Source organism: Salvelinus fontinalis, chromosome 18 (assembly GCF_029448725.1).
Source record: "Salvelinus fontinalis isolate EN_2023a chromosome 18, ASM2944872v1, whole genome shotgun sequence".
Lineage (NCBI taxonomy): Eukaryota > Metazoa > Chordata > Actinopteri > Salmoniformes > Salmonidae > Salvelinus > Salvelinus fontinalis.
The window spans coordinates 7,706,999-7,851,177 of record NC_074682.1 but is presented as its reverse complement, the minus strand read 5'-3'; the positions used below and the strand labels follow the sequence as shown (position 1 = coordinate 7,851,177).

The 144,179-nt window shown below is 41.5% G+C and overlaps 1 pseudogene; it reads right to left on the bottom strand.

Annotated features, from left to right (window-relative positions):
• Positions 1-27,627: 27,627 nt before the first annotated feature.
• On the bottom strand, positions 27,628-124,435 carry LOC129815855 (immunoglobulin-like and fibronectin type III domain-containing protein 1; annotated as a pseudogene).
• Positions 124,436-144,179: the final 19,744 nt, after the last annotated feature.

The window sequence follows — 144,179 nt, the reverse complement described above, 5'->3', positions numbered from 1 at the left end:
CAGGTGTGCCATGTTAAGTTAATTTATGAAATATCTTTCCTTCTTAATGCGTTTGAGCCAATCAGTTGTGTTGTGACAAGGTAGGGGTGGTATACAGAAGATGTCCCTATTTGGTAAAAGACCAAGTCCATATTATGGCATGAACAGCTCAAATAAGCAAAGAGAAACGACAGTCCATCATTACTTTAAGACATGAAGGTCAGTCAATGCGGAAAACTTTGAAAGTTTCATGAAGTGCAGTCGCAAAAACCAACAAGCGCTGTGATGAAACTGGCTCTCATGAGGACCGCCACAGGAAAGGAAGACCCAGAGTTACCTCTGCTGCAGAGGATACGTTCCTTAGAGTTAACTGCACCTCAGATTGGAGCCCAAATAAATCTTTCACATAGTTCAAGTAACAGACACATCTCAACATCAACAGTTCAGAGGAGACTGCGTGAATTAGGCCTTCATGGTTGAATGCCTGCAAAGAAGCCACTACTAAAGGACACCACTTGCTTAGGCCAAGAAACACGAGCAATGGACATTGGACCAGTGGAAATCTGTCCTTTTGATCTGATGAGTTCAAATTTGAGATTTTTGGTTCCAACCGCAGTGTCTTTGTGAGACGCAGAGTAGGTGAACGGATGATCTCGGCATGTGTGGTTCCCACCGTGAAGCATGGTGGAGGAGGTGTGGGGGTGATTTGCTGGTGAAACTGTCTGTGATTTATTTAGAATTCAAAGCACACTTAACCAGCATGTCTACCCCAGCATTCTGCACACCATCCCATCTGGTTTGCTCTTAGTCCCACTATCATTTGTTTTTCAACAGGACAATGACCCAAAACACACACTATTTGACCAAGAAGGAGAGTGATGATGGAGTGCTGCATCAGATGACTTGGCCTCCACAACACATGACCTCGACCCAATTGAGATGGTATGCGATAAATTGGACCGCAGAGTGAAGGGAAAGCAGCCAACAAGTGCTCAGCATATGTGGGAAATCCTTCAAGACTGTTGTAATAGCTTTCCAGGCGCAGCTGGTTGAGAGAATGCCACGATTGTGCAAAGCTGTCATCAAGGCAAATGGTGGCTACTTTGAAGAATGTCAAATATAAAATATATTTTGATTTGTTTAACACTTTTCTGGTTACTACATGATTCTATAACTGTCCATAGTTTGTTTTCACTATTATTCTACAATGTAGAAAATAGTAAAAAATAAAGAAAAACCCTTGAATGAGTAGGTGTGTCCAAACTTTTGACTGGTTCTGTACTCTGTGTGCAAAACATCAACACCTGCTCTTTCCATGAGACTGACCAGGTGAATGCTATGATCCCTTAATGATATGACTTTTTAAATCTACTTCAATCAGTGTAGATGAAAGAAAGGAGACAGGTTAAAGAAGGATTTTTAAGCCTTGAGACAATTGAGACATATATATATATATTGGGTATGTGTGCCATTTAGGGTGTGAATGGACAAGACAAAAGATGTACGTGCCTTTTGAACAGGGTATGGTAGTAGGTGCCAGGCACGCCGGTATCTTTCAAGGACTGCAACGGTGCTGGGATTTTCACGCCCAACAGTTTCCTGTACGTATCAAGAATGGTCCACCACCCAAAGGACATCAAGCCAACTTGACACAACTGCGGGAAGCATTGGAGTCAACATGAACCAGCATCCCTGTGGAACGCCTTTTACACCTTGTATACCGCCGAATTGAGGCTGTTCTGAGGGCAAAAGGGGGAGTTGGAATGGCAAATGGTGGCAAATGGTTGCATTTTTGTTAATTTTTCTGTTTTTAGTTTTTTTTAATTAATAAGCTTTTCATCATATCCCCCATTTACACAGAATACGTACTTGCCAGCTTGCAATACAATATTTAATCCACTAGCAGATATGTGTACGCATGCTCTAAAGTTTGAGGGGAGGTGAGCACAATCTCACGTCAAGTAAAACATTTTTAAGTGCCAACTTTTTTTATAAATGACACAAACTTAATTCGCTGACTCTATTTACTGCAGCCCCAATGATGTCGATCGGGGCATGATCGCTGCTCTGCTTCCTGAAGCAAAAAATCGAATACCTATGTTTTGCTGACATTAAGGGAGAGGTTGTGGTTGTTGGTTACACTTTTCTGGGCTCCGTTATTTACTTAACAAATAAGACAATTTTAAACAAAATACAGCTGTAGACAGAAGTCAAAGATCAAACATCAGACATACAACTGATGTCTCTCCTGAGTTCTGCCCCAAACAAAAGAAAGACAAGATCATATATACCCGAGATCACACCTTATGATCTCCTATGTCAAAACCTGCATGTGGGGCTAAAATAACAAGTTATTCTTAACACAAGGTTTCTGAGAACCCTCAGTGGCATGCAAATCTGCCCTTGTTTCAGAGAAAAACCGACACTGTCTCTCTGTGTTTCTGTGTCACCCACAGTCCCTTCTCTCACAGACGCGGGGCTGCGGGTTTTGGCAGAGCGCTAGACACAGAGAGGCCTCAATATTCAGCTATACAGTGAGCATAAGTACAATGGCACGTAACCAAATGAATAACAACATAATCAATGGTGGGGTTCTTTAGAAGACCCCCAAAATCAACTTTAACCCTACATTGTCCTGGCACACCACAATGCCAGTTCACTTACCTCCTCCCTATAGGCTTTCCCATAAGCTCAGACGAAGGATATCAAGGATCTGGAAGGATTCTGTATGGAGGAATAATCTAAGACCCCTGTACTGGGCCATAGTGCATGTCCTGAAGTGGATGGAGCAAATCCCGTACCAGGCCGTGATGCAACCGGTGACAGGCCTATACAATGTCTGAGCCATGCTTTACATATTAATTTTGAACATATTGATGTCTCTTTTGACAAACATATCAAGAATATTTCAAGGACAGCTTTCTTTCCCTCTTTGTAATGTTGCAAAAATCTGAAACGTTTTGTCAAAAAATGATGCAGAAAAGCTAATCCATGCTTTTGTCACTTCTAGATTAGACTACTCTCCGACTACCCAGATAAAGGACTAAATAAACGTGATATGGCGCTAAACCTGGCTGCTAGAATCTTGACTAGAACCACAAAATTGGATCATATTTCTCCATTGCTAGCCTCTCTTCACTGGCTCCCTGTTAAGGCTAGCACTGATTTCAAGGTTTTACTGCTAACCTACATAGCATTACATGGGCTTGCTCCTACCCATCTCTCCGATTTTGGTCCTGCCGTACATACCTACACGTACGCTACGGTCACCAGACGCAGGCCTCCTTAATGTCCCTAGAATTTCTAAGCAGACAGCTGGAGGCAGGACTGTCTCCTATACAGCTACATTTTTATGGAATGGTCTGCCTATCCATGTGAGAGACGCAAACTCGGTCTCGACCTTTAAATCTTTACTGAAGACTAATCTCTTCAGTAGGTCTTACGATTGAGTGTAGTCTGGCCCAGGGGTGCGAAGGCACTGGAGCAAAGAACTGCCCTTGCAGTGTCTGTCTGGCAGGTACTCCACTGGGTTCTCTGCCTCTGACCCTATTAAGCGTGCTGAGTCGCTCTTCCATGCCGTCCCTAGGAGGGGTGCATCACTTGAGTGGGTGGAGTCACAGACTGATCTTCCTGTCCAGTTTTGCATCCTCTCTGGCTCCTGTGGTGGAAGAGATCTTCATGGGCTATACTCAGCCTTGTCTCAGGGTAGTACTTTGGTGGTCTGTTGATATCCCTCTAGTGGTGTGGGGGCTGTGCTTTGGCAAAGTAGGTGAGGTTATATCCTGCCTGGTTGGCCCTTTCCAGGGGTACGGGGCCACAGTGTTCCCCGACCCCCGTCTAAACCTCCAGTATCTATGCTGTAATAATCTATGTGTCGGAGGGCTAGGATCAGTCTGTTATATCCGGTGAAATTCTTCTGTCTTATTTGGTGTCCTGTGTGAATTTAAGTTTGCACCCTCTAATTCTCTCTCTCTCCCTCCCCTCCCGGAGGATCTGAGCCCCAGGACCATGCCTCAGGACTACCTGGCCTGATGACCCTATGCTGTCCCCAGTCCACCTGGTTGTGCTGCTGTTCCAGTTTCAACTGTTCTGGCTGCGGCTATGGAACCCTGACCTGTTCACCGGATGTGCTACCTTGTCCCGGATCTGTGTTTTGACTCTCTCTCTAACACACCTGATGTCTCGACCTCTGATTGAAACTGCTGGTCATTTATGAACATCTCAAAGAACGATCTGTCCTTCATGGCCATGTACTATCTCCACCCGGCACAGCCAGAAGAGGACTGACCACCCCTCAGAGCCTGGTTCCTCTCTAGGTTTCTTCCTAGGTTCCTGCCTTTCTAGGGAGTTTTTCTTAGCCACCGTGCTTCTACAACTGCATTGCTTGCGGTTTGGCATTTAAGGCTGGGTTTCTGTATAGCACTTTGACATCTGCTGATGTAAAGTTGTCAGTTTGAGTATGATTAATGACATGACAGACAAGGTTTCAATCGTCTCATTTCTTTGATTAAATGCATATTTGTCCTGGAGGAGGAAGCAACCATCTTGCATGTTATTCTTGATGTGTGGTTGGGTCTTCTTGGCAGTATGTTTCACTTGGCTTGATTCAGACAGTGGCCTTGTCACTTGTACCAATGGATTATGTGGGCTTTTGATGGCACGTTTAAGCCACTGCAAATGGTTCTCAAATTCAAAGAAAATTAGGTAATTGAGAAATGCAACATCATCTGCCAAGTGAGACCATGTACATTGTACACTGTACACTGTAAATGTATCACCATAGACACATGCTCATCTCAACTAAATGCATCCACAGCTGTTTGGCATAATCAAGGAAAAGACTCCTCCTGTCATTTGAATCTAGAAAAAGGGATATGGCTACACTGAGGGACATAAATTGGCGATAGACCTTTTTGAAAACAACATCATGCAATACTATGAGACCCATGTACGGCAAAAACGTCCTGTACTCAGTGGTCTTCCACCGGCAAAGTGACCGAGATTCACGGGCAAATTCTTTTGGCAATAAGCCTCGAAAGGAGATCAGCTCAAACATCCACACGGAATTGAAGCCACCATTTATGATAAGCCATAGCTAAATTGCAGTAGTCCAACAAACAATCAAACTAAGTAGCATTTGCATTCATAGGTGACAAAAGGACTGTGTCTTACCTCTTCAGCGATTGTTTTCTTCTTCTGTGGAGTTTAATGGCAGTTGGCATCCAATATCTTGCATTACCACCCCCAACTGAACTATAGTATAAATCCATTATACTTCGTGATACAAAATAGGAAAAATGGAAAAATAAAAAATATATTTTTAATTACCATACCAACTAATCCTACACCTTATTCCACTATTTTAACCCTATCTGATCCTGCCAAAAACCTGAGAGGACAGGACACTACCACTATACCACTAGTCACTATTGTGACTTATGTTCCAGCTCAGTGGTACAGTTGATAACCATTGATATGAACGCTAAGAAGCCAACCTTACAAAAACATATCACTCATTGGCCTTTCTCTCTGTTCTGGCCTCAGATCTAATATTCACAGGCATCTCCTCAGAATCCCTCACCCTTGATCCACATTCCTTTACTTTCTTCAATATTCAAAGGTAAAAGATTACTAATATCATGAATTTGGCATCCTATTTATAGGGCTAATGTTAACTACACTGAGCAAAAATATAAACACAAAATGTAAAGTGGTGGTGCCATGTTTCATGAGCTGAAACAAGATCCCAGAAATGTTCCATATGTACAAAAAGCTTATTTCTCTCATTTTGTGAACACATTTGTTTACATCCCTGTTAATAAGCATTTTTCCGTTGCCAAGATAATCCATCCACCTGACAGGTGTGGCATATCAAGAAGCTGATTAAACAGCATGATCATTACACAGGTGCACCTCGTGCTGGGGACAATAAAAGGTCACTCTAAAATGTGCAGTTTTGTCACACAACACAATGTCACAAATGTCTCAAGTTCTGAGGGAGCGTGCGTTTTGGCATGCTGACAGACGGAATGTCAACCAGAGCTGTTGCCAGATAAATTCATGTTCATTTCTCATCCAATGTCGTTTTAGAGGATTTGGCAGTACATCCAACCGGCCTCACAACCGCAGACCACATGTAACCACGCCAGCCCAGGACCTCCACATCCGGCTTCTTCACCTGCGGTATCGTCTGAGACCAGTCACGCGGACAGCTGATGAAACTGTGGGTTTTCAAAACCAAAGAATTTCTGCACAAACTGTCAGAAACTATCTCAGGGAAGCTCATCTGTGTTCTCGTCATCCTCACCAGGGTCTTGATCTGACTGCAGTTCGGCATCGTAACCAACTTCAGTGAGCAAATGCTCACCTTCATGTGGACGAGTGGTCTGCTGATGTCAATCATGTGAACAGAGTGCTCCATGGTGGCGTTGGGGTTATGGTATGGGCAAGCATAAGCTACGGGCAACGAACCCAATTTCAATTAATCGATGGCAATTTGAGCCAAATGGTGGTCACACCAGTTACTGACTGATTTTCTAATCCATGCCCCTAGCTTTTGTTTTTAAGGTATCTGTGACCAACAGATGCATATCTGTATTCCCAGTTTTGTGAAATCCATAGATTAGGTATTAATAAATGTATTGACTGATTTCTTTATATGAACTGTAACTCAGTAAAATGTTTGAAATTGTTACATGTTGTGTAAATATTTTTGTTCAGTGTAAATCTAAACTTCAAATGATCAGTCAATCATGAGTGATAGTATACAGTTGAAGTCGGAAGTTTACATACAATTAGGTTGGAGTCATTAAAACTCGTCTTTCAACCACTCCACAAATTTCTTGTTAATAAACTATAAATTTGGCAAGTCAGTTAGGACATTTACTTTGTGCATGACACAAGTAATTTTTCCAACAATGGTTTACAGACAGATTATTTCACATATAAATCACTAAATCACAATTCCAGTGAGTCAGAAGTTTACGTACACTAAGTTGGCTGTGCCTTTAACCAGCTTGGAAAATTCCAGAAAAGAATGTCATGGCTTTAGAAGCTTCTGATAGGCTAACTGACACGATTTGAGTCAATTGGACGTGTACCTGTGGATGTATTTCAAGGCCTACCTTCAAACTCAGTGCCTCTTTGCTTGACATCAATGGAAAATTACAAGAAATCAGCCAAGACCTCTGTACAAACAATAGTACACAAGTATAAACAATCAATGTATTACGACTCAGGATATGACCCAGATGCAGACATAGGAGGCGGATAGTACAGTTCTCAATAATTGTATAACAAAGGGCAGGTCGAGAACAGACAGGTTCGTAATCAGAGTCAGGCAGGTACAGGGCGGCAGGCAGGCCCGAGTCAGGGCAGGCAGAATGGTCAGAACCGGGAAAACTAGGAAACAAACACTTGAGAAACAGGAAAACACGCTGGTAGACCAGACAATGGGGAAGATGGGCGAAACCTAGAGGGGGGTGGAGACAAGCACAAAGACAGGTGAAACTGATCAGGGTGTGACACAATGTCTCAATTGTCTCAAGGCTTAAAAGTCCTTCTTTATCCTGTCTCCGCCTCTTCATCTACACTGTTTGAAGTTGATTTAACAATTGACATAAATAAGGGATCATAGCTCTCACCTGGATTCACCTGGTCAGTCTATGTCATGGAAGTTCTTAATGTTTTATACACTCAGTGTATAGCACAATCCATACAAAGTGAGTGCAATCCATTAAGTGTGGATTCCATTTGCTTTGTATGAGATTGATTTGATTGATTCAATTTGAGTCAAGTAAAAATCCACTATCCCCAGATAGTGGTCCCGTGTGGCTCAGTTGGTAGAGCATGACGCTTGCAACGCCAGGGTTGTGGGTTCAATTCCCACGGGGGACCAGGGTTCAATTCTAATGGGGGGACCAGGATGAATATGTATGAACTTTCCAATTTGTAAGTCGCTCTGGATAAGAGCGTCTGCTAAATGACTTAAATGTAAATGTAAAAAATGTAAATAAACAACATGGGACAACACAGCCGTCATACCACTCAGGAAGGAGACGCATTCTGTCTCCTAGAGATGAACGTGCTTTGGTGCGAAAAGTGCAAATCAATCCCAGAACTACAGGAAAGGACCTTGTGAAGATGCTGGAAGAAACAGGTACAAAAGTATCTATATCCACAGTAAAACGAGTCCTATATGAACATAACCTAAAAGCCACTCAGCAAGAAAGAAGCTACTGCTCCAAAACCGCCATAAAAAAAGACTACGGTTTCAAATGCACATGGGGACACAGATTGTACTTTTTGGAGAAATGTCCTCTGGTCTGATGAAACAAAAATAGAACTGTTTGTCCATAATGACCATTGTTATGTTTGGAGGAAAAAAGGGGAGGCTTGCAAGCCGAAGAACACTATCCCAACCGTTAAGCACGGGGGTGGCAGCATCATGTTGTGGGGGTGCTTTGCTGCAGGAGGGACTGGTGCACTTCACAAAATACATGGCATCATGAGGAAGGAACATTATGTGGATATATTGAAGCAACATCTCAAGACATCAGTCAGGAAGTTAAAGCTTGGTCACAAATGGGTCTTTCAAATGGACAATGACCCCAAGCATACCTCCAAAGTTGTGGCAAGGTATTGGAGTGGCCATCACAAAGCCCTGACTTCAATCCCATAGAAAAACTTTGGGCAGCACTGAAAAAGCATGTGCGAGCAAGGAGGCCTACAAAACTGACTCAGTTACACCAGCTCTGTCAGGAGGAATTAGCCAAAATTGACCCAACTTATTGTGGGAAGGTTGTGGAAGGCTACTCAAAACGTTTGACCCAAGTTAAACAATTGAAAGGCAATGCTACCAAATACTAATTGAGTGTATGTAAACTTCTGACCCACTGGGAATATGATGAAAGAAATAAAAGCTAAAATAAATCATTCTCTCTTCTATTATTCTGACATTTCACATTCTTAAAATAAAGTTGTGATCCTAACTGGCCTAAGACAGGGAATTTTTACTAGGATTAAATGTCCGGAATTGTGAAACTGAGTTGAAATGTATTTGGTTAAGGTGTATATAAACTTCCGACTTCAACTGTACATATATGTAGGGATAAAGTGACTTGGCAACGGGATATATAATAAACAGTAAAAGCGGCATATGTGATCAGTCAAAATGGGTCAATGCAGATGTTCCGGATAACTATTGGTTAACTATTTAACTAGCTATTAAGCCGTCCTAAAGCTTTGGGATAGAAGCTGTTCCGGGTCCTGTTGGTTACAGACTTTGTGCCTCGGTCCCGCTTGCCGTGCGGAAGCAGAGAGAACAGTCTATGACTTGGGTGGCTGGAGTCTTTGACCATTTTTAGGGCATTCCTCAGATACCGCCTGGTATAGAGGTCCTGGATGGCAGAGAGCTCGGCCCCGGTCAGATGGTGAGCAGTTGCCATACCAAGCGGTGACCCAACCAGTCAGGATGCTCTTGATGGTGCAGTTGTAGAACTTTTTGAGGATCTGAGGACCCATGCCAAATCTTTTCAGCCTCCTAAAAGGGGAATAGGCATTGTCGACTCTGTTTTTACCATTTTAGGTTTTTACTGATGTGGACACAAATTAACTTGAAGATCTTGACCTTCTCCACTACAGCCCCGTCAACGTGAATGGGGGCATGCTTGGTTTTCCTTTTCCTGTAATACACAATCAGCTCCTTTGTCTTGCTCATGTTGAGGGAGAGATTTTTGTCCTGGCACCAAACTGTCAGGTCTCTGACCTCCTCCCTATAGGTTGTCTCTTCATTGTCAGTGATCAGGCCTACCACTGTCGTGTCGGAGTCATGTGTGACCACGCAGTCGTGGGTGAACAGGGAGTACGGCAGGGGTCTAAGTACGAACCCCTGAGGGGCCCTCATGTTGAGGGTCACCTTGTGGTGGATGTGTTGTTGCCTACCCTCACCACCTGGGGGCGGCCTGTCAGGAAGTGCAGGATCCAGTTGCAGAGGGATTTGGGTCCTTAGCTTAGTGATGAGCTTGGAGGTCACTATGGTGTTGTACTCTGAGCTGCAGTCAATGAACAGCTCTGGTCATGTAGGTGTTCCTTTTGTCCAAGAAACCCACAGCATGAATGACTCAGTTTCTTTGTTTTCCTAAGAGTGTTGTCCATGTGATCCTACCTTCTCTTCCCATTTTCTGACAGAAGACCGCTTTGTCCTATGTCTTTCTTCTTTCAGTTTTCACACTCAACAACTGTAGTTTAGACATTTTAATTTGAATGAGAGTTGTGTAGCCTATTCAGTTCAGTCAGTATGTCTTTCTTTACTCCACACAAAGAATGTTTGAAATCTTAACAAAGTCTTCTCCAATCCTACTTCCTTAGCTAAATTGAAGACGACGGTTCCTAGTCCGAAACGCACTACAGCACCGCCAGCTGGTTGGGGGTTTACTACTGTGCAAGGCAGCCAACAGACCATTAGTAAAGGTAAAAGATAACTAGATCAGTGGCGGTCGGTGCCGTTTAATAAATAAAAAATTTACGAACATGGCCTTATTTCTATTACAGTATATTGGATTTCTGTCATTCATATTTAATTTACCCATTTCAATAAAACATCGATAGGTTTAGGCTACTACATTTACCCTGTACCCACCATGCTACAACCTAGCCTATGAATTCAAGTTAGAGATACTTGTTTGTAATCAAGGTGACAGACAGTGACACATTCAATACCGCTTTGCACACTCTTGCCTGCATCTAGCTGATCTTCCACTACCACAAAAATCATTTTTAAGAGCTTAAGCAAACCTCACAACTTTACTTTATGTAAAGTTACCATATCATTTCTAATCAATATTCCATAGGCCACTCACATGGTATCCATTGGAATGGCTATGCTGTCCACTATGCCCACATCCCCCTCCACACAATATTCCATGGTCACACACACCTTGCTTTTGTTTTCCCAAATGTCAAACGGCTTCAAGATTCAAAAAACACAAACTTTTTACAGTTCATGGTTCTGTAATTATTATTGACTTCAAGAGGACAATCTTTATTTTATAGCATGTCAATGCTTCAGACATTGACAAGGCTAACTTAACTGTATTTACTCTGTATGCTATGGTTGTTTTTCCAACTCTGTGTCAATACAGTAATACCACAAAATTAAAAGTTGATGTGATTGATGAATATGTAAAGTCAAATTCCTAATAGTGGAAGTAAGTTAGCCTAACTGTTGGCTACTTGAGACTCAGTGTACTGTCAATCTGATTTTGAGCCTAATAACTTGGTTATATTGCCTATATTTTTTCTCTACAATTTCCTCCTCAATTTCCTTTATTAGTTTCATAAAAATCTGTAAACAAATTTTATGGAAAAAGCAATGGACAATAAATGTAGAGGGCGAGGTGGTGCAGAATTGTTTCAGGAAGGAATATTCATAGATGTCATTTGAATATTTTGAGCCATGGTTTGCTCACAGCTCCTATTGTCTAACCGTGAGTGAGAGTGTCATTCCAATGTATCTAATCTGTTGTGTTATGTCATTGTAGGTTAAATATGACTATGGCATGTGTGTAAATTGAGAACTGTTGTCTAAATCAGTGGTTCTCAATTCTCTCCTCAGGCACCCCAGCTGTACAGAGCTAGCACACCTGATTCAGTTAATAACACCTGTAGAATTTTGACAATATACTTAACTCTTCGGATGGGGCCACAGTGTCTCCTGACCGCTCCTGTCTCAGCCTCCAGTATTTATGCTGCAGTAGTTTGTGTCGGGGGGCTAGGGTCAGTTGGTTATACCTGGAGTACTTTTCCTGTCTTATCCAGTGTCCTGTGTGAATTTAAGTATGCCTTCTCTAATTCTCTCGTTCTCTCTTTCTTTCTCTCTCTCTGAGAACCTGAGCCCTAGGACCATACGTCAGGACTACCGGGCATGACGACTCCCTGCTGTCCCCAGTCCGCCTGGCCTTGCTGCTATTCCAGTTTCAACTGTTCTGCCTGCGGTTACGGAACCCCTACCTGTCCCAGACCTGCTGTTTTCAACTCTTAATGATTGGCTATGAAAAGCCAACAGATTTATTCCTGATTATTATTTGACCATGCTTGTCATTTATGAACATTTAGAAAATCTTGGCTCTCTCTAATTTTCTCCTTCTCTCTTTCTTTCTCTCGGAGGACCTGAGCCCTGGGACCATACGTCGGGACTGCCGGGCGTGGTGGCTCCTTGCTGTCCCCAGTCCGCCTGGCCTTGCTGCTGTTCCGGTTTCAGCTGTTCTGCCTGCGGTTATGGAACCGCCACCTGTCCCAGACCTGTTGTTTTTCAACTCTTAATGATCGGCTATGAAAAGCCAACTGAAAATTATCCATGATTATTATTTGACCATGCTTGTCACTTATGAACATTTTTGAACATCTTGGCAAAGTTCTGTTATAATCTCCACCCGGCACAGCCAGAAGAGGACTGGCCACCCCTCATAGCCTGGTTCCTCTCTAGGTTTCTTCCTAGGTTTTGGCCTTTCTAGGGAGTTTTTCCTAGCCACCGTGCTTCTACACCTGCATTCTAGCTGTTTGGGGTTTTAGGCTGGGTCTCTGTACAGCACTTCGAGATATTAGCTGATGTACGAAGGGCTATATAAAATAAACTTGATTGATTGAACCAGAATTTTTTTTTAAAGCATGGTTCTTCAAAATGTATTTGTTAATCAATTCAAAGCACAATGAATACTCTCTTTTGTGTAATGATTTAACTCTCACCGCTTGTGGGACATTTATTTTGAAGGAACGTCTAAACAACAACTGCACGAGGACAGACAGTGACTGACAGGCTGATTCACGTCACAGTTACAAATAGTAGCTTGATAGAAATTGCGCAAAAAATGTGTTTTTCAAAGATTTCAAAGAAAAGGAAAGTAGACAATTAATGTAGGGTGTTCCAGCAAGAGTGGACATTGAAATGTGCAAAGAGAGCATCGCTGTCTTGAAAGACTACAACTTGTCCCGACACTTCCAGACGAAGCATGCAGAGAAATATAAGAATGCTTCTTCTGAGCAGAGGGCACGTGCATCGAAAGAGTTGCTTTCTCAGTTGCAAAAGCAGCAAGGACTTTTCACAAAACTGCATTCAGCAAACAGAATTGCGAGAGCTAGCTGTGTACTGTCCCACAAAATTGCTAAACATAGCAAGCCATTCTGTAACGATCGTCGTAATCCTCCTCCTCGGACGAGGAGGAGAGGCGAGACGGATCAGACCAATATGCGGAGTGATAAGTGTCCATGATTATTTATTACATCGAAACTGAACACGAAACAAAAGCACACCATGAAACAATCGACAAACAGTCCCGTGTGGCACGAATGCAGACACGCGATACAACCACCCACAAAACACACGTGAAACCCCGGCTGCCTTAGTATGATTCTCAATCAGAGACAAACGATCTACAGCTGCCTCTGACTGAGAATCATACCAGGCCGAACACAAAAACCCCAACATAGAAAAACACACATAGACCAACCCACCCAACTCACGCCCTGACCAACTAAATAAATACAAGAAAAAAGGAAAACAGGTCAGGAACGTGACATAACCCCCCCCCCTTAAGGTGCGAACTCCGGGCGCACCCGCATAAACTCTAGGGGAGGGTCTGGGTGGGCGTCTGTCCACGGTGGCGGCTCCGGTGCTGGTCGTGGTCCCCAACCCACCATAGTCAAACTCCGCTTCCGTGGTCTCCTCCCAATGGCCACCCTCCATGTCAAACCCACTCTACCAAAAGGCAGCACCGGACTGAGGGGCAGCACCGGACTGAGGGGCAGCACCGGACTGAGGGGCAGCACCGGACTGAGGGGCAGCACCGGACTGAGGGGCAGCACCGGACTGAGGGGCGGATCCTGGCTGGCTGGCTCTGGCGGATCCTGGCTGGCTGGCTCTGGCGGATCCTGGCTGGCTGGCTCTGGCGGATCCCGGCTGGCTGGCTCTGGCGGATCCCGGCTGGCTGGCTCTGGCGGATCCCGGCTGGCTGGCTCTGGCGGATCCCGGCTGGCTGGCTCTGGCGGATCCCGGCTGGACGGCTCTGGCTGGTCCCGGCTGGACGGCTCTGGCTGGTCCCGGCTGGACGGCTCTGGCTGGTCCCGGCTGGACGGCTCTGGCTGGTGCCGGCTGGACGGCTCTGGCTGGTCCCGGCTGGACGGCTCTGGCTGGTCCCGGCTGGACGGCTCTGGCTGGTCCCGGCTGGACGGCTCATAACAGACGGACAGCGCTGGGAAGGCAGGCAGCTCAAACAGAGCTGAGCAGGCAGGCAGTTCAGGCGCCGCTGGGCAGACGGCAGACTCTGGCCGGCTGAGACGCACTGTAGACCTGGTGCGTGGTGTAGGCACTGGCTGCACTGGAGAGGAGGAATGCTCTGACAGCGCTGGACAGGTGGGAGCAGCTGGAGAGAGAACCCGGAGAGACAGCCTGGTACGGGGGGCTGCCACCGGAGGACTGGTACATGGAGGTGGCACCAGGTATACCGGACCGTGAAGGAGGACACATGCTCTTGAGCACCGAGCTTACCCAACCTTACCAGGTTGAATGGTGCCCGTAGCCCTGCCAGTGCGGCGAGGTGGAATAGCCCGCACTGGGCTATGCTGGCGAACCGGGGACACCATTTGTAAGGCTGGTGCCATGTATGCTGGCCCGAGGAGACGCACTGGAGGCCAGATGCGTTGGGCCGGCTTCATGACATCCGGCTCGATGCCCAACTTAGCCCTACCAGTGCGGCGAGGTGGAATAGCCCGCACTGGGCTAAGCACGCGTACTGGGGACACCGTGCGCTTTACCGCATAACACGGTGTCTGACCAGTACGACGCCCTCTCACTCCATGGTAAGCACGGGGAGTTGGCTCAGGTATCCTACCCGGCTTTGCCACACTCCTCGTGTGCCCTCTCCCAAGAAATTTTGGGGTCTGACTCTCAGGCTCCCAACCGCGTCGCCGCACTGCCTCCTCATACCAGCGCCTCTCTGCCTTCGCTCCCTCCAGCTCCGCCTTGGGACGGCGATATTCCCCTGGCTGAACCCAGGGTCCTTTACCATCCAGGATCTCCTCCCAAGTCCAGGAGTCCTGGGTTTTCTCCCACTGCTGTCGCTGCCCGTTTGCACTCCGCTTGATCCTAGATTGGTGGGTGGTTCTGTAACGATCGTCGTAATCCTCCTCCTCAGGAGAGGAGGAGAGGCGAGAAGGATCAGACCAATATGCGGAGTGATTAGTGTCCATGATTATTTATTAAATCGAAACTGAACACGAAACAAAAGCACACCATGAAACAATCGACAAACAGTCCCGCGTGGCACGAATGCAGACACGCGATACAACCACCCACAAAACACACGTGAAACCCCGGCTGCCTTAGTATGATTCTCAATCAGAGACAAACGATCTACAGCTGCCTCTGACTGAGAATCATACCAGGCCGAACACAAAAACCCCAACATAGAAAAACACACATAGACCAACCCACCCAACTCACGCCCTGACCAACTAAATAAATACAAGAAAAAAGGAAAACAGGTCAGGAACGTGACACATTCGCTGAGGGCGAATTCATTAAAGAATGTTTAATTGACTCTGAAGCAATACTTTGCCCCGACAGGAAAGAGCTGTTTGAAAATGTTTCCCTGTCCAGACAAACAGTGACACGGCGTGTTGAAGACAACGCAGAGAATGTGGAACAACAGTTGAAAGACGAGGTAAAGGAATTCACCTATTTCTGCTTGGCCCTGGATGAGAGCAGTGATGTTCGTGACACGGCGCAGTTGTTGATATTCTTACAGGACATAACCCCAGACTTTGAAATTACAGAGGAGCTTGCTTCAGTGCAGTCAATAAAGGATACAGCCACAGGGAAATATGTATTGGAGGAGGTTAATAAGTGTGTGGCAAAGCTGGGACTGAGTTTTGAAAAGTTATCGAGTGTGACCACTGATGGGTGCCCAAACTTGACAGGAAAAAACGTTAGCCTTTTATAAGATCAAGTAGCTGAGCTGAACACAGATCAGAAAATTATTTTCCTGCATTGCATTATCCACCAGGAGGTGCTCTATAAATGTGTTCTGAAAATGAGCCATGTTGTAGATACAGTCACTAAGTGGTAAACTTCATAAGAGCAAAATCTTTACACCACAGGCAGTTTGTCTCACTGTTGGATGAGACAGAGTTGGGTCATGTGGATCTCCCCTACCACACAAACGTGAGATGGCGGAGTTTGGGGAAGGTGCTTCAAAGGGTGTGGGACCTGAAGTCAGAGATTGCTGTGTTTTTGCAAATGAAAGGAAAATATGTGGATATCCCTCAACTGCAAGACAAAGAATGGTTGGCTGATTTTGCCTTCACCGTGGACATAATGGCCCTCATGAATGAACTGAGTTCCAAACTACAAGGGAAGGGCCTTTTTACACATCAGATGTACAGCCTTGTCAAAGCCTTAAAGGGAAAATGACTCCTCCTGAACCGCCAAGTAGAAGCCAACAATCTCACCCACCTTCTGACACTACTAGTCTGTTCCCTATCAGATGACAAGAGGGAGAAGTATACATCGCTGCTGCGTGTTTTCTCGTCATTTTGAGGATTTCAAAGTGTTGGAAAATGACATTCTGTATGTTGGTTTCCTCTCCTTTCACCTTCAATGTGGATAACGCTCCCACTGACCTGCAACTTGAGCTTATCGATCTTCAATCTGATGCAGCGATTGGAGAACAACTAAAGCAATGTGACTGACCAGGTTCTATGCATCTCTCAATGAACAAAACTTTCCAAAGATTAGGAGTCATGCTCAGAAGATGTTTGTACTATATGGGTCAACCTATGTATGTGAACAGACATTTTCAGTGATGAAATAGAACAAGTCAAGGCACAGATCATCTCTTACTGACTCTCACCTTTCAGCAATCCTGAGCATAGCGACATCAGAAACTATACCTGACTTCACTTCTCTAGTCAATACCCATCAGAGACTTCACTCCTCACACTGATTGAGTAGTTTAAATGTAATGTTGAGCTCTCTCTCTTTCTTGTGTTTTTGTGCATACCCATTAACAAGAGTTCTGTCCGTGGTGCTGAATGCACAGCGTACTTTTCCCGCTGTGTAGTTCATTGCATGTTAAATAATGAAAATACCTACCAAAAGGAGAACATGGATGTGGTTTATTTCTGTGCATGTAAAAAATGTAAAATAAGTAGCATATCTCGACATGATTTACAGTAGATATATCTGTCAACACAGTCATACACATGACGTATTATCCTGTAATATGATTCTGGCCCGTGACGGCAAACATATATTCTAATGTGGCCCTCCATGGAAAATAACTGCCCAGGCCTGTTCTAGCTCCTTCGATCTTTGCTTTCCAATGATGGCTCCTCTACTTTGTCTGACTTCTTCTGTCTTGTCTTTGAACTTTTGCAGTGCTTTTTATTTTGTCCTATGAGGAGCTAGTGGGCCTGTGGTCATCCTGGATCTTAATATACGGTGAACATGGTGCATCTAGCATTAGGGTAACCGTTGGATAGAATACTTAAGTGATACTGCCAGAGAAGCACGTGTTTGAAGCATATATTGGCACGGGTGCTGTTAGGCCCGAGACGAAGTGGAGGGCCGGCAAACTGTGCCAATATATCCAGCTAACACTGGCTTCGAGGGTTTTATCACTTTTATACAACGGGTTACCAACATATTCAAATAATGATTCACATATTTTCATAAAAAAAATATTTTGATTAATTTATTCATACTATTTCATCCTTCCACAAGATATAGACCCAACAAAAATCTATGGTTGCTACCCAAGTCGGCTGGTTGTTCATTTTATTGGTCCGGTTGCCAGAGACGCAAACCAGTCACTCAGTCTTTTTGTTCTGTATCTATGGACGTGACCAAGTCGTTCATTCTAAATGTTCTATTGCCATACTGGCTGGCAACATTCTTATCCCTTGCTTGCTAGCTAGAAAACTACGGCTAACTTACATTTATGTCAAACAGTGCAGCCAGAATAACAGCAAAGTAGTTGCATTTGCGTTTGTTTAAGCTGTTTTGTAGTGACATTTATTTGGATACATCCATAAGAATGAGCTAATGATGCACGATTTCGCCTGGCATAGAACATTTGCAGAAATTTGCTCAACAACACAGCTAACACAATCACTTCAAACTGAAGCTGGAAAGACAGCAAACTAGCTGCACTTCATTTCATTTGAACTGTTTTCTATTGGTAGTTCTTTGTATATATCCATAAAAATGATGCTGATTCATGATTTTGACTGGCTGAGAAAAGCTGTCTGTCTGGCTCATCCCGGGACATCTGGAGATCAAATTTGAATATTGAAACAATGTTGCTAATGTCGGAAAGACAGACAGCAAAGTATCTACAAATCTCTGCTGTTTGAAACTAAATGTTAGTCTAAAAGAAATGTGTGATAATGTCTAGATGCTTTTTATAGTGGAGATCAAGTTTATAAATTGCCTGGCTGGGCTGGTGAGACAGTGAGACAGGTATTTTAGCGTCATATATTTAGCTGGTGGTAACTTGTGGATAGACACTGGCTGGAATGCAGTTTTAACCAATCACCATGCAGGATTACACCAACCCGTTGCATAATACCTCATAACACAAGCTCAGAAAAGCCATGGCTATGCTGTTTCATCATGTCAAGCCAGGTCCTCTCCTGAAAGTTTGGCAATTTTATTGGACTAGAATTATGATTAGCACGCCCATTGAACTTTACTCTTTAAATATACATACCGGAGACTATGCCCAGCCACATTTATCTAAAAATAGCGCAATAGATTGTAATATGGTTGTTAAATCTTAAATGAAAACCAGCCTTGAGTTTCAATACATTAACTTCTTTGGCACCTGCATACATTTTACCTCACAAGGGCAGAGCTAAAAAGAGCTAAAAAGCTTAAAAGCTGACTCTAACAATTTGTCACAATTGCTAAGATCCACTTCTCTTAAGACGTGTACACCAAGTATGTTTTGTTTTTGTTTTGAGGGACCATAGGGGGCTGACCTTCACAACTGTGAAACCAAAGAAGAAGAGCAGGCATCTCGATTTGCTTGCATCTAATTACAATTGTGTACACCATTTAAACCAAACCAGATTGATTACTACCTTATCAAGTCAACACTTTGTCTAGTATGTCACAAAGACTAAACATGACACATGATACAGAATTATTATTTTGAAGTAGTATAAGCAATGTATCTTTGCACACCAACGCCCCAAAGTAGTCCCAACATACAGTAATCGACAAACTATTTACACTTTTTTATCAATATTCCCATGTTTGCATCCACACCATCCATAACGTCAATCAAGGCAGATCAACTAAGAGACGAGAAAATACAGTCACTAGTTTCAGTCTGGAGTATCACTAGTTTTCTGAAGTAACTCATACACTTTAGGGGAACATTAAATAACAACTGCTTGTCTGCAAACATAGTATGTTAACAGTAATACATTTCATTTGGAATACATTTATATCCAAAGCAACTTCCAATCTTACGGGTGGTCTCAGGAATCAAACCCACTATCTTGGTGTGGCAAACACCATGCTCTACCAACTGAGCAACAGTGGACCACAAGTAAACAAGCTGCAATACCGTTTCCCTATGATAGGGACACAACTCCCCTTCCCTCACAGGGGTTGCTGTTTTAGCCAAGACACTGTTGCAGAATCATTGGTAATCCTAAAAGGATTTATTACTTTGTAGACCTGTGAGGCTGCACTTGGATATCAGACTGGGCAGAAGAGCAGCTGGAGAGGATCACAACTGAGCATACTGAGGGATATGTTCATCCCATCATTAGTAGAATGTTTTAAACTGAGGTGCTAATTGTGCCGTCTTGGCCGTAGCCTTTATCACAATAGTTCCCTGTAAGTGCTGTGGCTGAATGGGGACTTGAGTCATCCGTTGTCCTTCGTTAAGGTCTGCAATGTATCTGCAAGGAATTGTGTACTGTGGCATGTCAAAGAAATTGAAAGTCTACTCATTCACATTGCAATTAATAATTAACCCTTTTTACCCCAATATAATTCTAAAATGCTGCTGTAGATTACTGAGAATTTTCAAGATAACGCACATTTTCTCACACTTTTCAAACAAACAGATATACTGTAGCTCAAAAACAATGAACAAATTACAAAATGTAACTTGGTTTTAAAGAGCACAACCTCTTCTTTGATAAGACACCACATTCATGTCAATAGGAATAACACACATTTTGTCTTCCATTGTGTAAAAAACAACAAAACAAACTAAAGTATTTAAATTGTAGTACATTTGACAAAATTACTCAAAATAATTTACCAAGTACAATATATTATACGTATCAATATTATTTACATATAAATATTACAAAAAGAATCCAAAATGTGACCAGAGGACAATATTCAGAAAGTATTTTAAAACGCACACAAAGTAGGCTGTTTGATTGACAACCATTATTACTTCTGTAACAATGTAAAAAATGAAAACAACTATTCAGAGACCATCTCAAAATGTAGATAACCTCTCTCGATAAGATTGAGTGCAGACCAGGCCTGACACAAAAAGTAGAAATAGTAGCCTTCTTTGACAACAATTCAGTGAATGGCACAAGTATTAGATAGAGAAATATTCAGAGAAACTCAAAATATACCAAGTATTAGACAGAGAGAAGGTACAAAACACAACTGTTCAGAGACCATTTTTTTTTAAAGTACACCATTTCCTTGTAAGATTTGTAGGGCAAATTAATATTTCACACGGTCACTTTAGTGTTTACATTTAGCTGACAACATGTCATGGAACCTCTGGAAGCAAGGCACCACCCTGCAAAGTGACAGAGCACACAAAGGAGGTTTTTACACATCTCCCACTCCACTTTGGATGCACACCACAAACCCTCTATTGCGCCATTCAAACTTCACCAGGGAGTGGCCTGCTTTCAAAGTATGAGTAACAACTCAGTCCACACCCCCTGGTGCCACACTTTTGGCTCCTCGCTTCCTGCCACTGTAGCCAGCACAAAGTGAATGCACAAACTGCATTTTGTTTGCCTTTAGGGACAGCATCTGCTGTTTCTGGGAAGGGGAACTTTGCACCGCCCCCCACACAAAACTCATAATTCCATCATTTTCTGCCTGTGTGTCCAATCTTGCAATAGCTCCTAAATTGGTCAAGATGGTTAACCCCGACCATTTTTTTGTTGTAATCCATTACAAGCTCTTGAACAGATATATGTTCACTCTGCCTGAACTTAGACACTGGTTTGAAGATGTCCTTCCTGAGCTGTTTGTGGACAGAAAATACACATCTCTTTTGACCCTCCAGCGACATGCCATTACATTATCTGCAGACCATTTCACACTCTGACCTCTCTGGAGCTTGGGGGAGTTCTAATAAATGGGCCTTACCGTGCCACAATAATAGGTGTCGGTGTCAATCAAGTCTCTTACCAAAGGAATGGATGAAAAAAAGTTGTCTGCATAAAGATGGTGGTGTGACAATAGGTAGGCTTCTCTGTACCCGACATGATTGCACGGTTGGCATGGCGGTGCATCTGTGGGTTACTGCACTCCACAGTGTTCATAGGAATCACTTTCTGTCAGTGGTTCATTACAAAAAATGGAGAGCAGGCCTCACTGAGGGCCACGAAGGAAGACTGCTGCACATGTCTTCAGTATGAGCTAGGCACAGGACAGCTATTAGTAACAGTAAGAAACACCATCTGTCTCCCACACAATTAATTTTCCACAGATAGTTCCACCGAGTCAGCACCGGTTGTCATTTACCCATGGCTCTAACCACTGGATTTTGGCAATATGTCTGTCCTAGGAATCTGATGCTGACACATTTTGAGTAAACATTGCTCTTGATGAAGTCTCTATTAAAAGGGCAATGGGAGGGAGAGTGATTGTAGGATGCGGAATTGTTGTCGCTGTTTTTAACATTTTATCAAGCAGGACACTGGAAAAGCAATCCTGGGAAACTCTTGGCAGTTCCTTTTTTTATTGGGGTTGAACGCAGCGATACTGGCATCCTCGGTTCTCTACTTGAATTCCGAGTGCAAATGTTTACATTTCAAGGTCCAATAAAACTCTTAACTAATACCCATCTCAACTAATACACAAACCCACACTGTTTATGCTATATTTGATCAAAATAAATAAAAAAGCATGTGTTTCAATCATTTTTGTGTGTATTCAGCGTCTTGCACAGTTTTTAAATATTGCACAGAAATCTTAATGATCTGAATTTCTTATTTAAAAGACACTGCAGCCACTTGACGGTGCAGTCAGTGTACTTTCCTTTTTTAAATCTCAACTTTTACTGTAGCATTTACTAGCGCTGGTGACTGGATCATGATATGCTCCAAGAGGTGGTAACTGAAGATGGACAGTAATGGAAATAATTCCTGTAATCACAGAATACTTAGCATGACCTAAGTAGGCTGTGGTAAGTGACCTGCCTCATTTTGCATGCAATCGGTCACATAGCTCATAGACCAAGATGTGACGCACATCACTCGCTGAAAATGGAACAGGCTACTGTAGACGACATCCCTCATTTATTTTAGTAAAATATATTCCAATCAATAGCAGCAAAAGGTCATTCTCAGAAAGATCAGGTCATGAGACAATATATGTATTCAGTTTGTCCACTTTGACAGAATGCATTGGAGCTTGAATTTATGCTAAATTAATGCTAATGCTTGTGTGAAATTAATATAAATATTTATACCATGGCATTGTTGAAAACTCATTTCTGATTTGCTTGAAGGATATTCTAGAGCGTGCATTATTTCCCTATAATGCATGGTATAATTCAATGGCTATGAAGTTTATTCTTACATGTATTATTTTTAAGCTGCTTTTGAAAACCAAAGTTGAATTGAAAACATTATTGGCATTGTTGATAATATTGGCATTTCCATAATAGCAACCTAGGATGATAGTTTGGTTTGCCAAGCTAGCAAGTCTGTTTGTTTGGTTACCAAGGCAACTACAGTAGATTTCTAGCCAGCTAGTAAACTTGTTAGCTACTTCAGTGGATGTTGTCACATTTCTACAGTCAAATTAATTTCTAGTGGAAAATATGTTAAATTATAGCCATGGTATTAAAGGGATAATCAACTCCGTGGTAGATTAGTTCCACTCCAGCTAACACATTGTGGAACATACCTCCCACGTCATGCATTTTCTTCTCCAGAGAATGCATAGCCCCTCGTTGATTATCCCTTACGTATTCAATATTTGTAAATGATTGTTAGTAGCTACGAGCCATGGCCCATTCTCCTGTCTATGTTACATTGATAAAGGCTAAACCCAGGGGGTGCAATTTACTAAGCAAGAATCTTCTCTCACTGCTCACCATGTTGATACCGACTCGTTCACCTCTTCTTTACTCTGGTCCCATCAAATTCTGAATTGTGTTGTGATTGCTAATTTCTAAGAGGTTAGCCAAGGAATTACATTTTTTACACATAAGCTATACTTCACTTTTTCATTATTGCTAAGAGACCTGATACGAGACATATCACTTACTCTTCTTTCTCTAACTGAACGGTTTTACAGTTTTAAAAGTTCAAATGCACTTGTTTTAGGAATTATTTTAATAACTTTTCCTTGCTTTTGGATTGTTAAGGAGACAACCAAAGTAATGTAATCCAGAAGGTGGATTTTGTTAGCATGTTGTGCAAGTTTAAAGTCTTTCTTCTACTCTAAAAAAATACAACTGAGGTTCCACACATAGATACATCCTACATTTATTAAAAACAGCTAAATAATTGAACAGTGCACCAAGGAGTATTTGCTACCTTGATTCCTGAAACGCAGAGCCTGTTGATAGACTATTTTTTTTAAATCGAAATTATACACTGTTTGCTAGCTCAGCTGGTTAGCTAGCTCTCAGTCAAAAATGGCTATCGTCAAAATTCATGAAAGAAATTACTGCTTTTTGGTCTTAATTTAGGGTATAGCATAAGGTTAGCAGTGTGGTTAAGGTTAGGGTTAAGGTTGGTATTAGGTTTAAAATCACATTTTAAGAAGATACATTTTAGAAATAGGCGGGGTTTATGACTTTGACTGTGGTAACTAGTGATGACCCAGTCTCGTTGACCATCAAACGTTGCTAACGCTAGCTAGTTATCCATTTAATATACAGTTCAAGTCGGAAAGTTACATACACTTAGGTTGGAGTCATAAACTCGTTTTTCAACCACTCCACACATTTCTTGTTAACAAAATATAGTTTTGGCAAGTCAGTTAGGACATCTACATTGTGCATGACACAAGTAATTTTTCCAACAATTGTTTACATACAGATTATTTCACTTATAATTCACTGTATCACAATTCCACTGGTTCAGAAGTTAGACTAACACTAAGTTGACTGTGCCTTTAAACAGCTTGGAAATTCCAGAAAATTATGTAATGGCTTTATAAGCTTCTGATAGGCTAATTGACATCATTTGAGTCAATTGGAGGTGTACCTGTGGATGTATTTCAAGACCTACCTTCAAACTCAGTGCCTCTTTGCTTGACATCATGGGAAAATCAAAAGAAATCAGCCAAGACCTCAGCAAAAAAATGTAGACCTCCACAAGTCTGGTGCAATTTCCAAATGTCTGAACTTCTGACCACGTTTATCTGTACAAACAATAGTACGCAAGTATAAACACCATGGGACCATGCAGCCGTCATGTCGCTCAGGTAGGAGACACGTTCTGTCTCCTAGAGATTAACATACCTTGGTTACGAAAAGTGCAAATCAATCCCAGAACAACAGCAAAGGACGTTGTGAAGATGCTGGAGGAAACAGGGACAAAAGTATCTATATCCATATTAAAACGAGTCCTATATCAAACTAACCTGAAAGGCCGCTCAGCAAGGCAGAAGCCACTGCTCCAAAACCGCCATAAAAAAGCCAGACTACGGTTTGCAACTGCACAAGGGGACAAAGATTGTACTTTTTGGAGAAATGTCCACTGGTCTGATGAAACAAAAGTAGAACTGTTTGTCCATAATGACCATCGTTATGTTTGGAGGAAAAAGGGTGAGGCTTGCAAGCCGAAGAACACCATCCCAACCGTGAAGCATCATGTTGTGGGGGTGCTTTGCTGCAGGAGAGACTGGTGCACTTCACAATATAGATGGCGTCATGAGGAGGAAAAGTATGTGGATATATTGAAGCAACATCTCAAGACATCAGTCAGGAAGTTGAAGCTTGGTCGCAAATGGGTCTTCCAAATGGACAACGACCCCAAGCATACTTCCAAAGTTGTGGAAAAATGGCTTAAGGACAACAAAGTGATGGCCACTCCAATACCTTGACAAACCCCTGACCTCAATCCTATAGAAAATTTGTGGGCAGTACTGAAAAGGCATGTGTGAGCAAGGAGGCCTACAAACCTGACTCCGTTACACCAACTCTGTCAGGAGGAATGGGCCAAAATTCACCAACTTATTTTGCGAAGCTTATGGAAGGCTTCCCGAAACGATTGACCCAAGTTAAACAATTTAAAGGCAATGCTACCAAATACCAATTGAGTGTATGTAAACTTCTGACCAAATGGGAAATGTGATGAAAGAACTAAGTCATTCTCTCTACTGTTATTCTGACATTTCACATTCTTAAAATAAAGTGGTGATCCTAACTGACCAAAGACAGGGAATTTGTACTAGGATTAAATGTCAGGAATTGAGAAAAACTGAGTTTAACTGTGTCTGGCTAAGGTGTATGTAAACTTCCGACTTCAACTGTAACTTGTTTTCTCAAAATGTATGTTAGCTAGTTAATGTTCCTGATTAGTAAGGCATAGTCTGTGTTTCATTTAATTGTGTATTAGAAACACAGTTTGAGATCATTGTGAGGGGAGTTCGCCAGTGGTTGAATGGGGAAATGGGCTTCCCGTGAAAATGTTGTCTGAGGTTGCAAGGGTCAATTTGTTCAAGATAATATAAACACCATGTAAGCATATCATTTTATAATGTAACATTTCATAAAATGTGCATGCTTATGCATGCAATCTTCCTACATAATCACTATTGAACTATTAGTTAAGCAAAACATAGATCTTGAAATGTACTTAATTTCGATATTCAATAGACATCTTCATGGATGCTGAATGCTTAATTTGGGAATTGGATGATGTGCTTCCCCTACCATCAACATTCACATACATGTATGTACTTGCATCCTCTAATGACTTTGCATCATCTTAACAACCTTAAATTAAAATCTTTACAAGACACATGACATTCCATTAGCTTGTATAACAGCTTAGGATCATTTTACAATTGGCTTATGATCAAGTAGGGATGTGCAGAGTCACCCAACAGTACACATACTGTATGTGACTATACGTACACATGGCATGGGCAGATGTTATCAGTAATGATGTCAATATGTAATGCATTATCATACCCAGATGTTGACTTTTAGGGGCTTACTTGTTCTCTCTCAGAGTCCTCCTCTCTTTACCTTCAAGCCACAGTCCTTCTGATACATGTGTGGTGTCTTCTTTTTGAGAGGCAATGCACCATTTGCTGGCCTGCCCGTACCCTTCCACCGTGACTGCTGGGGATAGGCTTACTGACATACACAGTACTTATTTGGCAAAAGTGCTGCAGGACTTGAAAAGGAGGTACCAAAGTCAACCAAGAGTTGATGGATAGCTAACTCCTCCCTCAAAACGAAGGTACCTGCTTGACATTGGACCGGGCTCATTCTTATAGAATACACTTTTAAAAAGAGGTTATAGAAGTGTCATTATGAGATTAACTTTCTCAGCAGCAAACATTGAACACTCTCCGGGCATCTCTACATCTTGCATTTTAAAGGTAAGATTCCACTTCTGTTGATGGACCTAGACTGGTTAGTATGCTACTTAAGATAACTTTGGATGTTAAACTGCATGCCAAGGAAAGAGTAAGCATGTAATGATGATCAAGTCTCATTTATCTGATTTCCCTTGTCTGAGGATGTAGTATCACTCTATTGGAGTTTGTCACTATATGACTAATCAAAAGCTACTTGAAAGACTCTCTTCTTTGAGCAGGATATTTAAATATACAATTTTCTAAGTACCTTTGAAGTTAATGAACCACGGCCACACATTAGCAGTTCTCATATGAATGTTTATGCCAGTAAACCATGCAAAGGATTAAACTGTGATCTCTCACTCTGCTTGTTTGTACAGTTTTTTTTTCTAGTTCAAAATGTACTCAAAACCCACTGTAAACAAGAACACATTGCACATGCATAATTTAAATTGCCAGTCATAACGATTTCCTATACCAATATTGCACTTTGATGTGAAAAAAACTACAAACACAACACTGTTCTTGACATGCTTTCAGGCTACTTTTGATTATCGAAGACCATGGTGTTACATTCTTTAATTGGCTCTCCTTAATCCATAGAGTGATGCATTGGGTTTTACTGAGGTTACAAACATATGCAGCACCCAGAATGTAGAATATTATCAAATTAAATGTGATACGGGGAACACTTAACTTGAAAATATATGAATATGTCATTTCTGCACAGAACTAGAAAACTAAACAGAAAACAACAGGATTTGTGTTGAGCTATTTGAAAAAAACAAAGGCATGGTTGTCATCTGTTTAATGCTGATCTACTCTGAAAAACAAGAACACAGAAAGGGACTATTAATAATTCACATTGTGTTAAATGTATTGGTTTTCATTTCAAATTCAATGTTGGCTCCTAAAACACTAGAAGAAATGAGTTGTCTCTCAGATTAGTATTTCAATGTAGTACAGCAAAACGGTTTTCTTTTTATATACAATTGACAGTTAGCTTAGTGGAGCACTCTGCCTTGCCAAGGAGGTTCTCTGCAATGATTTTGTACTCTCCTGAGTCCTTGGCTCCAACCCTCAGTATGAGCATGGAGTAAACACCATAGGTGTTGGAGATGAGGTTGTTGGTGTTGAGGCTGATATTATTGCGGAACCATGTGACATGGGGTGCTGGGTCCCCTCTCACGGCACAGCTCATGTAGCAGTCATAACCTTGTGAAGTGGTGTGCATTTTCAACAGGACAAGAGACTTGGGAGGACGCTCTAGGTTGCAGGTCTCTGGCATTTCCAGCACAAACTTTTCTGAAAGCACAAACACAGAGACGACGTGTACTTTATTAAAGATGAGGTATTTCACACATCCGAATTTGGCACACGGGCTGGACAGAAATTGTAGCAGTAGAAAATGTTTTTGTTTTTTTAAATGTCCACTCACCGTTTGTTGGTCCCAAAAAAGTATATTTGATAAAGCTTTAACATGATACAATAATGGTATAATGTTAAAAGCGTTATTAAAGATCACTTTTGTGAGCAGCAAACTGTGAACTGACACTTAACTTTACCTAACGCCCTAATGACTAGTCGGGGGAGACTTTGGACAAGTCAGTGCCCAATCTCTCATTTATTGGAATTACCAAGAAGTGGCCCCCTAAATTGCTAGCCTTATAGTATCTTATGCATTTACACCAGTCTCATGCCTTTCAAAGCACATGGGCACTGCAAGGACTGGTCCAGAATTCACAATGAAGAGTCATTTCCCATTTTAGTGACTCAGAGGGCTTAGAAAGCCCATGTCAATTTTAGCATGGACACGGAACTGGTACTCTGCCAGGCATGATGTTACAGGCTGTGAACTTGTTAAATCTGCGGTCTGCCACTGTGTGCCATGTTCTCTTGCTTGAGTCTCGCTTAGACACCAGGTAATGCAGCCTGTCGTCCCTCTTCTCATCAGGAGATGGCGTCCAGGAGACGGTCACTGTGCCCTGTACGTTCTCATCTACCTTCACAGGACCTCTAGGCTTGGGCTCATCTAGATCGGACCACAAATAATTGTGTGATTAATGATCAACACTTGACCGCAACTGCTTTTAACTTGGTTGTTTACAGAACCAGTGTCAGCCGTTTTATCAGTATCTCACCTGTGACTCTGGTCTCAATGAATGTCTCTTGGCCAACGATATTATTGATGAGAACGCTGTAGATTCCTGTATCTGAGCGCTCTGAAGATGGAAAGTTGGGATCCCCCTTCAGCATTGCGGATGGTAACCCATTTGGACACAGGTACAGTGGTTCCTCCTTTAAAAGCTGTGAGCTTACACCGTGGGACTTAGAGGTACCCAGCGTCACGGCTTCATTGCTCCAGACCACCACAATGGGGAGTTAGAGCACTCATTATGCATTTGGGTCTCAAGGTTTTTATATGACCAATCATGTCGAATGGTTCCAATGATGAATTTGACACGAGCCACCAGTCCCTGGGTGAAGATGGTTGACAAAACATTACGGAGGAACCAAATGTAGGTAGTTATAACGTCATAATGAGTCAAGCAAAACATTTACAAATGAGAGGAATATGTTAGTTAATGTAGAGACAAACGTTTGTGCATATTGTTTTGTCATGAAGTTAATTTACGAAACATCGCTATTTAGCAAGTTAGCTGACTAGCTAACATTATGACATGAGTATGCATTTTTAATTCATGTCGTTTAATGTTTTAGGGACTCCTGAGAAAACCAGCAAACCAGGCTGTCATCTTGTGAAACAGTGGATGTGTTTACTGCTCCTGGGACATCAATGATTACACATAGTAACTATGCAATAGACAAAAAACATGATTTAAGTAAAGGCTGATTTGTAATTCATATATACAGAAAACAAAACTATGCATATCTAACTCCCTACATCTGCATTAATCTGAGGACACAGGATAGTATTTCAATGAGATACTTAATTTCAACCAGTGGAGAATATGAAACACTTTATTGAAAGAAGCTCTTTATCCAGGTGTTATAAATACATAATACATGCATTATAATTAGGATAATTATAGTATTATATGATATTATATGTAAGAACAGCGGCAGATAGCATATGATTAATGAATTACAGTGCTACCCTAATATTCTCTCAGTTTATCACAATTACGGTGTCTCCTAACCAGCCTTGGGCCCCCAGTTGGCCTGAAGGTTATCTTAAGAGCGGGTGAGGTGACGATGATGGGACTGGCTTCCTCTCTCACATCAAAACATACCTGCAGACAAGAGACAGATGGGTAGAGAGAGCATGATTAAGCCTTGTTTTTTTATTCAAACACAGTCAGTCATCATAATCATCAGGAGGTGAAATGGAAAACTGACCTTGGATCATTAACTCTGGGACTACTACATCTCTGTCTGTAGTTCATTGTAAAGCATCTCTTTAATAATACTTCCTGTTGACCCGACCAAGTGACCTCTCACCTCTGATCATGCTGTGCCCTCTGTGTCAGCCAGTTCAGATGCGGGAGGGGTTCACCAAAACAGCTGATATAACCTAGAGGATTTAGGGAGAAGGGGGAGAGGGAAGAAGAGAAGAAGAGAGACTATTCTGTGTGTGTGTGTGTGTGTGTGTGTGTGTGTGTGTGTGTGTGTGTGTGTGTGTGTGTGTGTGTGTGTGTGTGTGTGTGTGTGTGTGTGTGTGTGTGTGTGTGTGTGTGTGCACGTGTGTGTGTGTGTGTGTGTGTGTGTGTGTGCACGTGTGTGTGTGTGTGTGTGTGTGTGTGGTCTCACAGTGGCTACAAAGTAATTTATGCTGAAAAACAGACACATGACGACAAACAATAGAATATAATGTCAATAGAAGATACTGTATGTGACGCAGACACCTATCGGAGTGTACCTGAAACATTCAAATATAGAGGGCTATGTGTCTCACCACTTGGTTATTGCAAGGCTAACCCCCAGGGAAATCATGACTTGGCAGCAACAGAGAGCAACAGATGGTCCAGTGAAAATGGCTGTGTTTATGTGGTGTAAATCTGAAAATTAACAGCTGACATCTTAAGTTTTTTTTTAAAATTAATGCATGTGAGACAGGTTCCATGTACAACAAGACAGGCAGAGATGAAGAGAGAAAAATAACACAGAACAACTACCTTTGGTTATGGACACTTTTGCCAGCAATAAAGCTTGCACGGCCTGTTCCTCAGACAGTGAACATCTGGCAATATCTACATTTTCGACCCCTTGATCAGCTCGCTCTCTGAAAGTAAAAAAAATAGCTTATTTTTTTGTAGATATGAAAACAATAACTGAGATATGACCATTCAATCTAAAGCAGCAGATGTAATTTTCAGGATACGTCAACACAGCATGTAAAAGTTGGACGGAAGAACGCCCAGTGTTGCTTACCTGAGATGCCATCATCACACAGTCCTTCTTCATAGGTGTCTGCTATGACTTTCTTTGTGTCGGAAAAAAGTTGCTTTCAGAACAATTATTTTTGAAAATAAAAAAAATGTGCTCTTGACAAAAAGACAAAAATGTACCTCCATAGCACATAACAATTTGCCTGTGAATAACCACACCTTCATACAAACGTGCTACTGTATGCAGAATTCTTGACGCACAACCGAAGATGCTGCCATATCCTGCCAGCACACCCACAAGCGAGCCACTCAGGCGCAGAATGATGACGCGTGGAAGAGGGAAAGGAACGAGATGGGACCAACAAAAATTTGTTGCAAGTTGGGGAGGGGGGCTAATAGCTGAATTATTCAACCTTTACTAAAGAATAGTCTAACAGTCGAGTGTGAACCCCCCCCCCCCCCCCCCCCCCCCCCTCCTATCACAGACCAGATTTGCCCTAATGACCAAGGGGTAGCTTGCTACTCAATGTAATAAAGTAATGACTTTTCAAATAAGTTACCTTACACGTTATGTTGGCTGACAACTTGTTAGCTACGCTGTCCTTACGAAGCCCATAGCATATCATTTCAGCAGTATGTACTGGTATGTTAGCTAGCTACCTAACGTTGGAAGTTATACATCAAACTTGCCAGTTTATTAACTATAGGCTATCTAACTACCCAACGTTTATTGACTTGATTATTCCCGTCATTCTTAGCTTAGCTAAATGGTATATTCATTGTGCGTTCTCAATGGACATTCGGGTGCTTTTGGAAATCTACACCGATTTCAGAACACTCTCGTCTGAGTGCACCAGAGCGCAGAATAATGAATTTATGAGCGCTCAACACCGGTTGAGTATGGCCTGTGTCAGTAAATGTGGCAAAAAAACGTATTTAAATTGTATCCAGCAGCACAGTCACCAACTCTCTGGTTATCACAAAAACTGCCTAGCCAGCTCTACAAGGGCGAGTAAAATGGTCAGAGTGGTCTCATTTGTGTCTGGAAGTTGCTAGCAAGCTGGCCAACATTAGCTTGGGTGCTTGACTGCCTTTGTAATGCCAGAACGCTCAAATCAACCTTACTCCTCGGCCCGAACGTCCAGTGTGCACTCCGAGAGTGAAACGGTCTGAATTTACTAACTGACAATCTGACAACGCTCTGAATTTAAGACGTTGTACAGCACCATATTTTCCATTCCATCCATGAGGGTTTCGTTTTTCGTTTTTCTCTGAATAGAAACCCTATTATATTAATCAAATTAATTAAGCCAAATTTCTTAAAATCAATCCCATATACGATGTTATTACAAAAAAGGGTTTTAAGTTCTCTGGTAATGCCATTACGGAATACTGTCAAATGCTTTTCAAAGATGCTGTCTGGTGATCAAACTAGCAATAACTTGCAGTAACAGAAAAAATGTCTGACAATTTAACCTCTACCGAGCACCTACCCCGGGTCCGGGATCACCCCCCACCCCCCCCACACTGTTTAGCATCGCTAGCATAGCGTCACAATTAAATAGTAGCATCTAAATATCATTAAATCACAAGTCCAAGACACCTAATGAAAGATACAGATCATGTGAATAAAGCCACCATTTCAGATTTTTAAAATGTTTTACAGGGAAGACACAATATGTAAATCTATTAGCTAAACACGTTAGCAAAAATCACAATTTTTCTTGTCCACCATTTTCTCTCAACACCAGTAGCTATCACCAATTCGGCTAAACTAAGATATTGATAGCCACTAACCAAGAAAAAAACTCCTCAGATGACAGTCTGATAACATATTTATGGTATAGGATAGGTTTTGTTAGAAAAATGTGCATATTTCAGGTAGATGTCATAGGTTACAATTGCACCCACCGTCACAAATGGACTAGAATAACTACATAGAGCAACGTGTTTACCTACTTACTAATCATCAAACATTTCGTAAAAATACACAGCATACACTAATCGAAAGACACAGATCCTGTGAATACAGACAATATTTCAGATTTTCTAAGTGTCTTACAGCGAAAACACAATAAATCGTTATATTAGCATACCACATATGCAAACGTTACCAGAGCATTGATTCTAGCCAAAGAGAGCGATAACGTAAACATCGCCAAAATATATACATTTTTTCACTAACCTTCTCAGAATTCTTCAGATGACACTCCTGTAACATCACATTACAACATACATATACAGTTTGATCGAAAATGTGCATATTTAGCGGCACAAATCGTGCTTACACAATGGAAATACTGTCCAACTACTCAAGCAATCTGCCCGGCAGCATCATGATAATACAACTATTTTTATCGAAAACTATTCATAAACTTGACAAAAAAAATACAGGTTGGCCATGAAATGAAAGATGCATTAGTTATTAATGCAACCGCTAAGTTAGATTTTAAAAATTAACGTTACTAGACATACAGTGTGCGTTACAGACAGACTAGTGCCGCAATAACGGCGTCACTATTTACCGTTATTGAGTTTACATTTTTCCACATAAAAATGGAATAACATCATAAATAGCTCTTACTTTTCGACGAGCTTCCATCGGAATCTTGGCCAAGTGGTACTTTTGTCCAAAAGAATCGTTGCTTGGTTGTAAAACGTTGCATTCAACTTCTGATATAGCAGCTAACTATAGCTAACAATTGCTAACATTAGCTAACGTGTCCAAATCCTCATTACGCAATACTGAGGAAATTCCGAAAAATAGCAATATACTCGCATAATCTGATATAACTCGGTTTCAAATAGCTTCGTTATGATGTTTCTAACACCTATATCAAATTAAATTACAGACTGATATATCTAAAGTTCATTACTAAGCGTTCGAAAATGGCATCCCGGGGTCTCTCTCTGCGTAAAGTTCAACGTCGAAAAGATGGCGTACCTCACTCCTTGGTGTTTTATAACCTCTGAGAGCTACGCAGGAAGCCCATTCCACTTCTCATTGGTTACTGACATCCAGGGGAAGGCGGGTGCAGTTCGTGTCGTTCCATAGGATATACACACCCCTTTAAACTGAACTGAGATCAGAGCTTCGCTCTCAGACCTTCGCATAACCTGTCATGGATTTCGCTGTAGAAAGAGTTCTGTTCCACTCAGGGACATAATTCAAACGGCTATAGAAACTAGATAGTGTTTTCTATCCAATAATAACAATAATATGCATATTGTACAATCAAGAATTGAGTAGGAAGCCGTTTCATCTGTAGAGACAATTATGCTAATTTGAAACAGCACCCCCTATAGTCGCAAGAAGTTAATGACGTGCCACAGAATGCTGCAGCAGCACGCAAGGTGTGCCGCAGTATGACAGAAATTTTAAAGGAGGAACCACTGTACGCCGTCCTTCAGCCAAGTGACATCTGGCCAAGGAGAGGTCTGTAAAGAATTTCAGAATATAATTACTATATCTATATGACAATACTATCCAAATGGTAATGTGAACATTTAACTTGGGTTCTTTCCACATGTATGGAAGTGGATATTCTTTTAGATTTAGAAATAAATATACATTTTATACTGTACAAAGTTAATGTTGAATCGTGCAGAATTCCCTGCTTGCACCACCATGAAACTCTTGATTTTTTGATCAGTGAATCTTTGCCTGACTGGAGCATAAGAACATGTTTTGTCAACGTTGTGGAGGAGATGCTTGCAATCAAACTAGATCCTCTCAATATTTTGACGCCAATATGGATGTTAGAATTGAATGGTCTTACGAGGTGGAGGCATAGCCAGGATGTAGTTGTCCAGCTCTTGGGGCTTGCCTTCTCCACATTAATTGGTGGTGACCTCTCTCACCCAATACATGGCCATTGACTTCATGCCTTTCACTGTGAAGGAGGTCATGATGATGGGGTTAGTGTTACAGCGATCCCACTCTGGTCTTTCTGCTGGTCTGATCTCCACAAAGTATACCTTGGCTTCATCCTCAATCCCCTCTTCCTCCCTTGGTTTAGTCCAACCCAGGTGGTGTAGGTAGAGTCTCACCTTCAGGTCAAGGACTTTACCGGGGTGCTCTGAAATGATACACATAAGTGAGATATTAATAGGTCTCTTAAAGCTATGAATTAATTTGAAAGAATATCTATGTACTCAAAGTACCATTGAGTATGACCTACTTTTGGGGTCCCTGGAAAACACAAACAGAGCGTTAAATTCACCAGCTCCAGAGTTGTTGATAGCTGCCACGCGGAACTCGTATTCCATTACCTCTATTATTAGTCTTTCACACCAAACTCATTCTCTGTGGTACAAGCAAACGTACAAAAATATAACGTAAGATATGGGTAAAACTGCTATACCTCATCTATGGAATCAACATGGTTAATGGTACTTGCAGATAAACAATAAATTAATACAGAAGTGGTAATGGTGAAACCTTTTATCCTATCATCTGCAGGATGGACAGGGCTCCAGTGATTGCTTCCCTTCTTGCGTTTCTCCATGTTGTATCCCAGAATGTTGGTTCCTCCAGTGTTCGAAGGGGGAATCCATGTCAGAGTGATGCAGTCCTTAAAGGCGTTGACCACTTTGGGTGCAGAAGGGCGTCCAGGGTATGGTAAGTACAGAAATATGATTTGGTTCTGTGTAACTATACTAAATGTTTTTACTTTATTTCAGCATTTGAAGTTGTGGTATAGGAATCCTGGACAATACACATTGAGATTTCCAAAATAACCAATAGTCTTCTGAATCACGCTAAAATGGCCTCAGTGATTTATGCACTCACCTTTGTGCCTGCCTGGACATCCACTGTCTCAATCAACTCACTGTTGCCCATCTCAGTCTCGGCCATGATTTTGTAACAGTACTTCCTGCCATGGTCTACATCAGTGTCTTTGTAGTGGGTCTCTGGACCAATCGGACCCAATTTCTTCCAGAAGGTTGCGGCCTATCTGTTGACGTTTCAGGATGTAGTTTGCTATCTTACAGCCACCATCATCCTTCGGGGGCCTGCACCTGATGTCAATGGCATTTTGAAAGGCTTCAATAATCTCCAGACGCCCGATGGGAGGGGTGGGCTTGTCTGTCAAGAAACAGATTCTTATTTTACTCTCTGTTGGGCTGCTCTAAGCATGGTACAAGTTAATGAATCACTTTGATTGTTTTATGTATTTATTATAACATTTCATTATATCATACAGTTGAAGTCGGAAGTTTACATACACCTTATCGAAATACATTTAAACTCAGTTTTTCTCAATTCCTGACATTTAATCCATGTAAAAATTCACTGTTTTAGGTCAGTTAGGATCGTCACTTTATTTTAAGAATGGGAAATGTCAGAATAATAGTAGAGAGAATTATTTAATTTAGCTTAAATGTATTTCATCACATTCCCAGTGGGTCAGAGGTTTACATACACTCAATTAGTATTTGGTAGCATTGCCATGAAATTGTCTAACTTGGGTCAAACATTTTGAGGAGCCTTCCACAAGCTTCCCACAGTAAGTTTGTGGAATTTTGGCCCATTCCTCCTGACAGAGCTAGTGTAACTGAGACAGGTTTGTAGGCCTCCTTGCTCGCACACCCTATTTCAGTTCAGCCCACACATTTTCTATAAGATTGAGGTCAGGGCTTTGTGATGGCCACTCCAATACTTTGACTTTGTTGCCCTTAAAGTGGCCAATGATTTTGAGCTTGTATGTAGGCAGCAGCCACTCCGTGTTAGTGACGGCTGTTTAACAGTCTGATGGCCTGTTTTTCAGTCTCTTGGTCCCAGCTTTGATGCAAATGTACTGACCTTGCCTTCTGGATGGTAATGGGGTGAACAGGCAGTGGCTCTCGGGTGGTTGTTGTCCTTGATGATCTTTTTTGCCTTCCTGTGACATGGGGTGCTGTAGGTGTCCTGGAGGGCAGGTAGTTTACCCCCGGTGATGCATTGTGCAGAATGCATCACCCTCTGTAGAGCCTTGTATTGTGGGGGTTTTAGGTGACAAGCTACATTTCTTCAGCCTCCTGAGGTTGAAGAGGCACTGTTGCGCCTTCACCCCACTGTCTGTGTGTGTGGGCCATTTCAGTTTGTCCATGATGTGTACGCAGGGGAACTTAAAACGTACCACCTTCTCCACTGCTGTCCCGTCGATGTGGATAGAGAGGGTGCTCCCTCTGCTGTTTCCTGAAGTCTACAATCATCTCCTTTGTTTTGTTGACATTGAGTGAGAGGTTGTTTTCCTGACACTACACTCCGAGTGCCCTCACCTCCCTGTAGGCTGTCTCGTTGTTGTTGGTGATCAAGCCCACTACTGTTGTGTCGTCTTCAAACTTGATGATTGAGTTGGAGGCGTGCATGACCACACAGTCATGGGGGAACAGGGAGTACAGGGGGCTGAGCATTTTCTGGCCACAACTTGTGGACTTGTTTACGTGCTGCTGTGCGGTTTGTTGCTAACGCTACTTTGCTACCTGCCAACTTGATGCTTTTTACTTTTTAATTTTCGTTTTATCTTTCAATTTTTTCCCTCACTCGACTTTTTCATTCAACTTTTTCACCCCGGGCACTTTATCTGGACATGGTTCTTCACGACCACCGGCTGAAGCTAAGTAGTAACATTAACATTATGCCTTTATTGCTGTCACTGTACTCATAATATACAGGAGAACGATCGCCTTATGGTAAGGATAGCTGTGCTGCAAGCCCAGCTTCAGACACAATCATTAGGCAAGGGTAATTTAAGTGTAGGAAAGGATGAAACAGCGTCTGTGCCACCAATAAGTACAGATAGTAGTATAAATATCCTCGCATTAACCGCAGCCGGACAATTTTCTCATGGCTTCTGGAAGGAAATGCTGTAGGAATGCTGAATCACTCATTCAGCAGACAGAAACTTTCAAACAGTTTTCCCCATTAAGCAATGAGTTGGAGTCAGAGGCCGAGCCTTCTCTGGTCTCTCCTCCACCCGTTACGGGGTCTGAGACGCCGAAGCCTCCCACCATTAGCTCTGACAAATTGAAAACCCTAGTCATTGGCGACTCCATTACCCGCAGTATTAGACTTAAAAAGAATAATCCAGCTATCATACATTGTTTACCAGGGGGCAGGGCTACCGACGTTAAGGCTAATCTGAAGATGGTGCTGGCTAAGGCTAAAACTGGTGAGTGTAGAGAGTATAGGGATATTGTTATCTACGTCGGCACCAACGATGTTAGGATGAAACAGTCAGAGATCACCAAGCGCAACAGTGTCGTGTCTTCGGCTATGCCGGATTAAGTGATATGCAATTCTATTTTTAAAAAATCTCTGTAATTAATAATACCTGATTAAGCTAATCAGGTAGATAATTAACTAGAAAGTCGGGGCACCACGAAATAATGTTTACGGAGCTGTTATCTTCCGAATAAAATCTTAAAGACCTAGTAATATCAAAAGCAGTCAATATTAATCGTCACCTTATTTCAGTCTCATCTGAAAGTTGTAAATTCTTGGTTATCTTTACGAACCCTGGCTGTACATTTCAATGAAATATGGTGAAGCCCCAAAATTGCCCTCCCTGGAAGCCTGTGTTTCAGACATAAGGAAGTGGATGGCGGCAAATGTTTTACTTTTAAACTCGTAAAAAACAGAGGTGTTAGTTCTAGGTCCCAAGAAACAAAGACATCTTCTGTTGGATCTGACAATTAATCTTGATGGTCGTACAGTTGTCTCAAATAAAACTCTGAAAGGACCTGGGCGTTACTCTGGACCCTGATCTCTCTTTTGACGAACATATCAAGACTGTTTCAAGGACAGCTTTTTTCCATCTACGTAACATTGCAAAAATCAGAAACTTTCTGTCCATAAATGGAGAAAAATGTATCCATCCTTTTGTCACTTCTAGATTAGACTACTGCAATGCTCTACTTTCGCTACCCGGATAAAGCACTAAATAAACTTCAGTTAGTGCTAAACACGGCTGCTAGAATCTTGCCTATCCAGTGGAAATACGCAGAATCGGTCTCAACCTTTAAGTCTTTATTGAAGACTCATCTCTTCAGTAGGTCTTATGATTGAGTGTGGTCTGGCCCAGGGGTGTGAAGGTGAACGGAAAGACACTGGAGCGATGAACCACCCTTGCTGTCTCTGCCTGGCCGGTTCCCCTCTCTCCACTGGGATTCTCTGCCTCTAACCCTATTACGGGGGCTGAGTCACTGGCTTACTGGTGCTCTTCCATGCCGTCCCTAGGAGGGGTGCATCACTTGAGTGGGTTGAGACACTGATGTGATCTTCCTGTCCGGGTGGGCGCCCCCCTCGGGTTTATGCCGTGGGCCTCGTACACCTCTGGCAAACAGGATGCATGCTTTGTAATATTTGTATTCTGTACAGGCTTCCTTCTGTTCACTCTGTCAATTAGGTTAGTATTGTGGAGTAACTACAATGTTGTTGATCCATCCTGAGTTTTCTCGTATCATTGTCATTAAACTCTGTAACTGTTTTAAAGTGACCAATGACCTCATGAGGAAATCCCTGAGTGGGATCTTTCCTCTCCAGCAACTGGGTTCCATTTTTGATAATAGGAAAACAGTGCTAGCTCTACAGGATATTACATGATAAACTGTTTCTGAATCGTCAAAACAATGGCCTTGCAGGAGGAAGTCTGGGTGGCTGATCCCTGTGATCATAACCCCAGGGACTGTCGATCTGAATTTCTTTCCTGATCACACACAAATAATTAAAAAATGGCAAAATTATTTGATAAAATTGGTATGACTTACTGCTCAAAACACTTGAGATGTACGTTAATGGATGACCAAGTGTAGCATACTTATAATCAGATACAATTATAATCACTATATTATTACATCCATCAATATCATTCAATATTGTACATTTTCAATGTCAGTGATTAAAGGCCATATTCAGACTCAATAATAGTGTAGAAGTAGTAGAACTTCACTAATCCCAGGAAGGTCTTGTTAATAAAGCAATGGCTGATACACCAGGTCGGAATACAGCCCTAAATCACATGCCAGATCTACCAAGAGATCGCACCTACAGTATATGCAACGCTTACATGTGTTTTTTTCAGAGCAACTTTAAGCAAACTAAGCAAACAACATGACATTATCATTATTATCACGTTAAACCAATGTATCATCATTCTCTGAACATTTATGTTACTGTAGGTTCTTCCATTTTTGAGCTGAAATCTGTAGTTGGTGAAACTAACACATTTGTGGCCTGCTGGGGGTCATTTTGCAGGGCTCTGGCAGTGCACCTCCTTGCACAAAGGCGAAGGTAGCGGTCCTGCTGCTGGGTTGTTGCCCTCCTACGGCCTCCTCCACGTCTCCTGATGTACTGGCCTGTCTCCTGGTAGCGCCTGCATGCTCTGGCCACTACGCTGACAGACACAGCAAACCTTTTTGCCACAGTTCGCATTGATGTGCCATCCTGGATGAACTGCACTACCTGAGCCACTTGTGTGGGTTGTAGACTCCGTCTCATACTACCACTAGAGTGAGAGCACCGCCAGCATTCAAAAGTGACCAAAACATCAGCCAGGAAGCATAGGAACTGAGAAGTGGTCTGTGGTCACCACCTGCAGAATCACTCCTGTTTTGGGGGGTGTCTTGCTAATTGCCTATAATTTCCACCTTTTGTCAATTCCATTTGCACAACAGCATGTGAAATGTATTGTCAATCAGTGTTGCTTCCTAAGTGGACAGTTTGATTTCACAGAAGTGTGATTGACTTGGAGTTACATTGTGTTGTTTAAGTGTTCCCTTATTTTTTTGAGCAGTGTAGTTTGTTTATAATAAAGAACACTTTTAAATTGGCCTATACCTGTTGTTCGTGTCCCCTCATTTTTGTCACAGGCTATGAGCCGGCTTGTGACAATATCAACAAACAATGAACATAGTTTTTTTGTCCCTCAGACATCATTGCACGCGTGATAGAACAGCAGAATATGTACTGCAACTTTTTTTTACCACACTGCTGGACGCTCCTCTCCTCCATTTCAGCAACAAAACAAAAACAATAACGTGCTCGGGCGAACAGTGGCACTGTTTTCCCCCTTAGCGGATTTCAGCTTTATTGGTTCTCTCTTCTTCATTATAACCATTGCAAACTTAGCACCCCTGCAGATGCTTAGTCAATCTGACACCAACTTTTTAAAATTGTATCAATCCATATTTCGATATATAACTTGACAACTGTGACTGAATATAAATAATTCCAAACCACTGAGTAATCATCAGCAAAAATAGTTTATATGAAACATTTTTGGAAGCCCATAATCTAAAACCCTGGTCATGAAGGGACCAATCTGTCCTCCCACCAGTGGCAATTTTAGCATGTAAATGTTGATGGTGAAAGCTCCCCCCAAATGTTTTTTAAATGCAAGCCGGCAAAGCCACTACACAAAACAACACAACACTAAACAATACATTAATTGCACTATAACGGTGAAAAACTGTTAGGGCCTACATACAGATGTCCCAACTGCAGAGCTTTCTTTTCCTTACCACCACTACACCACCGCTAGGCCTCTGCGGCAACTGAGTTAGAAAGGACGTCTGTATCTTTGCAGTGACTGGGTGTATTGATACACCATCCAAACTATAATTAATAACTTCACCATGCTAAAAGGGATTTTCTATGTCTGCTTTTAAATTTTTACTCATCGACCAATAGGTGCTCTTCTTCGCGAGGCACTGGAAAACCCCTGTTTTCCCTGTTCTTTGTGGTTGTGTCACGGTCGTTGCTGGAAGAAGACCAAGGTGCAGCGTCGTGAGCGTACATTTTCCTTTTTTATTTCAAAATGTCGCCAACAAAACAACAAATGAAAAACAACCGTGAAGCTTACAGGGCGTCACAAACAAAGTGAACTACCCACAACGAAAGGAGGGAAAAAGGGCAACCTAAGTATGGTTCCCAATGTTAAGGCTGTCGCTCTCCTCATCCTCAGATGAGGTGAGAAGAGAAGGATCTTCAGACCAAAATGCGGAGTCAGGGAAATAAGCCATCTTTAATACAAATACGACGTCGACTAAACAAAACAAAACACTTTCAAAACTTACAAAATAACAAAACGACGTTGACGCAACCTGAACATAAACTTACATAGACAAACGTAAACTCACGAACAGGAACGTACATCGAAACACACGAACAGCCAAACAGCTCCGAAAGTGAAAACACATCGAACACAACGAAGACATCACAGGAGACAATCACCCACAAACAAACAGTGAGAATGCCCTACCTAAATATGACTCTTGATTAGAGGAAAACGCAAACCACCTGCCTCTAATCAAGAGCCATACCAGGCAAACCAAAACCAACATAGAAACAGATAACATAGACTGCCCACCCAAAACACATGCCCTGACCATAAACACATAAAAACAACATAAAACAGGTCAGGACTGTTACAGTACCCCCCCCTCAAGATGCGCACGCCGGGCGCACCAGCACAAAGTCCAGGGGAGGGTCCGGGTGGGCAGTTGACCACGGTGGTGGTTCCGGCTCAGGACGCTGTCCCCATACCACCATAGTCACTCCCCTCTTCTGTCTACCCCTTCTACTGACCACCCTAACACTACCCTCCCCTAAATAAACGGCCAGCACCGGAACAAGGGGCAGCACCGGGACAATGGGCAGCACCGGGACAAGGGGTAGCACCGGGACAAGGGGCAGCACCGGAACAAGGGGCAGCACCAGGATAAGGACCAGCACCGGAATAAGGGACAGCACCGGGACAAGGGGCAGCACCGGGACAAGGGGCAGCACCGGGACAAGGGGCAGCACCGGGACAAGGGGCAGCACCGGGACAAGGGGCAGCACCGGGACAAGGGGCAGCACCGGGACAAGGGGCAACACCGGGACAAGGGGCAGATCCCGGCTGAAGGACTCTGGCAGGTCCTGTTTGGACGGCTCTGGCAGGTCCTGGCTGGACGGCTCTGGCAGGTCCATGCAGGCTGACGGCCCTCGACACTCATGGCAGACTGACGGCTCTCTACGCTCATGGCAGGCTGACGGCTCTCGACGCTCATGGCAGGCTGACGGCTCTCGACGCTCATGGCAGGCTGACGGCTCTCGACGCTCATGGCTCTCTGACGGCTCTCGACGCTCATGGCTCTCTGACGGCTCTGGCTGCTCATGGCTCTCTGACGGCTCTGGCTGCTCATGGCTCTCTGACGGCTCTGGCTGCTCATGGCTCTCTGACGGCTCTGGCTGCTCATGGCTCGCTGGCGGCTCTGGCAGATCCTGTCTGGTTGGCGGCTCTGGCAGATCCTGTCTGGTTGGCGGCTCTGGCAGATCCTGTCTGGTTGGCGGCTCTGGCAGATCCTGTCTGGTTGGCGGCTCTGGCAGATCCTGTCTGGTTGGCGGCTCTGGCAGATCCTGTCTGGTTGGCGGCTCTGGCAGATCCTGTCTGGCTGACGGCTCTAGCGGCTCCTGTCTGGCTGACGGCTCTAGCGGCTCCTGTCTGGCTGACGGCTCTAGCGGCTCCTGTCTGGCGGATGGCTCTGTAGGCTCATGGCAGACGGGCGGCTTTGCAGGCTCATGGCAGACGGGCGGCTTTGCAGGCTCATGGCAGACGGATGGCTCAGACGGCGCTGGGGAGACGGATGGCTCAGATGGCGCTGGAGAGACGGATGGCTCAGATGGCGCTGGGGAGACGGATGGCTCAGATGGCGCTGGGGAGACGGATGGCTCAGATGGCGCTGGGGAGACGGATGGCTCAGATGGCGCTGGGGAGACAGATAGCTCTGTAGGGAGGAGAAGGAGAGACAGCCTGGTGCGTGGTCTAGGCACCGGCTGCGCTGGAGAGGAGGAAACAGCAGGAGAGAGAACCCGGAGAGACAGCCTGGTACGGGGGGCTGCCACCGGAGGACTGGTACATGGAGGTGGCACCGGGTCTACCGGACCGTGAAGGAGGACACGTGCTCTTGAGCACCGAGCCTCCCCAACCCTACCAGGTTGAATGGACCCCGTAGCCCTGCCAGTGCGGCGAGGTGGAGTAGCCCACACTGGCCTATGCAGGCGAACCGGGGACACCACCTGTAAGGCTGGTGCCATGTACACCGGCCCGAGGAGACGTACTGGAGACCAGATACGTTGGGCCGGCTTCATGGCACTCGGCTCGATGCCCAACCTAGCCCTCCCAGTGCGGCAAGGTGGAATAGCCCGCACTGGGCTAAGCACGCGTACTGGGGACACCGTGCGCTTTACCGCATAACACGGTGTCTTACCAGTACGACGCCTTCTACCTCCACGGTAAGCACGGGGAGTTTGCTCGGGTATCTTACCCGGCTTTGCCACACTCCTCGTGTGCCCCCCCCCAAGAAATTTTTTGGTCTTACTCACGGGCTCCCAACCGCGTCGTCGCGCTGCCTCCTCATACCAGCGCCGCTCAGCCTTCGCTGCTTCCAATTCCTCCTTTGGACGGCGATATTCCCCTGGTTGAGCCCAAGGTCCTCTACCGTCCAAGATCTCCTCCCAAGTCCAGAAGTTCCTGTTGCTCCGTCGAGCATTCCCATACCGCTTGGTCACATTTTGTAGGTGGGTGATTCTGTTAAGGCTGTCGCTCTCCTCATCCTCAGATGAGGTGAGGAGAGAAGGATCTTCAGACCAAAATGCGGAGTCAGGGAAATAAGCCATCTTTAATACAAATACGACGTCGACTAAACAAAACAAAACACTTTCAAAACTTACAAAATAACAAAACGACGTTGACGCAACCTGAACATAAACTTACATAGACAAACGTAAACTCACGAACAGGAACGTACATCGAAACACACGAACAGCCAAACAGCTCCGAAAGTGAAAACACATCGAACACAACGAAGACATCACAGGAGACAATCACCCACAAACAAACAGTGAGAATGCCCTACCTAAATATGACTCTTGATTAGAGGAAAACGCAAACCACCTGCCTCTAATCAAGAGCCATACCAGGCAAACCAAAACCAACATAGAAACAGATAACATAGACTGCCCACCCAAAACACATGCCCTGACCATAAACACATAAAAACAACATAAAACAGGTCAGGACTGTTACACCCAATCAGAGACAACGATAGACAGCTGTCCCTGATTGAGAACCACACCCAGCCAAAACACAGAAGCACAAAATCATAGAAAACAAAACAAAAATGCCCACCCCAAATCACACCCTGACCAAACCAAATAGAGACATAAAAAGGCTCTCTAAGGTCAGGGAGTGACAGGTTAAATCTGTTTGAAATTCACTTCTCGGCTGAGGGTCCTTACAGATAGTTGTATGTGCGGGGTACAGAGATAAAAAATATGTTAAACACTATTATTGCATACAGAGTGAGTCCACGTAACTTATCATGTGACTTGTTAAGCACATTTTTACTCCTGAACCTATTTAGGCTTGCCATAACAAAGGGGTTGAATAAGATGTGCTTGAACGTTAGGCATAATGTAGAGAGGTTAGCATGTCATGGTGAGAGGTTAGCATGTCTTGAATATGTATGCATCTGTAACTTTCTCACTCATCATTATTCACGATTAATTCAGGTTTATCCATAATCATGGTAGCATCCACATTAATGTAGAATTGTTTAGAAACATATTCTATTCTTATTCACAATAAAAGTGACTCCAAAATTACACAATATTATAACATTATTGACCATTAATTTATATTGGGCATAAAATAATCTGAAACACAACCAGAACAAACAGCAAATGCATGCAACAAATTTGTAAAGGCACAAGCTTGTAGTCATTGCGTGCTATGATTATGGGACCAAATGGTTAACTTTTTCCTAATTTAATACCCATATAAGTGAATATGTCCCAAGAATTGTGGTATCCTAAAATAATGGGGACTATGTACAAAAAGAGCTGTAATAAAAATAATAAAAATAAAATTAAAGATGACAGTCTGCACTTTAACCAAATTGTCATTGTTTGATTTTAAATCCAAGAGTCTACAGGATTAAAGGGAGAGTTCACCACAGGGTCGCGGTTGATAATGGCAGACCCTGGCTGTGACACCACTCTCCTAGTGTATTTAAGGGAGAGTTGGGATATGCAAAACACACATTTCCAATTCACACATGTGTAACAGTATAGCTTCCGTCCCTCTCCTCGCCTCTACCTGGGCTAGAACCAGGGACCCTCTGCACACATCGACAACAGCCACCCTCAAAGCATCGTTACCCATCGCTCCACAAAAGCCGTGGCCCTTGCAGAGCAAGGGGAACAACTACTTCAAGGTCTCAGAGCGAGTGACGTCACCGATTGAAACGCTATTAGCGCGCACCCCGCTAACTAGCTAGCCATTTCACATTGGTTACACATGTGTATTAATATTAGTATATGCAACCTTCTGCAGAACAAAGTAATTGTCAATAGATCCAGGCTATGCCATGCTGTGTGCTCTCCCACTGATCTTCACCTGTTTCTCTGATAAGGCTGCATAAATTTATAAAAGGAACAATTTCTGTCTCAGTGAGAAATAGGAACCATGCTCTATAACAAAATTACACCCCACCAGTATGTGGGTCAACTGCCACCACTGGCAGCATAAGTAGTTTACCACCATTGCACAATGGAGGCAGGCTGTCTTGAAATGTGCTGCTACTGTTGATGGAAAGAAGACTCCTCTGTCATTATACCAATTTCTTGATCACTTCTGTTTATTTTTATGTGTATACTTACAGTATTATTCATGTTGTGACATGTGTTTTGTACTATGTTAAATAATTGTCAGAAGTGCTTACTTGATAACTTGATAACAAAATTATATTAAAAAGTGTTTATTGGATCAGTGATGCAGTTTTGTCTTGTAGCTCCTCCATCTTGCAGATATTCCAAATAGTGTTTCCACATGGTGTTTCACATGAACTCATAACGGTATTGTATTACAGAGTGAATGTGATGAAGATGCCCGTCTCTGGCACGTTTTAGTAAGCTCATTCAAAGCGATTTCAGGATGTGGTACCACCCCTGTCGAGATGGATCCAGTTGAGAATAGGCGTCAACAGGTAGCTAACATTACTCACTGGACCAGCCACTCGTTCGTAGAACATCAGATTACAAATAACTATTTCATTTCATTTTGGGGTCGACAACAACTGTAAAGTTTAGTCATGGTGTGGTGCCCAGTACCTGAATGTGCACACTACAAGCAAGCACAGGCTGCTGAGGTAACATTTCATCGGTTACCTGCCGGAGATATTCCTCAAGGCCAACGGTGGCTGGCAGCAAATAACAGGGGAGGTTAGGATTCTTTTTTTTGTGGGGGGGGGGGGGGGGGGGGGGGGGTATAATATTTATGCCTCTGTAACTGTCATACACATCTGTGACACACACAGCTGGAAAGAGGAGGGGGAGGAAGTCCACTGTCAACACCCTGACCTATCCGATGATGACCTTGTCAAGAAGAAGTAGCTGTCCATGGACTCAGTTGTGTTTGTAGACCTCTCGGCAAATGTGTTGGACAAATGCTTGACAAGGGATCTCTCACGAATGGGGGAGGGGGGCTGTTCACAGGCTCTTCTAGCCTATTCACTCTGTTGTGGGCAGTGCTTGTCTACGCAACAGCGCTGTAGGTGCTCATACGAAACAATACACTAGACTGTCTACAGACAATACACTAGACTGTCTACAGGTCAAGCGCCCCCTTAAACTTTTCACACATTTGCTAACAGCCCATCTTAATGCCACATTATTGACTAAGAGTGTAGCAAAACACATACCAGTTTACAGTACCCTTTTTTGTTTACAGATTTATGTAGTTTCTTGTATGGTTACAATTCCTCGTGATCTGTCTTCATGTCTTTCCAGGAGACTTTCAGTACTAACAAATCTTTTGCAAGAGGTCAAAGCAGTGGGTGGTGAAGAAAGTGTACCAGCCAAGAACCGGCCGCTTTAGGGAGAGGCTTGTCCACCTGGCTGTGGAGCACAGCTTCCCAAACCCAACATCCTTGCCAACATCGCCACAGTGCCAATGCCTGCTAAACCAGCTGCCATTGCCCAACACAAGATGAGGTTCACCAGCTGAAGAATATTCAGGACCCTGACTGGAACATTCAGCCAACACAACATCCATATTTAGTTAGACTGATGTTGCAGTAGAATACAGAATGCCTAGTATATTCACAAACAATGTTTCCTCTAAGCTGTGCACGTGCAGGTCCCCCAGGACTGCCACACAGAAGAAATATCACCCCTCAGAGAAGCACGAGATTGAACTTCACTCAACTTTCTAGTTTTCCCCTTTAGTTAACACTGTCAGCGTTTCCCTCTACTGTGGCAATTGCCAACCAATATTAGCCACTTTCAATGCAACACACCGAAACAAAATGAACTATGCAAGACTTAGAATGTTAAACCAGCTATGCAAGATATGTTCTTGTAGGCAGAACGCAATGGAGTAGGATTCTATTGCATTGACAGGCATGACTCAGCCCCTACTCTACAGACCATAACCAATCAGACTGTGTTTACAGCATGAGTGGTAGTGAGTAGATGCGCTTGTTTTGAGATCAAAGCGAGAGCTGCATGTAGACACGTGCACATTTGTTCATATTCTTTGCTAGTAAGTGGGTTATTAGCCCAGTTATAGCTCCTTTCTAGTCAGCAGTGGGGGAGTGGTTGCTTCCTAAAAGAGCACCAAACGTGTGCATTTCATCTTTGAAAGGCGAGTCAGGTAAAGAGCATTTTTTTTCTACCTTAGATGGGCAGTGTTGTTATTTGTGTTGTAGCCAATAGGCAGAGGGTAGCATAATTTGTCTGATTCTCTGTAATAATAAAAAAAATAATCCTAACCTCCCCTGTGGGAATAATGAAAGTTGTTTTGTAAAGTGGTTTCACATTTTCAGCCACCTCCTTGTCTGAAGGCCTCCCGGGTGGTGCAGTGGTCTAGGGCACTGCATCGCAGTGCTAGCTGCGCCACCAGAGTCTCTGGGTTCGCGCCCAGGCTGGGCTGGGTTCGTGCCCAGGCTCTGTCGCAGCCGGTCGCAACCGGGAGGTCCGTGGGGCGACGCACAATTGGCATAGCGTCGTCCGGGTTTGGCCGGTATGGATATCCTTGTCTCAGTATGTAAAATGTAATAAAATGTATGCACTCTACTGTAAGTCGCTCTGGATAAGAGCGTCTGCTAAATGACTAAAATGTAAATGTAAATGGATAAACAGGTTAATGTGAAGCCCTTGTCACAGATTCCCCCGGTACTCCTGCTCATTCCGCGGTCTACGTCACCGGTCTCTAGGCATCACTGAACTGTCTCATTATTCACACCTGATTCCAAATTCGCCTGATTAGTAATTGTATATATGTGCTCTCTGTTCACCATTGTCTTGGCCAGTTATTGTGCCCATGTCCGTTGGTCTTGTGAGCACATGTGCTTTGTGGTTTCGGCTTTCGTGCTGGGTGTATTGTGTACTGTGTAGTGTGTAGAATTGTGTAGAATTTTGTATAACCATTTCCTTTGGAAAATTCTAAGTTTGGAATACGGCATTGTTTTGTGTATCAGCTCATAAATCATGTGCCATGGAATCGGTAAAGCGAAAATCTCTTCCCAACTATTTTGCAATCTATAAAGGCACAGGGTTCCATTTTTTGGTCCTTAAATTAAACTGGTATACTTTTTTATTTATCACAATGTTCTTTAACCAATTGTTGTCTTTAATGCAGGTCCAGCAGACAAGTTCCTTACTTCCCGCCCCCCCCCCTTCCACTTGCCTCTTCCATTTTTGCAGTAATGCCGGAAACGGTTGGTTGTATTTTTAGATAGAGCAGACATTTCCATATATTTTTGTTTTGCTGCATGTGTAACATAATTCCACCAGTACTATTTATGGTATAATTTACAAGATGATGCTTTTTGTGTTTTTTTTATCAATTAGTATTTGAGTTTAACCATAATATCTGTTGTATTATTTGTTCTGTCCTTTCTGGTGGATTAAACTGAAATGTGCAACCAATGTTCTATGACTTTATTATGGAGATGATTTCATTTTCAAATAACCAAAAGTGAGAGTTTGTAATCTGAATAAAAGGTTAAAATGGCATTCTTAAACAAGGGGTGATACATTCTTCCTAATCTGCTAGAGAACCAGTTCAGATTTAAGTACAACTTTTGTATGACTGAACCCTTTAGTGAGAGGTCTAATGCTTTAATATTTAATCATTTCTGCCCTCCGAATTAATATTCATTATGCACTCTATTTGTTTGATTCTGTTCTTCTCTCTCCGTCTCTGTAGCTTCCAGGTATGCTGGAATAAGGACCTGAGCCTGTCCCGAATTGTGTGTTCGTGTCAATGGATGTGTTGGAAGACACGGTGGTGTTATGTAAATGTGTTATATTAAGTCCTATATTGAGTTATGGATAATTCATGACATCATTTTCCACTCAGATAATCTATGCTGTAATGTGTGTAATAGTTTGGTTAATTAACATGAGTTTGTAATGTTCTGATGGTAGGGGCTTCCCCTACAAAATGAGCCTCTCTATCAGTTCAAGGCTTGACTTTCCATTGATACTTTGATGGGCACCGCTAGCTAGCAGGCCCAATAATTGAATTGAATAATATTTCTGTAGTGCTTTTGTAAATAAACACGCTCTCACAGAAGTGCTTTCGCGGCTCCGCTATGGGTTACTTTGTAGAGTTTACGTTCAATATAGGCTTAAGGTATTTGGTTATAGCCTTATGGTCTACCCTACCCTACGGGGTAGGCCAGGAGTAGGTCAGCCCGATTGTCCGATACCGGGTCCATATACTTTTAGCTTTAAAAACCATGCTATTTAACATAACACAACAAACCAACACAAACCAAACAAATAGTGGCACAAGAAGGGACACAATTATCAAGCAACAATCATAACAACTCAATTTTAGCCATGTGCTCTCACCAAACAAAGCCATTACATGCTCCTCAAGAGCCACCAGTCTGCAACACTTACTATGGGCAGCTGCAGATGCAGCCCTGCCCGGACGACCAACATGCAGTCATGAAACTGCATTAATAAACAACACTTTAAATAATGTAGAATAATAATAATTTGGTGGGTGCTGATATTTGTCCCATTTTACACAAGTATGTATTATTACGCGTATGTGTGAATTGGAAATGTGTTTTTTTGCATGCCCCAACTCTCTCTGAGACACTCTATTAGGGTGGGGTCGCGGCCATATAAGCTGTGTCCAGGTATGATGGAGTGCATTCAACTGACTTTCGTGAATACATTAAACATGTCCTGTTCACTGCTAAATGTGTTGATATAAAGCACGCCTTGCTTTCTGCGATTTTGATTTAATGTTTAACTTATCCATTTGGTAGTAAACATTCACACACTGTCCTAACACAAAAGCATTGTAATAGTGTGCATGTAAATGTGTATATTTCACCTCAGAGGGAAGATTGACAAAGATCTCTGGTTTTCTTAATTGAGGATGGGGGCGCTGTTGTGACTATTTATGCTAATTGGGTAATTTTTGAAACGGCTTCCCACAAAATCCTTGATCGTACAATATGCATATTATTATTATTATTGGATGGAAAACAGTCTATAGTTTCTATAGGAGTTGAAATTTTGTCTCTAAGTGGAACAGAGCCCATTCTACAGCAATTTCCCTGACATGGAGTCAGATTTCAGAAATGTTGGCCACTGTTCTGGAGTCAGTTAAAAGGGCACTGTTATTGCTATGACTATACGGACACTGCTTACGTCTTCCCCTGGATGCCTTTACGTGATGACGATTTCAATGGGGTCGATTGCGCGTTCACAGGCCCTATAAATTAAAAAACCCTGTAGCTAGCAAGTCTTTTCTTGGTGCGTAACGCGCGTGGAGGACACCGACCCGCTCCTGTTCCAAGCGTTAGTTTAGCCTGTTATATTTCTCCGGTCATCTTTTTACTCGTTGTAGGAGTTAAAAACATCATAAGGTAGTTAATTTAAAGCGTTTTATAGCAATTTATATCCGTTTAGTGCGATTTTGGGACATTTATTTTTGAAACGATGTGAATAGCTGGGCACGCTTTTCAGTTCATCCCGAACGCAGTTGGCATTTCCACATGGCAAGAGGACAGCTTTCCACCAAAAGACGATTACTCCCAAGAAAGGATCCTTTGCCCAAGATACTGATGGAAGAACAGCTCAAAGTAGGACATTTTTATTATGATAAATCGTGTTTCTGTCGAAAAATGTTAGTGGCTTAGGACGCCATGTTTTTTGACGTAGCTTCGCTTGGCGCAAACTGTATTGAAAAGTAAGGATAATTTAAAAAATGTAATTCCGCAATTGTATTAAGAATTAAATTGTCTATCAATCCCTGTCCACCCTATATTTTTTAGTCACGTTTATGAGTATTTATGTATAAGAGTAGATCACTGTCTAAGTGGCGCAAGGACATTTTCTGACCAGCTGAGCTACATTTCACATTGTCTAACCATGATTTTGGTGGCTAAATATAAACATTTTCGATCAAACTCTATATGGATTGTGTAATATGATGTTACAGGAGTGTCATCGGAAGAATTCTGAGAAGGTTAGTGAAAAAATTAATATCTTTTGGCGATGTTGACTTTTATCGCTCACTTTGGCTAGAATCAATGCTGGGCTGCTATGTGCTATGTGCTATGCTAATATAACGATTTATTGTGTTTTCGCTGTAAGACACTTAGAAAATCTGAAATATTGTCTGTATTCACAGGATCTGTGTCTTTCGATTAGTGTATGCTGTGTATTTTTACGAAATGTTTGATGATTAGTAGTTAGGTAAACACGTTGCTCATTGTAATTATTCTAGTCCATTTGTGACGGTGGGTGCAATTGTAACCTATGCCATCTACCTGAAATATGCACTTTTTTCTAACAAAACCTATCCCATACCATAAATATGTTATCAGACTGTCATCGGATGAGTTTTTTTGTTGGTTAGGGGCTATAAATATCTTAGTTTAGCCGAATTGGTGATAGCTACTGGTGTTGGTGGACAAATAAAAGATGGTGGATTATGCTAATGTGTTTTTAGGTAATAGATGTACATCTTTACATATTGTGTCTTCCCTGTAAAACATTTTAAAAATCGGACATGTTGACTGGATTCACAAGATCTGTGTCTTTCATTAGCTGTATTGGACTTTAATGTGTGAAAGTTAAATATTTAAAAAAAATATTTTTTTTGAATTTCGCGGCTCTGCCTTTTCAGTGGGGGTGGGGGGGGTGTGCCGCTAGCGGCACGCTCATCCTAGACAGGTTAAGTGATAATGCCCGAGAAGCATTAGAGCATTGGAGGATATATTGGCACGGTTGTTATTATGCCAGAGACAAAGTTGGGGGGCCGGTAAACTGTGCCAATATATCCTCCAAACACCGACTTCGAGGGCATTCTAACTTTTATACAATGGGTTACCACATATTCAAACAATGATATACATATTTTCATAAAAAAAATGTTATTTTGATAATTGATTCATATTATTTCATCCTTCCACAAGATATAGTCCCGACACAAATCTGGAGTTGCTACCCAAGCCGGCTGGGCGTATTAGCAGGTGCGCGTTGTCTTCATGGCGCGCACACACACAAATTTCCAAGCAGATGTCCTTGCACTAAAACTCACTATTCTTACTCGTTTTGGAAGAAACAAGCCTTAAACCTTGAACACAGACTACTGACACCCAGTGGAAGCCATAGGAATTGCATACTGGGAGCTAGATTGAATTATTTCCCTATACGTTCCATTGTAAGAGCATGGGCTCTCAAAAAAGAATTATTACAGTTGGTTTTTCTCCTACCATATCTATTGTGTTATAGTCTCCTACTTTATTTTAACATTTCAATTATATGCATACCCTGGCTTCAGGGCCTGAGCAACAGGCAGTTTACTTTGGGCACGTCAGTCAGGCAGAAATTGAGAAAAAAGGACCCTAGCCCTAACAAGTTTTAAAGGAAATTGAAAAGCATGACCCCCCCCCATTTTCCTCCAGGTACCCATTATGTAAATGTTGATCTATCTCTAAGTGTAGTATTTGAACTTCCAAGTGGAGGGCTGCCAAGTTCATGCATAAATTACATAGAAAGTGAAGGTACATTTGGCACATGCTTCACCAATATGAGAAATATGGCATTTTGACAATGTATTATGTTCCTTTTGTTACACTGCATTGTATCCAAACAGCAGTACAATAATTTGCCTTTTATTTATGTTTCTATTAAATAACATAAACAACACAAGTCATTGTTATTTTCTTAACAGTTTGCCCTCCATAGAAAAAGTTTAATTTCGGAACACACACACACATTTTATATACAGTGGGGCAAAAAAGTATTTAGTCAGCCACCAATTGTGCAAGTTCTCCGACTTAAAAAGATGAGAGAGGCCTGTAATTTTCATCATAGGTACACTTCAACTATGACAGAAAAAATCCAGAAAATCACATTGTAGGATTTTTTATGAATTTAGTTGCAAATTATGGTGGAAAATATTCCTTCAATTCTGACCAGTTTCCCAGTACCTGCTGATGAAAAACATCCCGACAGCATGATGCTGCCACCACCATGCTTAACTGTGGGGATGGTATTCTCGGGTTGATGAGAGGTGTTGGGTTTGCGCCAGACAGTGTTTTCCTTGATGGCCATAAAGCTCAATTTTAGTCTCATCTGACCAGAGTACCTTCTTCCATATGTTTGGGGAGTCTCCCACATGCCTTTTGGTGAACACTAAACGTGTTGTCTTATTTTCTTCTTTAACCTGTCTAGGATCAGCGTGGCGCTAGCGGCACCCCCCCCCCCCCCCACTGAAAAACCAGTGCCGCGAAATTCAAAAAAAATATATTTTTAAAATATTTAACTTTCACACATTAAAGTCCAATACAGCTAATGAAAGACACAGATCTTGTGAATCCAGTCAACATTTCCGATTTTTTAAAATGTTTTACAGGGAAGACACAATATGTAAAGATGTACATCTATTACCTAAAAACACATTAGCATAATCCACCATCTTTTATTTGTCCACCAACACCAGTAGCCATCACCAATTCGGCTAAACTAAGATATTTATAGCCCCTAACCAACAAAAAAACTCATTAGATGACAGTCTGATAACATATTTATGGTATGGGATAGGTTTTGTTAGAAAAAAGTGCATATTTCAGGTAGATGGCATAGTTTACAATTGCACCCACCATCACAAATGGACTAGAATAATTACAATGAGCAACGTGTTTACCTAACTACTAATCATCAAACATTTCGTAAAAATACACAGCATACACGAATCGAAAGACACAGATCCTGTGAATACAGACAATATTTCAGATTTTCTAAGTGTCTTACAGCGAAAACACAATAAATCGTTATATTAGCTTAGCACATAGCAATTAGCAGCCCAGCATTGATTCTAGCCAAAGTGAGCGATAAAAGTCAACATCGCCAAAAGATATTAATTTTTTCACTAACCTTCTCAGAATTCTTCCGATGACACTCCTGTAACATCACATTACAACATGCATATACAGTTTGATCGAAAATGTTTATATTTAGCCACCAAAATCATGGTTAGACAATGTGAAATGTAGACAAGCTGGTAAAGAAAAAGTCCTTGCGCCACTTAGACAGTGATCTACTCTTATACATAAATACTCATAAACGTGACTAAAAAATATAGGGTGGACAGGGATTGATAGACAATTTAATTCTTAATACAATTGCGTTATTACATTTTTTAATTTATCCTTACTTTTCAATACAGTTTGCGCCAAGCGAAGCTACGTCAAAAAACATGGCGTCCTAAGCCACTAAAATGTTTCGACAGAAACACGATTTATCATAATAAAAATGTCCTACCTTGAGCTGTTCTTCCATCAGTATCTTGGGCAAAGGATCCTTTCTTGGGAGAAATCGTCTTTTGGTGGAAAGCTGTCCTCTTGCCATGTGGAAATGTCAACTGCGTTCGGGATGAACTGAAAAGCGTGCCCAACTTTTCACATCGTTGCAAAAATAAATGTCCCAAAATCGCACTAAACGGATATAAATTGCTATAAAACGCTTTAAATTAACTACTTTATGATGTTTGTAACTCCTATAACGAGTGAAAAGATGACCGGAGAAATATAACAGGCTAAACTAACGCTTGGAACAGGAGAGGGTCGGTGTCCAGCACGCGCGTTACGCAGCTCCCAAAGAATGACTAGCTTCAGGGTTTTTTCATTTGTAGGGCCTGTGAACGAGCAATCGACCCCGTTGGAATCGTCATCACGTAAAGGCATCCAGGGGAAGACGTAAGAAGTGTCCGTATAGTCATAGCAACGACAGTGCCCTTTTAAATGACTTCAGAAGAGTGGCCAACATTTCTCAAATCTGACTCCATGTCAGGGAAATTGCTGTAGAATGGGCTCTGTTCCACTTAGAGACAAAATTTCAACTCCTATAGAAACTATAGACTGTTTTCTATCCAATAATAATAATAATATGCATATTGTACGATCAAGGATTTTGTGGGAAGCCGCTTAAAAAATTAGCCAAATTAGCATAAGTAGTCTAAACAGCGCCCTCATCCCCAACAGGTTTTAAGCAATGGATTTTTTCTGGCCACTCTTCCGTAAAGCCCAACTCTGTGGAGTGTACAGCTTAAAGTGGTCCTATGGACAGATACTCCAATCTCCGCTGTGGAGCTTTGCAGCTCCTTCATCCTTGGTCTCTTTGTTGTCTCTCTGATTAACAACCTCCTTGCATGGTCCGTGAGTTTGTGGGCGGGCCTCTCTTGGCAGGTTTGTTGTGGTGCCATTTTCTTTACATTTTTTACTAATGGATTGAATGGTGCTCCGTGGGATGTTCAAAGTTTTGGATATTTTTTTATAACCCAACCCTGATCTGTACTTCTCCACAACTTTGTCCCTGACCTGTTTGGAGAGCTCCTTTGTCTTCATGGTGCCGATAGCTTGGTTGTGTCCTTTGCATAGTGGTGTTACAGACTCTGGGGCCTTTCAGAACAGGTGTATATATACTGAGATCAAGTGACAGATCATGTGACACTTAGATTGCACACAGGTGGACTTTATTTAACTAATTATGTGACTTCTGGAGGTAACTGGTTGCACCAGATCTTATTTAGGGGCTTCATAGCAAAGGGGGTGAATACATATGCACGCACCACTTTTCCTTATTTTTGTGTTGTTGAATTTTTAAAACTTTTCTAGGGTAGGGGGCAGCATTCGTAATTTTGATATGATATGCATATAACTGGTAGATTTGGATAGAAAACACTCTAAAGTTTCCAAAACTGTTAAAATAGTGTCTGTGGGTATAACAGAACTGATTTGGCAGGCGAAAATCTGAGAAAAATCAATTCGGGAATTTGTTAGAGTTAGGACTCAAATTGCAGTTCCTATGCCTTCCACTAGATGTCAACAGTCTTTAGAAATTGTTTCAGGCTTGTATTATGAAAAATGAGGAAGTAAGAGCAGTCTGAATGAGTGGACCCTAAATTGTCAGAGCTTTTTCATGCGCGCGACCGAGAGATAGCCTTTCTTGTTTACCTTTAAAGTGACGACGTTATTGTCCGGTTGAAATATTATCAATTATTTAGGCTAAAAACAACCTGAGGATTGAATATAAACATCGTTTGACATGTTTCTATGAACTTTGCGGATACAATTTGGATTTTTTGTCTGCCTGTTTTGACTGCGTTTGAGCCTGTGGATTACTGAAGAAAACGCACGAACAAAACAGAGGTTTTTGGATATAAAGAGACTTTATCGAACATTTATTGAGTAAATGAATGTCTGCTGAGTGCAACCATATGAAGATCATCAAAGGTAAGGGATTAATTTTATCTCTATTTCTGACTTGTGTAACTCTTCTACTTGGCTGGTTACTGTTTGTAATGATTTGTCTGCTGGGCTATGTTCTCAAATAATCGTAAAGTATGCTTTCGCCGTAAAGCATTTTTTTAAATCTGACACCGTGGTTGGATTCACAAGAAGTTAATCTTTAAACCTATGTAAAATGTGTTTTGTTTTCTGAATTTTTATAATGAGATTTTCTGTATTTGTCGCCCAGCAGTTTCACTGGCTGTTGAAGAGTTGGGACGCTAACATCTCACGTACCCTAGAGAGGATTTATACAAGTTATTTTTTTCCTTTCACTTCACCAATTTGGACAATTTTGTGTTCGTCCATTACATGAAATAAAAATAAAAATTAATTTAAATTACAGGTTGTAATGCAACGAAATAGGAAAAATGCCAAAGGGGATGAATACTTTTGCAAGGCAGTGTACATATATGTATTGTCTAAACTGTACTGAATACATAATTGCTTTTTGCTATTTGCCTTTAAAACCAGTCAGTGCCCGCCATCGCATCTCTTATACCTTAGGCTGCATTTTTATTTGACACCTCTATCTATTGTTAGCTGCAACTCTGCAACCTCACTGCTATGACCTCACGACTCTGATCCAGCACCACAGATTCCAGAACTGTAAATTCAAACTGCAGAACACACACGCCCAACAAACTATTTTGTGCACCATCACCAAAATCAGCTGTGCCTCTTCATATGGAATCCCATTCAAATGTACAGTACAGTGTCAGACACATAAGAAAGTAAGTGCAAGTCCATAACAAACTTAATGAGCTATTCAGTTACTTGAGTAACTGAAATTAGAGGGCATTACAAAATGTAAGACCACAAAGCAAATAGTTGCAATATTTAGTACCCTCCACCTTACAAACTCATATTCAGAATAGCATAATCACTATATTTTCCAGAACCATTAAAAACTCTTAAGGATCCGCCCCTTTTTTTATTTATTTTTGCCTAAAATGTCATACCCAAATCTAACTGCCTGTAGCTCAGGCCCTGAAGCAAGGATATGCATATTATTGGTACCATTTGAAAGGAATCGCTTTGAAGTTTGTGGAAATGTGAAAGGAATGTAGGAGAATATAACACAATATATCTGGTAAAAGATAATACAAAGAAAAAAACAACCGTTCTTTTGAATTTTTTTGGTACCATGATCTTTGATATACAAGAGAAAGGCCACAATGTATTATTCCAGCCCAGGTGCAAGTTAGAGTTTGGACACTAGATAGCAGTAGCGTATGTGAAACGTTTTAGACTGATCCAATGCACTATTGCATTTCTGTTCAAAATGTTGTATCAAGACTGCCCAAATGTGCCTAATGTGTTTATTAATAACTTTTCATGTTCAACATTGTGCACTCTCCTCAAACAATAGCATGGTATTCTTTCACTGTAATAACTGATCCCGAAGAAGTTAAACACTAAAACTTCTACTTTAGTAGTAATATTCTGCCAGAGAGGAGGTAATAACGACCTACCTGAGCTATGCTCCTTTCAAGCAGCAATGTGACTACTCTGATATTTGAGTGCCTCCTCCAAGTTGTTCTAGGTAGACGTTTGGTTGGGTGGACAGTGAAGAGGGGGCACCCATGAGGCACTGGCGTACCACACACTACCACAGCCCCGAGGGGTGTGGGGGCCCACAGGCTCTAGAGCAAAAAAATATAAAAAATACAGGAAATTAGCTGTAAAACGGCAACATTTTCTCTCAGTCTCATGGCAAAATGTATAGAACAGCATGAGATTAGCTATAAACATGCACATTTTTATCTTTGCCCAATGGCAAAATGTGTAGAATTGTAGGAAGATAGCTGTTTTCACCAAAAATAATCCCATAGCAAAATGTGTAGAATTGTAGGACGTTAGCTTGCTCAGACCTTGCGGGAGGCCCTGCGAAAACTGTGGTACTCCACTGCACTGAGGATGGGTCAGTAGAAAGAGGGTCTAACTAACACTTCCTTTAGAGTGGTACCCTCATAATGCTTAATAACCCATTCCCATAACCACACCTTCACTTAAAATCATTAAAGATAGATTACAAATAATATGGTGATATGTGCTAATAATGTATATACAGTGACTATAACACTGTAAGTCTGTCTGGATCTATAGTGGTTATTTTTTTACTAGAAGTAAGAATATCTGTGTGTATTTCAATAGATTTTGCTAATAAATGTAATGTTTTGTGTGTGAATAAATTGTAGTAAGATGTAAATTGTTGATTTCAATAAAGCAGTCAACACAATTATAATTGTTTTAAATACAGTGTTTGATGTTTCTTAATAATCATTTTAAAGATGAAGCAATATGTTGCAATATTTCACATTAACATGTCTCATTAAGAAATAACGACACAATAGAATGCCTAAGCTCTATTTACATTCTTAGTTACAGCTCACAATCCTGGGATTAAGAAACAAAAATATTGAAGGTACTAACATGGATTATGGTATAATTTTGACCATCACTCATTACACATACGTATATATGTCAAGAGTTGACAAATTTGCAAACCATATGTAGCTTGAGAAGGTTATTCTAACAGTTTCTTAGTACAATATGTTCATATACTCTACATGCTCGCTGTGCAATTATAGCTAGACAGGTATTTTAGATTTACAGCATTGTGTCAAAAGTGTTTAGTTTTACAGTACAATTGATTTAGGTACTTGTCACGCCCTGACCTTAGAGATCCTTTATATGTCTCTATTTTGGTTTGGTCAGGGCGTGAGTTGGGGTGGGCATTCTATGTTTTGTGTTCTATGTTTTCTATTTCTGTGTGTTTGACCGGGTGTGGTTCTTAATCAGAGGCAGCTGTCTATCGTTGTCTCTGATTGAGAACCATACTTAGGTAGCCTTTTCCCACCTGTGTTTTGTGTCTGTACCAGACAGAACACATTTTCTGGTTCGTTTGTTCTCTTTGATGTTTTTTTTGTTATTCAGTGTTCAGTTTTATTATTAAATCATGAAAACTTACCACGCTGCGCTTTGGTCCACTTCTTCATGCAACGATGACTGTTACAGTACTGGTGGACATTTGGCATAGTACTCATAGCCGTGCCAACTGTGAGTAGTTTATCTTAATAGGGTAGATATTTGTTGTTACATGAAGTGCTTTGAGAGTCAAGGACCATATCACCTCTACCTTACCCGACACCCTAGACCCTTGCAATTTGCCTACCATTCCAACATTGCACTACACACTGCCCTATCCCACCTGGACAAGAGGAATACCTATGTGAGAATGCTGTTCATCGACAAAAGCTCAGCTTTGGTATTTGGTATTTTATTAGGATCCCCATTAGCTATTGCGAAAGCAGCACATACTTTCCCTGGGGTCAACACAGAACATGACAAAATAGAGAACATTTATAGACAAGAACAGCTCAAGGACAGAACTACATAAGTTTAAAATAATGCACACGTAGCCTACATATCTATTCATACACACAAACTATCTAGGTCAAATAGGGGAGAGGCGTTGTGCTGTGAGGTGTTGCTTTCTCTGTTTTTTGAAACCAGGTTTGCTGTTCATTTGAGCAATATGAGATGGAATGGAGTTCCATGCGATAATGTCTCTATATAATACTGCATGCTTTTTTTGAATCTGTTCTGGATTTGGGGACTGTGAAAAGACTCCCGGTGGCGTGTCTGGTGGGATAAGTGTGTGTCAGATTGGTGTGTAAGTTGACTATGCAAACCATTTGGAATTTTCAACAAGTTATTAATGTTTCTTATAAAAAGTAGAAGTGATGCCGTCAGTCTCTCCTCAACTCTTAGCCAAGAGAGACTGGCATGCATAGTATGTATTTTAGCCCTCTGACTACAACGAAGAGCAAGACACACTGCTCTGTTCTGGGCCAGCTGCAACTTAACTAGGTCTTTCCTTTCAGCACTCAACCACACGACTGGAAAATAATCCAGATTATACAAAACTAGAGCATGCAGGACATGCTTTTTGGAGTGTGGTGTCAAAAAAGCAGAGCATCTCTTGATTACGGACAGACCTCTCCACTTTTTTTTTTACAACCATTGAATCTATCTGTTTTTACCATGATAGTTTAAAATCTAAGGTAACACCAAGTAATTGAGTGTCCTTAACTTGTTCAGCAGCCACACCATTCATTACCAGATTCAGCTGAGGTCTAAAACGTAGGGAATGATTTGTACCAAATTCAAAGCTCTTCGTTTTAAAGTTGCTCAGGACCAGTTTATTACTGGCCACCCATTCCAAAACAGACTGCAACTCTTTGTTAAGGGTTTCAGTGATGTCATTAGCTGTGGTTGCTGATGCATATATGGTTGAATCATCAGCATACATGTACACACATGCTTTGTTTAATGCCAGTGGCAGGTCATTGGTAAAAATAGAAAACAGTAGATGCGGTACACCACACTTTACATTTTTGACATTAGAGAAGCTTCCATTAAAGAAAACATTCTATTAGATATCTCTAAATCCACAATATGGCAGAGGTTGAAAAGCCATAACACTTCCTTTTTCTCAACAACAGGTTATTGTCAATAATGTCAAAGGCTGCATTGAGAGCTAACAGTACAGCTCCCACAATCTCCTCATTATCAATTTCTTTCAACCAATCATCAGTCATTTGTGTCAGTGCAGTACATGTTGAGTGCCTTTCTCTATAAGAATTGCTGGAAGTCTGTTAGTTTGTTTACAGAGAAATAGCATTGCATTTGGTCAAACTTTTTTCCCCCCAACAGTTTGTTAAGAGCTGTCAGCATACTGATAGGTTTACTGTTGGAACCAGTAAAGGCCGCTTTACCACTCTTGGGTAGTGGAATGACTTTGGCTTCCCTCCAGGCCTGAGGACAAAGACTTTCCTCTAGGCTCAGATTAAAGATACGACAGATAGGAGTAGCTATAGAATCAGCTACCATCCTCAGTAGCTTTCCATTTAGATTGTCAATGCCAGGAGGTTTGTCATTATTGATCAATGGCAATTATTTTTCCACCTCTCCTGGACTAACTTTACAAAATTCAAACTTGCAATGCTTTTCTTTCATTATTTGTGTTTTTATGCATGAGTACGATGGCATTTCCTGCCTAACTTTGCCCACTTTGCCAACGAAGTAACCATCAAAAGCATTGGCAACATCAAATGGTTTTGTGAAGAATAACTCATCTGATTCGATGAAAGATGGAGTTGAACTAGTCTTTCTGCACATAATTATCCAAAGTATTTTCCAGTATTTTTTCCATCATTCTTTATATCATTGATTTTGGCTTTGGCTTGATAATACAGTTTCTTCTTATTTTTGTTAAGTTTAGTCACATCATTTCTCAATTTGCAGTAAGTTAGCCAGTCAGATGTGCAGCCAGACTTATTAGCCACTCCCTTTGCACCATCTCGTTCAGCCATACATTTTTTCCAATTACTCATCAATCCATGGAGCCTTTATAGTTCTAACAGTCGTTTTCTTAACAGGTGCATGTTTATCAATAATTGGAAGAAGCAATTTAATAAATTCATCATCTGGATGCTCCTTATTAATCACATCAGACCAACTAATATTTTTAATATCATCCACATGTTAAGGCCAGCCTTTTAAACGTTGGCTTTCCTGGATATAGCCACTATATAGCGATCACTGCATCCAATGGGTACGGATACAGGTTTAGAACAAAGTTCTGCAGTATTAGTAAACGTGTGATCAATACATGTGGATGGATCTTGTTCCTGTAGTGCTTGTAAACACCCTGGTAGGTTGATTAATAACCTGAACCAGATTACAGGCATTGGTTACAGTGAGAAGATTCCTCTTGAGCGGACAGCTTGATGAAAACCATTCAATATTCAGGTCCCCAAGAAAGTAGACCTCTCTGTTTACATCACATACACTATCAAGAATTTCACACATGTTATTTAGTTACTCACTGTTAGCACTTGGTGGCCTATAGCAACACCCCAAAAGAAAAGGCTTTAGATGTGCCAAGTGAACCTGCAACCACAACACTTCAACAACATTCTACATGAGATCTTCTTGCCTTACCAAGTGGTGATGCAGCCAGTCAAGATGCTCCCTCATCGGTGCCGCAGTCCAACTTTTTTAGGGTCTGAGGCCCCATGCCTCCTATAATGATAATAATTTCAAGGGAGCGAATGAAATGGCATCAAATATGTATTGGATACCAATTCCACTAATTCCCCTCCAGCCATTACCACAAGCCCCAAATAACCTCTACGGATCGGTGTCCCCCCGGCGGGACAGTTGAGCAAACATAGGCTAATGTGATTAGCATGAGGTTGTAAGTAACAAAAACAAATCCCAGGACATAGCCATATCTTATGTGGGCAGAAAGCTTAAATTCTTGTTAGTCTAACTGCATTGTCTAATTTACAGTAGCTATTACAGTGAAAGAATACCATGTTACTGTTTGAGGAGAGTGCACAATTATGAACTTGAAAATGTATCAATAAAATATTGGGGATTGCCAAAAGGCACCTAAAAACTCTCAGACCATGAGAAACAAGATTCTCTGGTCTGATGAAACCAAGATTGAAATCTTTGGCCTGAATGCCAAGCGTCACGTCTGGAGGAAACCTGGCACCATCCCTACGGTGAAGGAAAGACATCGGGACCTCAGACTAGGGGGAAGGTTCACCTTCCAACAGGACAATGACCCTAAGCACCAAGACAACGCAGGAGAGACCTGAACATATCTCTGCAGCGATGCTCCCCATCCAACCTGGCACAGCTTAAGAGGATCTGCAGAGAAGAATGGGAGAAACTCCCCAAATACAGGTGTGCCAAGCTTGTAGCGTCATACCCAAGAAGACTCAAGACTGTAAACGCTACCAAAGGTGCTTTAACAAAGTTCTGAGTAAAGGTTTAAAATACTTATGTAAATGTGATTGTTCAGTTGTTGCTTTTTACATACATATACAGACATTTCTTACAACATTTATTTGCTTTGTCATTATGGAGTATTGTGTGTAGATTGATGAAGATTTTTATTTAATCAATTTTAGAAAAAGGCTGTAACGTAACAAAATGTGGACAAGGGGTCTGAATACTTTCCGAATGTACTGTAAATGGTTGTATGGTCAAATTCAAGGTCTTGCCCCATAATGGTTAGAAGCACTGTCCAATGTCCTGGACTTATGAGTTTGGATTGATGACTGTCTCCTTGCAGAGAAAACGCACCCAGCACATTGGCTGTAAATTTTAAATGACCTCATACGCTGTTAAAACAAAGCGCTTTTAACACCTAAACGAGTGGCAAGCTGCCATCAAGTTGAAGGAGCCAATCTCAACTTCACTATAGTTTTGTTTTATGTGTTTCATCATTTGACATTACATACTGTTTTTGAAGGCGTTGTCAAGCACAGTGTTCAAACCACCAGCAGTAACTGGATGTTGAACAGTTAGAACTGACGTTTCAGCACTTGTTTCTTTCATTGACAGTTTCAGATTCGGGAATGGGTGCTGTCCTCATTGAGCGTAAATTTGACTGACGGTTTTCATATCCGTTCATCGTGATCCATTGCACCTCATGGCACAACAAGCTTAAGACTAATTTCAAAAATATACTTTGCTTTCTTCAAACATGTGTACAACATTGTGTGAAAGAATCGTGAAGTCCAAATGTGTTGAGTTACCCACAATCATCTAAAAACAAAGTTACTCTATTGTCTCTCTAATTGGTTACCGTCGTGAAAGATACTTCGAATTTAATGTCGCTCAAAAAGGACTTATATTATTTGATAAAATTCAATTAATACATCTTTCAAATGACTTGAATAAATGTTTTATATATATATTTGGGATATTTTGACACTGAGACATTGTCACGATCGTGTGGAGGATTGACGGACCAAAACGCAGCAGTAGGAAAATAAGCCATATTCTTTTTAATGAATACGAAGGCAAAAACGAAACAAAAACACTTACACACTAACAAAACAAGAAACCGATCGTGAAGCTATGAACGAAGTGCACATACATGCTACAAACGTGTAACATAGACAATTACCCACATCAAATGAAAGCCTATGGCTACCCTAAATATGGCTCCCAATCAGAGACAACAGAAATCAGCTGTCTCTAATTGGGAACCCATTCAGGTAACCATAGACTCTCCTAGACAACTACACCAACATAGACACAGCTAGACACATGCACTCAACACAAACCCATACACTACACCCAACACCCCCTTTACCATATAACCACCCAAAACCTATAAAACACAAACATTCCCCATGTCACACCCTGACCTAACTAAAATAATAAAGAAAACAAATAATACTAAGGCCAGGGCGTGACAGACATTTATGAAATCACAAAGGGGATACAGCTGGGAAAAACAGATTGAAGGGTTGGAGTTGGGAAACTAACTCCAGTCTTCAGTGGCGAGATTGGTGACCTGTCTAAATCAGGTGCGTTACTGCTAGACCACAGGCTCTGCATTCATTTTGATTAAGTATGTGTTCTTTTTTTATTTCAATTCACCCCAGAATAATTGATTGCAGTGTGGCTGTGTGGTTGAGTGGGTAATGTTCCATCTTACTGCCCCTCCTGTTTATAATCTGTCAAAATAAAGCATAAAAAAATAAAAGGTGAAATTCCACAAAAAATATCCCCCATAGGCCCTTATCATCAATCAATATTTAGGCTATAAACCATTTGCACTTGTAAACCATTGATTGTACGAAAAACACCGTTTTTGTGTTTACATGCACTGAAACCCCAACAAGTGTTTTCACAACTCACTGTTAAAAACACCAATATTCAGGTTGACGTACTACATTTTTGTTTTTAAAACACATTTTGTGTATTAAAACACGTACCTTGGGTTTACATTCAAACACCCACCCAAGGCCAGATCTCAGCTTAGGTGCACTACCTTTCATGGTTTCATTACACAATCATGGTGTTTTGAGACTTTCTATTTTATGGTGTATTTTTTGACCATTGGTGAAACCGACCAACACACTTAGCAATAGAGTTGGATCAGATCATGCCATTGGAGAGCAAAATGATACCCCGAGGAGCAGACCTTGAACATTTCCAAGCTGTTTTCCTCCACTGAGCTGTTCGTTTCAAGTGATCTGTTACATTGACACAAAAAAATGTTTTCCCCTGGGAATAGACTAGTTACTTGTCCAAAATTGTAATCAGCAATGTCATTTTTGGAATACCATCATTAAGTTTGCTGATGACACAACAGTGGTAGGCCTGATCACCGACGACAATGAGACAGCCTATAGGGAGGGAGGAGTTCAGAGACCTGACCATGTGGTGCAAGGACAAAAACCTCTCCCTCAACGGGACTAAGACAAAGGAGATGGTTATGGACTACAGGAAAAGGTGGACCGAGCACGCCCCCATTCTCATCGACGGGGCTGTAGTGGAGCAGGTTGAGAGCTTCAAGCTCCTTGGCATTCACATCACCAACAAACTAACAATGTCCAAGCACACCAAGACAATCATGAAGAGGGCACAAGAAAACCTATTCTCCCTCGGGAGACTGAAAAGATTTGGCATGGGTCCTCAGATCCTCAAAAGGTTTTACAACTGCACCATCGTATATGACAAATAAAATGTGATTTAATTTGATAGAAGAAGAAGATGAAAATGATCCATTCAACACATTTAGTGTGTCTTTATAGCAGTCTCTGGCATGTGGCCAGACTCAATCGGGTGGAGCAAACAAACGTTTTTAAACGCTGAATTGAATGTCATTGAGAAAATGGAAAGGTGTCAAAGTTGTTTTTTTCCGCAAACATCCTTCCTTAATTTAAAAGTAATCCGAAAAGTAATAATACATTTTTTCAAACGTGTCAGTTATATGATTACAATATTGTTGCTGGTAATTTAACTGATTACAGTTGCAGTTTTTTTGTAATCAGATTACATCTAATTAATGACATGTAATCAGCTACTCCCCAACCCTGACTACATGCTCCAAATTAGTTTAATGAATACCAAGCAATCTGGAAGGAACCAAAAAGCAAAATTCTTTATTTTTTAATAAAGTGAAATCAAAATGTAATTCCACAGAATTACTTCCTCTTTTATTGCAACAGTATCCGAGGTCGTATGTATTCTGAAGGTACGACTCATCATGAAAAATCTGCTGGGGGATCTAGCTCAGGCTTCCAACCTTACAGTGCCAATTTCCAGGATGTGAAATCTAACATGCTGGGATGCCCCTCCTACCATTTAATTTGCTCTTCCGACTGTCCATCAACTCCTGGCTGAACCCTACGTTCCAGCCACTGACAAAGCACGTGCCTGCAATCCCTACATCGTGGCGCTGCAGGAGAGAGTGGCTTCGTTGATGTAGCACATTCGGAGATCGATTTAAAGCCAACTTTATCAAAGTAATCTAAAATAATGAATAGATTTTAAACACAAAAACAACTTTCTGTTTGTCATATTCATATGAGACGAAAGGCGAGTTCCGAACGAGTTCAGGAATCCAAGCTAGAACTGTGTGTGACATTCACAGTGGTTTTGATCAAAAGAGAACTTTACAAAACATGCACATTTTCTCTAACACTAAACATACAAATACAGTACCAGTCAAAAGTTTGAACACACCTACTCATTCAAGGGTTTTTCTGTATTATTACTGTTTTCTACATTGTAGAATAATAGTGAAGACATCAAAACTATGAAATAACACATATGGAATCATGTAGTAACCAAAAAAGTGTTCAACAAATCAAAATATATTGGATATTTGAAATGTTTCAATGTAGCCTTAGTGTTACTGTAGTTGCTAGACCATTTGGTAAGACCAACCATCCACTGAGAGGTGATTGTGGTGTGTTTTGAGTTGTTTGCACCATATACTGTTCAAGTCACAAACTATACAGATACAGTGTATTCAATTCCAAATAAGAAGATGTGGATTTTAAAGTGTCGCTCATGTCTATAAATACTCATGCAGTATCTCGCTCTGGCATGTAGCAGCAGAGGGAGTGGGATGATACCAATTACAAACATATTAATTAAGAATTTAGCGCAAAATGTTCCACTGTTTGGCACTCTGCCACTATCCGTGGGAGTTGATGTCAAGCACGTATTATTTCACAAGATGCTGAAAGAGGTTGAACACAGCTTTTGACCTAGTTTCAAAATCCAGTACTAGAGAGAGAAAATCCATAATTAGATACTTGGGGTAATTATATGTTTAAAATTGTGATCAAAGGTGATTGTATAATTTCTTCTAATAAAGATCCCTACACTGAACAATGGGCCAAAAAAATATATAAAAAACTATGTACCTCAAAGTGCAAGCAGAAACATTTCCTCTTGATAATTCTGTGATGTTTACTCTACATCTTTAATGAGTGTTATTCTATCATTTATCAAACTGTTTTCAAAACATACTAGAGTAACTTTTTCTGCCCTATACATGGTGTTTTCATGTTGAATGATCCTCTTGTTTCTGTGGATTAATGAGATGGAAACATAAGGCAGTACTAAGCACAGCACGGAGCATTGAGGCTGTAGCTCGTTCGGATCACGTGTTTTGTGGAATAGTCAGAGGCTATATTTGCCACGCCCTGATCTTTGTGCTTGTCTCCTCCCCCCTCCAGGTGTTGCCCATCTTCCCCATTATTCCTTGTGTATTTATACCTGTGCTCTCTGTTTGTCTGTTGGCAGTTCGTTTTGTTTTGTCAAGCCTACCAGCGTTTTCCCCTCTGTTCCTGCCTCTTGATTGTTCCTGTTTTCTAGTTTCCCAGTCTGACTGTTCTGACTACCCTGACCCTGCCTGTCATCCTGTACCCTAGCCCCACTACTCTGGATCACCGGCCTCTGCCTGACCTGACCCTAAGCCCACCTGCTGTTACGGTGCCTTACATCCTCTCTGGATTATTGATCGCCTTGACCTGTCGTTTGCCTGCCCCTGTTGTAATAAACATTGTTACTTCGACAGTCTGCACCTGGGTCTTACCTGAAACGTGATAATATTACTGATTTAGTTACAGATCCGTTTATAGTAAGCCTCATGCTCTTGAACCATGATTGAGTCTAGAACCTTAGGGGTCCTTTCCCCAGCTGGAATCATGAGCAGAACAGAAGCCTTTGGGTTAGTCAGGGGAGGTGGCCTCCCTGGTATTTTCTCTGCATCATGTGGTCAAGGTGTGGATGGAGGGCAGGGGATAACTGAGATCTCTAATTTCCAGCCATGGGACGTTCTGTTTCATTTTTAGTCATCATCCTGCAATAAGAGAAGGCAATACCTAATAGTCCCACTCCCCATCTGGGTGCGATTGTGTTTTTTTCCCCTCAATGCTCTTCGCTTCTCACTATTACCTACACCTCTAGTGGCTCATTCCCTGACATTAAATCCCTGTTCCCCTCACCCTTTCTTCCCCTGACAAGAGTGATAAGCCCCGAGTCTGTCCCTGTGATATAGCTCCCAGCGCACTCATATAGGGACAGCCTGTTGCTTGTGAATGCCGTGATGCTTAAGTTGGAAAACTGCTAACACGGCACTCCCCAGTTGACTTGACCTCTCTAATATCTATTTACTGGTGGCGTGTCCAACTAATGGCACTCAATCCAGTACTAATACAAGAAAAATATAATTGGAAAAGGTTAAAGATAGCAGGCCCGTGACTTGGCTGCTACTACGAGGGATCAACATAGTATCATGATGAATGGACGAGTGTCACTCTCAGACTCTCTTGAGCTCTGTAGTTTGCTCAGTACTGCTACAGTACGCTCCCAGCCTCCAGCTCCACCTCACAGCTCTTTCCCCAACAGAAGCCAGGACTAAATGTGTATCCCACCAGCAATCAGAACAGTTGGTAGTTATCACTTGTGGGGAATACTAGATGCCTACCATTGAACTCTAAACTCGAACACCGCTGATGCCTCGCACATGGTCTGTCACTGTTATTGCAACTCATTAAGCTCGAGACCCAGGGTCATGAGCCCGGCCTGTGCAACTGGGTCCTGGACTTCCTGACGGGCCGCCCCAAGGTGGTGAGGGTAGGAAACAACATCTCCACCCCGCTGATCCTCAACACTGGAGCCCCACAAGGGTGCATTCTCAGCCCTCTCCTGTACTCCCTGTTCACCCATGACTGCGTGGCCATGCATGCCTTCAACTCAATCATCAAGGTTGCAGACGACACTACAGTGGTAGGCTTGATTACCAACAATGATGAGACAGCCTACATGGAGGAGGTGAGGGCCCTCGGAGTGTGGTGTCAGGAAAATAACCTCACACTCAACGTCAACAAAACAAAGGACATGATCGTGGACTTCAGGAAACGGCAGAGGGAGCGGAAAGGTGAAAAGTTTTCGGTTCCTCGGTATACATCACGGAAAAATTGAAATGGTCCACCCACCCAGACAGCATGGTGAAGAAGGTGCAACAGCGCCTCTTCAACTTCAGGAGGCTGAAGAAATTTGGCTCGTCACCAAAAACACTCACAAACTTTTACAAATGCACAATCAAGAGCATCCTGTCGGGCTGTATCACCGCCTGGTACGGCAACTTCTCCGCCCACAACCGTAAGGCTCTCCAGAGGGTAGTGAGGTCTCCACACCACATCACCGGGGGCAAACGACCTGCCCTCCAGGACACCTACACCACCCGATGTCACAGGAAGACCAAAAAGATCATCAAGGACAACAACCAGTGGCTCGGGACTGCCTGTTCACCCCGCTATCATCCAGAAGGCGAGGTCAGTACAGGTGCATCAAAGCTGGGACCGAGAGACTGAAAAACAGCTTCTTTCTCAAGGCCATCAGACTGTTAAACAGCCATCACTAACATTGACTGGCTGCTGCCAACATACTCACTCAAATCTCTAGCCACTTAATAATAATAAAAAATTGGATGTAATACATGTATCACTAGTCACTAAACAATGCCCCTTTATATAATGTTTACATACCCTACATTACTCATCTCATATGTATATACTGTACTCTATACCATCTACTGCATCTTGCCTCTGCCGTTCGGCCATCGCTCACCCATATATTTATATGTACATATTCTTATTAATTCCTTTACACTGGTGTGTATAAGGTAGTTGTTGTGAAATTGTTAGATTACTTGTTAGATATTACTGCATGGTTGGAACTAGAAACACAAGCATTTCGCTACACTCACATTAACATCTGCTAACCATGTGTATGTAACCAATAAAATTTGATTTGATTTGAAAAGGATTTGAAAAGGACATTCCCTCGTTCTTGCATCAACTCTCTAAAAAGGATACATGTGCATGTATGCATCTGTCAGCGAGCAGTGTTACGGGGGCCCAGAGATGGGGATAGCCATTGTCGGTAAGCTCAGTGGGTGGGTTGTCTCACTATGACGATCTGGGTTATGCTGAGGGCTTTCGTGATTGTTGACAAGAGAGAATGTAATGACGACAGAATGAAATCTGACATTCTCAAATAAAAACACACAATATGGCTTTCCACCTTCCACGGCCAACACATTTTTCCATCCCATCCCACATTCTGTTGCTACAATCATGTCTATGTTCCATTTAATTACTTGTTAAAATAAGTTGCATATGAACTTAGCATAGAAACCTTTTTCAAAAGTTCAGCGGGGGAGTGGACCTGATTGGACCTAGAATGTTATGGTTGAAGAGCGACTGCCCCCCCCCCCAAAAAGCCTTTGTATGTATTATAATTTGACTGCAAGGTATAAATAGGATCATTTTGGTCATAAAGTAAGTCTCGTCAAAAACTGAGTTTGGAACCTCAGTTTGATAATAATTTACACTATCATCGATAGTGTCACGCCTGCTCCTGCTCTCCCTCTCTTGCGCCAGGCTAACCCTTCAGTACACACACCTGTCAACATCATTACGCGCATCATCACTCACTAGAGTCACCTGGACTCCTTCACTTGTTGATTGCCCCATCAATATCTGTCTGTTCCTCCGTTGGTTCCCCGTGTCAGCATTAATGTCGTTGTGTTTTCTTGTCCAGAAACTGTCCTGTCCTGTTCCATGTCTGTTGTTAATTGAATATTCACTCCCTGTACTTGCTTCTCGTCTACCAGCGTCGTTCCTTACCAATTAAGGATGTAACACAACAAACTATTGAGCTACACAATGAATTTTCGAAACGTTGGGATGATTTGGACATGAATAAAATGAAAAATGCTAATAATATCTGTGAAAAATTCATTGTTATTTGGGTGCAGATCTGGGTTAAAATACATGCCTATTAATTCTTAGCTATTTAAATACTTGGTCTGTGTTTTTTTTAAATGATTAGGCCAAATCCGTTACTGCTAATGGAAGTACTTGAAAGTATTTTCAAATAACTTCCTATAAATAGCCACAGCTTTTTTCAAATACTTATTTCAAAATACATTATCTCAAATACGCTTGGACCAAACCGACCTAGGTTCAAATGTATGATACTATTTAAATATTTGTATTTGAAAATACACTTGTCTATGTATATGATTATTTTCAAATGCATGCCAATACTTCCAAGCACATTTCCATATTCAACAAGAAAATATCCAAATACTTACTTTGAAATGTCTTTGAAAGTAATTGAAATACCCTAAATTGTATATGAACCCAGGTATATTTGGGTGATCTGTCTCTTTATGGTTAAGGTTGCTCTCCTTACTGAAGATCTCAGTGACTTTCAACGTGGTACTGTCATAGGATGCCACCTTTCCAACAAGTCAGTTTGCAAAATTCCTGCCCTGCTAGAGCTGCCAACTGTAAGTGCTGTTATTTTGAAGTTCTCTGGAGAAACGAATCACGCCAGGATGCCAGGAGAATGCTACCTGCCCGAATGCATAGTGCCAACTTTAAAGTTTGGTGGAGGAGAAATAATGGTCTGGGGCTGTTTTTCATGGTTCGGGCTAGGCCCTTTAGTTCCAGTGAAGGGAAATCTTAACGCTACAGCATACAATGATATTCTATAAGTCTGTGCTAACAACTTTGTGGCAATAGTTTTGTGGAAGACCCTTTCCTGTTTCAGCATGACAATGCCCCCGTGCACAAAGCGGTCCATACATAAATAGGTGCGTTTCAGGTTCATACATAAATAGTATGTTAAGATCAGTGTGGAAGAACTTGACAGTTCTGCATAGAGCCCTGACCTCAAACCCATCAAACACCTTTGGGATGAATTGGAACACCGACTTCGAACCAGGCCTAATCGCCCAACATCAGTGCCCGACCTCACTAATGCTCTTGTGGCTGGATGGAAGAACGTCCCTGCAGCAGTGGTCCAACATCTAGTGGAAAGCCTTCCCAGAAAGAGTGGAGGCTGTTATAGCAGTAAAGGTGGGACCAACCCCATATTAATGCCCATGATTTTGGAATGAGACATTCGACGAGCAGGTGTCCACTGACTTTTGGTCATGTAGTGTATATTTTTTGTTCCTTGCTTAGAACGTCATACAGTTACAACTACATGCTATCATCTACTGTAAAGACCTTGAAACAAGGCTTAAATTGTAGGTTAAGTTGCTGGATCTGTTGATAATTGTACTGATTTACTCACTGGGAATCTGCAGACACTTAAAAACAAGAAATTATACCAGACCATTGAATGACACACTCGCACCCAGCTGTGTATTACCCTCTACTGGATCGGTGGGTCCCCGGAAGGATGGTTGAGCTAACGTAGGCTAATGTGATTAGCATGAGGCTGTAAGTAACAAAAACAAATCCCAGGACATAGACATATCTGATATGGGCCGAAAGCTTAAATTCTTTTTAATCTAACTGCACTGTCCAATTTACAGTAGCTATTACAGTGAAATAATACCATGCTATTTGTTTGAGGAGAGTGCACAGTTATGAACTTGAAAATGTATTATTGAACTAATTAGGCACATTTGGACAGTCTTGATACATTTTAAACAGAAATGCAATGGTTCATTGAATCAGTTTAAAACTTTGCACATACACTGCTGCCATCTAGTGGCCAAAATCTAAATTGCACCTAGATTCCTAAGTGAATAAATGGCCTTTCTCTTGCATTTCAAAGCTGATGGAACAAGAAACAACAACAAAAACGCATGTTTTTTTCTTTGTATTATCTTTTACCAGATGTAAATGTGTTATATTCTCTTACAATAATTTCACATTTTCACAAACTTCAAAGTGTTTCCTTTCAAATGGTATCTAGAATATGCATATCCTTGCTTCAATGCCTGAGCTACAGGCAGTTGGATTTGGGTATGTGAAAATAAAGGTCAGATCCTTATGTGCAACAGTTCTCTGGCAATCAATCAAACAGCAGCACTGCTATTGTTTCCCCCGCTATCATTTTAGTTGAGTTAACGACTATATGATTGCATTGTGGTTCGTCTTGTCAATCCTTTTAAGGTTCTATGGATCAAACCACAACAAAATCCCTTTGAGTTAAAAGTGTCCACCTCATAAAGGCATTGTGTAACAGTCTGAGGGGGGCACGTGATAAACATGATTAAGATTTGTGAAACATTCAATATTAAACCTAGCTTGCCACCGGGGGACCCACACAGTAAAATTAATGATGACACATAAGAAAAACATGGGAACACGAAATTATACATTTCATAAATTACAGAACAGCTGTTAGCATGAAGATGCTTCATAAATAATCTGTGCATTTCTTGTGAATCTGGGTACTTTTTTATCATTATCCAGTACAGTACGGCATTATTTATAGGCCTCATGGCCGCTATGAGTTGTCCTTGATAACTAGGTAGTGTAAGCATCAAGATGATTCTTCTGTATCAGTCAATATTACCAGTTTAGCTACAGATGTGTGAACATGATCTGTGTGACATCGACCCTCTACTAGATGCAATACAGTGACAGTCACTGCTTTATAGCAGATATACAGTTGAAGTCGGAAGTTTACAAACACCACAGCCAAATACATTTAAACTCAGTTTTTCACAATTCCTGACACGCTATCCTAGTACAAATGCAATGTCTTATGTCAGTTAGGATCACCACTTTATTTTAAGAATGTGAAATGTCAGACTAATAGTAGAGTCATTTATTTCAGATTGTATTTCTTTCATCACATTCCCAGTGTGTCAGAAGTTTACATACACTCAATTAGTATTTGGTAGCATTGCCTTTAAATTGTTTAACTTAAGCTTCCCACAATAAATTGGGTGAATTTTGGCCCATTCCTCCTGACAGAGCTGGTGTAACTGAGTCAGGTTTGTAGACCTCCTGGCTCGCACACACTTTTTCAGTTCTGCCCACAAATTTTCTATGCGATTGAGGTCAGGGCTTTGTGATGGCCACTCCAATACCTTGACTTTGTTGCTCTTAAGCCATTTTGCCACAACTGTGGAAGTATGCTTGGGGTCATTGTCCATTTGGAAGACCCATTTGCAACCAACCTTTAACTTCGTGACTGATGTCTTGAGATGTTGCTTCAATATATCCACATTATTTTCCATCTCATGATGCCATCTATTTTGTTCAGCGCACCAGTCCCTCCTGCAACAAAGCACCCCCACAACCTGATGCTGCCACCCCCGTGCTTCACAGATGAGATGGTGTTCTTCGGCTTGCAAGCATCCCCTTTTTCCTCCAAACATAACAATGGTCATTATGGCCAAAAAGTTCTATTTTTGTTTCATCAGACCAGAGGACATTTCTCCAAAAAGTACGATCTTTGTCCCCATGTGCAGTTGCAAACCGTAGTCTGGCTTTTTTATGGCGGTTTTGGAGAAGTGGCTTCTTCCTTGCTGAGCGGCCTTTCAGCTTATGTCTACATATAACTAATTTTACTGTGGATATAAATACTTTTGTACCTGTTTCCTCCAGCATCTTCACAAGGTTGATTTGCACTTCTCGCACCAAAGCACGTTCATCTCTAGGAGACAGAACGCGTCTCCCTCCTGAGCGGTATGACAGGCGCGTGGTCCCATGGTGTTTATACTTGCATACTATTGTTTGTACAGATGAACGTGGTACCTTCAGGCATTTGGAAATTGCTCCCAAGGATGAACCAGACTTGTGGAGGACTCCAATTTTGTCTTGGATGATTTCTTTTGATTTTCAGACTTGCGGAGGTTTACAATTTTTTTCTGAGGTCTTGGCTGATTTCTTTTGATTTTCCCATGATGTCAAGCAAAGCGGCACTGAGTTTGAAGGTAGGCCTTGAAATACATCCACAGGTACACCACCAATTGACTCAAATTATGTCAATTAGCCTATCAGAAGCTTCTAAAGCCATGACATTCTTTTATGGAATTTTCCAAGCTGTTTAAAGGCACAGTCAACTTAATGTATGTAAACTTCTGACCCACTGGAATTGTAATACAGTGAATTATAAGTGAAATAATCTGTCTGTTAACAATTGTTGGTAAAATTAATTTTGTCATGCACAAAGTAGATGTCTTAACCAACTTGCCAAAACTATAGTTTGTTAACAAGAAATTTGTGGAGTGGTTGAAAAAACAGTTTTAATGACTCCAACCTAAGTGTATGTGAACTTCCAACTTCAACTGTACGTCTGAACATTGCATCCGAATATGAACTGCTCACATTGAGGACATAAAGACTGTGTTTGTGGACAATGTTTTTGTGAAAAAAACATGTGGCCAGCTCAAACACTGACTGTTTTGTCATTCATAACTAGACATTCCAATGAAGTGTTATAATCACATCAGTTTGAGCGTACGCTGCAGGGACAACTGTAGAATGATCACACCCGTGTGCTCATACATGTCAAAGGGTTAACCCTACACATAATTCTAACCCTAATCCAATTAACAATTCATTAATTCACCTTTCCCTCACTAGATGGCAGAAAAGTAGGCCCACTTGAAGCCTGACCTAGAGTTATTTCTCTTTTGAGTGACATTGGCAAAACGGTTGAGGCTAGAATCCCAATTCATGTACTGGGGCATTCAGTAGACACTCCCAATAAATACAAACCTACACTTGACCATGTGAAAATAACTATTCACAGTAAAAATGTTGTCCTACAGTGAATAAGGTCTTTCTTCCTTAGAAAAGCTTAACCTACAATACTTACATAACCGATTGGGATAGCTAACTGTCCTTCCACGTAAAGCGTCATGGACTTATAGAAATGCCTTGTGCTGATTTTCAGCTTCCTGCCACAGGAAGTGGAATAATTCATCCTCAACATGGTCCCTCATTCTCTCCCTGAAGTTACACAAAAACAATGTCTTCCATCCTCTGTAAAATTTCAACATAAAGACTTGAAACTAAGGGCAATGTTAAAGAGTGTCTCAAGGAGGCTGGAAGTTCCTGCAATTGCAGGAAGTTACTTAATTTGGGGTCATAGGGGCGGTTGTGAAGGTTTAAAAACGTTGTATCTTCCCTAATTTGACATATTTCTATGAAATTTGACATCAATCGGCCCATCAATCAGCCCTTGCTGTACAACATTAAAACCTATTCAGTCTGTCTACAAACAGGCTCTCAAAGTGCTTGATAGGAAGCCCAATAGCCATCATCACTGTTACATCCTCAGAAAGCATGAGCTCCTGAGTTAGGAAAATCTTGTGCAATACACCGACGCATGTCATTCAAGATCCTAAATGGCCTAGCTCCCGCTCCACTCAATATTTTTGTCAAACAGAAAACCCAAACATATGGCAGCAGATCTACAAGTGACTGTATAGCTCCCTTAACCTGTCTAGGATGAGGGTGCCGCTAGCGGCACTCCCCCCCCACCCCCACTGAAAAGGCAGAGCCGCGAAATTCAAAAAAAATATTTTTTTTAAATATTTAACTTTCACACATTAAAGTCCAATACAGCTAATGAAAGACACAGATCTTGTGAATCCAGCCAACATGTCCGATTTTTAAAATGTTTTACAGGGAAGACACAATATGTAAAGATGTAAATCTATTAGCTAAAAACACATTAGCATAATCCACCATCTTTTATTTGTCCACCAACAACAGTAGCTATCACTAATTCGGCTAAACTAAGATATTTATAGCCCCTAACCAAGAAAAAAACTCATCAGATGACAGTCTGATAACATATTTATGGTATGGGATAGGTTTTGTTAGAAAAATGTGCATATTTCAGGTAGATGGCATAGGTTACAATTGCACCCACCGTCACAAATGGACTAGAATAACTACATAGAGCAACGTGTTTACCTACTTACTAATCATCAAACATTTCGTAAAAATACACAGCATACACGAATCGAAAGACACAGATCCTGTGAACACAGACAATATTTCAGATTTTCTAAGTGTCTTACAGCGAAAACACAATAAATCGTTATATTAGCATAGCACATGTGCAAACATTACCCCAGCATTAATTCTAGCCAAAGTGAGCGATAACGTAAACATCGCCAAAATATATTATTTTTTCACTAACCTTCTCAGAATTCTTCAGATGACACCCCTGTAACATCACATTACAACATACATATACAGTTTGTTCGAAAATGTGCATATTTAGCCACCAAAATCATGGTTAGACAATGTGAAATGTAGCCCAGCTGGTGAGAAAATGTCCGTGCGCCATATTAGACAGTGATCTACTCTTATACATAAATACTCATAAACGTGACTAAAAAATATAGGGTGGACAGGGATTGATAGACAATTTAATTCTTAATACAATCGCGGAATTACATTTTTTAAATTATCCTTACTTTTCAATACAGTTTGCGCCAAGCGAAGCTACGTCAAAAAACATGGCGTCCTAAGCCACTAACATTTTTCGACAGAAACACGATTTATCATAATAAAAATGTCCTACTTTGAGCTGTTCTTCCATCAGTATCTTGGGCAAAGGATCCTTTCTTGGGTCTAATCGTCTTTTGGTGGAAAGCTGTCCTCTTGCCATGTGGAAATGCCAACTGCGTTCGGGATGAACTGGAAGCGTGCCCAGCCATTCACAGCGTTTCAGAAATAAATGTCCCAAAATCGCACTAAACGGATATAAATTGCTATAAAACGCTTTAAATTAACTACCTTATGATGTTTTTAACTCCTATAACGAGTAGAAACATGACCAGAGTAATATTACTCCCTCCACTAATGCTTGGAACAGGTGCGGGTCGGTGTCCTCCAGGCGCATGACGCAGCTCCAAAAGAGTGACTAGCCTCAGGGTTTTTTAATTTGTAGTGCCTGTGAACGCGCAATCGACCCCATTCAAATCGTCATCACGTAAAGGCATCCAGGGGAAGACGTAAGCAGTGTCCGTATACTCATAGCAATAACTGTGGCCTTTTAACTGACTCCAGATCAGGGGCCAACATTTCTGAAATCTGACTCCATGTCAGGGAAATTGCTGTAGAATGGGTTCTGTTTCACTTAGAGACAAAATTTCAACTCCTATAGAAACTATAGACTGTTTTCTATCCAATAATAATAATAATATGCATATTGTACGATCAAGAATTTTGTGGGAAGCCGTTTCAAAAATTACACGATTAGCATAAATAGTGACAACAGCGCCCCCAGCCTCAACAGGTTAAAAAAAGCACCTTTAGTAAATCCGCTTTCTCTGTGAGAGCTTCCCATGTCTGGAATACACTGCCATCAGACACACATAACTGCACCACATATCATACCTTCACAAAATGCATGAAGACATGGCTAAAGGTCAATCAGATTTGTGAACATATTCCCTAGGTGTGTGTTGCCACTTTAATGTTGTCTGTTGTCTGTAGCTTGTGAGGTGTGGAAACACTTTTTTGCTTTTATGAATTTTGTCTTACTGCTTTTTGTTCAATGTTGCTCTGTCTGTATGCTACGTCTTGCTTGGCCTATGTTGCTCTGCGTGTGCTCACTGCTCAATGATTGTTTATATTGTAATTGTTTTTAATAACCTGCCCAGGGACTGCGGTTGAAAATTAGCTGGCTGGCTAAAACCGTCACTTTTACTGAAACGTTGATTAATGTGCACTGTCCCTGTAAAAATAAAATTAACTCCAAAGCATTTTTGACCTCCATTGAATACTTGCAGTTCAAGAAACTAAGAACTTTGCTAGAATGAATTCTGAAGAGAATATCAGTCACATGTTTTTTAGATTGACTTGAAAATGCCTGTTTGTCTGTCTTTCACCAATGTACCCCATTGCAGCGTATCACCACCTTTTTGGTAATGTATTGACCTATGTGTCAATATCCTGTCTACAGAGGTGGGAGACAGGAGAGGGACGTAGAGGCGGGAGAGGAGGGAGAGAGATGAGAAGAGGGGGAGAGAGGGAGGGAAAGAAGGAGGGGAGAGAATGGAGGGGTGAAGGGGAGAGTAAGGGAGTGGGAGAGAGGAGAGAGAGGGTTAAGAAGGGAGGGGGAGAGGGGGACCAAGAAAGAGAGGGGGAAGGTGTTGAAAGAAGGGGGAGGAAGAGAAGGAAGATGGGAAAAGGAAGACGTAGAGAGATACAGAGGGAGGCAAAGAGAGGGAGAGAGAAGGTGGGAGGGAGGGAGAGAAGATAGATAGGGAGAGGGCGGATTAGAGAATAGAGAGAGAGAGAACAGCTATAAAAATCTACAGACATGTCTGTATGTCTGTCTGTCTGCCTTTCTCTAGGCATCCATAGTGTGAAGCTTACAGTATATCCCCCCATTAAATGCAATGTATTCACATAAGCCTCATGTCCGTGATGTCTTTCTCTCGGTGTCCATAGCTCGATGCTTAACTCCCCCTTATTGAATGCAAAGAATTCACTTAAGAATCATATCTGTTATGCCTTTCTCTAGGCGTCCATATCGTGACACTAATCTGCCCCCATTGAATACTTGTATTTACCTACACAAGGGGTATTCGGCTGTCCCCATAGGAGAACCCTTTGAAGAACTCAATATCCCAGGACAAATTAGCTAGCAACAGCAAGCTAGCTAAATAGGATAAATTAGCTAACAAGTGCAAATTGCCATAAATGTTTAATGCTTTTCGACCTGTCCCCAAATTAATATAATTGGTTGAGAGTTTGTTTTGATATTTACTGCGTGATCGTGTTTGGTTTGGGGGGGATAAAACACAATTATACACGATGGCGCACACGTGCAGCCGGTTTGGGTTCCGTGTAAGCATCTAGAGACGTGTGTATTTTAGCAAATTCGTACCAGATGGAAACATATTGTTAATGCACATTCCTCGTGTTTGCTGTTTAACGTATGGGCTCACTCTTTGCAATTGTGACCTGTCTCTCTCAAGCAATGGGCGTAAATCTTGGGATGCATTCGTATGTCAACCTTCCCTTGTTCTCTCACTTGTTGTTTTTCAGCAAACATTCCGTCTTTGTCGTTCATTCAGTTAAGCCTGTACTTTTTGAAACGAAAACCACGGAATCCTGTTCCTTGGCGAGTCTCTGCTTTTATGTCGTTCTGCGTGAAGATCTTGTCCCTCAATAAGAAGGTGATCATCCAGGGATGTCAATAGAGCCAGAGGTCAATGCCTCTGATGGCAAGTCCTATTGACCCAGACTTCATCTTACACATTGTCAGTCATAACTTCAAGTTCAAAACCATTCGTCCTGTTCAGTTATACCAACATTTCAAACGGCCCATTCTAGTATTGGATATACTGTACCCTTGTGTTCTAACGCCAATACATTCAGTATAAAAATATTGAAGGTGAAAATGGATGTTTGCCAGTCAAACAAATAAAAAGTGCAGAAATTGACTGATTGAATCCCGTCGTCATGCATGCTTTCCAGATGATTTAAAATGATTGAGCTATTCATATGTAGTGGTGAACTATCACATTCAATGCTTGCAACAAGAAAAACTTGATGAGCCTCTTGACATTACCATCAAGTACCCTGATGCAGTACTAAAACACGTATGCAGAAGAAGTAATAGAGACAGGAACAAGGACCATCTACTCCCCCCAAAAATGTGGATAGAAGATTATGCAGCATTTAAAATAGAGAATTAAACATTGATAAAGGAAAATCCGTTGATCATTTCAATGTCCTCCTAGGTTCCCGTAGTCATGGAAACAGCCTCAAAAATGTTAATTATATAGTAGAAGAGGACAAGACTTAGCGTATGGCATTCAATTCTCAAAATATGGGTTACATCAGGGTAACTGTAATTTAAGGATTGGTATATGCTTGTATTGGAAAGGACAACGTGGTACATTCTGTAGAATGATATTATGCAGTATGATTACCATGCAGTAGATTCACTTAAGCTTTTATCATCCTAATTGCATTTCCTCCCAATCCTTATCATTGAAAAGTACAGTATGACCTAGCTCTAGACAAACACCACCTGACCCCTGATTTTCTCAGAGTGACATCCGTCCGCTCCCACATACTGTGCAAAGAATCCTGGAGCAGATCATCCCTCTGAGAAAGAGATCACTATTGGAAGTGGAGAAAAACAACATTTTGTTTACAGTACCTTAACTTTAACTTGGTAGTGAATAACTGCAAGTCCGTTCGAGAGGTCTCAAAACAAAGAAAAATTGAGGAGGGCAGCTGTGCCTGTGACAAGGCGCTGGCATATCCAATGTCGAAAGAAACCTCTGTTGGTGCTTACAGGGGGGTTTGGGTTGTTGAGGCGTCAAACGTTTCACTCCAGGATGCCATCCATCTTGCTGGCAGCTCATGAGAGGGAGTGCCTGGTGACAAGAGGCCTATTCCCGTTTAAAAGAAAAACATTTTAATCAGGGGGCATTCCATTTTAATCAATGTGTAATTGAATTAACTGTAATCCCCAAGGGGTGGTGTCTAAGGGCCTTCTCCCTTTAATGTCTAACCTGAGAAGTGCTGTCCTCAAGGGGTTAATATCTCTCTGACCTATCTTAGGTTTCTAGACTCAAGGCACCAATATGCAGAAAATTCTGCAAACAAATATGCACACTGTGAGGGTACAGGGTACAGGGTACAGAACCACCAAGGGTACAGTACCACCAATATTTTCTCATAGCAATACAGTTGAAGTCGGAAGTTTACATACATTTAGGTTGGAGTCATTAAAACTCGTTTTCAACCACTCCACATATTTCTTGTTAACCTGTTGGGGATGGGGGCGCTGTTTAGACTATTTATGCTAATGTGGCTAATTTTTTAAACGGCTTCCCACAAAATCCTTGATCGTACAATATGCATATTATTATTATTATTGGATAGAAAACAGTCTATAGTTTCTATAGGAGTTGAAATTTTGTCTCTAAGTGGAACAGAGCCCATTCTACAGCAATTTCCCTGACATGGAGTCAGATTTGAGAAACGTTGGCCACTTTTCTGAAGTCATTTAAAAGGGCTCTGTCGTTGCTATGACTATACGGACACTTCTTACGTCTTCCCCTGGATGCCTTTACGTGATGACGATTCCAACGGGCTCGATTGCTCGTTCACAGGCCCTACAAATGAAAAAAACCTTTAGCTAGCAAGTCTTTTCTTGCTGCGTAACGCGCGTGGAAGACACCGACCCTCTCCTGTTCCAAGCGTTAGTTTAGCCTGTTATATTTCTCCGGTCATCTTTTCACTCGTTATAGGAGTTACAAACATCACAAAGTAGTTAATTTAAAGCGTTTTATAGCAATTTATATCCGTTTAGTGCGATTTTGGGACATTTATTTTTGCAACGATGTGAAAAGTTGGACACGCTTTTCAGTTCATCCCGAACGTAGTTGACATTTCCACATGGCAAGAGGACAGCTTTCCACCAAAAGACGATTTCTCCCAAGAAAGGATCCTTTGCCCAAGATACTGATGGAAGAACAGCTCAAGGTAGGACATTTTTATTATGATAAATCGTGTTTCTGTCGAAACATTTTAGTGGCTTAGGACGCCATGTTTTTTGACGTAGCTTCGCTTGGCGCAAACTGTATTGAAAAGTAAGGATAAATTAAAAAATGTAATAACGCAATTGTATTAAGAATTAAATTGTCTATCAATCCCTGTCCACCCTATATTTTTTAGTCACGTTTATGAGTATTTATGTATAAGAGTAGATCACTGTCTAAGTGGCGCAAGGACGTTTTCTTTACCAGCTTGTCTACATTTCACATTGTCTAACCATGATTTTGGTGGCTAAATATAAACATTTTCGATCAAACTGTATATGCATGTTGTAATGTGATGTTACAGGAGTGTCATCGGAAGAATTCTGAGAAGGTTAGTGAAAAAATTAATATCTTTTGGCGATGTTGACTTTTATCGCTCACTTTGGCTAGAATCAATGCTGGGCTGCTAATTGCTATGTGCTAAGCTAATATAACGATTTATTGTGTTTTCGCTGTAAGACACTTAGAAAATCTGAAATATTGTCTGTATTCACAGGATCTGTGTCTTTCGATTCGTGTATGCTGTGTATTTTTACGAAATGTTTGATGATTAGTAGTTAGGTAAACACGTTGCTCATTGTAATTATTCTAGTCCATTTGTGATGGTGGGTGCAATTGTAAACTATGCCATATACCTGAAATATGCACTTTTTTCTAACAAAACCTATCCCATACCATAAATATGTTATCAGACTGTCATCTAATGAGTTTTTTTGTTGGTTAGGGGCTATAAATATCTTAGTTTAGCCGAATTGGTGATGGCTACTGGTGTTGGTGGACAAATAAAAGATGGTGGAATATGCTAATGTGTTTTTAGGTAATAGATGTACATCTTTACATATTGTGTCTTCCCTGTAAAACATTTTAAAAATCGGAAATGTTGACTGGATTCATAAGATCTGTGTCTTTCATTAGCTGTATTGGACTTTAATGTGTGAAAGTTAAATATTTAAAAAAATATTTTTTTTGAATTTCGCGGCACTGGTTTTTCAGTGGGGGGGGGGGGGGGAGTGCCGCTAGCGCCACGCTGATCCTAGACAGCAAACTATATTTTGGCCATTTGGTTAGGACATCTACTTTGTGCATGACATAAGACATTTAGCCAACAATTGTTTACAGACAAATTATTTCAGTTATAATTCACTGTATCACAGTTCTAGTGGGTCAGAAGTTTACATACACTAAGTTGACTGTGCCTTTAAACAGCTTGGAAAATTCCAGAAAATGATGTCATGGCTTTAGAAGCTTCTGTTAGGCTAATTGACATAATTTGAGTCAATTGGAGGTGTACCTGTGGATGTATTTCAAGGCCTACCTTCAAACTCAGTGCCTCTTTGCTTGACATCATGGGAAAATCAAAAGAAATCAGCCAAGACAAAATTGGAGTCCTCCACAAGTCTGGTTCATCCTTGGGAGCAATTTCCAAACGCCCGAAGGTACCACATTCATCTGTACAAACAATAGTATGCAAGTATAAACACCATGGGACCACGCAGCCGTCATACCGCTCAGGAAGGAGATGCGTTCTGTCTACTAGAGATGAACGTGCTTTGGTGCAAAAAGTGTAAATCAATCCCAGAACAACAGCAAAGGACTTTGTGAAGATGCTGGAGGAAACAGGTACAAAAGTATCTATATCCACAGTAAATCGAGTCCTATTTCGACATAACCTGAAAGCCTGCTCAGTAAGGAAGAAGACACTGCTCCAAAACCGCCAGAAAAAAGACAGACTACGGTTTGCAACTGCACATGGGGACAAAGATCGTACTTTTTGGAGAAATGTCCTGTGTCCTGATGAAACAAAAATAGAACTGTTTGGCCATAATGACCATCGTTATGTTTGGAGGAAAAAGGGTGACGCTTGCAAGCTGAAGAACACCATCCCAACCGTGAAGCATGGGGGTGGAAGCATCATCTTGTGGGGGTGCTTTGCTGCAGGAGGGACTGGTACACTTCACAAAATAGATGGCTGCATGAGGAAGGAACATTATGTGGATATATTGAAGCAACATCTCAAGACATCAGTCAGGAAGTTAAGCTTGGTCGCAAATGGGCCTTCCAAATGGACAATGACCCCAAGCATACTTCCAAAGTTGTGGCAAAATGGCTTAAGGACAACAACGTCAAGGTATTGGAGTGGCCATCACAAAGCCCTGACCTTAATCCTATGGAACTATTGTGGCAAACTGAAAAAGTGTGTGCGAGCAAGGAGGCCTACAAACCTGACTCAGTTACACCAGCTCTGTCAGGAGGAATGGGCCAAAATTCACCCAATTTATTGTGAGAAGCTTGTGGAAGGCTACCCGTAACATTTGACCCAAGTTAAACAATTTAAAGGCAATGCTACCAAATACTTATTGACTATGTAAACTTCTTACCCACTGAGAATGTGATGAAAGAAATAAAAGCTGAAATAAATCATTCTCTCTACTATTATTCTGACATTTCACATTCTTAAAATAAAGTTGTGATCCTAACTGACCTAAAACAGGGAATTTTTACTGGGATTAAATGTTCGGAATTGTGAAAAACTGAGTTTAAATGTATTTGGCTAAGGTGTTGTCACGTTTCTGACCTTATTTCCTTTGTTTAGTCTTTATTTAGTTGGTCAGGACGTGAGCTCGGTGGGTATTATCTATGTTGTCTGTTTCTATGTGGGGTTTCTTGTTTGGCCTGATATGGTTCTCAATCAGAGGCAGGTGTTATTCATTGTCTCTGATTGGGAACCATATTTAGGTAGCCTGTTTTTGTAGTGTGTTTTGTGGGTGATTGTTCCTTTTCGTGTGTTCATCTGGTCTGTGTTCACTAGTTCGGGACTGTAGCGTCTTCGGTTCTTTCTGTCAGTTTGTTGTTTTTGTTCGTTGTTTAAGTAGCCTATTAAAATATGGATTATCATCACACTGCAGTTTGGTCCTCCTCTCTTTCACCCGAAGACAGCCGTTACAGGTGTATGTAAACTTCTGACTTCAACTGTATATATAAAATGATATTGGTGGCAATAATTTAAATAGAACAATTCAAAATGTTCAATCCGGTGACATTTGGAGTATCAGTTCATAAACCATGTGTCATGGAATTGTAAGGTGTGGTGTGCGTGTTGGTGGCAGGGAAGTCGGGTGCAGGAGAACAAACTTGGTATGAAAGGAGTCATTAGTAAGAACTCACAAACAAACTCCAAAAACCAAAATATACAAAAAAAAATTAAATGGGTACAAAACCCGTCGCACACCAACACATACTAGCACTAACATACAATCAAACAATCTCCAACAAGGGCATGAGGGGAAACAGAGGGTTAAATACACAACAAGTAATTGATGGGATATGAACCAGGAAGGAAGACGAGACAAAACCAATGGAAAATGAAAAATGGATCAGTGATGGCTAGAAGATCGGTGACGTCGACCGCCGAGGCACAGCTGTCAATCTTTTGGGCCTGAAATGTAACTGGAATACTTTTGTATTTATCAAATTTTGGGATTTCAGTTTTTGTTGTTCAATCACCACATGAATTTTGAAATATGGGTTATGCATATTTAAAATGAAATGAGTCTTTTCTTGCAGATTTTTCCTGAAGTAAAACTAGTTTTTTTGCTTTGGTCTACTAGTACTACTTCAATAAAATAGACAACCATTACATATGGGCCTATGTCTTTTTTTGCAGTTTATTTCTTCCAGTAAAGTACAACAAACTTGTATGGGATCCTTAAATATTAATACAAATTTAAAATTATGAGCCTAGTTCAGCCAAGGTGTAACGTTCGTCTGGTGGTGTATGAACGGACCAAGGCGCAGCGGGTGATGAATACATAACGATTTATTACAAACAGACGAAACACTGACAAAACACTAGAACAAACTACAAAACAATAAACGAAGGCAACAGAACTGAAACAATCAAACTTACATATAGACGAAGGACGCAAGAACAGACTACCTAAAACGAACGAACAAACGAAACAGTCCCATGTGGATTGCACAGACACAGGAACAATCACCCACAAACAAACAGTGAGAACAACCTACCTTAATATGGCTCTCAATCAGAGGAAACGCCAAACACCTGCCTCTAATTGAGAGCCATACCAGGCAACCCATTAACCCAACATAGAAAACACATAACATAGACTACCCACCCCAACTCACGCCCTGACCAATTAAACACATACCAAACAACAGAAAACAGGTCAGGAACGTGACACAAGGAGAAAGCACTGAGCTGTATAAATAAGAATTTGTTCTTAACTGACTTGCCTAGTTAAATAAAGGTTAAATAAATAAAATATATATTTATATATATAGGGAGAAAGACAGGATCCTTCCTGGCTAGCCATGATTGGCTGAGATAATGGAGGGGTTGACAATGCTGACGGTTGGACATGCATTAACATGTGAATTCTTAAACAATTGGGTGGGTCTATGGCTTAAGGGGGTGTGAACAATGCTGAATGGGCATAAACAAAAGAAAAGTTCACATTGTATGAAATACCATTTTGGGGTTCTGAATCTGAATTGTTGTCATCTGTCAAACAATCATTTCAGATTGTACAACATAAACCCCAGTTGGATTGGGCCATCACATATTAGATTCATTATAATTACAAGATGCCAAACAGCATTTTGATCTAATTGTCACGCCCTGGCTATAGAGATGCTTTTTATTCTCTATTTTGGTTAGGCCAGGGTGTGACTAGGGTGGGCAGTCTATGTTCTTTTTTCTATGTTGTTGTGTTTCTATGTGTTTGGCCTGGTGTGGTTCCCAATCAGAGGCAGCTGTCTATCGTTGTCTCTGATTGGGAGCCATACTTAGGTAGCTTGTTCCAACCAGTGTTTGTGGGTAGTTGTTTTGTTTTGTTTCGTATCTGTACCAGACAGAACTGTTTCGGTTATTCTTTTTGTAATTTCCGTGTTTAGTGTTCGGTTGTTATTAAATATGAACACGCTGCCCCTTGGTCCTCATCTTCTTCTCTTGAATGCCGTGACACTAATGCATTCTGAGGAATGAATTTTTTCCCCCTAATATTTAATAACATGTAAGTGATTTATTAATTATTACTGACAAACTATAACATTTTCTTGGAGTATTTCCAGACCACTGTAATTATTTACAACTTTTTAGGAGGATTTTTCAAGAACATGTTAAACATAGTATTGGTAATCATATGTTATTTCAAAATAAACATGTGCATAATGATCTATGGAATAAATTAACTGTTTGAATTTCAATGCATTTCATTTAATTACATGCTGCTTCCTGTTGGGTGTTGACAATTCAAATTCAATTTAAATTGAAGAATTGAATTTGAATTAAAAACACTTTTTCAACTCAGAATTGACCCAGCCCCTTTGGTCAGGAGCAGTTTAATGTAATGTATTTAACCTAGATGCATATCTCCCCCCCATGCAATGCAATGCACTTAAGCATCATGTCAGTGATGACTTTCTCTAGGCATCCCTAGTGTGAGGCTAATCCCCCCCCCCCAATTTAACTCAATGTATTCACATAAGCAACATCTTTGTTGATCCATGTAGATACCAGGCTGGCATTATTGTGCTGTGCTTATAGGCTATAAGGTAAATAGGTGAATGACATTCTGCACATGGCTTAAAGTAAAGAGGAGAAGAAACACGATGCTATGCTTATGATGACACGTTTGTATTCATTCCCACTGTGCCTGTAGAATAGGAAACAATGTGAATTATGTTATGCTTACTGGAGGAAGTTAAACAAGCATTCAGACCAGCCTTACTGATTGAGTCTCCAGGTGTGGACCAGGCATTTCCTTGTATGTGTCTGCTTTCAGTTTAAAATAGGCTCAGGGAAACTGATCATCAGTGCTGAGCATAATTGAAAATCACCTGCGTCAGGTTTCTGTCGAGAGCTGATATTGGACGACAACATCAATCATCTCTGTGTGCGTCGTATGAAATCATTCAGTGTTTGAAATGCTGTCCTAGTTTGGTTGAATACAGTCAGTCTTTGCATCTGCAGTTGACAATGTGAGAGGTGAACATTCCAGTTTAGCGATTATTGTATTCTATCCTAATTTATCAAATCTAAATGAATTCCACTAGGTGGCATTGTTATGCTTTAGGTTTTCTGTAAATGGGGTACTGTATCAGTTCAACACAGGCTGTCCATCTCATTCATCTTGGTTTGAGAATAATATTTACTGTGAAGTATTAAGCAATAGAGAATGCACAATAATGTTATGAGCTGACTTGAGCTGGAATAGGCTTTTATGTGGCAATCCTTTTTTTACAGAACCATTTAGCTCAGAAAACTAATTTAGGTTGGCCTTAAAACTGTATTTCCACACTGTGAAGTCACATAACTCAGTGCATTGTGGGGATGATTCTTCCTCCTCTAACCCAAGCAAAGAGATGATTCATCCTCCTCTAACCCAAGATCAATCAGATGAAATGGAAATAACTTTGACATTTCCTTGAGTACAAAATGCGTGGGCCCTCACACACTGAATATACATACACTGAGTGTACAAGACATTATGAATACCTCCTCTTTCCATGACATGGACTATCCAGGTGAAAGCTATGATCCCTTGTTGATGTCACTTCTTAAATCCACTTCAATCAGTGTAGATGGGGAGAAGATAGGTTAAATAAGGATTTCTAATCCTTGAGACATTTGATGTGAATTGTGTATGTGCCATTCAGAGGATGAATGGGCAATATAAAATATTTAAGAGCCTTTGATCGGGGTATGGCAGTAGATGCCAGGCACACCGGTTTGTGTCAAGAACTTCAATGCCGCTGGGTTTCTCAGGCGCAACATTTTTCCGTGTGTATCAACAATGGTCGACCACCCAAAGGACACCCAGCCAACTTGACAAAACTGTGGAAAGTATTGGAGTGAACATGGGCCAGCATCCCTTGTAGAGCCCATCCCCTGATGAATTGAGTATGTTGTGAGGGCAAAAAGGGGGGGAGGGTGTTCCTAATGTTTGGTATACTCAATGTATGTGTTTACGATAAATATATATCCACTGATCTAATGCATCAATCTTTTATACCTATAAATTGAAGGATTGTTGGAATCTGTTTTTGAAATGAAGAGGAGAACAATAAAGTAATGCTTTGCTTCTGGAAGAGGACAAAGGATACACTGTACCAAAGCACTCAACTAGCTTTGAAAAGAGTACACCATCTATACTCAACTGGTGGATTGCGGTCTGGATATGGACCCAGAATGGGGTCAATACAAACCGCAGGTCCCAACCAAAAAAGGATATATACCGTATATATGCAGGTAACTGCCAAAATGAAAGAAATACCAACGTAAAGAAAGTCTAGTTACCTTATGACGCGCACAATCAAACAAGTGTGATAATTCGACAGTGGTTCGTGAAGTGTATGCTCAAACTGGTGTGATTCGAGCACCTCATTAGAAAGTCTAGTTACGATTGACGCAACAGTCAGCATTCGAGCTGGCTTCACTGCTTTTTCACAGAAACACTGTGCACAAACACAGTCTTTACAACTGTATGTGCTCAATGTGAGCAGTTTATTTTCAGATGCAGATGTTCAAACATTCACAGAAATGCTGTAGCAACAACATAACACAGTTCTCTGACAAACAGAGAAAATGTAGTCTGTTTATGTTAGTTAATGTAGTCTGTTTATGTTAGTCCTAACCATGACTGAGGAAAGAGTGAGCTAACACAAGCGGTCATATTTAGCTAACTCTTGGCTGACAGAAACCATCATATGAATAAGCTAATAGCAATTACTATTTACAATTCATCACATCATCGGTGAGCTCACCAGTGATTGAAATAACTGAGTAAAACACTTTCTAAAAGACTAAAGTAACCCGACGGTGGCTAGAGTTTGTGTGCGCCGCCATGTTTGTTTTTCCATGTCAACCAAAGGTAAGTCAAGGTGACAAGATAAGTTGGGTCTGTTTACAGTATAGATGTTGAAGGGGGTCTGTCATGTGGGGAGTTGCATAGGACAAGATAGGTCACTCCCATCATTCACTTCACATCATTAGCGTCTGGTGGTTTACCGGATAGACAAGTGAACCATTCCTTTCACCTCGTTTTGTTATAACATCTTTGGTCTGACAAATGTTTACGTGACACCCATAATGCATCGAATGATGACAATAACAGCAAACATGGCGCCACACATTGCCGTCAATTAGCTTAGCATTAGCTCATCATAATATGTACAACCTTCAAAAAAGTGTTGTACACAGGTCATATGAGTCCATTACAATGTATGCAAGAATCGGAATGCATGATTTGTCACCAGTACTTGAAAATGTGAATGAAACAGTAAATAAAAAAATTATAACCACAGAAACCATTTTTCTGATAGTGATTTATTAATACAAGTGTTGGTGCCGGCAGCCAATCACGTCACCCCTGACACTCACTATGTGTTGTTGTTTATGTATGTAGCTAGTGGGCTAAGCTGTAGCGTTAGACATTTATTTCAAAAGGAGACAACTCAAAAATGAGATTTTTGTAAATTCAGACAATAAGTCTGAAAATGAAAGTGAGCAATCAGATTCTGCCAGTGACATTGAGGAGCTGCCCCCCAATCATTTGGCTATTGAGAACATTGAATTTGAGGACCCCTTTCCCACCGAGGAAGTCCCAGGTCCCTCTGAAGATGCTGAATGGAGGCAGACCAACAGTGGGTGAAGTACATGGAGTCTGCGGTAGCTGGAAGGCCGCCAGCTATTTCACCCCTCCTGACCCTACTGTTTGCTTTGATGAGCCCCACACTGGAGTGAAAAGCTCCTTGCCATCTCCCTATGAGGCAGAGTGCTTCAAGCAGTTTCTGACAGAGGAGCTGGTGGGAGACATAGTGGAGGAGACCAATCGCTATGCCTTGGAGCTACAGGAGAAGAGAGAGCCACAGGGAAGGCCGACTACCTGACGGGAGAGAGAAAGATCAAACCAGACCGTGTGCTTGACAATAATAGCAAAAAGGGGGCAGTGGATAAGGCAGATATAATACACAGCTTTGTGACACTCAGAAAACAACCACATGGTATAAGAAGATATTTTTCCCATCTGATCGGCACTGCTGTCAATGGCCACATAGTTCACCGCCAGCTTACAAGTGAGATGATTACATAACAAAGTTTTCTGTAATTGGACATGCAGTTCATGGACAAATCACATACCTTTCCATTCCATGACGCTATTATGTTGACAAAATCTCACCCCCCTACCCACTCCCTCATCATCCTTCCAACTCCCTCTCCTTCACCCCATAGGTGAGGTGATTACCAAAAGTACAGAGAGAACCTCATGAGAGAGCTGCTGGAGGAGGACCACACCCTTCTGCGTCCATCTCCTGGGTGCCGTCCTGCTTCAGACAATCCTCTGCAAAGCATTTTCTCTCAGAAGTCCCTCAAAGTGCTGCTCATGGCAGTTGCACACGGAGGCACTGGAAATTCTGCTTGTCCAGCACCAGGAGCCTCATTTATAACCGTTGAGTACATTTCACACTACATTTCTGAGTGCACATTTTCTGAAAAGTACACGCCATATGTACGCATGCACATCGTAGAAACTGTGCAAAGGGTGAACTAGCATTCAAACTCTGCATGGAAAACGCCCTCCGTTCACCTTTTATAGTGACAATAACGCCCTTTATTTGCTTTATGGAATTAGGCCATGACGGTTTCTGAAAGAAAGAGCAATCTCATCAAACCAAAATAGGTTCCCAGAACATTCACTCTCAGAACACAAAACCGGTCCAGTCGTTCTGATGATGATAGAATGTTTGTATAAAACATTCAGCTAATGTTTCAAGAATGTTCCCAGAACACATTTAGTTTTTTTTTAAAGGTTCCCAGAATGTTTCATTAGGTTGAGGGAACATTGTGGGGATATGACAAGAGATATGTTCCCAAAACACTAAAGCTGTCCAGTTGTGCTGACATTCAGATAATGTTTGTCTCAGGGGTGCACAACACATTATTTTGATGTTGCAGGAATGTTGCCCTTTCTGAGTTCTTTAAAGGTTCCCAGAACATTTACTTAGGTTGTGAGAAGAGTGTGGGTACATTATAAGAGATAGGTTCCAAAAACACAAAATATGCTCAGTTGTGATGACATTCATGCAATGTTTAAGTTACGTTGCATAGGACATTTCAATAATGTTGTAAAAATGTTGACAGAACACCTGGTCTAAGTTCCCAAAACTTTTAATGAAGTTATGGGAGTTGTCTGGGATTATGCAAGAATATTCTTGTGATATTGACATAGGTTGCACAGAACATTTACACAATGTTGCATAATGTTCCACAATTTCCAAATAAGTCAGTTTTTATGGCGTTCATAGAATATTTGTTTTAGGTTTAACATAATATTACATTGATATTCACCCAATATATATTTACCTTGTCTTAGAGGTCCTTGGAACATTTCAAGAACATTTGGAAAATGTTATATTTAAGTTTTACCTAATATTACCTCAACATTCAAAGTTGTAGCTCCTGTTTCCTCTCCAGATTTAACAGCACATTGTATTTGAAGGTGATATAGAGACACATGGCATATTCATTTCATTCATAGGACATTAAAATAGCATTTAATCTTACAGACAACCATATATTTTACACTTCATACATTGACAAGCTGTACATTATTTAAATCATGGGAGATTATATATTTTTTTACACTAACCATGTTGACATTCTTCACACGTGGGGTTTGAACCAGCAGTATTTGGACCCGAAGGCAGGTCTTTTATCCTCTGCTCCAGTAGGGAAGCTCACTTACATCTTATTTTTTCAGTATATAGCCATGGCAGTATGGTCAATCAAGGATTCCATGCTTCCTTTTTAGCCTTCATAGGAATAACTAACCCAAGGAAATACTGTTATCTGAGTTATTACCCATCACTTCCCCCATCCTCTTTTTATGTTGCTGGGCATCCAAGAATATGAGTGCTGATCTAAGATTACTTTTCCTTTTCAGATGATGAGACAGGAGGGACTATATCAAGAGTCTCAAAGTAGGAATTATATCGGGTGCGTTTTTCGAACAATCAATTTTTACACCATGTTTAATTTTTTACAGCTAGTTTAAATTCTGCATTACAGGCTTGATTTATAAATAAAGACATCCTTCCTTTTAGTAGATTATATCTGACCCTCAATTTCACATTTTTATTTTTTTTAAACAATGTTAAAGAAAAAAAATCTACCTGTTCAATTTGACTGTATATTATAAACCTCGCTGTCAATACTTTGTAGAAGCACATTTGGCAGCAAATACAGCTGTATATCTTTCTGGGTAAGAGCTCTAGGAGCTTTCTGGGTAAGAGTCTCTAAGAGCTTTCCACACCTGGATTTTACTCATTATTATTTTCAAAGCTCTGTAAAATTGGTTGTTCGTAGATTTAAGTATATTGAAGACAAAACTGTAACTCGGACACTCAGGAACATTCACTGTCTTCTTGGTAAACAACTCCAGCGTAGATTTGGCCTTGTGTTTTAGGTTATTGTTATGCTTAAAGGTGAATTCATCTTCAAGTGTCTGGTGGAAAGCAGACTGAACCAAGTTTTCCTCCAGGATTTTGCCTGTGTTTAGCTCCATTCCATTTATTTTATTATCTTCAAAAACTCCCCAGTCCTTAACGATAACAAGCATAACAATAACATGATAAAGCCACCACTATTCTTGAAAATATGGAGCGTGATACTCAGTAATGTGTTGCCTTGGATTTGCCCCAAACATAACATTTTGTATTCAGGAAAAAAAGTGAATTGCTTTGCCACATTGTTTGCAGTATTACTTTAATGCCTTGTTGGAAACAGGATGCATGTTTATATGCAATTTTATCAGCATATCGAATGCGTTACCCGAGCGGGAAAATCCTGGACCATTGTTACTCTAACTTCCGCGACGCATATAAAGCCCTGCCCCTCCCTCCTTTCAGAAAAGCTGACCACGACTCCATTTTGTTGCCCCCAGCCTATAGACAGAAACTAAAACAGGAAATGCACGTGCCCGGTTCTGTTCAATGATGGTCTGACCAATCTGATTCCACGCTTCAAGATTGCTTCGATCACGTGGACTGGGATATGTTCCGCAGAGCGTCGGACAATAACATTGATGAATACGCTGATTCGGTGAGCAAGTTTATTAGCAAGTGCATCGGTGATGTTGTACCCACAGCGTCTATTAAAACATTCCCCAACCAGAAACCGTGGATTGATGGCAGCATTCGCGCAAAACTGAAAGCGCAAACCATTGCTTTTAATCAGGGCAAGGCGACCGGAAACATGACCGAATACAAACAGTGTAGCTATTCCCTCCGCAAGGCATCAAACAAGCTAAGCGTCAGTATAGAGACAAAGTAGAGTCACAATTCAATGGCTCAGACACGAGAGGTATGTGGCAGGGTCTGTCAGTCAAGGACTACAAAAAGAAAACCAGCCCCGTCGCGGACGTCTTGCTCCCAGACAAATTAAAACAACTTCTATGCTCGCTTTGAGGACAATACAGTGCCAACGACATGGCCCGCTACCAAAACCTGCGGTCTCTCCTTCACCGCAGCCAATGTGAGTAAAGCATTTAAACGTGTTAACCCTCGCAAGGCTGCCGGTCCAGACGGCATCCCTAACTGCGTCCTCAGAGCATACGCAGACCTGCTGGCTGGTGTGTTTACGACATATTCAATCAATCCTTATCCCAGTCTGCTGTTCCCACATGCTTCAAGAGGGCCACCATTGTTCCTGTTCCCAAGAAAGCTAAGGTAACTGAGGTAAATGACTATCGCCCAGTAGCACTCACCTCCGTCATCATGAAGTGCTTTGAGAGACTAGTCAAGGATCATATCCCCTCCATCCTACCTGACACCCTAGACCCACTCCAATTTGCTTACCGCCCCAATAGGTCCACAGATGACACAACCCTTTGGTCTCGACCCCGCCCTGTGCAACTGGGTCCTGGACTTCCTGACGGGCCGCCCCCAGGTGGTGAGGGTAGGAAACACCATCTCCACTCCGCTGATCCTCAATACTGGGGGCCCACAAGGGTGCATTCTCAGCCCTCTCCTGTACTCCCTGTTTACCCATGACTGCGTGTTCATGCACGCCTCCAACTCAAACATCAAGTTTGCAGACGACACTGCAGTGTGTAGGCTTGATTACCAACAACGACGAGACGGCCTACAGGGAGGAGGTGAGGGCCCTCGGAGTGTGGTGTCAGGAAAATAACCTCACATTCAATGTCAACAAAGACAAAGGAGATGATCGTGGACTTCAGGAAACAACAGAGGGAGCACCCCCCTATCCACATCGACGAGACAGTAGTAGAGAAGGTGGAAAGTTTTAAGTTCCTCGGTGTACACATCATGGACAAACTGAAATGGTCCACCCACACAGACAGCGTGGTGAAGAAGGAGCAACAGGGTCTTTGTGGCAGAATCTGTGTTTGAAATGCACTGCTTGACTGACCTTACAGATAAGAGTCCATGCAACTTATTATGTGACTTTTTAAGAACATTTTTACTCCAGAACTTATTTAGGGTTGCCATACCAAAGGTGTTGAATACAAACTCACTCAAGACATTTCAACTTTTCATTTTTTATTCATTTGTAAACATTTAGCAAAACATAATTCCACTCTGACATTATCGGGTATTGTGTTTAGGCCAGTGACAAAAGAGCTCAATTTAATCCACAATCTACCTTAAGTGTTCAACTCGGTTCAGACACACACACACGACACAAAACGCACACACATACAGACACATGTGTACACAAACACTCTTTAAACCCCCTATGCTCCTTTGAGACCCCTCTTTCAAAGTCACTGAGATTTCATTGTTTAGCCATTGTAGCCAAATGAATGGGCAACTGGGCGTTTTTTACATGACCCTAAGCATGATGGGATGTTAATTGCTTAATTAATTAACTTAAAATCACATTTTATTGGCCACATATACATATTTAGCAGATGTTATTGCCTTGTAGTGAAATGCTTGTATGAACCAAACCTGTGTGAAGTCACCTAATTTCAATGTACTTTTTGTCCTTCATTTACTCAAGTGTTTATTTTATTTTGGCAGTTACCTGTAATATATATACACTACTGTTCAAAAGTTTGAGGTCACTTAGAAATGTCCTTGTTTTTGAAAGAAAAGCACATTTTTTGTTATTATAATAACATCAAATTAATCAGAACTACAGTGTAGACATTGTTAATGTTGAAAATTACTATTGGAATGCTGGCCTTCTAGGCAGAGTTGCAAAGATTTGCCAATAAAAATAAAATATTAAGTTGGGCAAAAGAACAGACACTGGACAGAGGAACTCTGCCTAGAAGGCCAGCATCCCGGAGTCGCCTCTTCACTGTTGACGTTGTGACTGGTGTTTTGCAGGTACTATTTAATGAAGCTGCCAGTTGAGGTCTTGTGAGTCGTCTGTTTCTCAAACTAGACACTAATATACTTGTCCTCTTGCTCAGTTGGTCACCGGGGCCTCTCACTCCTCTTTCTATTCTGGTTAGAGCTAGTTTGCGCTGTTCTGTGAAGGGAGTAGTACATAGCGTTGTACGAGATCTTCAGTTTCTTGGCAACTTCTCGCATGGAATAGCCTTCATTTCTCAGAACAAGAATAGACTGACGAGTTTCAGAAGAAAGTGCTTTGTTTCTGACCATTTTGAGCTTGCAATCGAACCCACAAATACTAAAGCTCCAGATACTCAACCAGTCTAAAGAAGGCCAGTTTTATCGCTTCTATAATTAGCACAACAGTTTTCAGCTGTGCTAAAATAATTTCAAAGGGTTTTATAATGATCAGTTAGCCTTCTAAAATGATAAACTTGGATTAGCTAACACCTTTTTTTTTAAATTGAACTAGGCAAGTCAGTTAAGAACAAATTCTTATTGATAACGACGGCCTAGGAACAGTGGATTAACGGCCTTGGTCAGGGGTAGAACAACAGATTATTACCTTGTCAGCTCAGGGATTTGAACTAGCAACCTATTGGTTATTGGTCCAACGCACAAAACACTAGGCTACCTGCCACCCCTAACACATCGTGTCATTGGAAAACAGGAGTGATGGTTGCTGATAATGAGCCTTGGTACACCTATGTAGATATTCCATAAAAAAATCTGCCGTTTAAAGCTACAATAGTCATTTACAACATTAACAATGTCTACACTGTATTTCTGATCAATTTGAGGATATTTTAATAGACAAGAAAATGAGCTTTTCTTTCAAAAACAAGGATATTTCTAAGTGACCCCAAACTTTTGAACGGTAGTATTATCATGAAACAAGACGAGACCCAGATGCAGATGGTTGGAGTCTTACAATATTTATTAATCCAATAGGCAAGAGAATGGTCATGGACAGGCAAAAGGGTCAAAACCAGTTAAGAGTCCAAAAGGTACCAAAGGACAGGCAGAATCAAGGTCAGGGCAGGCAGGATGGGAAAGTAGTCCAGAGTCAGGCAGGGGTCAAAACCGGGAAGACTATCAAAAAGAGAATAGCAAAAGGAGTACGGGAAAAACACGCTGGTTGACTTGACTAAGATACAAGACAAACTGGCACAGAGAGAAACGAAAGACAGGGATAAATACACTGGGGAGAATAAACAACACCTGGAGGGGGTGGAGACAATCAGTCAGTCTGTTATATCTGGGGGATTTCTCCTGTCTTATCCGGTGTCTTGTGTGAATTTAAGTATGCTCTCTCTAATTCTTTCTGTTTCTTTCTCTCTCTCGGAGGACCTGAGTCCTAGGACCATGCATTAGGACTACCTGGCCTGATGACTCCTTGCTGTCCCCAGTCCACCTGGCCGTCCTGGTGCTCCAGTTTCAACTGTTCTGCTTGCGGCTATGGAACCCTGACCTGTTCACCGGACTTGCTACCTATTTTCAACTCTCTAGAGACAGCAGGAGCGGTAGCAATACTCCGAATGATCGGCTATGAAAAGCCAACTTTACTCCTGAGGTGCTGACCTGTTGCACCCTCGACAATCACTGTGATTATTATTATTTGACCCTGCTGGTCATCTATGAACATTTGAACATCTTGGCCATGTTCTGTCATAATCTCCACCCGGCACAGCCAGAAGAGGACTGGCCACCCCTCATAGCCTGGTTCCTCTCTAGGTTTCTTCCTAGGTTCTGGCCTTTCTAGGGAGTTTTTCCTAGCCACCGTGATTCTACACCTGCATAGCTTTCTGTTTGGGGTTTTAGGCTGGGTTTCTGTACAGGACTTTGCGGTATCAGCTGATGTAAGGGCTTTATAAATAAATTTGATTTGATGTGAATCACAAGGACAGGTGAAACAGATCAGGGCGTGACAAGTATATGTATATACACAGTCGAAGTCTGAAGTTTACATACACCTTAGCCAAATACATTTATACTCAGTTTTTCACAATTCCTGACATTTAATCCTAGTAAAAAATCCATGTCTTAGGTCAGTTAGGATCACCACTTTATTTTAAGAATGTGAAATGTCAGAATAATAGTAGAGAGAAGGATTTATTTCAGCTTTTATTTATTTAATCACATTCCCAGTGGGTCAGAGGTTTACATACACTCAATTAGTATTTGGTAGAATTGCCTTTCAATTGTTTAACTTGGGTCAAACGTTTCGGGTACCCTTCCACAAGATTCCCACAATAACTTGGGTGAATTTTGGCCCACTCCTCCTGACAGAGCTGGTGTAACTGAATCAGGTTTGTAGGCCTCCTTGCTCGCACATGCTTTTTCAGTTCTGCCCACAAATGTTCTATAGGATTGAGGTCAGGGCTTTGTGATGGCCACTCCAATACCTTGACTTTGCTGTCCTTAAGCCATTTTGCCACAACTTTGGAAGTATGCTTGGGGTCATTGTGTCATGTTTTGGCTTTGATCATCATGTCTTGTCCCTGTGCTTCCCTCTGCTGGTCTTATTAGGTTCTTTCCCTCTTTCTATTCCTCTCTCTCCCTCCCCCGCTCTCTCTCTCTATCGTTCCGTTCCTGCTTCCAGCTGTTTCTCTTTCTCCTAACGACCTCATTTACTCTTTCACACCTGTCTCCTATTTTGCCCTCTGATTAGAGTCCCTATTTCTCCCTCTGTTTTCCGCTTCTGTCTTTGTCGGATTCTTGTTTGAGGTTAGCTGCTCTGTGTCCTTGTTCCGCCCTGTTGTTGTTTTTGCATTTGTCAGATGTTGCGTGTGAGCAGGTGTCTATGTCAGCTACGGTCTGTGCCTTCCTGAAGCGACCTGCAGTCGGTGGTCGCGTCTCCAGTCGTTCCTCTCTACTGACAAGAGGTTTTCAGTTTCCTGTTTTGGATTACCTTTGGATTATAGCCAGGAACATCATTGTTTGTTTAAGACTGGAATAAAGACTCTGTTTCTATTACGTCGCTTTTGGGTCCTCCTTCATCAGCATAACAGAAGAATCCGACCAAGAATGGACCCAGCGACTATGGATTCTCTCAACACTACCGTCAAGTTCCAGGGAGCAATGCTCGGCAGACACGAGCAGGAATTGTCTGCTGCTCGTCATGCCGTTGAGACCCTGGCCGCTCAGGTCTCCGATCTCTCAGGACAGTTTCAGAGTCTTCGTCTCGTACCACAAGCTACTTCCTGGTCTTCCGAGTCTCCGGAACCCAGGGTTAATAATCCACCATGTTACTCTGGACAGCCCACTGAGTGTCGCTCCTTTCTCACCCAGTGTGATATTGTGTTCTCTCTCCAGCCCAACACATACTCTGGAGAGAGAGCTCGGATCGCTTACGTCATATCACTCCTTACTGGGCGGGCTCGGGAGTGGGGCACAGCTATCTGGGAGGCAAGGGCTGAGTGTTCTGACGTTTATCAGAACTTTAAGGAGGAGATGATACGGGTCTTTGATCGTTCTGTTTTTGGGAAGGAGGCTTCCAGGGGTCTGGCTTCCCTATGTCAAGGTGATCGATCCATAACGGATTACTCTATAGAGTTTCGTACTCTTGCTGCATCCAGTGACTGGAACGAGCCGGCGTTGCTCGCTCGTTTTCTGGAGGGACTCCACGCTGAGGTTAAGGATGAGATTCTCTCCCGGGAGGTTCCTTCCAGCGTGGACTCTTTGATTGCACTCGCCATCCGCATAGAACGACGGGTAGATCTTCGTCACCGAGCTCGTGGAAGAGAGCTCGCGTTAACCTGTCTAGGATCAGCGTGGCGCTAGCGGCACTCCCCCCCCCCCCCCCACTGAAAAACCAGTGCCGCGAAATTCAAAAAAAATATTTTTTTAAAATATTTAACTTTCACACATTAAAGTCCAATACAGCTAATGAAAGACACAGATCTTATGAATCCAGTCAACATTTCCGATTTTTAAAATGTTTTACAGGGAAGACACAATATGTAAAGATGTACATCTATTACCTAAAAAACACATTAGCATATTCCACCATCTTTTATTTGTCCACCAACACCAGTAGCCATCACCAATTCGGCTAAACTAAGATATTTATAGCCCCTAACCAACAAAAAAACTCATTAGATGACAGTCTGATAACATATTTATGGTATGGGATAGGTTTTGTTAGAAAAAAGTGCATATTTCAGGTATATGGCATAGTTTACAATTGCACCCACCATCACAAATGGACTAGAATAATTACAATGAGCAACGTGTTTACCTAACTACTAATCATCAAACATTTCGTAAAAATACACAGCATACACGAATCGAAAGACACAGATCCTGTGAATACAGACAATATTTCAGATTTTCTAAGTGTCTTACAGCGAAAACACAATAAATCGTTATATTAGCTTAGCACATAGCAATTAGCAGCCCAGCATTGATTCTAGCCAAAGTGAGCGATAAAAGTCAACATCGCCAAAAGATATTAATTTTTTCACTAACCTTCTCAGAATTCTTCCGATGACACTCCTGTAACATCACATTACAACATGCATATACAGTTTGATCGAAAATGTTTATATTTAGCCACCAAAATCATGGTTAGACAATGTGAAATGTAGACAAGCTGGTAAAGAAAACGTCCTTGCGCCACTTAGACAGTGATCTACTCTTATACATAAATACTCATAAACGTGACTAAAAAATATAGGGTGGACAGGGATTGATAGACAATTTAATTCTTAATACAATTGCGTTATTACATTTTTTAATTTATCCTTACTTTTCAATACAGTTTGCGCCAAGCGAAGCTACGTCAAAAAACATGGCGTCCTAAGCCACTAAAATGTTTCGACAGAAACACGATTTATCATAATAAAAATGTCCTACCTTGAGCTGTTCTTCCATCAGTATCTTGGGCAAAGGATCCTTTCTTGGGAGAAATCGTCTTTTGGTGGAAAGCTGTCCTCTTGCCATGTGGAAATGTCAACTACGTTCGGGATGAACTGAAAAGCGTGACCAACTTTTCACATCGTTGCAAAAATAAATGTCCCAAAATCGCACTAAACGGATATAAATTGCTATAAAACGCTTTAAATTAACTACTTTGTGATGTTTGTAACTCCTATAACGAGTGAAAAGATGACCGGAGAAATATAACAGGCTAAACTAACGCTCGGAACAGGAGAGGGTCGGTGTCTTCCACGCGCGTTACGCAGCAAGAAAAGACTTGCTAGCTAAAGGTTTTTTTCATTTGTAGGGCCTGTGAACGAGCAATCGAGCCCGTTGGAATCGTCATCACGTAAAGGCATCCAGGGGAAGACGTAAGAAGTGTCCGTATAGTCATAGCAACGACAGTGCCCGTTTAAATGACTTCAGAAAAGTGGCCAACGTTTCTCAAATCTGACTCCATGTCAGGGAAATTGCTGTAGAATGGGCTCTGTTCCACTTAGAGACAAAATTTCAACTCCTATAGAAACTATAGACTGTTTTCTATCCAATAATAATAATAATATGCATATTGTACGATCAAGGATTTTGTGGGAAGCCGTTTAAAAAATTAGCCACATTAGCATAAATAGTCTAAACAGCGCCCCCATCCCCAACAGGTTAACGGGGTTTCCCTTCTCCGCATCTCGACCATCTCCTTCCATCGGCTCAGAGACTGAGCCCATGCAGCTGGGAGGTGTTCACATCTCGACTAAGGAGAGGGAACGGAGAATCACCAACCGCCTTTGCTTCTATTGCGGTTCTGCTGGACATTTTGTCATGTCATGTCCAGTTAAAGGCCAGAGTTCATTAGTAAGCGGAGGGCTACGGGTGAGCGCTACTACTCTGGTCTCTCCATCAAGATCCTGTACTACCTTGTCGGTCCATCTACGCTGGACCGGGTCGGCTGCTTCCTGCAGTGCCTTGATAGACTCTGGGGCTGAGGGTTGTTTTATGGACGAAGCATGGGCTCGGAAACATGACATTCCTCTCAGAGAGTTAGGGAGGATCACACCCATGTTCGCCTTAGATGGTAGTCCTCTCCCCAGTATCAGATATGAGACATTACCTTTAACCCTCACAGTATCTGGTAACCACAGTGAGACCATTTCTTTTTTGATTTTTTGTTCACCTGTTACACCTGTTGTTTTGGGTCATCCCTGGCTAGTATGTCATAATCCTTCTATTAATTGGTCTAGTAATTCTATCCTTTCCTGGAACGTTTCTTGTCATGTGAAGTGTTTAATGTCTGCTATCCCTCCTGTTTCTTCTGTCCCCTCTACTCAGGAGGAGCCTGGTGATGTGACAGGAGTGCCGGAGGAATATCATGATCTACGCACGGTCTTCAGTCGGTCCAGAGCCAACTCTCTTCCTCCTCACCGGTCGTATGATTGTTGTATTGATCTCCATCCGGGGACCACTTCTCCTCGGGGTAGATTATTCTCTCTGTCGGCTCCAGAACGTAAGGCTCTCGATGATTATCTGTCTGCTGAAGGCATTCAGATGGATCCCGCTAAGGTCCAGGATGTCAGCGATTGGCCTGTTCCTAAGTCACGTGTCGAGTTACAGCGCTTTCTCGGTTTCGCTAATTTCTATCGGCGTTTCATTCGTAATTTCGGTCAAGTGGCTGCCCCTCTCACAGCTCTGACTTCTGTCAAGTCTTGCTTTAAGTGGTCTGGTTCCGCCCAGGGAGCTTTTGATCTCCTCAAGAAGCGTTTTACATCCGCCCCTATCCTTGTTACTCCTGACGTCACTAAACAATTCATTGTCGAGGTTGACGCTTCAGAGGTGGGCGTGGGAGCCATTCTGTCCCAGCGCTTCCAGTCTGACGATAAGGTCCATCCTTGCGCTTACTTTTCTCATCAATTGTCGCCATCGGAACCCGAGGGGATTCTCCCTGAAGGGCGTGTTGTCGGGTTGACTGTCTGGGGAATTGAGAGACAGGTAAAGCAAGCACTCACTCACACTGCGTCGCCGCGCGCTTGTCCTAGTAACCTTCTGTTCGTTCCTGTCTCTATTCGTCTGGCGGTTCTTCAGTGGGCTCATTCTGCCAAGTTAGCTGGTCACCCCGGCGTTCGGGGTACGCTTGCTTCTATTCGCCAGCGGTTTTGGTGGCCTACTCAGGAGCGGGACACGCGCCGTTTCGTGGCTGCTTGTTCGGACTGCGCGCAGACTAAGTCAGGTAACTCTTCTCCTGCCGGTCGTCTTAGACCGCTTCCCATTCCTTCTCGACCACGGTCTCAGATCGCCTTAGACTTTATGACCGGTCTGTCTTCGTCTGCGGGGAGGACTGTGAGAGCCGCCAATAAACGTAGGATTAAGAGTCCTAGGTATTGTCGCGGTCAGAGAGTGTGGCTTTCCACTCGTAACCTTTCCCTTACGACAGCTTCTCGCAAGTTGACTCCGCGGTTCATTGGTCCGTTCCGTGTCTCTCAGGTCGTTAATCCTGTCGCTGTGCGACTGCTTCTTCCGCGACATCTTCGTCGCGTCCACCCTGTCTTCCATGTCTCTTGTGTCAAGCCTTTTCTTCGCGCCCCCGTTCGTCTTCCCTCCCCCCCTCCCGTCCTTGTCGAGGGCGCTCCTATTTACAAGGAACGGAGGATCATGGACATGCGTTCTCAGGGACGTGGTCACCAGTACTTAGTGGATTGGGAGGGTTACGGTCCTGAGGAGAGGAGTTGGGTTCCTTCTCGGGACGTGCTGGACCGTTCGTTGATTGATGATTTCCTTCGTCGCCGCCAGGGTTCCTCCTCGAGTGCGCCTGGAGGCGCTTGGTGAGTGGGGGGGTACTGTCATGTTTTGGCTTTGATCATCATGTCTTGTCCCTGTGCTTCCCTCTGCTGGTCTTATTAGGTTCTTTCCCTCTTTCTATTCCTCTCTCTCCCTCCCCCGCTCTCTCTCTCTATCGTTCCGTTCCTGCTTCCAGCTGTTTCTCTTTCTCCTAACGACCTCATTTACTCTTTCACACCTGTCTCCTATTTTGCCCTCTGATTAGAGTCCCTATTTCTCCCTCTGTTTTCCGCTTCTGTCTTTGTCGGATTCTTGTTTGAGGTTAGCTGCTCTGTGTCCTTGTTCCGCCCTGTTGTTGTTTTTGCATTTGTCAGATGTTGCGTGTGAGCAGGTGTCTATGTCAGCTACGGTCTGTGCCTTCCTGAAGCGACCTGCAGTCGGTGGTCGCGTCTCCAGTCGTTCCTCTCTACTGACAAGAGGTTTTCAGTTTCCTGTTTTGGATTACCTTTGGATTATAGCCAGGAACATCATTGTTTGTTTAAGACTGGAATAAAGACTCTGTTTCTATTACGTCGCTTTTGGGTCCTCCTTCATCAGCATAACACATTGTCCATTTGGAAGACCCATTTGCGACCAAGCTTTAACTTCCTGACTGATGTCTTGAGATGTTGCTTCAATATATCCACACAATTTTGCTCCTCATGATGCCTTATATTTTGTGAAGTGCACCAGTCACTCCTGCAGCAAAGCACCCCCACAACATGATGCTGCCACCCCCGTGCTTTACGGTTGGGATGGTGTTCTTCAGCTTGCAAGCATCCCCCTTTTTCCTACAAACATAACGATGGTCATTATGGCCAAACAGTTCTATTTTTGTTTCATCAGACCAGAGGACATTTCTCCAAAAATTTGTCCCCATTTGTAGTTGCAAACCGTAGTCTTGCTTTTTTATGGCGGTTTTGGAGCTGTGCCTTCTTCCTTGCTGAGCGGCCTTCAGGTTAAGTCGATAAAGGACTCGTTTTACTGTGATACTTTTGTACCTGTTTCCTCCAGCATCTTCACAAGGTTGATTTGCACTTTTCGCACCAAAGTACGATCCTTTCTAGGAGACAGAACGCGTTTCCTTCCTGAGCGGTATGACGGTTGCGTGGTCCCATGGTGTTTATTCTTGCGTACTATTGTTTGTACAGATGAACGTGGTACCTTCAGGCATTTGGAAATTGCTCCCAAGGATGAACCAGACTTGTGGAGGTCTTGGCTGATTTATTTTGATTTTCCAATGATGTCAGGCAAAGAGGCACTGAATTTGAAGGTAGGCCTTGAAATGCATCCATAGGTACACCTCCAATTGACTCAAATTATGTCAATTAGCCTATCAGAAGCTTCTAAAGCCATGACATCATTTTCTGGAACTTTCCAAGCTGTTTAAAGGCACAGTCAACTTAGTGTATGTATACTTCTGACCCACTAGAATTGTGATACAGTGAATTATAAGTGAAATAATCTGTCTCTAAACAATACCACCAAATATTAATTGAGTGTATGTAAACTTCTGACTCACTAGGAATGTGATGAAAGAAATTAAAGCTGGAATAAATAATTATATTATTCTGACATTTCACATTCTTAAAATAAAGTGGTGATACTAACTGACCTAAGACAGGGAATTTTTACCAGGATTAAATGTCAAGAATTGTGAATCACCTTAGCCAAATACATTTAACCTGTCTAGCCCAGGCGTTCCGCTAGCGGAACTCCTCCCACATTCCACTGAAAAGGCAGAGCGCGAAATTCAAAATATATGTTTTAGAAATATTTAACTTTCACACATTAACAAGTCCAATACAGCAAATGAAAGGTACACATCTTGTGAATCCAACCAACATGTCTGATTTTTAAAATGTTTTACAGCGAAAACAGCACGTATATTTATGTTAGCTCACCACCAAATACACAAAAGGACAGACATTTTTTCACAGCACAGGTAGCATGCACAAAGCCAACCCAACTAACCAAGAACCAACCAAACTAACCAACAAACAACCTCATCAGATGACAGTCTTATAACATGTTATTCAATAAATCTATGTTTTGTTCGAAAAATGTGCATATTTCAGGTATAAATCATAGTTTACATTGCAGCTACAATCAGAAATTGCACCGAAAGCAGCCATAATAATTACAGACACCAACGTTAAATACCTAAATACTCATCATAAAACATTTCTGAAAAATACATAGTGTACAGCAAATGAAAGACAGGCATCTTGTGATTCCAGACAATATTTCCGATTTATTAAGTGTTTTACAGCGAAAACACAATATAGCGTGATATTAGCTTACCACAATAGCCAGAAACACAAGCCATTCCCCAGTAGCAAAGGTTAGCGATCGTAACAAACCAGCAAAAGACATATAATTTTTGACTAACCTTGATATGCTTCATCAGATGACAGTCCTATAACATCCGGTTAGACATACACTTATGTTTTGTTCGAAAAGGTGCATATTTAGAGCTGAAATCAGTGGTTATACATTGTGCTAATTTAGAATATCTTTCCCACAACGTCCGGATATTTTTGACACTTTTTCTGACACACATGTTCTGACCAAATAGCTATTCATAAACATAACTAAAAAATACATGTTGTATAGGAAATGATAGATACACTAGTTCTTAATGCAATCACCGTGTTAGAATTCAAAAAATAACTTCATTACGACATACAGCTTAGGTATAGCGAGAGAGTACCCAAAAGCTAGGCGCAAACGACTAGCACAACATGTTCGACAGATATATGAAATAGCATCATAAAATGGGTCCTACTTTTGCTGATCTTTCATCAGAATGTTGTACAAGGGGTCCTTTGTCGGGAACAATCGTTGTTTGGATTTAGAACGGCCTTTTTCCCTCTCTATTTAGCAAGCACACTTTCCAAGTGGCGCGAATCTCTCCATGTCAACAAACGGAAGAGAACGGAACACGGCAAAACTCCCGAACAAATATCAATAATCTGATTAAACTATATTGAAAAAACATACTTTACGATGATATTGTCACATGTATTAAATAAAATCAAAGCCGGAGATAGTAGTCGCCTATAACGACAGCTTTTCAGAAGGCAATCCCCGGTTCCTTCTCGCGCCTTCCTGAAAACAGGAAATGGGTGGCACGTCATTCCAAGAGGATTTATTCCACTTCAGACCAAGATAAACACTTAATTTCTTCTCTCACTGCCTCTTGACATCTAGGGGAAGGTGTATGACGTGCATGTATACTAATACGTATCATGCCCATTTATAGGCAGGACGTAGAACAGAGCCTCGATTTCAGACTTTCCACTTCCTGGTCAGGAAGTTTGTGCCAAATGAGTTCTGTTTTACTCACAGATATAATTCAAACGGTTTTAAAAACTAGAGAGTGTTTTCTATCCAATGGTAATAATAATATGCATATTGTACGAGCAAGAATTGAGTACGAGGCCGTTTGAAATGGGCACCTTTTATCTGGCTACTCAATACTGCCCCTGCAGCTCAAACAGGTTAATGTAAGTTCAATCAAAAAGGCTGGTCTGTGCATCTCCTCGCAGTTTCATTTAGTAGTATAACACAATTCACATTACATTTTATCATGGGCACAGTGGGAATTTATATCTGTGATGTTTCAATTATTTCTTACCCCCTTCGTTGTGTGGAGCTTCCTTTTCTGGTAAATGGCAGGCGTCTGAGCATTTGCAATAATGTAATGATTAAAGTAGCATGCAGATGTTTCCGTTCAGCTAATTTTGCTGTCATTTACTAATGTAACAGCACAGCATCATGTCACTCCTCAAACTATCAATTAGACAGGTGAATTTGTCAGAGATATCTGCACAGTGTTTGTTTATTAACTAACTAGCCAGACAATTTAAATGGAATGATTAACAGACAATATTTAAATTTTGACAATATTTCAAATTAACTGCCAACATCAAAGCAACATCAAAGCAAAGGGCTACCTGCTATCCCAACATCTGGCATCATTCCTCGTGTCTGGAACTTCAATGTTAGAATTGAGAGAGAGAGATGGGAGAGTACATCTAAATCTAAGGATGGGAGAGACATCACTTCCAGCAGACCTCCTTGCTAAAGGTAGCATTGATCACTGCTTCTCGTGGGGTGAGACATGTTCTGCATGTCACGCCTCATGTCTAAAACATGGGGAAAAGGAAACATAAAGTCTACATTTTGATGCATCTAGAAATTCAAAGTTTTACACAATACGGTATCATATTTGACGAGTTACTGTCCACAGACTCGATGTGCTCAACCGGATCTCACTGGCACAGGATGTCAATGCATCAGATGGTCCGAGGGATGCACTCATGTTGGACTGGAAAACAAAGAGACATTTGGTCAGTGGTGGGTCTTTTTCAATTCTGTATCTGGACAGAAAATCTATTGTTTATCTTAACACAAACCCACCTTGGCCAGTGTGACAAGTGGTCCCTCAACACCCAATCCTGCTTCAATGTTTGTTCTTCTATCCCAATCCACAGTCTGGCTCTTCCTCTTTTACCATTGTGGATGAGTTACCTTTTACGGTAAATACAGGGCCATTTCTCTTTCCCACCGGAAAATGGCAGCTGCAGAACCAAGTGCTGTCACTGGGTTTCTGGTCTGCTCATCTGAAAGACCAAAAAAAAGTTACTTTTACTAGCTAGCTAAGTTGATTACGAAAATTGTAATATATATTAAAATACCATAACCCACAGACTTGACTATAGTAACGGTAAAATAGACTGGGCTTTGGTCTATCTGCACATCCTAAAACCCTACTCTGTGGATGGAACATTTCTGCTGGGACGGAGGAATTTTCTGGAATGCTCAACTAGATGATCAGGACAGTCTAGGGTACTATTTGCCTGAAGAGGTGAAGTATTGCGATGAACTATACTACTGTACATCTGATTCTAAATCGCACTGCATTGTCAAGCTAGTTTGGCACATTGTCTACTAGCCCAGTATGAAAAGTACTAGCCTTGGGCTAGCTTAATTTCCATCCCTACATGTATAACTGACATCACAGGTCATTTGTTTAGTCATGTACAACAGTTTGTGTTTTCTCATGGGAAAACCCACAAGTCCTTTCTGAGCTAGCTAGCCAACTAGTTAATGTTAGCTCACCATTCGTGCAGTCACACTTTTCCACGTGGTGACATGCTAGCTAATGTTAGCCCACCAGGGCAAGGATATTTACCTAACATTTAGCTAGGTGCTTACGTTAGCTCATTATTTGTGTAGTCAGACTTTTCCCCTGACCCCACGGGTGGTCACACCCCCGCCCCTAGTCCACCAGGGCAGGGATATTCAATGTTAGCTAGTTAGCGCTAATTGCTTTCGTTAGGCATATTCGCTAGCATGCCACCGCCTGTTGGGAAAGTCCAACAACACCACGTGAGATTATGGTGCAATGTTAGCTAGCTAACATTAGCTAATGTTGAAAACAGGTACTGACAGGATGCATGACAAGAACGCTGATCCAGTAAGAGCAAAAACTGATTTGTGTGCAGAAACTATTTACAAGAAATTTACACATGTTCGCTGTTGCAGTGCCATATTTGGAAGCATTTGGTCCTTGAAAAACTTCTCTAGTCCAGCAATATGAATCTGCCAGAGGTTGTCACACTGGATGGGGATGGTGATGGAGGCTTTGTTGGTACAAACAATGAAGATTCAAGTGTCTCTTCCAGTGATGTGGAGCTGCCCTTGGCCTAGTGACAGTTAGGATGGTCTTCACGGTGGCGGTAAGCCCCTCCTTCTTCCTAGATATCGAAATTCTTGGGCTTCACTCCTTCTTCAATGGTAAGGTCCCTGCACAATACAGATACTTGACCTCCACCACTGCTGTGGTGCCCAACAGACCATCCAGTGAGGCCACCAAGATCCCAGACCCCGCTATTTTAAATGCCTTGATGCCCTCCTCTTTGTTTTCTGTGCCCAACTTTACAGAGAATACCCCATCCAACGACTGTGGTCTGAGGACCCATTTTAGCAGTGACGAAGTAACGCACTTGGCCCTAACCACTGCTCTAAAATTGCTGTCCATTCAACCACCCTCTCCTCATGGTGTGCCAGTTGGGGTTGGTGCGCTGTCCAATTGTTGCCTGCCATATACTGTAGCCTCCTGCTGCTCCACCGGATGAATCCCGGAACATATTACAGTCTGTGCTAGCGAAACAGTCCTGTAGCGTAGCATCTACGTCATCTGACCACTTTCATATGGAGGCAGTCACAGGTACTTTGTGGTTTATCTTTTGATTGTATGCAGGAATCAGGAGGATAGAATTATGGTCATATTTGCCAATTGGAGGGCGAGCGAGAGCTTTGTATGCGTCTCTGTGTGTGGAGTAAAGGTGGTCTAGAGTTTTTTTCCTCTGGTTGCACATGTGACATGCTGGTAGAAATGAGGTAAAACAAATTTCATTTTGCCTTCATTAAAGTCCACGGCCACTAGGAGCGCCACTTCTGGATGAGAATTTTCTTGTTTGCTTATGGCCTTTTACAGCTTGTTGAGTACGGTCTTAGTGCCAGCATTGGTTTGTGGTGGTAAAGAGACAGCTACAAGTAATATAGATGAAAACTCTCTTGGTAGATAGTGTAGTCTACAGCTTATTATGATGTACTCTACCTCAGGCGAGCCATACCTCGAGACTTCTTTAAAATTAGACATTGCGCACCAGATGTTGTTGACAAATAGACCCCCCCCCCCCTCATCTTAACAGACATGTCTGTCTGTGTCACGCCCTGGCCTTAGTATTCTTTGTTTCCTTTATTATTTTAGTTAGGTCAGGGTGTGACATGGGGAAGGTATGTGTTTTTGTATTGTCTAGGGTGGTTGTATGGTTTAGGAGGTTAAGTAGAGTAGATGGGTTTGTGTTTAGTGTAGGTGTCTAGCTGTGTTTATGGTTGCCTGAATGGTTCTCAATCAGAGACAGATGTCGTTAATTGTCTCTGATTGGGAGCCATATTTAAGACAGCCATAGGCACTAGGTTAATGTGGGTAATTGTCTATGTTGAACGTTTGTAGCTTGTGTGTGCACTAACGTTTGTAGCTTCACGGTCGTTTGTTGTTTTGTTTCAGTTTATGTATAGTGTTCGTTTCGTGTTTTCTCTCTTCTAAATAAAAGATGTATTTTCCACATGCTGCGCCTTGGTCCTCTCTCTCACCCATAGACGATCGTGACAGTCTGTCCTGCTGATGCACGGAAACCCAGCCAGCTCTATATATCTGAGTCGTCGTTCAGCCACGACTCGATGAAACATAAGATATTACAGTTTTTAATGTCTCATTTGTAGGATATTTTCCCATGATTGCGCGTTAGCCAATAGAACGGATGGTAGAGGCTGGTTAACCACTCGCCGACGAATTCTCACAAGGCACCCCGATCGCCACCCCCTTTATTTCAGTATTTTCTTCACACGAATGACGTGGATTTGGGCCTGGTCCCGGGAAAGCAGTATAACCTTTGTGTTGGACTCATTAAAGCAAAAACAAACGGGGGAAAAAATGTTGATTAGGAGCCCATAAAACGACAGCCATCCCCTCCGGCGCCATTATGTTACACATGATTTACAGTAGCAAGAAAAAGTATGTGTTACCTGGATTTCTGCATAATTGGTCATCAAATTTGATTTGATCTTCATCTAAGTCACAACAATAGACAAACATAGTGTGTTCAAACTAATAACATACAAATTATTGTATTTTTCTTATCGATATTGAATACATCATTTAAACATTCACAAGGTAGGTTAGAAAAAGTATGTGAACTCCTAGGCTAATGACTTCTAAAAAAGCTAATTTGAATCAGGACTCAGCGAACCTGGAGTCCAATCAATGAGACGGGATTGGAGATGTTGGTTAGAGCTGCCTTGCCCTATAAAAAACACTCACAAAATTTGAGTTTGCTATTCACAAGATTATTGCCCGATGTGAACCATGCCTCGAACAAAAGAGATCTCAGAAGACCTAAGATTAACGATTGTTGACTTGCATAAAGCTGGAAAAGGTTACAAAATTATCTCTAAAAGCCTCGATGTTCATCAGTCCACGGTAAGACAAATTGTCTTTAAATGGAGAAAGTTCAGCACCGTTGCTACTCTCCATAGGAGTGGCCGTCCTGCAAAGATGACTGCAAGAGCACAGCGCAGAATGCTCAATGAGGTTAAGAAGAATCCTGGAGTCTCAGCTAAAGACTTACAGAAATCTCTGGAACATGCTAACATCTCCGTTGACGAGTCTACGATATGTAAAACACAAAACAAGAATGGTGTTCATGGGAGATCACCACAGAAGAAGAAACTGCTGTCCAAAAAAACCATTGCTGCACGTCTGATGTTTGCAAAAGTGCACCTGGATGTTACACAGCGCTACTGGCAAAATATTCTGTGGACAGATGAAACTACAGTTGAGTTGTTTGGAAGGAACACACAACACTATGTGTTGAGAAAAAAGGCACAGCACACCGACATCAAAACCTCATCCCAACTGTAAAGTATGGTGGAGGGAGCATCATGGTTTGGGGCTGCTTTGCTGCCTCAGGGCCTGGACAGCTTACTATCATCGACGGAAAAATGAATTCCCATGTTGATCAAGACATTTTGCAGGAGAATGTTAGGCTATCTGTCTGCCAATTGAAGCTCAACAGAAGTTGGGTGATGCAACAGAACAACAACCCAGAACACAGAAGTAAATCAACAACAGAATGGCTTCAACAGAAGAAAATACACCTTCTGGAGTGGACCAGTCGGAGTCCTGACCTCAACTCGATTGAGATGCTGTGGCATGACCTCAAGAGAGCAGTTCACACCAGACATCCCAAGAATATTGCTGAACTGAAACAGTTTTGTAAAGAGGAATGGTCCAAAATTCCTCCTGACCGTTGTGCAGGTCTGATCCGCAGCTACAGAAAACGTTTGGTTGAGGTTATTGCTGCCAAGAAGGGTCAACCAGTTATTAAATCCAAGGGTTCACATACTTTTTCCACCATGCACTGTGAATGTTTACATGGTGTGTTCAATAAAGACATGAAAATGTATAACTGTTTGTGTGTTATTAGTTTAAGCAGACTATGTTTGTCTATTGTTGTGACCTAGATGAAGATCAGATCAAATTGTATGACCAATTTATGCAGAAATCCAGAAATTTCCAAAGTGTTCACATACTTTTCTTGCCACTGTAATTAAAGTTTGATCTGATTGATGGCATTACAGCTGTAGAAAATTAAATAAACTGTAATTGACACTTTTTGATAACTAGGGATTTTATCACTTGACATATCAATCATACAGTGGGAAGGATTTTATAAATCCAGACCTTTGAATCCATGTACCGCTATGAAAAAAAAAATACTGTGCCTTTGAAGATTTGTCTCTGGTCATGCAACTACAGTACAGGCTGGATGTCTAAACTAAGACAATTCTGAATGTCAATAGTTTTTTCGATTCTCATCAATTACAACATTCTAGAACTGAGTTATAGCACTCATCTAAGTCTGGTATCCAGGATAATCTGGTTAATGTTTATAACATTGATTAAGTGGATCTTTCCTTGTAGAATGCTGACAGTTGTATAGATCACATTGTATTGCTAAGACGCTCAAACTTAACTTAATAGCTACACTCACCGACACAGGATAATCTTTATTTCTCATGCTTGCTCTGACCAAACCGGTAAATTGTCCCTCACTATAGCTGCATTTTCCACATGGCCAGAGTTATAGTGGTCTTCTCCCCTTTTAATGCTCTTATGCTCATCCTTAAAAAAAATGCCATAACGTCTGAAACAGACACCAAAGTCGACATACTGTACAAACAATTATCTAGGCTAAATAATATAAACATATTTGTTTATCTACTGCTCTGCTAACCAGCAAGCTAAAATGTAGTCAGTGGCTAGCTAAGACGGAGAAAGGGGACAGCTCCAACACAGTTACATCACCGACATCGCCTAAATAATAGAAATATGCTATGAAGTTGTGGGTTATCTTGGATTAACGCTGGAACTGAATGAATCTCGGCCTAAATCTTGTCGTTATTATGGCCATATTACATGCACATGGGCCTCGACCCCAAGCGGGCCCACATTTGATATTTTTGAATCACTTTGGTATCATAATAGGATACCAAAGCTGTAGCAAGCTGTGTATAATTGTAAGAAATTTGCTTGAAAACATCAACATTTTCTCTCCTCCCCATGGCAAAATGTGTATAATTGCAGGAAATTAGCAATGTTTTCTCTCCGCCAAAAAGAGAGGTGTGAACAGATTGAACAGTTTGGGGTTGCTTGAGTCGTGAGGTGGGGGTTTGTTACTACCCTGATAAATTACCATATACATCCAGACCTTCTCAAATAGTAATTGAGTACCCTAGAGTACACTTTGAAAAGAGTAGGCTATTGCACTTATAAAACTACTTGGAGGAAGAGCAGCCATCACTTTACAACACAAATGTAATCCCATATAAAACAAATCTTGAGAGCAAATGATGGAAAAACCAACAGATAAATTGTTTGTTTGAAATGGAGGTGGAAACGCCTTTATGCGCGTTTAACCATGCAGTTTATTAGGCTACAAATAAAATAAGTTAGGATGAACTCCACAGGGTGGTGAAAGTGTACGGTGATGAGCTTGATGCTCCTTTCCAATAAATATGGAGGGTCTTATTCCTGTGACATGATGATAGATGCTTGACTGCCGTTTGACAAATCAAAATATTCTCGCTCGCCCGTAATAATGTTGGCTAAAGCACACATACCCAGACCAGATTTTGAACATTAGCTATATAATGCTTTTTTTGGTGACAAAACCATCACTAGAGTTGAAATTAAGATGGAAACACGTTTTATTAAGTACATGGGAATTTAACCATAACAGTAATTTTTATGTGCACTACATCATCACGCACATCCTTTAATCTGCAACAAGTCAATTTGATGGAAACACATCTCTGAAGGGGAAATGCCATATTGTTTTGATGCAGATTTTTATCATATTTGCATGAAAATCTGTCGACAATTGGATGGAAACGCCAGGATTTACTTCAAGATGTTACTGTACAATTGTTGGAAAGAGATATGAACACATTCTGAGGGGGTGTGTAGAATTTGAAGACCCATTGTTACCACACGCTTTATACAGTATTCTAATATTAACATCTAAAGAAAGAGGCCCATGCTGTATAGTTGGTTCTGGAGAGCTGGACTTGGGGGCTTGGGTACTGCACATTTGTACTGATAAAAGGGAAAACCCTTACCACGACTATTCATAAAAATGGTATTGATCTATTGATTTAAATAAAATAAAAAATGTATTGTCACATACACCGGATTGTGTTCCCTACTAATGAAAACAGCTTTGACGTTATCTTTGCTGCTATCTTTATTTGCCAAGTGGATATCCAGACAAATAGTCAGGTCGGCCAATTCTCTCTTCAGGAAAATCTGAGCCGGATACCCTGGTGAAATATTAACTGAAAATATTCCATTTCTGCTGAAGCGGGAGGGTTATTTGGAGTTCCTCATTTCTTTTGTACACTTCAGTAATGTAAAACGAGAACTGACCTTGAGAAGCTTGAAACGTTTTTGCGCAGACGAAAGGACATTAGTACTCCCGAACTGTTTAAAGTTTTTCTATCTGAAAACGTTATTGAAGGATTTTTTGGGGTCCCTAAAAGAAAGTTCTTCCTAAGCACTGACTTTCTGATTCACCTTGCTGTTTTTTTCTGCACCACGCTTCTTAAACCAGCTCAACCACTCAGAGTCTTGTTAGAATGTGAAATATGAAGGATAGTGTCACATTTTAACTTTGCTTTGTCACTTTGGCCCTGATATGAGACTGGGGAAAAACGATCATGCTATGAACTCAAGGAACATGTTTTAGGATATGTGACACGGGGGAGACTGCCGGTGGGTACAATTACTGTTATGCTAATACTATTATGTGCCATATTTAAATCATGTCTGGTGAGGAGAGGACTGCAATCATTTTGGACAATGGCAGAAAGAGTAACTTCATCAAAGGTCCCCGTCTGGGATCGTCTTTCACACCACCCTCCTCTCACGCTGTCTACCTAGGACAGACTGTCTGATAGCCTGCTCTCTTGACAGACTGACTCAAGTGACCTCCCAATCATTTGGCTATTTGGTGTATATCACTGGCAACCCTAAGTACCAGCGAATAAACTCAGCCAAAGCAGTAATTCATCATGAGCTGTCTGGACTGCCATAAATCTTTCTGTCGTTGGCCCAATAGCTCTGCCAGTCTGAGTGGTGCAGTGTTACCACAGACGCGAACGGAACCTCGACTCTAATAATAACGGTACCATAGAAGTCATGATGGATTAGACCCTCTTGTAGTATTAAATAACAACCCTGGCCAACCAAATGTCATTTCAATTGAATGCACGTTATTAACACTCACTTTGAATTATACTCATGGTGATACACATAGTATATAAATGATGACGCATCACATAGCTTGTGTTTCTTATATCCCATGCGTAACACTATTGCAGGAATTCATCATTACAAATCGTGTCAACTTTGTTTCTTTATGTTGAGTGCATGCTTTTGGTAACAGTCACGGGTATAATTTAACTCTATCATCCAACTTTATTATTATTTAACCATTTATTATTCTCAAATACACAATCAATGTTCTAGCTATATAATGTCTTCTGTTTACCTCCTTGTCTCAGCAGTTACCGGCACCATGTCTGCAGCAGGTAAGCCAGCTGTGTTCTGGTAAAGGAGGTCCGTGTGGAAATCCACCACTAAAGTATTGTTCTGGAGGAGCATTGGGAAATGCCACCTCTCTGGTCAACGCAGGGGAACTCTGTTTCCAGGGACGATATTAAAATGGTAAAGTACCGTTCTCCATTGATGTTATGTACTGCTAATGCTAAAATAAAGGTTGTATTTAAAATCTGATCATTATGTTAAAACTTTATATCATTATAGTCTGTAATTGCAGATGGATGTTTTGCAGAATCCCCTTCATGTTGACAATGGAACTGACCACTCCCTATATATTCTCTGTGTCATCCCCTTTCTTGTGAGTTGAGTTATGATTTTTGTTTGTTCTGTTCCTGTACCGTAGCTCTCAGTTCTTTTTTAAGTTGCTACTTTATAGGACAGTCCGCCCCCCCCCATTTCAATTCACTTTTTGGTTTATTTTGTCTAGTAAAAATTTATATTTTTGAAAAAGTGGAGAATAAAACCGCCACTTGGTGGCCAGCCTATCTCAGTGTTTCTCGTTGCCTCCTTTGTCATTGTTAACACTCCGTGGAGTCCACTCTGACAGAGGAGAGACCCCAAATCATGAGCAACCTCACCTGTGCCTAAGAAAGTTGAGGTTCATAGAATCTAATATCAGCTGTGAATGAGTTGGCATTCAGAAGCACTCCATCCCCACAATGCAATTCATTCGCTAGAGGAATGCATACAGTACTTCACTATGGCATGGCCTGGAAGTAACTTTTTGGTCCTCTCACCAAAGAGGCCTAAAACAATGTGTGACCCCTTTTCAAAAACCTTCCCATATAACCACAACCTTTCAAAACAGTGAAACTATCCCAGCTCCTGCAGTGGCAGTGCCGCTACTATTGTTGGCTGTTCCTGAAGAGGTAGCTAGTCCCAGTTCCTTGGAAGGTCTTGGCTGCTTATCACGCCCTGCCCCCTGCCCATGGAACATATTTCTTCCTCTTATCTTCAGAAACAATTTGATAAAGGTGTAAATGAAATTTGGGATCCCAGGCCTCAGTAAATCATTGTCTTTTCATAATGACTTTATGACCATACTTTTGGCTTTATGACCGTCACTTAGCTCCAGCCATATTGAGAGACCTTACCCTTTGACTGAAGGAAATGATTGTCATTCTTTAGGCTAACATGCTTAAGTGCCCATCTTAGGCGTTGCTTGAGCTTCACAGAATGCCATCCATCCAGTGCAGGCTGATGAGCTGTCTGATATACCACACGGTAATGGCCTCTTGAGATCCCCCTGTTCTCTGGCAGTGGCTTGGATCAGCATGCATAAAAGGGCAATAGGACTTTGGATGGGGAATGATCTTTTGATGTTTGTCAAGTCCATAAGTCAAACGTGTAAGCAGTGATGGAGGAGCCATGGATCTCATGCTGCGGATAAGAGCACTGCTGGAAAGAAAAGGCTCTCATTTTCAGCCTGAACAAAGCAATAGTCTTCCTGAGTGGTGTCTAAAGGCCTTTGGAAATACAGTAGGAGGGTTTCCTCCACTGTCCCTGCTTTTTCTGTGGTCTGTTGCCTTGGTGCAGAGACAAACATCCATTAATTATCACAAAATAAATGCTTCGGGATTCAATGCATACTGCCCTATTGTATAATGCAGGAGTGTGTATGATATGATGCACAGCCCATTAAGACATTAAGTACTGCAGGGTGAAACACTTGAAAACTAAACCACTTGAAAACTAAATATTCTGATATTGAATGAAAATATAGATGATTGGACTGAGTGTTTTTCCTTGTGAATGTTCGCCTAGTTCCCCTCAATCTAAGTAATATAAAAATAAATCTCTATCAACATCCATCAGTTTAAGCTGGAGATATGACAATCCGTCGCATCCGCTTATGACGGCCTTCCGCATCTGCGGTGGAAGGTGGCCGAGCTAATGCTGTGTTCGTCAGACCCTTAGACATCCCGAAAGTCTGTCTTCTAATGAAAACGTCTGTAGCATCTGAACAAACTGATATGACCACTCTATGGAGAGATGAGACTCTCACGAAGTGTCACAGGACTCGTCTGAATGTTACCCATACAAATGAATGGATGTATGGAGGTAATTTGTGGCAACAAAAATAAAGTGTTAAATATGTGTAAAAAATGTTTATGTATATATAAATACAATACCATTCAAATGTTTGGGGCCACTTAGAAAATGTCATAATTTTTTGGGGGATAAAAAAAAGTTTACATTCAAATGGCTCTCCTGTGAAGTAGTGACGCGCGACATACGCCTAGTTTCCTGAAACAAGTCACATATGGTGTCATTACATGGGGCTCTGAATAATATGGAGTGCTACTGGATTTTTACACCACCCATTTCATTGGAGGCCGAATCACATCACATGAGCCCTTATTGCACTACAGAAAACGCGCTAAACTAAAAACAGTGCCGGGCATGCTCAATGAATAAAAGGGCAACTACACTCAAAAAATGAACTTTAAAAAAAAAAAATCCCAGACCTCAAAAGTCATTCCCTGATGTTGTTTAAGTGAACAGAGAAAATCCAATGTGTGAAAAAAATGGGGTATAGCAGAAAAAAATGGGGGAAATCCGAAACATAGAAAAACGAAAGCAAGAAAATTGAATTTGGTGAAAAAAAACAGAAGTAGGCAACAAAAAAATGTGTTTTTTGCTGTGCGTGACTGCACTTTGGAATTTATGTCATCCTGCAACACAACATTTTGGGGGAAGTTGAGATCAGCGCCAATATATGCACCCAAGAGGGAAAGACATTGTACGATCCAAGAAATGCTTAAGTGAAATATAGTTTATACAATTTTGCAGATGATTTTATCCAAAGTGACTTACAATCATGCGTGGACATATTTTTACGGAATTAAACCCAATATCCTGGCATTGCAATGCTCTACCAAGATGCATAACAGGGTTATAAATACTTTTAATTGAATATACTTTATAAGGCCTTTTTAAGTGGCGCTTATGCCATCCTTTATAAAGACCAGGTTTATTTAATATTTGACCTGGTGGGTTATGTCACAATTTACATTGGTGGTTATGTTCCACAGTTATGACACATTTATAAACCCTTTATAAATTATGATATATGGTTATAGATGGTTTGTAATACATTTATGTAGTGTTTAATATTAGACTTGAAGTTCCCATTTATACGTTGTATGTTTCTCTCAAAGTTTCTCTCAAAGTCTACAGTAGGAAACAAATTGAAAGTCTGTTTGAAATCTTCTGTCCAAATCCTCTCAAAACATTATTACACATTTTGTGGAAAGTAATCCCTAAAACGTTGAAGGTTTGTTCCAGTGTCTGTATTGCCTTTGTCCGGATTGTGGGTGGGCTGTTTATTTATTTATTTATTTATTATATTTAACTCTTATTTTACCAGGTAAGTTGGTGTTTCACAGGCACTTGCCAGCTCCTAAAAGATGACGGATTGCCAGTTTTAGAGATAAATTGTAGTTTTGGAAGCAAAGTGTGAAAAAAATGCTTGTTCATTTTAAGGCTTGTTTGGAATGGGATTGTGTACTCATATAATGTTTTTGCTGCTGCCTGGGCTGTTTCCGACCTTGGACAAGGCAATATGGAGGGAAAACTAAATGTGTGTGTGCAATCCATCACATCCCATCATAACAATCATTCATCCTGTTGCTGCTATGCTGGACTTCTCTCAGTATATTACAGCACAAAGTCAAACCGCAATACAACGAAAAAGGTATTTAGCACATTGCAATGACGTGGTTAACAGATTGCTCTCTCCGGAATTTTCTGAAATCATTTAAAGGCCCAGTGCAGTCAAAAACGTGATTTGCCCATGTTTAATATACACTGAGTGTACAAAACATTAGAAACACCTATTTCCATGACTGTCTGACTGGGTGAATCCATCTGAAAGCTATAATCCCTTATTGATGTCACTTAAATCCACTTCAATCAGTGTAGATAAAAGGGGAGGACTCTGGTTAAAGAAGGATTTTTAAGCCTTGAGACAGTTGAGACATGGATCGTGTATGTGTGCCATTCTAAGGGTGAATGGGCAAGACAAAAGATTGAAGTGCCTTTAAGTGGCTTTGAACCGATGATTGTTGACACATCAACCAGGTTTAAGGGGCAGGGCAATTTGTGACTTGTTTTGGTAATCAGTGCTGTATTGGCGGGGGAGTGGTTTCTCCTCTCCTAGGCAATCAGCAATTAGTACCGGGAGGTGTTTCTCAGCAACAACTGTAAGTGGTGGTTGTGTCAGGTGAGGGCTCGTCTGCAAAGCTAAGCCAGTTATGCCGAGTTGTTCTTCGAGGAATGCTACACACCACTCTCTTACTTGAGTATCTTGCCTAGTTATATTCTGATGATGTCATTTTGCCCTTTTGTAGCTTTTGCAACTGTGTTTTCTATACCTGTTCACTCCTCTCCCTGTAGGATTTACAGACGCTCCCCACCCCTTGGCTGCAACACTAATAATTTTGTGTACCCTGCGTGCCCACCCATGTGGAATTGCAGGTCTCTGGCAGCATTTGGAACATCTAATCTGCGGTCAAGAATGCAGTGTTCATCTCAGTTTATACAGCCCTTCAGTCCCTTGGCTTTTTGGCCCTGAACACCCCATATTCATTTCTCCTAACTGGAGCTTTTCTCTTTTCTACCTCTCACGTGTCTGTCTCCTCATCTGAGTTCCATGCTGACACTGTCACTTGTCCACTCAAGCTTAACATTGTTGGCATCTATCGCCCACGAGGTGCCCTTGGAGAGTTTCTCATGAGGTTGACACCTTGATAAGCTCATTTCCTGATGATCGCTGACCACTTCGTTCCTACTCTCCCTCTGTCTCTTTTGATCTCACCCTTTCCCAATCCTTCCCAACTCTCGAAGCAGGCAATACGCATCTTTACTAGAAGTACATCCTCTCTCCTTTCTGCTAAATCCTTCTCCCTCCTGATTCTGCCTCTTCGACCCTACTCCTCCCTTCCCACATCCTATGACTCGCACTGTCCCCTTTCCTCCTGGCCGGCTCGGGCCTCCCCTCTTGCTGAGTGACTCATTACAAGCTTACAGAACAGGGCTATCTTCCTTTCACTCCCTTCTCTCTACCTTTTCTTCCTCTATCTGCTGCTAAAGCCACTTTCCTTAGTTGCTCCCCTCAAGAAACCAACACAACTCTGATGTCAAACTATGGACCTGTTTCCCTTTCTTTACCTTCCAAAAGAACTGAGTGTGCTGGTTCTGATCAACTCTCTCAGAACAATCTTCTTGACCCTAACCAGAGGCTTGCCGCACTGCCAAAGCTGACTATCTCCTCTGTTCTCATTCTCCTAGATCTATCCACTGCCTTCACCACTGAACCATCAAATCCTCCTGTCCAACCTCAGGGCTGAGCGTCTCAGGCTCTGCACACTCTTGGATTGCATCCTACCTGTCAGGTAGCTCCTACCAGGTGACTTATTTTTTTATTTTATTTAACTAAGCCAGCCAGTTGAGAACAAATTCTTATTTACAGTGACGGTATACCCTGGCCAAAACCTAACGACACTGTGCCAATTGTGCGCCGCCCTATGGGACGTGGAGACGATCTGTTTGCACTACTTACTCTCACTACTGGTGTCCCCTAGGGCTTGGATCTAGGCCCTCTCCGCTTCACTCTATACACCAAGTCACTCGACTCTGTCATATCTTCACATGGTCTTCTGTCATTGCTATGCGGATGACACTCAACTACTTTTCTCTTTCCCCCCTTTTGAGACACAGGTGGCAACATGCATCTCTGCGTGCCTGACAGATATCTCAGCTTATATGTTGGCCCACAACCTCAAGCTCAAGAAGATGGAGCTGCTCTTCCTCCCAGGGAAGGTCTCCCACTCAAAGACCTCTCATCACGGTTGACAACTCCAGTGTCGCCATTCCGAGTGCAAAGCACTTCAGCGTGACCCTGGACAACACCTTGTTCTCTGCAAACATCAAAGCAGTGACTTGTTCCTGCTCTACAACATCAGTAGAATACAATCCTCCCTCACACAGGAAACAACGCGGGTCCTAATCCAGGCCCTTGTTAACTCCTGTCTAGACTACCGCAACTCACTGTTGGCTGTGCTGCCCGCTTGTCATAAAATCCCTGCAATTTATCCAGAACACTGCAGCTCTCTTGGTTTTCAACCTTCCTAAATTCTCTCATGTTACCCGGCTCCTACTCCTACCTACACTAAACTGGCTTCCAGTCGAAGCTCGCATCAACTAAAAGACCAAGGTGCTTGCCTATTGAGCAGCAAGTGGAACTGCCCCTCCCTACCTTCAGGCCATGCTCAAACACTACACCCCAATCCGAGCACTTTGTTCTGCCACCTCTGGTCTCTTGGCCCTCCCACCTCTACAGGACGCCAGCTCCTGCTCAGCTCAGTCCAAGTTCTTCTCTGTCCTTGCACCAAAATGGTGGCACCCCCTGAAGCTAAGGCTGCAGAGTCCATCCCAATCTTCCGAAAGCAACTGGAACCCCACCTCTTCAAAGAGTATGTCAAACAATCTCCCCCTCCTTTCTATCTTTGACTTTGCTGATAGCTATTTGAGGAAAAGTGAATTTACTATGCTTGTGAGATGTGGTTGTCCCACCTAGCTATCTTAAAATGATCAGTTATGGCAAGCTAGCAAGAGCCAGGGTCTGGAATCTGTTTCATAAAATATATGTTCTTAAATGCATTGCTACGAAAGTAGACTGCAACTTAGTTTCAACTTTTCATCACGTTACTGTGAAAACAATATCAACTACTGCTAGTTCAATGAATGTCTTCAGTCAGCTCAGCTGTCCTACAACATTCTATAAATAGCTAGTTTTGTCTATCCTTATGTCTGATGTTTGATCTTTTCCGGGAGACATATCCCATAACTAATATCCCTACCGTTGTAGTCTACATTTGAAGTCAGAAGTTTACATTCACTTGGGTTGGAGTCATTAAAACTCATATTTCAACCACTCCACAAATTTCTTGTTAACTAACTATATTTTGGCAATTTGTTTAGGACATCTACTTCATGCATGACACAATACAGTTTTTCCAACAATTGTTTACAAACAGATTATTTCACTTATAATTCACTGTATACCAATTCCAGTGGGTCAGAAGTTTCATGCACTAAATTGACTGTGCCTTTAAACAGCATTGAAAATTCCAGGAAAATATGTCAAGGCTTTAGAAGCTTCTGATAGGCTAATTGACGTCAATTTGATTCAATTGGAGGTGTACCTGTGGATGTATTTCAAGGCCTACCTTCAAACTAAGTGCTTCTTTGCTTGACATCGTGGGGAAATCAAAATAAATTAGCCAGGCCTCAGAAACAAAATTGTAGACCTCCACAAGTCTGGTTCATCCTTGGGAGCAATTTAGAACACTTGACGGTACCACATTCATGTGTACAAACAATAGTATGCAATGGTAAACACCATGGGACCACGCAGCCATCATACCACTCAGGAAGGAGACGTGTTCTGTCTAGAGATGAACAATCCCAGAACAACAGCAAAGGACTTTGTGAAGATGCTGGAGGAAACAGGTACAAAAGTATCTATATCCACAGTAAAATGCGTCCTTTATCAACACAACCTGAAAGGCCGCTCAGCAAGGAAGAAGCCACTGCTCCAAAACCGCCATAAAAAGCCAGACTACATTTTGCAACTGCACATTGGGACAAAAATCATACTTTTTTGGAGAAATGTCCTCTGGTCTGATGGAATAAAACTAGTACTGTTTGGCCATAATGACCAGTGTTATGTTTGGAGGAAAAAGGGGGACCTTGCAAGCCAAAGAACACCATCCCAACCGTGAAGCACGGGGGTGGCAGCATCATGTTGTGGGGGTCCTTTGCTGCAGGAGGGATGATCTTTGTCCCCATGTGCAGTTGCAAAACGTAGTCTGGCTTTTTTATGGACTGGTGCACTTCACAAAATAGATGGCATCATGAGGTAGGAAAATTATGTGGATATTTTGAAGCTACATCTCAAGACATAAGTGAGGAAGTTAAAGCTTAGTCGCAAATGGGTCTTCCAAATGGACAACGACCCCAAGCATACTTCCAAAGTTGTGGTAAAATCGCTTAAGGACAACAAAGTCAAGGTATTGGCGTGGCCATCACAAAGCCCTGACCCCAATCCCATAGAAAATTTGTGGGTGGATCTGAAAAAGCATGTGTGAGCCAGGAGGCCTACAAACCTGACTCAGTTACACCAGCTCTGTCAGGAGGAATGGGCCAAAATTCACCCAACTTATTGTGGGAAGCTTGTGGAAGGCTACCCGAAACATTTGACCAGAGTTTTTTATTTTTTATTTTATTTATTTTTTCACCTTTTATTTAACCAGGAAGGGCTCATTGAGATTTAAACTCTCCTTTTCAAGAGCGTCCTGGCCAAGATAGGCAGCACCAAGTCATTACAAAAATTACAGACAAACAACATGAAAAACTACAAGTAATCTAGTAAAAACCATAGAATTCACAAGAGTATAACAAAAATCAAAAACAGCAAATTAAAAACATTGACAGCTCAGGGAATCAGTCTAAAGATCATTCATCAGTGATTTAAAAATACCAATCGGGCCAAGTTCTTCCAGTTTAAAAGTATTTAAGGCGTTCCAAGACGATGGCGCAGAGTACATAAAAGCCCTTTTACCAAATTCAGTTCGGACATTTGGAACAGTTAGCAGGATAAAGTCCAGCGAACGAAGAGACCAAAACATCAGCCAGGACACGTAGGAACTGAGAAGTGGTCTGTGGTCACCACCTGCAGAATCACTCCTTTATTGGGGGTGTCTTGCTAATTGCCTATAATTTCCACCTTTTGTCTATTCCATTTGCACAACAGCATGTGAAATTTATTGTCAATCAATGTTGCTTCCTAAGTGATTTCACAGAAGTGTGATTGACTTGGAGTTACATTGTGTTGTTTAAGTGTTCCCTTTATTTTTTTGAGCAATGTATATAAAATACCCCCATAGTCTAGTAAAGGCATAAATGTAGCTGACACTAGCCTTCTTCTGGCTTCAAAAGAAAAACAGGCCTTATTCCTAAAATAAAATCCCAATTTCAGCTTAATTTGTTTTGTAACTTGTTGAATATGCAATTTAAAAGAGAGGCCTTCATCAATTAAAATTCCAAGATATTTATATGAGGTTACAACCTCAATCTCCTTGCCCTGACAGGTAGTAATAGGTGAAAGGTTCAGAGGTCTATTTATTGCTTTAGAAAACACCATTAGTTTAGTTTTGTCAGTATTGAGGATAAGCTTCAATTGACACAAGGTATGTTGAACAGTATAAAAAGCAGTTTGCAAGTTCTGGAAGAGTTAAACCATTTAAAGGCATTGCTACCAAATACTAATTTAGTATGTACACTTCTGACCCACTGGGAATGTGATGAAAGAAATAAAATCTGAAATAAATAATTCTCTTTACTATTATTCAGACATTTCACATTCTTAAAATAAAATGGTGATCCCAACTGACCTGACAGGGATTTTTATACTCAGATTAAATGTCAGGAATTGTGAAAAACTGAGTTAAAATGTATTTGGCTAAGGTGTATGTAAACTTCCGACTTCAACTGTACATGTGGACATTGCACAAACATCGCCAGCTTGAGTATAGATGCATCAACAAAAGAATCGATGGATGTGTTAAAGACCAACCATTTTCTGCTGTAAATATCATATTGAGGTGCTTAAAGACAGTATGCCTACACTAACAACTCAAACTGTGTGTGTGTGTGTGTATATATACATACAACTTTAGCTGTCTAACCAGAACTAGAATGACATTTCTATGGTCTATTTTCCCAAATCTAAGGATTTGGTTGTCTAACAATGAAAGGCAAAGCTCTCTGACTGAGGTTCTGTCTTCATGCCTCCAGTGGGTGATGAAGTCACTTTCATCTATTGAATGTATTACAGGTTATAGACATGCACAGTCAGCCAAACATGTCAGTCATCATACCTTCCCCTTATAAAAAAGTAATAGATGTGTATTGTATTGCTGAGTGCAAGGTTTCTCTCCATTCAGAGACATCAGCATCAAGCCTGTCTGGGCTCCATCACATCATCTTGCAAGTCTCCCAAGTGCTGGTATCTGTGAACAAATAGTCACTGTTCTATTACCAATGGCAGTTAGGATTCTGTTCTCCCCATCGACCGTCGGTGAGCATGCAAGAGGTGAGGCTGGAGTTGCCGGTCTTTGCCAGAGCCCCATTGATTGGCATTGCAGTGTAAATCAGCTACTGGCCCCTCATCAAAGATACTGGTCGGTCACACACACCGAGCACTGACTACATTATCAATGGTGGTTATGATTAGCCTGGTGGAACACACCTGTTCGCTGTGTTCAGTATTCTATTTCGCTTCAGATGTGAAATAGAATAGTGAACACTTGTTCCACCAGGCCAGGTTATGCCCTGGACATTATTTGCATCTAAGTAGAAAATAAGCAACAAATTGTCAGTTTACATAAATTGCTTCACAATTGGGTGTAGTAATGAAGTGGGTTAAGGTCTGTATTTGTGCAAATGATGAGCATGTGAAAGCTGTTGCCGATGACAGTTGAAGGTTGCTAGCCAGATACTTGCCAACATGTGGCTGACTGTTCCATTCATAGGAATGCTCACAGCAAGGGCATGTCTGCACGATGCTGATCAGAGCTCCCTTGCTGGTTTTCTCTATGATGCATGTTCGGCTGCAAACTGGACATCTCTCGAACAACCTCAGCTGGCAATCTTATAAAATAGTGTTGACCGGGAAGGCCGTTGACAGGGTGATATAATAGACAGCCAAGTGTTAAATTGCATTTTGTTCAATAAGAGAGGACAAATCTTTTTGCTAATGCACTTCACAAACAAAATGACTTGAATAGTTGTATCTGCTGCTTGGCTGGGGAATTAGCCTATAGGTTTATCAAGCCAGCTATTTTTTTATACAACTTTTCACATAACACTCATTACCTGTTGTTGATGAAGCAATCTGTCATCAGGCCATTAACTCGGGTCACTATCAGAGGCCTCTTGATGGCGTGTCCTTTTCATAGGAGTCGAGGGAGACTTTGGCTGCAACGGAAGAGATGTCACAAGCTGTGAAAAAAAGCAAGTGAACAGTGAATGAAATTGTTTTTGGAGGTTGCTAAGCCATTGCAATCACATTGTTGGATGTGTTATAATACCCACCTGCTCCTTCTTGTAGGTGCCGGTTCATGACCAGGGGATCAGTCTGGCACCCAATTGTGCACTTTGTCTAAAAGAAAAATGGGGTCAATGCTTGTCATTACCCCTCAATTATAAACATACTGTAGCTTGAGAAATAATCGAATCTCGTTTGAAAGGTTATGGGTACTGTCTGGTCTAGCACTGTCAATTTTCTACCAACCTTGGCGACGCTGTCTTCATCCTCGATTCGATTTTTCTCTGGATTAATCCAACGACTATTATGCTACGACTATTTTAATTATTGCATTTTTATACGGAAAAAAAGCTTTTTTCTTCCACTTTGATATTAGAGTATTTTGTATATATTGTTGACAATTATTGTTTTTATCTGCTGCAATCTTATCTATTTAAAGTCTTATCTCATTCAAACGGACCACTCCAACTGGACACAGACTCATGTTTCCACAAATCGAGGACGAAGCTCATGGTGGTAGAAAATTCTGTGCTACACCAAATAGTACCCATCCTGTAACTCCCAGATCTTTGGTTAAATCACATATGGTGTAACAAACCATTTAGCTCCTCTTGAGCCATCTTCTGCTTGAAATCCAGCATAATGTCTAATCCATTGAGAGGGATACAGTTCACAGAATACAGTTCTGCTACAAAGACACATGTAGGCAGAGGAATTCTGTTTCTCTCCAAGAATCCACTCCAAGAAGAAGTTCAGGCACCACACGGTATTGTCCGTAAGGAAAAATTATCATAAGTTATACTCCATTGCACAGTTTGAACGACAGTTGAACTGTGCCAGCATAACAACATTATGGTAGACTATAAGAACATGCATGCATGTGTACAGACACAGAGAATACATATGGAACAATATCTTGCCTAATAGAAAGGAAGCTAGCTAACATTTCCCCATCATTCACAAATGTACAGTTGAAGTCGGAAGTCTACATACACCTTAGCAAAATACATTTAAACTCAGTTTTTCACAACTTCTGACATTTAATCCTAGTAAGAATTCCCTATCTTAGGTCAGTTAGGATCACCAATTTATTTTAAGAATGTGAATTGGCAGAATAATAGTGGAGAGAATGATTTATTTCAGCTTTTATGTCTTTCATCACATTTCCAGTGGGTCATAAATTTACATACAATCAATTAGTATTTGGTAGCATTGCCTTTAAATTGTTTAACTTGGGCTAAACGTTTCAGGTAGCCTTCCACAAGCTTCCCACAATAAGTTGGGTGAATTTTGGCCCATTACTCCTGACAGAGCTGGTGTAACTGAGTCAGGTTTGTAGGCCTCCTTGCTCTCGCAAACGCTTTTTCAGTTCTGCCCCAAAAATTTTCTATGGGATTTAGGTCAGGGCTTTGTGGTGGCCACTCCAATACCTTGACTTTGTTGTCCTAAAGCCATTTTGCCACAACTTTGGAAGTGTGCTTGGGGTCATTGTCCAATTGCGACCAAGCTTTAACTTCCTGACTGGTGTCCTGAGATGTTGCTCCAATATATATATACTTTTACCTTTGTAATATATACTTTTGTACCTGTTTCCTCCAGCATCTTCACAACATCCTTTGCTGTTGTTTTGGGATTGATTTGCACTTTTCGAACCAAAGTGCGTTCATCTCCAGCAGACGGAACGCGTCTCCTTACTGAGTGGTATGACGGCTGTGTGGTCCTATGGTGTTTATACTTGCGTACTATTGTTTCTACAGATGAACGTGGTACCTTCAGGCATTTGGAAATTGCTCCCAAGGATGAACCAGACTTGTGGTGGTCTACAATTTTGTTTCTGAGGTCTTGGCGGATTTCTTTTGATTTTCCCATGATGTCAAGCAAAGAGGCACTGAGTTTGAAGATAGGCCTTGAAATACATCCACAGGTACACCTCCAATTGACTCAATTTATGTCAATCAGCATATCAGAAGCTTCTAAAGCCATGACATTATTTTTTGGAATTTTCCAATCTGTTTAAAGCCACAGTCAACTTAGTTTATGTAAACTTCTGACCCACTGGAATTGGTATTCAGTGAACTATAAGTGAAATAATCTGTATGTAAACAATTGACAAAGTTGACAAATTGACAAAGTTACCCTACCTAAATAATGTAAAAGTTACATTTGAGAATACAGGAGACAGTCAACTCATAAATCAGACAGCGGACTATTTTGTGGTGCTGAAACGTAAAGCTGCAACCGTAGCGCAATCAATTTGAGTTGAACATCGCTCTGGATAAGCGCTCACAATAATACTAGTATTTACTAATTACAGTCATATAGGCCACAAAGTTGCATTTCCCCTCGGACACAATCTTGTGGATGTCGTGTGATGAATGGGATTTTGATGCGCAGGTTTGTCCTCGTGTGTGTGATAATGCCTTCTACAGCAAACTGACGAAATCATGACTTCCTTTACAGCAAACTGACGAAATCATGACTTCCTTTTTAGTTTCATTTCAACAATTCATTTTGAAATTCAACAAAAATTCTCAAACCATATTACCATCAGTGAAATAAATTATTTCATTATTATCATCATTATTTCTCATCAAAACCATGATTCTTGTTGTTTATTTTACACATTGTAATTTCTTTCCATAAAGTATGACAAAACCCCAGCAACCATGAAAACAAACAGTAACGATGAATAAACAACATTTTTCTAGTCTAAAAAAAAGGTAGATCATTAGATGCCAAGATGTGCTCAAGGATGTGCTTACAATCTGCTAAATTGTAATTACTCGATTTATTGCCTACCTCATGCCTTTTGCACACATTGTATATAGATTCTCTTTTTTCTACCATGTTATTGACTTGTTTATTGTTTACTCCATGTGTAACTCTGTGTTGTTGTCTGTTCACACTGCTATGCTTTATCTTGGCCAGGTCGCAGTTGCAAATGAGAACTTGTTCTCAACTAGCCTACCTGGTTAAATAAAGGTGAAATAAAAAAAAAATTAAAAGAAAAAAAAAAAGAAAATAAGTAATGGTTTCTCGCAGCTGGTTCTCTTGCTGTTAAGTAGGTTTCATTGAATTTTTTTTTACACAAGACAAATTTACACAAGAAGCCACCTAATATCACACAGTCAAACTTTTCAGTCATTTGGTAAAATCACCATTCTCCGATTTCTCACCGTTAAACATCGCACAGTGTTTCAACAAGGGCTCTTTACGTCACCTATGTGAAAGCCAGTTCCTGTCACATACGGCGTTCATAGAGGACAATGAGGACTCGCAGATGTAAGTCGATCCAGACATTGTTACCACATAAAATCAAAGTTTCTTTATTGTGCTGTATTCCTCTGAGCATGCCACCCAAATTGCACACAAGGACTCGGCATCCAGCAAAGGTATCGTTTTCTTAGTAAGGGAGGAGAATTCTCCACCTGGGAGGACTGAGAGGATCACAAACAAATGTAATGATATCCTTGGCCATGCTGTAGTCTTCAAATCTTGTGGAGAAGTTGTCTGGTCCCTCTGCCTGTTGTTCTTCAGTGTGCTGAAGTTCAGTAGCCTACCAGATGACAAGTCCAAATTGAACAATTCAAGCTTCCTAGTAAAGGCCTCAATTCTTTCACGATATCCATGACTGTTTTCCCTCTTCCTTGTAACTGCAGAGTTAACCCGTTTAACCGACAGATAAGTTAAACATTTTGTTTAATTTGTAGTGTAGGCCAATTAATTGTGCTAATAATATATACAAATTATGTTCTGGCCCGCCAACTATTAGCTCAGAGGCCAAACCTAGTTGACGAACCCTGGGATGAAGGATGACGGAAGATTCCAATCTTATCCTCAAACAGGTGACCCAATTCTCTCTCCCTCCCTGTTACCATGCCTGGAGCAACGGTCGCCCACTTGCTCATTCAGGCTCAGGCGACGCTGCTCCTCTTGGCCTCTCGGCCCCAGACTTCGCTCCTGGCAACGTCATTCCTCACTGCAACATTACCGGGAAACGCTTGGATAGAATTGTCAAAAACACTTTTGACCCAATGCCCGGGTAGCCAAATGACATGGAGGCATACTTGGCTGATCTAAGTGATGCCCTTAGCAACCGATGCAGACAGGCTTTACCTGCTGAAATGCACATCCAATAAGCATGTTACGAACTTTGTCCGTCAACATAGCCACATGCAGAATGATTATGTGCAACTTTCCAACACCCTGAAGATCGAATTTTCTGGTTCTGCGATTCCTAGACAGCTCCATGGCTCACATCATCAAGCAGGCTAGGGCAGAACATCGTTAACTTACAAGCCTACTTTAATAACCTCGCTGAACCAGGCATGGAAGAACTCTTAGCATTAAAACAGATGTTTTTAGCAAACATGTATACCACTCACGTTACCTTCCTAGGACCAATGGTTCATATGGGTCTGCCCATTTCTGAACTTGGTGAACTCGCCAGTACCGCTTACAACGCCTCAAAAGTGAGACACACTAAAACTCCTTACCCCTCTTTGTTCACTGTTCAACATGAACCTTCCTTATAATTAGAAGGGACGGTGCCCACACGACAGCCAGAGAACCCCAAAATGATTAACCTGACTTACAACCACAACGCAATAATTCCAACTCCCCCTCCTGTCGTGGCAGCTGTCAGATTAACCACCAACATGCGCAAAATAGGCAGTACGACAGCCAACATAATAAAACACACGCTGCTAACCACTCAAAAAAAGGGTCAGACCAAAAATATGAAAACATGGGAGGGGGGGTGCAATGCTAAGCATGGTTAAGCACAATGCTAAGTGTGTGAACAGCTAGAGGAAAACAGGGGAAACCAATCACTATGACTAGGCATGGAACAAGCAATACATAACCTTGCTCAGGTTAACCTCAATAGTAGTAACATTAATGACATTTTGGTTCCCGCCTCCAGTCAAAATCAAGTCACGTGTCCTCCAGATCCCGAAATAAGCCGGTCTGTAATAACCATCAAAACAAACACCAGTGATGCACCACAACCCTAGCTTTGTTGGTTAGATGACAAGGAAAAACAACTATAAGAGACCTTAACTTGCGACAGTCCTTGAGAACTGTCTGCCCTGTGAAGCTCTGGTAGATTCTGGTTTGACCATTTCTCTAATGTCTCTGATATTGCTGGACAACCTTAAAATGATCATCAACCCGGATAAACATGAGTTCAAATTGGAACAATGTGACACTAAACTGCGAGGTTTCACTCAAACAACCTCACATCTCACAATGCGGATTCTCCTAAAACTAGCCTTCCAGAACGTGTCCTTTGTTCACCCAGTGTACGTTTCCAGCCTCGAAATAGATCCACTGCTAATTGAGTCAGACTTAATAATAGATTGCTTGGTCCCGTTGATGGACTGGAGCAAGAACCTAACCTTACCACATTCCCAAGACTATGTCTGTCTTTGTGGCACTTGACCATATGACTGGACAGTAGTACAGGTGCAACAAAACTAGGGCCTGTAGGATTTGTTTTGTCGATAGTGATGTCAAGAAAGCAGAGCAGCGCTTTATTACAGACAGGCCTCTCCCCATTTTAGCTACCATTATGTCAATATATTTTGACCCTGACAATTTACAATTCAGTGTTACACCTTAACTTGCTCAATTTCCACACTATTCATTTCAATATTTAGTTGAGGATTAGGGTTTAGTCAATTATTTGTCCCAATTACCCTTTTAGTTTTATAAATATTTAGGACTAACTTATTTCTTGCCACCCATTCTGAAACTGTCTGCAGCTGTTTGTTAATTGTTGCAGTGATTTCACTTGCTGTGATAGATGACGTGTACAGTGTTATCATCTGCATACATATATACACAGGCTTTACTCAGAGCCAGTGGCAAGTCATTGGTAAAGATTTTTAAAAGTAAGGGGCCTAGACAGCTGCCCTAGGGAATGCCTGACTCTACCAGGATTATGTTGGAGAGGCTTTCATTAAAGAACACCCTCTGTGTTTTGTTAGACAGGTATCTCTCGATCCACAATGTAGCAGGGGATGTAAAGTCATAATACACAAGATTTTCCAGCAGCATATTATAATCGATAATGTCAAAGCTGCACTGAAGTCTAACAAAACAGCTCCCACAATCTTTTTATTATCAATTTCTCTAAGCAAATCAGTCATTTGCCATTTGTGTAAGTAAATCAGTCATCAGTCATTTGTGTAAGTGCCAAACATGTTGAATGACCTTTCCTATAAGCGTGCTGAACATCTGTTGTTAATTTGTTTACTGTGAAATAGCATTGTATCTGGTCAAACACATTTTTTCCAAAAGTTTACTAAGGGTTGGTAACAGGCTGGTTGGTTGGTTTTTTGAGCCAGTAAAGGTTGAGTTGCTATTTTTGGGTAGCGGAATGACTTTTGCTTCCCTCCAGGCCTGAGGGCGCACACTTTCCTGTAAGCTTAGATTGATGAGAAGTGCAAATAGGCGTGGCATTATCGTCCTCTATCATCCTCAGTAATTGTCCATCCAAGTTGTCAGTCCCAGGTGGCTTGTCATTGTTGATAGACCCCCATTGGCATGTCTGTATATGTTATAACCATGTACTGCTACTACTGTATCATCAAAGGTATGATCTAAGTGAGTTTCAGAGAGTCAGTATGTGAATGTTATCTGTTACTAGCAAGTTATCCATTTCATGGACCTTGTTTCTTAGGCTATACAGTACCAGTCAAAAGTTTGAACACACCTACTCATTCAAGGGTTTTTCTTTATTTTTTACTATTTTCTACATTGAAGAATAATAGTGAAGACATCAAACCATGAAATATGGAATCATGTGGTAACCAAAAAACTGTTAACTTCTTATGGCTGCATCTCGCTACCGGGATCGATATGACAACAGCCAGTGAAAGTGCAGGGCGCCAAATTCAAACAACAGAATTCTCATAATTAAAATTCCTCAAACATACATGTGTCTTATACCATTTTAAAGGTAATCTTGTTGTTAACCCCACCAAAGTGTCCGATTTCAAATATGCTTTTCAGCGAAAGCACTACAAACGATTATGTTAGGTCACCACAAAACCACAATAAGCACAGCCATTTTTTCTGTGAAAGATAGCAGTCAGAAAAAGCAGAAAGAGAGATAAAATGAATCACTAACCTTTGATTATCTTCCTCAGATGACACTCATAGGACTTCATGTTACACAATACATGCATGCTTTGTTTGATAAAGTTCATATTTATAACAGAAAATCTGAGTTTACATTGGCGCGTTACATTCACTAGTTCCAAAAACATCAAGTGATTTTGCATAGCCACATCGTTTCAACAGAAATACTCATCATACATGTAGATGATAATACAAGTTATACACATGGAATTATAGATATACCTCTCCTTACTGCAACCGCTGTGTCAGATTTCAAAAAAACTTTACGGAAAAAGACGGCGCGCAGAACAATAGCCAAATTAGCCGCCATGTTGGGGTCAACAGAAACCAGAAAATAAATGATAAATGTTTCCTTACCTTTGATGAACTTCATCAGAATGCAGTCCTAGGAATCCCAGGTCCACAATAAATGCTTGATTTGTTCGATAATGTCCGTTATTTATGTCCAATTAGCTACTTTGGTTAGCGCCTTTGGTAAACAATTCCAAAGTCACAAAGCGCGTCCCCTATAACATGACGAAATGTCCAAAAGTTCCGTAACAGTCAGTAGAAACATGTCAAACGATGTACTGAATCAATCTTTAGAATGTTGTTAACATACATCTTGAATAACGTTCCAACCGGAGAATTCGATTGACTTCAGAAGAGCGGTGGAACGGAGGTCCTCCTCATGTGAACGCGCAAGTGAAAGCATGGTCAGCTCATTGCAGACCTGACTAATTCCTGTCTCCTTCGGCCCCCCTTCACATTAGAGTCATCAGACAAAGTTCTATTGACTGTTGACATCTAGTGGAAGCCGTAGGAAGTGAAAACCATCAATATCCCACTCTAATTTCAATGAGAGCTTGGTTGAAAATCTGCCACCTCAGAAAAAATTCTAACAGGAAGTGGAACTTCTCAGGTTTTTGCCTGCCATATGAGTTCTGTTATACTCACAGACATAATTGAAACAGTTTTAGAAACGTCAGAGTGTTTTCTATCCAATACGAATAATAATATGCATATATTAGCAACTGGGACTGAGGAGCAGGCAGTTTACTCTGGGCACCTCTGTGCACCTTTCATCCAAGCTACTCAATACTGCCCCTGCAGCCATAAGAAGTTAATCAAATCAAAATATATTTTAGATTGTAGATTCTTCAAAGTAGCCAACCTTTGCCAGCTTTGCACACGCTTGGCATTCTCTCAACTAGCTTCATGAGGTAGTCACCTGAAATGCATTTCGATTAACAGGTGTGCCTTGTTAAAACTTAATTTGTGGAATTTATTTTCTTCTGAATGTATTTGAGCCAATCAGTTGTGTTGTGACAAGGTAGGGGTGGTAAACAGAAGATAGCCCTATATGGAAAATTATGGCAAGAAAAGCTCAAATAAGCAAGGAGAAATGACAGTCCATCATTACTTTAAGACATGAAGGTCAGTGAATGCGGAAAATGTCTAGAACTTTGAAAGTTTCTTCAAGTGCGGTCACAAAAACCGTCAAACACTATGATGAAATAGGCTCTCATGAGAACCACCAAAGGAAAGGAAGATCCAGGACCTCTTCAGCAGATGATAAGTTAATTAGAGTTATACTTCACTAGGGTAGGGGGAAGCATTCGGAATGTTGGATGAAATGCATGCCCAAATTAAACTGCCTGCTTCTCGGGCCCAGAAGATATGATATGCATATAACTGGTATATTTGGATAGAAAACACTCTAAAGTTTCCAAAACTGTTAAAATAGTGTCAGTGAGTATAACAGAACTGATTTGGCAGGCGAAAACCTGAGAAAAATCCATTCAAGAAGTAGTTTTTTTTGTTGGTTTTGTAGTTTTCTATTCAATGCCATTACAGTATCTATTGACTTAGGACTCAAATTGTAGTTTCTATGCCTTCCACTAGATGTCAACAGTCTTTAGAAATTGTTTCAGGCTTGTATTCTGGAAAATGAAGAAGTAAGAGCAGTCGGAATGAGTGGACCCTAAAGTGTCACAGAGCTTTTTCATGCGCGAGACCGAGAGAGTGCCTTTCTTGTTTACCTTTTAAATTGACAACGTTATTGTCCGGTTGAAATATTATCGATTATTTAGGCTAAAAACAACCTGACGATGGAATATAAACATCGTTTGACATGTTTCTATGAACTTTACGGATACAATTTAGATTTTTTTATCTTCCTGTTTTGACTGCGTTTGAACCTGTGGATTACTGAAGAAAACGCACAAACAAAACGGAGGTTTTTGGATATAAAGAGACTTTATCGAACAAAAGGAACATTTATTGAGTAAATGAATGTCTGCTGAGTGACACCATATGAAGATCATCAAAGGTAAGGGAATCATTTTATCTCTATTTCTGACATGTGTAACCGTTCTACTTGGCTGGCTACTGTTTGTAAGGATTTGTCTAGTGGGCTATGTTCTCAAATAATCGTAAGTTATGCTTTCGCCGTAAAGCATTTTTTAAATCTGACACCGTGGTTGGATTCACAAGAAGTTCATCTTTAAACCTATGTGAAATATGTTTTGTTTTCTGAATTTTTATAATGAGTATTTCTGTATTTGAATTTGGCGCCCAGCAGTTTCACTGGCTGTTGAAGAGGTGGGACGCTACCGTCTCACGTGCCCAAGAGAGGTTAACTGCACCACAGATTGCAGCTCAAATAAATGCTTCACAGAGTTCAAGTTAACTGACACATCTCTACATCAACTGTTCAGAGGAGACTGTGTGATTCAGGCCATGGTCGAATTGCTGCAAAGAAACCACTACTAAAGGACACCAATAATAAGAAGAGACTTGCTTGGGCCAAGAAACATGCAATAGACATTGGACCAGTGGAAATACGTCCTTTGGTCTGATGAGTCCAAATCTGAGATTTTTGGTTACAACCGCCATGTCTTTGTGAGACGCAGAGTAGGTGAACGGATGATCTCCGCATGTGTGGTTCCCACCTTGACGCATGGAGGAGGAGGTGTGATGGTGTGGGGGTGCTTTGCTGGTGACACTGTCGTGAAGTTATTTAGAAGTCATGGCACTCTTAACCAGCATGGCTACCACTGCATTCTGCAGTGATACGTCATCCCATCTGGTTTGCGGTTAGTGAGACTATCATTTGTTTTTCAAATGACCCAACACACCTACAGCCTGTGTAAGGGCTATTTGACCAAGAAGGAGAGTGATGGAGTGCTGCATCAGATGACCTGGCCTCCACAATCACCCGAACTCAATCCAATTGAGATGGCTTGGGATGAGTTGGAAAAGCAACCAACAAGTGCTCAGCATATGTGGGAACTCCTTCAAGACTGTTGGAAAAACATTTGAGGTGAAGCTGGCTGAAAGAATGCCAAGAGTGTGCAAAGCAGTCATCAAGGCAAAGGGTGGCTATTTTGAAGAATTCTAAAATATTAAATATATTTTGATTTGTTTTACACTTTTTTGGTTACGACATGATTCCACATGTGTTATTTCATAGTTGTATGGCTTCAATATTATTCTACAATGTAGAAAACAGTCGAAACAAATAAAAACCCTTGAATTAAAAGGTGTGTCCAAACTTTTGACTGGAACTGTATATGTTGGCAAGTTTTAGCACTTTTCTGTATTTCTTAGTTAAATGTAATTTAACTAGGGAAGTTATTTTACAACCAATTCATATTTACAATGATGGCCTACCCCGGCCAAACCCTAACCCGGACGACGCTGGGCCAATTGTGCGCGACCCTGTGGGACTCCTAGTCACGGATGGTTGAGATACACGTTGGAATCAAACCAGGGTCTGTAGTGATGCCTTTAGCACTTAGAAGCAGTGCCTTAGACTGCTGCACTACTTGGGAGTCTTATCAAAAGGTACACATGACAGTGATGTTTGTGTTTGAGTTGATCCTGCAGGGTCAGCAATACACAGGGCTTCCTAGTAGGGAAAACCGCCTCAGTGCTAAGAGTATAACAGGTTCATAGGCGCATGATTACTGCATACAATAGCTGTAGGATTGACAGAGGCAATCAGGGGAGTTAGAGGGACAGAAATTAGGTTACTTACGTTGACTGCCAACAGTCATTTTTTTTCAAGAATTTCTCTGCACCCCCAATAACATCTGCTAAATATGTGTATATGACCAAAAACATTGTATTTTATTTTATTTGAACAGCCCTGGGACAATGTACATTTGCAGCAGTACTATGACAAGCGACATAATGGTTGGGATTATCTGAGCAGGGCTTGGGTAACTGATAAGTCATTGTCTCAACGCAGCCTTGAAATCCGCAGGCAGGGTCCAGGAGCCAAGATTATTTGGATGGACTCGTTATTCCTGTAGATCATCTTCTATTTCCAAGAGGTCTCAATGTTATCTATAGAAGTTATTCCAACAGAGCTACACTAGTCTTTTAGCCAGATGTTTAATGCCAGTAGCCTGCTCAATTTTTCACAACTCAGCGATGCTACCGGCCTGAATCGGTTCTTTAAAATCATTTTTCAGCAGTCCTGAACTAGCCCTCCTAATGTCATTTGACCCCACATGGACTACGACAGCGTCAGCCCCTGGAAGCTGTCATAGAACAGTAGGAAGCAGCCTTGTAATGTCCTGTGCTCGTGCTCCAAGATAGCACAGGCTTTTGCCCCGGGAACCAAGATGTTTCTCACCATAGAGCTGCTGATGATGGCTGAGGAGGACCAGCCATTCTTTTTCCTCAAGTAGATTAGAAGACACCTCGAGGATCGATGGGAGGTGGGGCCTGTTGGACGCAAGCCAGCCGTCGAATCCATCATGGCTGATACAGGGCCCGAAGTCTCAGACACAGGGCCCGGAGTCTCATGGTCCGATGAGGAGGAACTCGGAAGATCTGAACACGAGGTAGAATCCCCCTGGGTTAGAAACAGGGTGGAGGACGATGGCGTAGCAACCTCCGAGGCCAGGGGGCAAATTTGTTTGATGTCTGGATTGGGCTTCCCAAAGCCAAGGAAGCACTGTTCACCATTGACCGCTGCCTTCCATTAGGATTACGGCGGGTGACGCAATTCCATTGCTGTAAAGCGGGATTGGAGACAGTGGCATCCACTAGGTCCTCTAGAAGTGTCGGTCCTGTTCCATTTTCCACAGCCGGGGGAGATATCCTTGGTGAGAGGTCCCTGTGAAGCATTGGCCAGTCATTAAAAGAGTGGTGACGGGGAGGTGATGCTCTCCCCATATCGTAACGACATCCAGCCTGAGGTGTAGAGGAAAAGGTAGGTGGACATGGTTTCCCCAGCAAATTGTGCAACACAGATTTGCTAGCTTAGGGTAGACAGCTAGGTCCTATAGTCCTCCGCAACTAGGCAGCTGTTATATCAAAAATCCAGAAAAGAGCATAGTGAACACAACTTCTACATAGCAGGAAGCGTTTGCCTCTTCCGCAATGCCATGCTTTGGCTGCAGTGGTGTAAAGCTCGCCGTCATTGGACCCTAGGGTGCTACCTGCCCGAATGCATTGTGCCAACTGTCTAGATAAAGTGTATTTTTACTACTACTTTCACTACTTTTAGTCTTGAAATGTTTGCAGAGGTTTCCAGTAAGTGTAACAACCTATTCGAGGGCCATTTTCTCAAAAGTGGGGTTACAAGTTTATGAATTTTCAAAGCAGAATTACTATTCCATTGTTCCTCAACTGCAGTGTGTGATATATAATTTTGTAGCTCTTAGTCTGTACTTTTATCCAATGTAAAAAACACCATTTAGAATATTGATACATAAGAACGAATTGAGGTGGTGGGTCACAAATGTTCTCCTGATTGTACATTATTACTGTGGAAGCATGCACAGCCTGGAAAACAGTGAAAATTAACCCCGTGTGAGCAAAAGTTTATAGTCACACATGCTCAGAATTAAATGAACAGTCTGTGTTGTATTCTTCTTTTGATTCTTGCTGGAGTTGACGTCCCTCTTTTAACTTATTAATACTGTCCAAACATGTATGTTGGAGGAAGGAAAGGTAAACTACTTGTGAGCTGTAAGAGACAAGAAGTCAGTGGGATGGAGCTCCAAATATCTTTTAGTTATCAAATTAGCCAAACACCTGTAGGCAATTAGGATATGGGGGGTTGAAAGCTGTGCTTTGCTGTAGAGACTGGGCCACTCCACAAAGAGTGAGCTCACACATTCCATGCTCCACATACAGGTGCCCCATGATGGGAGCTGAGAGTTGTTGGTGGGAAAAGAAAATACCTAAAGTGTTCTCTACATAACATGTAAATAGGATATGTTTTGAACATTAATAATATAGGATAATAGCCATATGAAGTTGAATTCGAATATCTATCTGATTTAGAACTGAATTTCATTATCGCATTGGTATAAATATGGGTTATAGGCTTAACATCTTACATTGGA